This window comes from Lynx rufus, unplaced genomic scaffold (assembly GCF_022079265.1).
Source record: "Lynx rufus isolate CCGP_SWC_20201006 ecotype Redwood Valley unplaced genomic scaffold, mLynRuf1.p SCAF_7, whole genome shotgun sequence".
NCBI classification, from domain to species: domain Eukaryota; kingdom Metazoa; phylum Chordata; class Mammalia; order Carnivora; family Felidae; genus Lynx; species Lynx rufus.
The window spans coordinates 135,165,286-135,306,133 of record NW_025814889.1 but is presented as its reverse complement, the minus strand read 5'-3'; the positions used below and the strand labels follow the sequence as shown (position 1 = coordinate 135,306,133).

Sequence of the window (140,848 nt, the reverse complement as noted above, 5' to 3'; positions counted from 1 at the left end):
ACAGAAGAAGTGCTTGCTAAATGTCAGCCGTAGTTGTTGCTGTTTTTATTATTATTTGACTTGAAAATTCCCCTGCTCCACGTGCTGTTTCCACTATAGTGAAAAGCTGAGCTGAATAAATGGGGACGAAGCCTCCTGGGCACCCCCTCCCCCCCCCCCCGTGAGATTATGTCCCTGAGCCCTGTTTGGGGCTGGCGCCCGTAGGGTCCCCTTAGAGGTGTGGCAGTGAGAAGCTTGGCCCTGTCCTGGTGGCCTGGCCAGGGCCCCGTTCAGGGGCGGGGGTCTCTGCCCCGCCTGGCCTGCCTCCCGGCTGACAGCTCGGGCACTGTGAGCTGGCTGACAGCCACGCTGCCTCCTCTCCCGGCTGGCTGGCATCCCGGGCCCGATGCCAGGGGGCCGGCTGGTGGGCAGCAGCTCGAACACCGCAGGGCTGTGATCCCAGCCAGGAGGCTCCAGGCGGGGCTGGCTGTTGGGGCCTCCAGCCGCCCCACGCGGCCCTCGGGAGCCAGGCACAGCTGTGCTGGCTCTCAGTGCCACCCCCACCCCCTCCCCAGGTTGGCGCCTCTGCAGAGCTGGGAAGAGCAGATTCGCAGAAGCAGCAGCGAAAAGAGCAGAGCACAGCCGGGGCAGCAGGTCCACAGGAGGCTGAGCCTCCCGCAGCTTCCATTTCCTCATCTAGAAAATGGAGCCAGGTGCACCTCCCTGGCCGGTTGCGCAGGGTCAGACATTCAGCCGGCGCTCACTGAGTATCCGTGTGTCCGGGGCTTGTGCTGGGGGAGGATGCTGGGGACACACCGGGCGCTGTGCTAAGTCCCCCACAAATAGGGGGTTTACCCCCATTTTATAGGTGAAGAAACAGGTCCACAGAAGCCCATACAGCTGGGAAGTGACTGAGGCAGGATTTGAACCCCAGCAGGCTGCTGCCTTCAGAGTCCACACCTCAGTGACGCCTAGGGTCCGAGTGTTGAGGGCAACCTGTACTGTTTGGGGAGCACGTCAGTCTGTCTGGGGCACGGGAAGGCTGCCCCGAGGAGGGGATGGTTGTGTGGGTTGGGACCAAAGGCTGCACGGCGTTTCTGCTGGTGGGCACTTGGCCTTTGACAGAGAAGGCCCTGGTAAGGAGGCAGTTCAAGGAAAGCTTCCCTAGGGAGGTGTGCTGTTTGCGCTGTGACCTCAATGACATGGACCAGCCCAGATGCGCTGGAGTAAGAGCATCCCAGGGAGAGGGAACAGCCAGGGCCAGGGCGAAGGTCCTGAGGCAGGAAGAGGCAAGACAAGCTGGATGGGGCAGAAGGCAGGCCCCTGGATGGGACTGCGGAATGGGTGGGGGCTGACGAGGGCAGGGCCAGCTCACAGAGGGTGGGGAGGAGTTTGGGGGTCGTTCCGGGAGGGAGGCACTTCAGGTGTTACTGCCTTTTCCCTCAGTCGGAGAGGAAGTGTCTGCGAGGGAGTTAGGAGGCTTGGCTCGGTCACTAGACCTCCCCTGCAGTGGCTTCCCCTCCCTCGTCATTTCCCTTGGTGGTAGTGGGGATTCCTCAGGGGGGTCTCTGAGCCCCCTTGCCCCGTGACTGTCCGTGTTCCAGTTCCAGGCAGGACCTAGCCAGGCTGCTGCTGCCTTTAGGCGATTGGTTCTCCCTGGGCAACCTCTATCCAGCCAGCTGCTGGCTGTGCTGTCTGCCTCCCCAGCCCAGCGCATCTCACTGCACACCATGAGACCCCCTTCCGGAGGGCCATCCCTGTGCTCTCAGACCCTCCATTCAACCACATCCCTGGTTCATATTTCCTGCTGCAGACAGCCAGGCACTCTGCCTGACGCCAAGTGTAACTGGACAATCAGGGCTTGGCTGTGTAACCACAGCATGTCACTGCCCACCCCCCCCCCCCCGCCCGCCCGCCCGCCAGCCAGCCTCATTGTCCTCATCTGTACAGTGGGGATATCAGTTTCTGCCTTGGGATTGGTCATAAGGCTCAAATGAGGGAATCTCTGTCAGGTTCCTGCTGGGAACCTAGCCTGGCCTCCATCAGTGGCCGCTGTTGCAAATATGAATCCTAAATCCTTGTGACCGCCAGGCCCAGCACCCTGGACAGCAGCGGCCTGGCCGTGCCCTCTTCCCGAGTCGGAAGGGACGCCCGCCCACTGCCCTACCTCTGCCTTGCCGACCTCCATCAGCCTCCCCTGGCCTCCCTCCTGCTCCTGGAGTCTTTAGTCTTCAGCTCAGTCTGGTAATTAAAAACCTTCAAGGGGGACTTTATTGAGTTAGCATTAGTTATTTTGTCAGGCTGGGAGAGCGAGAGAATTATCTGTCCTCCGGGAGAGGGGGGCTGGGGCGGGGGCCGTGGGCTGAGACTGGCAGGTGCCTGCACAGCATTTGTGCTCCATTGACGCACTGCACTGCAGGAGGCTGGCGGGACGCTGGCAGGGGGTGGTTCCCCACCAGGAGGCTCATCCTGAGGGGATGTTCCCACTTCCCAGCCCCTTCCTGGGGCTGATGGGCTGATGGGCTCCTGGCTTTCAAAACAAGCCCCTGCCAGAGCCCAAGATGGCTGCAGGCTCCGGGAGGCTGGGGATGAGGGGCTCTCTTCTTCCCGAGCTGGGGTGTGGGGCCAGGCTAAGCCCTGAGGTTGGGCTGGTTCACGGTGCCCAGGCCTCCTCCCTGCCCACCCCTTTGAAAGCCCAAACATACCTACTTACAGAATCAGGCAAGACACCTGGGACATGGGGCTCTATGACCTTGGGCAAGACCCCTCATCTGCCTTTCAGATCCTCACCTGTAAAATTAGAATATAGTCCTTCCCTCTCCAGGCGGTCCTGAGCAATAAAGGAGGTAAATGTGAATTCTCTTGTCCGGGAGAAGACCTGGTTTTATATCCCAGGGTCTTTTTTAAAAGCCCAGCCCTGTGGAAGGAGCCGTTTACCCCTTCTGTTTGTCCCTCACCTGGAGACCGCCATCACTCAGAGTCTTTGCGGTAACCTTGCAAGATAGGCGTGGCCAGTCCCTGTTTCAGATGAGCAAACTGACGCTTGCAGAGGGAGTGGTTTGCTCAGAGTCCCAGCAAGGAGTGGGGAGGTTGGGCCCAGATCAGGGTCTTTCCCCTGCTGGAGGAGCTGGGAGCCAACACTGGAAACTATTGAATCTCTCGGAGGGAGGTGCCCAGGAAGGACACTTGTCAGCCTCCTTCAGGGACGTGGGCCTGACCAGGAGGCTTCCTGTGGGGGAACAGGCCTTTGGTTCATCCCTGCTTCATGCCCTGCCCCCTGCCTTGCTCCAGAAGGGAGTCTAGGAAGAGCCCAAGGGCCTGACTGCCTGGTCCATCAGCCCTGCCTACAAGGCTTAGCAGCTGAGACCCAGACCCTGCCACTCCTGGGCAGGTGGTGCTGAATGGGAGGGAGTGTGGGATCTGGAGCCTCAGGACACAGCAAGCACCTCTGCGCTACCACGATCAGACCAGTTGTCATTTAGGAGGACTTTCCTGGGACCGGGCCTGCACTGGCACTGGCCACAGGCATAGGACTGGCCTGGAATGGGGCTGGTTGGCGGGAGAGGGTGGTGGAGAGTTGTGCCTCCCTGAGACACGGGGCCCTGTGTCTCATGTGCGTGGCCCTTTAGAGCTGACGCAGGCCTTCTTAGCCTCTAGGTTCCTCTCTTCCAGGAAGCCTTCTGGGACTTTCCCAGGCTGGCTTGATGCCCACTCTGTTGGGGTCTCAAGACCCACCGTGGTCAGTTGACCTGCTGGGATGTTATCTCCTGAGGGCAGATTTGGGGCCCTGGCTTGTCCCCTGGTCTCTCGGTATCTGCTGGCTCCCAACCGAGTCCCAGTTCTTGGGATTTCTCATCCGTAAATTGAGGCTAAGGCATGGACCCCATGGTGCTTGAGGACTGTGAGAGGAAGAGGAGGGCAAGAGGGGCTCCTTTTTTTACTACATTTTTCCTGGCCCCCGTGCACATGTTCTCATCAGGAACGAGCGGCAGAATGTGGAGGGCAGGACACTGGACACCCAGGCCCAGACCCGGGAGCCAGAAAATGCCGCCTGCTGCTACCTATGGGACTTACTTGTAATCCCACCCTGTGAGATTGTAGGCAGAGACCACAGCATGGAGGAGGCCCATGGGCATTGGTTTCTGCCTTGTTTTACCTCCAAGTCTCAGTTTTCTTATCTGAGAAATGGGTGAGGAACCCTTTGGTTTTCCGGTGGTGTGAGACTCGAGTGTGAGGGGTAATGTACGAGAGGGGCCTGCCCCCACCCGGGTCACGCACCTCAGGTCCATGGGGCATAGGGGAATGACCAGTGTCCCTGAGGCTAGACAGGTGTCGGCTGCCGTAGGGGAGGCCAGAGGCTTGAACTCCATCCCCTCCTTCTGTGGTTTAAATGTAAATCTTCATTCTCTTAACCTCTCTGTGCCGGAAAGTAATTGGGTTGAGCCCCAAACCCTCATGCAGCCCCCTTCTCACTTGTTAGTCTGGACCCACTTTTTTTGGTGTTCTGACAGTTTCTGCCTCCTAGAGCACTGGACCTGGAATCGGGAGACCTGGGTTCACGAGGCCCCCTCTTCAGTGTCCCATGGCCCGAGCCCCCCCCCCCCCCCGCCCCAGGTGAGCCATGCACAGGAGACAGCCCAGCCTACCTGGACCCACACCCAGCCCTGTCCTGCCCAGAACAGCACCCCTGTCAGCCACACCCTTCCTGTTCTCATCTGATCCCCCTCCGGAAGCCGCCTTCACTGCACCACTCGCAAAAACTGCCCTTGGCCTCATCTGGCCACCCTAGGCCAGAGTCCAGTGTAAAGATCACCACTCCTCTCCATGTCTCCTCAATGCCTGCCTTCTCCAGCAAGCCCTCCCTATCCCCCAAGGCCATGGGAGATAGGGCCCCTTCCCCTGGGGCTCAGTCTGGACTGTGGTCATTGGTTTATCTTTCCTCCCACCAGACCACGAGCTGCTTGAGCAACCTTATGCATTTCTGGAACCCTGGGCCTGGCACACAGTAGGTGCTCAATAAATGCTTTTGGTTGTTAGGATGTGGGTGGGAGCAAGAAGGGCCTTAAAGGTCATTTCAGAGAAGAAGAGCTGGAGTCCCAGAGAGGGGAGGGACAGGGCACGGAGTCAGACTGTGCGGTGGAGAGGGGAGGGTACCGGCTCCGAATTCTGACAGCCTGGGGACTGATCTGCTGGGCCATTTCCTTTGCTTCTCCGTGCCTCAGTTTCCTTATTTGTAAACGGCAGGTCCAAGCTGCCTCCTGTGGCTGTACTGAGTTTGAACCAAGGCAAGAGGGTGCACTTTGCAAAAGCCCTTGAAGATGTGCCTCTTCCCAGTGCCGCTCTAGAGGCCTCAGGGTCAGAGTGAGCAGCAGGTTCGCTCCCGGGGCCTGTGCTCAGGGAGGCTGGCATCTACCTTGAGCGGCTGGCTTCCCCGAGGCCAGGCCAGGGGCTCATTCCCAGGCCCAGCAGCCCGTGCTGCAGCCAGAACCTGTGGGCTTGGAATAGAGGTGTGCTCTCTCTCCTCAGGGTTCCTCCAGAAACTAAAAGCCATCCTGCCCTGGGCCCCCCTTATTAATGGTCGCGCTGTAGGAAGAGGGTCCCCTCCTTGTGCTAATAGGGTTAAGAGTTGCCAGCAGCGGTGGCCTGCCCCCTCAATGCCCCAGCCAGGCCCACAGCAGAGCCCAACCTTCCTTTACCTGAGTCTCCTCCAACACCCACGTTTTTATATTTTGAGCAGTTGAAAGATTTTCATTCCTTTCTGTGTGTGTTTTCTTTTCTTTCTTTCTTTCCTTTCTTTCATCTTTGGCTGGGATTAGCTGGTCCCTAGCTGCCCATTTGCTCAAAGCTCTGTTGTGTGGAGAAGACAGCACAGGGCCCATGCTGTATGGCTCCTTGGGGGCCCTCAGCCTCCCGCAGGTCCTGGGGCAGGGGGCTCAGGGGCAGGACTGGCAGGGTGAGCGGTGGACCCTCACCGCAGGCACGAGCCGTCTCCAGCCCTGCGGTGGCTCATGTTAAAAGGTCAGCCGAGCCTTGGGGCCGCCGCTGCCCACCAGGCGGGCCCCGGCCCCCGGGGAGGGTTTTGGCCTGCGCTGTGCCTCCTGCTGGCCCCCTGTCCCCCAGTCTGGCCCCCCGATCCCCGAGCAGCAGCGGGCGGTGCAGGGGGCGCATGCGTGCGGCGGGAGTGAGCCGGCTGTGGAGAATTAATATTCCTGGAACATCGCCCCGGCCGCCTGCACACGCCGAGGAGAATATTACGGCGATTAGCGGTGGGAGTTCGGCCTGCACGCAATATCTGGATGGAGAATTCGGTGTGATTAATCTGGCGCTAAGTAGCAGCCTCCGGGGTCCACGGGGCTCTGGCATGTTTGGAATGGGAAAAAAGCTCGGGAGTGCAGTGATTTCTTCAGGGGGCTCTTTGGGGGTCTGCCAGGGCGGCAGCTGTGCCCAGGGCAGGCTGCAGGCCCCTGATGGCCCCCCCCGGGCGGCCAGATCACCCCTCATTTGTGGCCATCGGCAGCCTGCCAATGGATGAGAGCGTGTTGGGTTCAGAATCTCAGCTCACCCGACACCCACCCCAGCCTTTTCTCTCCTCTCACCCTCCTCTGTTCTGACCCATGTTCGAATTGAGGCCTCGCCTCTCTGTGCCTCAGTTTACTCATCTGTAAAACAGGAGGCGTGATCCCTGTCCTGCCGTCGCAGGGAAGGATAAGTAGTGGTATTCCCATTTTATGGAAGAGGAAACTGAAGCTGTGAGCATTTGCACAGCCAAGAAGTGGCACCATGCCATGCAGATTTGGGATATTATTATTAATAATTTCTAATAACCTGACTGCAGCAGCCACCCAGTTCTTGCTTTGTCTCTATCCTTTGGGCAACAGTTGGTGATGTTCGGAACCTCCCGGAGTGCGATGGAGGTGCAGTGGCAGGGAGAAAGCGCTGATCCTAGAGATTTGAATCTATAGCTCCATCTGTAGAATGGGTATAAAAATGCCTCCTCTCTCTGAAGTAGATGCCTGTTTTAAGATCTGTGGTCCTAGGGCTTGATTAACTTGTAGGGTACTGGTGGAGGGGAGAGGAAGGTGGTGGTGGTACGGGCTGAGAGGCGTCTGCCTGGCCGTCCTTCCTGTCCTCAGCCCCAGGCTTGCAGCCTCACCAGATGGGAGCACTGAATGCCAGGGCCAGAAGGGGGTTTCCTGCTCTTATTCCCCTATTTCTTCACTTTAAGGAGGAGGAAATGGACTGGAGAAGGAACGAGCCTGCTCGGGGCTGCACTAAAGTAGCAGCGTCGAGAGGGGATCGCGGTCTTTGAAACCAGCTGGGTCCCTGTTGTCCTTGGGCAAGTCTTCCTTTCTCTGGGTCTCAGTTTCCTCGTCTGAGGAATGGCACAGCCATGCCAGCCTTTTGCGGTAGAACAGTGCAGTGGGCCCGGAACAGAGCAGGGAAAGGTCTGGGTCTTCTGGGAGCCCGGAAGGCTATCTGAAAGATTGCCCAGCACATGTGATTGGGCTCCCTCCTCTCTGCCCGGGGAGGCTGGGCATGTTGAAAGCTCTTGTGGTGGCAGAACTCAACCATTGCACTTTTTGGCTCGATTGTTTCAAGCTTCATGGACTGAACATTTCCAGATCTGATCTGCAGGAATGATTTCTGCCAGTGAGGCCCCAGACCTCCAAGCAACTCACCATTCTGTCCAGAAATTGATATTGGACCAACCGTTCTTTTCTCCCCCTTTTCTGAGCAGACGGCATAATGGCCTTTGAAAGGGGGCTGGCTCGTGGTTTCCCAATAGCTGAGTGGTCTGTGGTCTTGAGCAGCTAAATTTGAAGCTGGGCTTTTCAGGGGGAAGGTTTTTAGTAAGCTCTGAAGCAGCTCAGCACAGTGCGGGGCTACAGGGGTCACGGACAGGTGGGCGGAGCCCTGTGGGGTTGGCTCTTCGTTCATTGCTAACTCCTCAGTGCCTGGAACAGCAGGAGTTCAAATAAAGCACTGCTTGAATGCATGCATGCATGCTTGAATGAATGCATGCATGCTTGAATGAATGCATGCATGCTTGATTGGGTGGCTGGGTGCATGCGTGCATGATGGGATGCATATGTGCTGTGATGAGCAGCAGCCAGGGTGTGTTGATTAAAAGCCCAGGCTCTGGGGCCTCATGAGCCTAGCGTTGAATCCTGGGTATGTTCTTTATGAGCGGTGTGACTTTGGACAACTCCACTCAGTTCTCTGGGCCTCGGTTTGCTCATCCGTAAAGTGGGGGTAATGGTAGTGCCTCACCAGAGGTTAGTTGCGGGGCTCAAATTAGTTCATCCTCCTAACAAGCCAAGGCGGGGGTGCACTCAGTAAGCACGATGTTAAGTATCATTAACTGTTGTTATCACTGGTATCATTAAAAGAATTCTGACCCAGGGGTCACGGTGCTGAGCACAGGCCTTAGCTCTGCCACTGATCTTCCGTGTGACCTTGGCCAAGTCCCTTCATCTCTCCGGACCTCAGTTTCCATGTGTATAGAATGGTTGGGCCAGATGATTCCAGCGTATCCCTCCCAGCTTGGTTGTTCTGGTCCCCGTGCTCTTGGCCTTGATCCCTGACAACAGGCCCAGCTCGGCGCTCACGGAGCCCTCCGGCTCAGCCATCATGCTACCAAAAAACCTGTGCTTCCAAATGGAGGCAGAGAAGCCCCCTCCGCCCAAGGATGCGTGCAGGTTGCTGCCTCAGAAATGTGCGTTGCTTCTGGGGGGTTGTGTGCCCCGACTCTTCTGCCCTTGCCTTTGCTCCCTCTTCCCTTCCCTGGGGATGCTTCTTGACCCTGCTCACACACCTCCTCCTCCCGGGAGCCTTTCCTGTTGTCCCCTCCCAGCTGCCCTTCCTTGTAAGCTGCTCTGTGGCTTGTGATCACACTTCACCCGTGTCGGGATGTTCGTGAGCAGTTACTGAGTAACTGTGCTTGGGTGTCCACGCTTTGAGGAGACTGAAGGGAACCCACGTTTATTGCTTCTCTCCTAAGTGCCCGACCCTGTGCTGCGCACTCTCATATCCGTTGTTTGCAGGTACCCACTGGAACACTCAGCAAAGTAAGGAGAGCTACCCTGCTTCAGGAGTGGGAAACTGAGGCTCAGTGAGATTGTGCGGGAGCCCAGCCTCTGCTCCTCTGAAGCCCACTTCCTTCCCACTGTCCCACCGCATCTCTAGCTTCTCTCTGTCCCCTGTGGTACCTTGCAGGCCCCGATCAGGTAAATAATGATGGCAGCTAACACAAGCCTGGCTCCTGCTTTAAGAGTCTGTGCTGTTTTACATCCCCTCTCGCGTGTAATCTTACAACGACCTTAAAAGGTAGATTCTATTCTTATCCCCATTTTACAGGTGGGGCATATAAGGCTCAGAGAAGTTAGGTAACTTGCCCAAGATCACACAGGAAGGAAGTGGTGGGGCCAAGATTTAAAACCAGACGGCCTGATGTAGGTGCCTGCTGAACTGAATTAAAATTCTCCAATCCACCGTTTCGACCAACCTTGCCTAGGTTCCTCAGTGCGGGCACTGTGCCAGGGCTCAGAAGACAAGACCGACCCATGTCCTCAGCTGATCTAGCGGCCCAGCTGGGGAGGCAGGCGGATGAAAGAGCAGGAACAGTTCTCCTGGGGTCCGGTGAGGGTCTGGACTGTGCCGAGACCCCGTAACAGCACTGTAGGGATTGCCCCCCACTTCACAGAGGAGGAAACAGACTTACGGGGGTCAAGTCACTTGTCCAAGGCCACACAGTAGGCAGCCAGAGAGCTGGGGTGTGAGGCCAGCAGTTCTGTCAGAACCCCCATCCCTTTCCACCACTTCTTGCCGGGCCCGGACACCGTGAGTGGGAGCGGTGGTGGGGGAAGGACGCGGAGAGCAGCATCGAACTTGGACTTGAGGGTCAGGAAGTGCTTCGCAGAGGAAGTGATGTGTCAGCTGAGATGCCCGTGTTACCAGGGAAGGGGTGGGGCTGGGCCGAGAAGGTATTCCAGGCAGAGGGAACAGCACGGGCAAAGGCCTGGAGGCACGAGAGAGCCTGGAAGGAAGGTGTTTGTTCTGGGCGTCCTGGTCGGTGTCGGGAGTTGCACACCCGTCTTTTGTGAGTAGAGTCCTTTTACTACCAGGGCTTGCTGAGTGCCTGGTGTGGATTCTGCACCATGTTGGGTGTTGGTTGGGGAATGGGCTTGGTGCAGAAGCGTGGCAGGAGGCCTGAGATGGGAGCATCAGCTCTGGGCTTTGGTGAAAGCCTGAGAGAAATGGAAGTACTTTGCAGACAGTGGAGGAGCCCTGTGTCCTGGCCTGTAACCCTGTAACCCTGACATCCTGCACGTGGAAAAGACGAAGTGAGAAACCAGAGCCTGGTGCCTAGTGGGCTCTCACCGAGTGCCAGGTCTAGAAGCTCAGACGGTGTGTCAGTGGTCAGCAGCCCACATACCCCGTGGTGCCAGGAAGAGGGTGCCGTCCACGCTGGGGCCTGGAGGGGCCCTGGGCTGGCCTAGGGTCTCAGGCCGAAGGGAGCACAGCAGAGCGGGCTATGCTCCCTCCCATCTGAGGGCAGAGGCTGGAGCAACCGTGGTTTTCTCAAAGGCGGTGGGCATAGGACCAGGGAGACCCTGCCAGGCTGGGGATAGGCTAAGCAGTTGTAGCATAGGAGGCTCAGGCCAAGGGCATTGCGGGGCCGGGGCTCTGGCCATGTCTGGAGTCCAGGTACTGGACACCTGGGTCCCTGTTTTGTCGTATCACATCTTGGGCCTCGGTTTCTCCATCCTGATGTGGGTGGGGTTTGGGTACCTACTTCTCAGGCGGCGCCAGGGAATAAAAGAGGAGTATGAGGGCCGGTGCTGGCTCAGCCCGGGGCAGACCCCCTGCTGCTGCCGCCCCCCCCCCCCCCCGCAATGGGACTTGGGTGATTGGGACTGCTCCAGCCTGCCTGCCTCCCCCTTCTGAAGCCCACCTTTGTGGGGTGTGGCCTGGGTTGAATCATCAGACCCAAAGCCTCATTCCTGCAGCTGGTGAAGGCGTCAAAACTCCCTGAAGCTGCCTGGCTGGCCCTTCAGGCTCTGGACCCCTTTACTGGCCCGGACCAGCCCTTTCCCACCTTCTAGTGCCTTTGCCTGCTCAAATCCCAGCTCATTTTCCTGCTGTGCAGCCTCAGGGAGACCCTTCCCTCTCTGAGCCTCCCCTGGTCTTCGTGATCACTGCCTGAGGGGTTGTTGAGTCCCCGGCCTGTGAGCGGTCACGCTGGCCTTTACCCCGTGGCTCCAAGAAGAGCAGAGAGCTGCGATTCTTGCCTTTGGTGGGCGGTCGCCCCTTTTAAGCCATTCACTCTGGGGCCAATTATAAATAGACACATAATCGCCCCTATCTATAGAGATAAAACATATTCTTCAGAGATGAGCCGCCCCCCTCCCCTCCCCTCCCCTCCCCCCCCCCCCACGCTGGCACACGCTCTCCGCAGTTGAGGGTGAAGGAAGGATCGGTGCTCCCCTCCCTCCTCCATCCATCCCCTCCTCCCTGCTGCTCTTCCATCTCCACCCTGCAGAGGTGAGATCCGGCAGGGGCCGTGATGTCAGAGGCTCAGCTGATGTCACCGCCCCAGCCCTGTGACTTCACTTGCCGGCTCGGGCAGGAGGAGCCGCGAGGAGGCTGAAAGACGAGAAACTGCCCCCCTTTTCCTTTTCCTTCTCCTTTTTCCCTCTCCCCTCCTCCCCAGCCTCGGCTTGGGGCTTGGGAGTTGCTTTCCTCCCCGCCGGTCTGTCGGAGGGTCTGGGGCAAGTGCCAGGAAGGATGCTGCTGCAAAGGTAGCGGGCGTGCGCGGTGCTCTCCCTCCGGTCGTGAAAGTTTGCTCTGGTGCGCGAGGCGTGCCCGCTGGGCGCTCCGCCGCGCCGCGCGGCCCGGCCCGAGGCTCCCGGGGGGCGGGCGGGGGCGGGCAGGGCCGGGCCGGGCCAGGGCAGGGCGGGCAGGGGCCTCCCGGGCCGCCTTCCCTGCCTTGTCCCCATCAAAGGCCGCAGCTGCTCGAGTGGCGGCTGCAGCTTTGAAACTGCCATAAAGAGCGATGGAGGGAGGGGAGCGCGGGGGATGTTCGGAGCAGTGCCCAGGAGGGTGGCCGGGAGAGGAGGGGCGGGAGGGGGCTGCCCTGGGAGAGCGCGGGCGGCCGGGCAGCAGCAGGGGCGTGAAGGGCAGGGCCCTGGGTCAGAGTCCCAGGGGCCGAGTCACCATCACTGCCCCTTGTCCCCTCGAGTCCAGCCAGCTTCCGCAGCCAGGACCCCAGCAGGGAGGGTGCAGAGGCGGCGGGGCGCAGGGGCTGGCTTCTCCCCCCCCCCCATTATTTCCAGGCATATTCTTCCACCTCCAGCAGGCCATTTGTCAGCGGTGATTCGGGACAAAGGAGGGGGCAGTGGGTGGTCTGCTGCAAGTTGGGCGATGGGCACCGAGCGCAGCGCGCGGGCCAGAGAGAAACGCCAACAATTAAGAGGCAGATCGAGGGCTTTGCTCATTCAGGCTGTCGAGGGAGCCGTCATTTTGTGTTAGCGTGTGTGTGTCTGAGGTGGGAGGAGGAAGAGAGGGGAGAATGACAGGAGAAGGATTATGACATTGTGTTGTCTCTGTTTGTGGTAAATGCAAATTCGGCACCAGCAGCTTCCCGGGAAAAGCAGCAGCAAGTAACCCAGGCCAAGGCCTTGGCCCAGACCCGCCGAGGGAGCCCATGTGGGGCGGCTGGGGGTGTTTTTTTTTTTTTTTTTCCCCTTCCCTTTTTTCTGTCTGGCGTGTGCTTCTTCCATTTATTTTTACAGTGAAATGCTGGAGACAGACAGGCCAGCATGGCAGGGAGGGGCTGGTCCTCCCTCCTCCCTGGCATGGCAGCCCCCTCCTCACTCTGCGGGATGCCCAGGCTGCTCTTCCGACCCCCAGCCATTGCCCCATCTTGGCCATCTCCCTGCGAGGTCTCTGTCCCCGGCGAGGGTCGCAGTCCCATCATTCTCTTCGCCTGGGCAGCCCGAGGTCTCAGAAGGCTAATTCTGCCCACAGCCGCTTCCTGAGGCTGCCTGGAGACCGGGGGCCTGGCACCGAGGCTGAGACGGGGCTTCAGAGATACAAGGCCGGGCTGGCAAAGGGTTCTGTGGCCAGGCTGGTGTTGGCAAAGTGTCCCGGGACCGTGACTCCTCTGACGGGCCCATGAGGGCAGGGAGCTTGAACTTGACCTGGCCCGGAAGCTTTAAAGCCCTGGGCCGCAACAGGGCTCAGGCAGGCACAGTAGCATGCATACAGGTGGTCAGTCTTTGGAGCAGATCTGCAGAGAGCACACAGGGTGGGATCTACAGGGTCAGGCCACCGCTCAGGTCCCAGCAGGAACAGAGGGTTCGGAGCTGAGAAGTGGAGGCAGGATCCCTTCTCAGATGGAGGGTCAGGGAAAGGCTGTGTGGCCAGCTGGGTCCAGCCTGTCACACACTAGGCCTCGGGCTGTGCCCCTCGTACTAGTCCTCCTTCCCTGGGAGCTGGTTCCTCCTCTTCTGCCTGGTTAAGTCCTTCCGGACTCCCTTTACTTCCCCCTGCCCTCCACTTGGATGGGCTGGGGGCCTGTGCCGTGCCCACCCCCCAGGCCCCCGCTCACAGCGCTGATCACACTGTGGTCACTGTGAGGCCCTTGGGTATGGGGATTTTCAGGGCATGCTCCCAGTGTTCCCAGCACCTGCCCAGAGCTGAGCACAGACAGAGTTTTGCCTGGAGGCCAGGGGAGCAGATCCAGACCCACAAATCCCCCAGGAAAGTAGGCCACCAGGAACAGGCACCCTGCCTCACACCCTGGGAGTGGTGATGGGCTCACTTCCTTTCGGGCAAACCCGCCCAAAGAGAATTTTTCCCCGTGGAGCCTGACACGTGAGGGCAAATCGCAGCCATGCCGGTGAGCTCTGTCTGCCCTGAGCTGCAGAGCCTCATGTGGCTAAATAATGTCCCTTCTAAAACTGGTGGTGGGCTCGTTTATCTACCCTGGCATTTCCTTCAGGTCCTGGGCGCACAAGCCAACCTCCACAGGGGAGCCAGGAAGCGCTGCAGAGACCATGGAGCAGCTGCCCGCCTGGCCTTCGCACGGAGCTTCCTTTGCCAGATGGAAAAGGCAGGAAGAGTGGATAGGCTCTCCCCAAGGCCAAGATGCCGGGGCCGTTCCAGGTCTGGGCTTGAGACCCTCCCCTGGCCATGGGGTGTGGAGAGCACCAGGTGGGGAGCCACAGCGAGGGCCACCCGGCCGGTCAGCTCCCTTCACCCATCCCAGGTTCACGGAGACTGCCCTCGAAGCCGGCACCCTTCTGGCATGTAGAGATGGGAGGAGCATAGCAGGCCCTCTCTGGGGCGGGGCGGGGGGGGGCGCTCTGGATGCCCCCAGTCTCAGGAATCCCGGGAGCTCTGGAGTCAGACAGTTCTGAGTGTTCCACGCCCAGCACGGAGCCCAGCGCGGGGCTTGAACTCACGACTCTGAGATCAAGACTTGAGTTGGGATCGAGTTAGATGTTTAAGTGCCTGAGCCACCCAGGCGTCCCTGGAGTCAGACAGTTCTGAGTGGCCGTCTTCCCTGGCCGCTTCCTGTCTGTGTGACCTTGGGCAAGTCACTTAGTCCCTCAGAGCCGCAGTTTTAAAAGGCGGTGCCCTGGGGGCCGTAACCTCTACCTGCACACTTGTCTGGGGACTAAGAGACTGCAGGCGCAGCACCTGCCCACAGCAGGTGTTCAACTAGTGGCAGCTGTGGTTATGAGGGAGCTGGCTGTCCCAGCAACCCAGAGGCGCAGTGAGAAATGTTCTCCGTGGGGTACCCCGGTGAATTCTCACAGGACAGTTGAAAGGGGCTTCAAGGAGGAGGTGGTATTTGAAGGCCTTGAAGAATGAGTGGGACTTTGCCAAGCTGAGGCAGGGGAGGGGGTGTCACCAGAGGAAGAGCAAGCACAGAGCTTCCAGGGGTAAAAGGGGGGGGGTCACCTGGTGTGGCCGAAGCTCGGGGAAGGTTAGGGGGAGACAAGGCCCATTCCCTTTGGCAGTGGGAGCCAGTTCTAGAGGAAGGGAGGAAGCTGAGTTGATGACAGAGTGGGCGGGTTTGACGCAGACATCTGGATCACCGCAAACTTGACTTCCTGGAGGCATTCGTGGCTTAGGACGTCGGACAGTTCTCTAGGATCCTGGAAAGCAGGCTTGTTTTAGCTGCTCTCAAGTCAGGCTTCTCAGGCTGGTCTTGTGGTGTTGGGATTCGCAGACAGTCCCATATTTGAATTTAAGGACTGGCCTGGGTCTTCTTCTAATTTGAAGTTTCAGGACTCCGGGGGTCCAGGACCGGCCCAGGCCCCGCTGTGAGTTAGGGCCGACATTGCCGGGGAAGTAGAATGGACGCCTGGTCTCTGACTTGGGTGAGAGTTCCTGGAGCAGGCTGTCCAGCCTGGGACCCTGAGGTGACTGGAAGCCCCTGCAAGAGGCCAGGGTGGCTACTCCCTTCAATCTGCCCCAAGGGAGATGGCGGTACAACCAGAGGCAGGCTGTCTGAGATCACTGTGGCTCTGCCATTTACCAGCTGTGTGGCCTCAGCCAAGTCGACTGCCCTCTCTGAGCCTCAGTTTCTTAGAGTGATCCCAGTTCTTTTTAAAAATTTTTTCTTCTTAACGTTTATATGTTTTTGAGAGACAGAGAGACAGAGCATGAGTGGGGGAGGAACAGAGAGAGAAGGAGACACAGAATCCGAAGCAGGCTCCAGGCTCTGAGCTGTCAGCACAGAGCCAGATGTGGGGCTCAAACTCACAAACGGTGAGATCATGACCTGACCCAAAGTCGGACGCTTAACCGACCGAGCCACCCAGGCGCCCCAGGGTGATCACAGTTCTTAAATCACAGGGCTAGGGTGAGGATTGTGTAAGGTAAATCTCACAAAGCAGTCAGCCCAGAGCGTGGCTCCCAGGGGCACTCAGTAACCATTAGCTAAAAGAAAAGTCAACCCAGGAGAGTGAAGGCTCTAGCACCTCGTATCTATGGGCCACTCAGTCCCTCCGAGCCTCAGTTTCCCTAGCTGTAAAATGACTGGTAATCGTGCCTGGTAATAATAGTTAACATTTATGTGCACTTACTGGGAGTTAGGTGGGATGTTTTAATTGCTGTGTGGTGGCTTATTGAATAAGTCTCCCCAACTCTGCCCAACATGCGAGGGGAGTGTGGGGAGGGGGGTGGGGCACCCAAGAAGCCAAAAGCCTACGGGGAGGAGCATGAGGGTTGGTGTTTTCTGGGTGAGGCTAAACTGGCATGCTTGGCGGTGTGGGCAAGACCAGAGGGGATCGGATGGCTGGGGCGTGAAGGCCAGCAAAGGGCCCACTCGCCACGGCCAATGAGCCACCTGGCAGAACCTCCAACACACTGTGGGGCCTCGAGCAAGCCATGGCCCCACGTCAGGCCTCAGTTTCCCCATCTGTATGACGCGGGCTTGGGCTTACTCACCTCTCAGGTCCCCACCTGCTATCAGGGGCTTCGATTCTCTCGTCTCGGGCTTTTTTTGGATGGCCTCCATGCAGATTGGGACTTCGGCAGCATCGGCTGCCCATTGAATTTTCCAGAAAGGGTGCCATCTTCCCTTCTATTCTGCAGTCAGCCACGGTGCCTAGCCTTTCCCATTGCTCCTCCTGCCCCCACCCATACAGCTCTCCCGGCCTGGGGCAGGGGGCTGAGAACATCCGGCGGGGCAGGCCCCGACACCATGCGACATGTGCTGTGTTGGGGGGATGCCCCCGGAGCGTGAGCATACGGGGCTGGGAAACCACATCTGGCCCACACCTGGCTGTGCGCGGCTGAGCTGCCAGGGAACACCCAAGGGGTTCATCGACACTGTCTCCTCGGTGGGAGCTCTGGAGTCGGACCGTCGGCTCACCCCTTGTTCCACTGTGCTCTTTGCTGGGTGCTGGGTGCTGGAGGGCACCTTACTACCCGAGCCTGCTCGCTCCCTGGACCAGCAGTTTCACCTCAGGGGGCACCTGAGGCCAGAGTGGTGGAAACAGCCCTCAGGTGCAAGGTCGTTGATTGAGCACCGTGAGGACAGCCCTCCGTGGCAGGCGATGTCATGACCCCGTTCTGCAGGTGGAAAAGCTGAGGCTCCAAGAGCTTAGGGAGCTTGCCCAAGGCTGCATTGTCTTCCGCTTCCCCTTTCTTTTTACATCACGCCTACTACCGAAAAGGAGCCGAGGCGGATTATAATGCAGGGAGCCCGGACGAGGCAGGACAGGTAAAGGGAGCCCAGAGACCACTAGGGGAGAGAGATTGGAGAGACAAAGAAGCCTGTGACAAGGCGGTTACCTGTCAGCTTGTCATTTCTTGCCCCACACAGGATCTATGGGGATGGGACTAATGGTCACCCCAGGTGCGGGGGGGGAGGGGCGCCCCACATGGTCCCAGCCCTTGAGGAATGCACATCCTCCTGTCCTGCCCACCTCCAGTCAGGGCATGGGGTTAAGGGCTCTGCGTGGGTTCAGATCCTGGCTGTGTCACTCCCTGGCTGTGTGATCGCAGGCTAATTATTTATTGCTTTGAGCCTCGAGTTTCCTTACCTGTAAATGGGGATAATTGTCATACTCTGTGAGGGTGACCTGAGTTAATGCAGTAACTCAGCTCGGTGCCCACAGGAGAGCTGTAGGAATGTTCTCTATTGTTATCCCCTCAAACCAGTGCAGATGCCCCTCAGACGCTCAGTTTGCTGAGCACCTGCTCTGTGCCAGCACCAAGCCCGGGGAGCCAAGGATTCATCACACAGGCCCCTCCTGTGCTCTGGGCTAAGCTGCCAGCCTCAGGGCCTGGGGCTGAGTGTGTGGATCTGACGTGTAGTCGGAGCGGCCTGCGAGAATTGGTGTGTTGGCTCCCACTGCTGGCGTGACAGACATCCTGATGAAATATGTCATTTTGAAACATGTTTAAAAGAAATTTCTGGAGAGCTTTCTTACCCCCACGGGGCCATAAGTAGCCTGATTGTTGTCAGGTTCTAGACTCGGCTTTGGCACAATTTGCCAGGGTCCCTTCCTTTCCTGGGCCTCAGTTTCCTCATCTGTAAAAGGGGGCAATAACCACATACCCTCCCGGAGAGGGTTGACCCCCTGTGAGACTGCTCCCGTGAAATGTAGTTTGTAAGCTCAAAAGCGCCTTACGGCCGTCGAGATCTTTCAGTTCTGTTTCTGGTCAATTCGTGAGACGGTCATGGGCAGATGCCTGAGCCATGCCATGCATGCTGGATGCCGACCGACATCAGTGGGATGCTGGCCCTGCTCTCAAGGGCTCCCTGAGTAGTGGCCTCACTAAACCCCTTGAATTTTGTGATTTCCAGAGAACGTGGAAGGCCCCTCAGGCAGCCTGGCCCCTTCCAGGGGAAATGCTGGTAAGTGTTTTGTTCTGTCTGTTGTTAGTTTGTTCCGCAAATGTTTTTGGAGCAGTTGCATGTGCTGGGGATGAGTGCGGGATAACCAGAGGTCTGCCCTGCCCTCGAGAGCTCAGCCCGGGAGGAAGGATTTGAAGACTCCATACCCACCTGACCGGATGCCCTGAGGTTCAGGGGTGGCCGGACGCAGAAGTATGCATTTTTCAGAAGATGCACATCCACGGGGCCCCTGGCAGGATCATTTATAAATGAAATATTGACTGTTTCCTCTGTTCGGAATCTTTCAGTGGCTCCCCCTCTTGCCTTGGGATAAAGTCCCCGTGCCTCTTGTGGCCGGCACAGTCTTCTTCCAGCTGCAGCTCTAGCTTTCTCGTTTCGCTTAAATTGCATTGGCCTTTTCCCCCTTCCTGCACATCCACTTGCTCCCTCCTGCCTCAAGACCTTTGCCTGTGCTGTGCCTGCTGCCTGGACCGCACTTCCAGCCTCAGCCTATGGCTCCTTCTTATCTTTCAGGTCTCACCTCAAATCCCCCGGATCCCCGATGCCCAGGGTCCCATTATACACCCTCTGTGCACCTGCCATGCGTTCTTACTAACGGGTACCTCACCTTTACCAAAGGATTGTTTATGTGTTGACTCGTTCTCTCTAGTGGCCCCATGGTGGGACTCAGCCCCGTGACAACAAGGGCCCTTGGACTCAGTGAATGTTTCTGGGGGGAATTTCTGATGAGTATTAAGGTAAGGCTCCGTGGAGGTGGTGGCCCTTGAGTGAGTCTTGAAAGAGGTCGTACTTTCGGTCTCTAGGCAAGAAGGAAGGGCTTCCTGCTTTGGGGAGCAGAGAGGCACGTGGCAGGAACACAACTCACTTGGTTTAGCAAAGAGGCAGAACGGGACATGTGAGAGGGAGGGTTGGAGAAGTGAGCTGGGGCCAAACAAGGGCTCTGCGTTCGAGGTGAATGAGAATCGACTAGGATTCTGAAGCCACTTGGGACCCTTTGAAAACTTTTTGAGCCAGGGGCAGGAGGGTCGAAGCTGGCTTTGGGTCACTGTACTGAGTCTGCTGCAGGGATGGGGACGGGGGAGGGGGGGGTGCCGGGAACAGAGGCTACAGTCAAAAGGACCGGTTGGGAGTTGGGAGAAACCATGGACTGCTGTTTTCCGTTTCTCCGGAACCACACACGTGCCTTATCCCTCGTCCTCCAGAGCCAGCAGGGAGCGCAGGGCAGAGACAGGGAACCTCACACGACATCACTGCTTCCAGAAGACAATCCTCCTGGTTGCAGGCCAGTCATTCCCGAGTCGCTGGAGGGAGAGATGGAGACGGGGCAGGGTAGGGGTGTATCCATGTCCACGTTTTCTCAGCTTCCCCAACCCAGAAGGCAGCACCTAGCTATGTCTCCCTACACCTGTGTCCTGGTGCCTTCCCAGTGGCCAAGGGATTGTGACACGGAGGGGACTGGCCTGTGCCAGAAGATGAATAGAAGCATTTCTGTCAAAGCCCAGCAAACAAGACAGCACCTCCTTGCTCCCATGGGGGCACAGCCCACGCGGTCAGAAGAGCCAGGACTCTCAAGTCCCAGATCTTCCGCTTGGAGGCTGTGTGCCTTTGGGCATCTTGTTAGCAACTCTGGGCTTCAGGTTCTTCAGCTGTGAGGTGGGGGCTGTTCGGGCATGGTGAAGGTTAAACGTGAGGACACACATAGAGCCCCAAGCACAGCGAACACTGGGGGCTCAGGAAGTCGTGGCCGTATCATGGCTGCGCTTTTCTCCGCAGTTTGAATTCTTTGCAGCAAGCTTGGGCTTCAGGCTTAAAATGAAGAGCATGTCAACAAAACAGGATGGAACAAAGTCCTTTCCCAGCATGCCTCAGCATGTGGCACTGCCTTCCTGTGGAGCCCAGCAGTGATGAGGCTAAAAGTCTTGAGCTTTTCAAGCAGAAATAATCCCAACGGAAAGGAACCTCCCTGTTGTCACCATGTGATAAAGCGATTGCAGGGGCTCTGCGGCCCAACCTGCCTGCGTTGATTCCAGCCCTGCCCCTTCCTAGCTGCTGTGTGCCTCAGTTTCCTCATCTGCCAAACAAGGTGACAGTATCCACACCGTAGGGCTGTTGTAAGGCTTAAGCAAGTTAATGCAGGTGCAGTGCTTAGAACACTTGTGTCACTACCGTTGCTAGATCATTTCATCTTGCTTTAACTCTTTGTGGTGCTGGAAGTGACTCAGGGGAGGCAGAAGGCTGAGTTCAGATTCCAGCTCTGTCGCTTGCTAGCTGTGTGACCGCAGGCAAATCTCTTAGCATCTCTGCGTGTCCATTTCCTGCTCTGTACAATGAAGATAACAGTCCCTGCCTCATAAGGCTGTTTGGAGGAGTGAATGGGGTTGCCCAGGTAAAGGGACCCGACTCCCCGGAGGCAGGCAGACCACTCAGCCCCTCCTCCCACCCATTCCGATTTCCAGAGGGGGAGATGGAGATGCTGAGCCATTGGATGATTTACTGAAGGACGTACGTTGTTGAGACCAGGCTGGGCCCCTAGTTCAGTGACCTGTGCTAGGCTGTCATGCCAGGGGCTGCCCAGGGAGAGCGGAGCCACTAGGGAAAGAAGTGCCAAGTGGGAGGGGTGATCTCCCCTGTGGCCCGGCTGCAGGGGGCCTCCAGTGGCACAGCTGTGTCTCCTCCGGTGTTTTCTCTCTGCTCACCTGTGGGAGGAGGGAGTTGCTGCACAGCAGCTGCTACTTGGGCGGGCCACGATCTTCTGGGTGTGGGGTCTGAGAGCCCATCGCCTGCAGACTGTCCCGTCTCCGGGGCTTTGGCGTGTCACTATGGGGAAAGACTGGTGCTGACCCGGTAGACCCTCTCACATCTCTTTCCCTATCCGCCTGTAGACTTTGGGACTCTACGACTGAATCTGCACCCGTCCAGTGTTTTTCAAATGCTGGGAAGCTTGGTGGTTAAGAGTGCAGCCTCTAAAGACCTGGGTTCCTATCCCAGCTCGGCCTCTTCCAAGCTATGTGACTTGGGACCAGTGAATCTCTCTGGCCTCTCTGTAATGGTGGTGATAACAATACCAACCTGAACTCACAGTGCCTGGTCCCAGTAAGCTTGGGTCCCTCTGGGCTGTGATTATCGTTACCATTTTTATGGATATGGTGCCCTGCCCTGCATAGGCTGTCCCTGCCCTGCAGATACGCACAGCCCTGTGGGAGAGATGGATACAGTCACAAACGGTGCCACGCGACCAGTGGGAGCTGAGGAGGGGGCCATAGCTTTGATCCTGGAGGGCTGGGGTGGAGGGGAGGATTGAGGAGTGCACCTCCTAAGCAGAGGTCACCGTGAGACCCTGTGAAACAAATTCATGCCAAGGCCCTGTAGGAATTCACCCTGGCCCACCTCTGCATCCTCCTTGCTCCTTCCCTTGTGCCTGCGCCGGGCAAGGCCCTCCTGGGAACAGCAGGTGGCCGCGCACACACTGATGTGTGTTCGTATGCCCTGGGCCCGTTTGGAGCTTTTCCTATCCCCTTAGCCTTAGAGCCTGCCCTGCCCTTGTCCCAGAAGGACTTGCTGTGTCTGAGCCCCTCCCTCCCTCCATCAGGACTTAACAGCCTAGCACACAGCCAACTGCTCTGTGTGCAATGAAGGCATGTCCACAAAGGATCTGTCCACTCCTGCTGTTTTGTGCCTGGCTTGGGACCGCCCCCCCCCCCCACAGGACGCTGTGGGGGGTTTCTCACTCTGTTAACCCGAGGCTTTTGCAAACTGCTGTCTCCTGGAGGTCCGTGAGCAGGCATTCCAGGCTTCCCACTTGGTGTGCTAGAGTTAGCAGGAGGGACCTCCAGAGAGGAAGGAGAGCTGGGGACCGGTGAAGGATAAAGGTGAGGGTGGTACACGTGTGCCTCAGAGCCAGAGAGGGAGGGAAAGGCCACCCGCCTGCCGCTGAAGGCACTGACACCCGGCTCACTTCGCACAAGTCACTGATCTGCCGAGCAGGCCAGTCTCCTCAATCAATCCGTGCTGACAGATGGTAGCAGAATCAGTGACCTAGAGGCAGAAGGCTCCATTTGTAATCCCGGAGTGGCCCAGGCGCCTGGAGGAGGGCAGAAGAGTTTGTAATAAAGGGAGTGACACAGGGTTTCCAAAAGCCATCTCTGCGCTGGAGGAGGAGGGAAAGGATTAATTTTGCTTCTGGAATTGAAACCACTGATTCAGTTCAATAAGTATTTTTTGAGTAGACTAGGAGAGAAGAGAAAAAAAAAAAAAACGATCTACTGTCCTTTCCTTAAAGTGGTAGGAAAAACATGATTCTCTAGATGAGACAGGAGAGAACAATAGACGTACTCTAACGTGATCAAAGAGGAGATCCCCAGTTATTGGGCTCCGGCCACTGTGGGGTCTTGGGCAGTCACTTGCCCTTTCTGAGCCTCAGTCTGCTCATGTGTCATATTGTGGCCATATCATAGAACTGTAGTTAATATGTGCCTGGTATTGTACTGAATTGTCTCTCTCTCTCTTTTTAAGTTTGTTTATTTTGAGACAGAGACAGGGCGGGTGGGGGAAGGGCAGAGAGAATGGGAGGCAGAATCCCAAGCAGGCTCCACGCTGTCAGCACAGAGCCCGGTGCGGGCCTCAAACCCAAGAAACCGTGAGATCATGACCTGAGCCGAAACCAAGAGTTGGATGCTTAACCGACTGAGCCACCCAGGTGCCCTGTACTGACTTCTTTACGCAGATCTCTTTAGGTTCCCATGATACCTTATAAGTGAGGTCATACTATCCCCATTTTACAGCTGAGGAAACCAGAGCTCAGAGAGGTGAAGTGGCTTGTCTAAGGCCACGCAGCCCAAGAGCAATAACCCTTATGTGTCTGTGGGCCATAATGCCCGCACGTTCTTTTTCCAAATGGTTCTAAAAGGAAAAGTGACAGGCCACCAGGAGTGAAGAGGTCCTGGCTGGCCTGGCCCTAGGACTGGGGAAGTTTCCAGGTGGAGGTTGGCTGGGCAGTGTTCTGGCAGGGTCCAAGGGGGTGGGGAGGGGGCTAGAGAGTCCGTCCCAGGATGGGACTCGAGGCAGGAGCAAACAAGATCCTGGACTCAGGTCCTCTATCTGCATTCCCTCCCTTCTGAATGAGGCTCTCTGCACAGTTCATCACCATACATTCATGTTTTAGTCCCCTGGGGGCACCTGAGTGAGCTGAGGAAGAGGGGAAGGGAAGGAAGGAGTGATGGGGCAGGAGACTAAGGAAAAGGGCTTCCCTTCATGAGTTCTCTCAAGAAATTGAGGGTGCCCCAACACCCAGTGTTTAGAAAGCTCCCCTGCGTCCTTCCACGTTGTCCAGAAAACATGGGTCTGTGCTGGGAGTCCCCCCATCCTTTCCCTCTGCAGCCCTGACCCAAGCAGAAGCCAGCACTCGTCTTCTAAGTAAGTCTTAGTGCCAAAGAATTTGAAAATGAAACTCGCAGAACAATGGAACAGCCAGAGGGCAGGGCCTAGCAGCCTCTTCAGCTCTGTCCCAGAAGAGCCGGACACCCCGCTTGGCATGCAGGAGGTGTTGGGGAATCAAGTCTCCAAGAATAGCCCTGACCCACATCGGAGCCAGCCCCCACTTTGTGAAACTGGACAGAAGCCAGGAGAAATCACTGCCTTCCCCGACCACATCCTCCTAGGGGTGCCAGAACCAACTGAGGCCCTGCCTCTGATCCCTTCACTGGGGGGCAGGTGTTGCTGCAGCCGGGGACCCTCCTTGGGTGGCCCAAGGCAAGGCAAAACGTTTTACATTTCTGGCTAGGTGAGGCTAGAGGTGAAAGGGTAGGTCCAGGCCCAGGGGAGCTTTGCACCTCAGATATACTGAAATCTGGGTCCCAGGCCACACCTGGTTCCTATCAGCCTCCACCTGCTGCCCAAAGCGCTCTTCCAATTCCAATTTACTTTCAAGTTGGGTTGCTTCAGGAAAGGAAGCCACATACTCCCCTAACATCTAGGGCAGATGGGGGCTTAATTTAGAATCAGCAATTTCAGCCAACATAAGGGACATCTAGTTCAAACTCTCCTCCTTCTGATTATACCAATGGGAAACTGAGGCCCAGAGTGAGAAGAGAATTTGGCCAGGTCTCTGGGTGAGTCAGAAGTAAGACCACAAACACTCTAAACACATCTCACCCCCACTGGCCGCCTCTCTTTTGATAGCGGTGGGTCACAGGGAACAAACAAACATCTCAGTGGTGGTTCTACAACTGAGATTTTCTTTAAAAAAAAAAAAAAAAAAGCCAAGCCGTTGCTTTGCTCCATAAAACATACATGAGGTTTGTAAAGGAAGACTGGGAACGGCCTGAGGCCTTGGCACCGCAAATCCTCCACCTTATCTCCAAATTAATTCTGGACCCTGGCTCCAGCCAGCCAGGCGTTGCAGCGTTTTAATGCCGCCACAGGCGAAGGGGAACTGGCACTCGGTGAGTATGTATTTTACATGCGAGGTTGGTGGGCCTCCCAGCGCCTCGCTTTTTTTGCGGAGGAAACTGAGGAAGTTATCTGTTATCTAGAGAGCCTAAGTCATTCATCCAAGGGCACGCGGCGCTAAGGGGCGGAGGAGGCAAGTGAACCAGGCCTGCCGGGCCGAGGGCGCTTGGCGGTCAGGAGCTGCCCCCGTGCCCGGCCCCACTAAGCAGGTTGCCCGGAGGAGACCAGGCCCTTGCCCGCGGGCTCCCTCGGATGCCAAAGGCGCGATTCAGGCGTTGGAGGCTCTAGGGAACTCCAGAAATCCCAGGGAGAGATTCCGGGCCACCAACTCCCCAGAAAGTTGGCTCGCGGCCACTCCCCGGACGGCCCGGAGCCGCCGGCCAAGATGGCACTGTGCGAGCGGCGAGCTACACGCGCGGCGCCGGGCTGCTGCCTCGGGGGACCCCGCGTGACCCCAGCCGCCAGGCTGGGGTCTCCGTGGCCCCGGCCCCACGCGCGCAGGCCTCGGCGCCGCCGCACGCGGGTGGGCACGCGCGCACCCGCCGGCCCCGCCCCCTGCCGCCCCGCCCCCGCCGCGCGCACCGCCCCGCCGCGCGCCCTCCCGCCCGCCCGCGCGCCGCGGCCCGGAGCCTCCCCATTGGCCGCGCGCCGTCACCTGACGCTCTGTTATTTCCTGTGTGTTGGGAGAATGGAGAGAAAAAACCCGGAGCCGAGCCGCTTTCGGCCCCTGCGAGGCGGCCGCGGCCTCCGCCGGGGGAGCCCGCCCTGAGGCGTGCCTGACCGGGGAGCGAGCGCGCGGGCCGGAGCGAGGCTCGAGGGGCCACGGCCCCGGCCCGCCCCGCCGCCGGCCCGGGCGCCCGAGCTGGAGGCGGCGGAGGCTCCCCCACCCCCACCTCGCGCAGCGCCGCCCGCCGCCGCCGCCGCTCCCTCCCCTCCCGCCCCCGGCCGAGGCCGAGGGACCGGGCGGGGGGCTCCCGCAGGTAACCGCCGCCCGGGCCTGAGGGGGAGGGGCAGGGGGCAGGGCTGAGGAGCTGGGGCCAGGCCGGGGTGTCCGGCCTCGGGGGCTGGGGGCAGAGGTCCTGGCCCGGCCGACCTGGGAGTGCTGAGCCCCCTCGACTCCGAGGCCAGGGCACCCGGTGCTGAGGGGAATGTCCCTGCCTGGCCCGACCGAGGAGCGCAGAGAGGAGCGGCCTGGCCTGGCCTGGCCTTGGGGTGCGGAGGGGCAGGGGCCCGGCCTGGCATCTGGGCGCTGAGGGGTCTCGGTCTGGCCTGAGAGTCCGGCGGGGCTTGGGCACCAGTCCTAGCCTGAGGGTGTCGCGGGAAGGTACCTGCTCGTCGCGGCCTCGGGTGCAAAGGCGGCGGGTGTGAGCGGGCGGCGCCCAGGGGTTCGCGGGGTCAGCGCCGCCCACCCCGAGACCCCTGGCAGCCCCCGGCGTCCCGCGGCGCTCGCCTCTCGGTGGCGGCTGGGGGCGAGGCCGGCGGGCGAGGGCTGGGCTTGGGACGGGAGCGGCACCGGGAGTCGGAGCGCGCCCTGCCACGGGAGGGACGGGGGCCCGTTTATTGCCATGTGAACACCTGAAGCCATGTGGACGCAGCAGCTTCTCGCCTGTTGGGGGCGGAGGACAGGTACCGGCTGGCGGGGCGCAAGGTCCCGGCGCGGGGGGGTTGGCGGGGAGCGGAGCGCGGGACACACTTCCTGCGTGGGGTTTTGTCCGCCTCCCCCGCCGCGGTGAGCGGGGCCGGTGTTTGATCCGGTAGTCCCGGGTGCGAGCGAGCGCCCGTTTGGGGGCCTGAGGCTGCAGCGCCTCGTCTCTTTTGGGGCGGGGGAGTGGTGGTGGAAGGAGAGTGGTCCATCCGGCCCAGCTCGCTCTGGCAGCGGCAGGAGGTGGAATGTCCCCCCTGCGCCGGGATGGGAGTGGAATTTAGTGTGTTGGGGGTGGGGAGGGGTGCCGAGGAGCGGTCGTTTTCCTGGGCCTGTGGGTGGGGATTATTGTCTGTTTTCGTGGTTGTGGATGCTAGCGCTGTCTGCCAGTCTGTAAGCGTCCCTTGAGTTTGCCCTTAGGGGACAGATCGGCGTTAGGACTCCCCCCCCCTCCCCCTTTCCTCTTTGCTTTTTCTCCCCCTCCAAGATTAGATGACTCTGGTAACTGCTGTAAAATGGATGGAATTTTCGAGCTATTATCTAACAGGCAGATCTTTGAATGATAATTGGACCCTTATGTTAACAGCCTCAGTGAAGACTTTCATAAAACATCTTACTTAGGGTGGCAGCGGAACGTCTTACATGGTGGAATAAGAAGCTGCTCAGAAGTCCGACCTGGGAGACCAGGAATCTGCTTCCAGCTTTGCTCCCAAATAAACTGTAACCCTGGCCGAGTTACCTATCCTCTCAAGCCTTCAATTTCCTTATCTGTTAAATGAGGACTCCCTTCCAGGTCAAACACTACAGTGGGTTTGGGTAGGGTTTTATTTATTGTTGTTGTTTTTGGGTTGTTGTTGTTGTTTTTTTCCTCTTGGTTTGTTTTTGGTTTCCTATCTTGTGCTTTTGTTTAAGTCACAGGCAGCCTTTTTGAGAAATGCAGGATGTTTCTTACCTGGCCTTTAAGATCCTGTCCCACTTTTTAGTTTCCAGCCTCTTCCTTCTGCAACAGAGCATAAAACTTGGTTACAATGATAATTTTTCTTCAAACCTCAGATTCTGTTCTGTGCTTCTCAAAGTGTGTCGTATTATAGTCTGTGCTGAAGATGCCTTATGTTTTTTTGTCTTTGTGCAAAGAGAAGTTACCAGGAGAAAGATTTCAGAGAAAGTTTGACTACTTGGAAGTGTAGAGAATGCAGGTGTGTTTGGGGCCGTGTAAGTTGCTTGGCTGGAAGGAATTCCAGGATCTGTTTCTGCAGGGGATTGTGGAGGGACCTTACTTGAAATTCTTTGATGGGACGTTTGGCATTTGGCTAATTTTTGAAATTTCCAACCTCAGTACCCTCCGAGTAGTGATAAAGAGGAATTCCCTAATACCTCCTGTGAGATGGCGTGCTCGTGGGATTAACTGTCACCTCGGGGTGCACTAATTATTTGCATCCCCAATTTATTCCTTAATGGTAGCCGGATGCTTCCTCTCAGATGCTGCAGAACCCCAATTAGTTTCACTGATTTTATGGTGTGTGAGAGCCTTAGGCCATGCTTTTGACTACTTAGCCCTTCTAGACCATCCTCAGCCTTGGCCTTGTTGGTCTTAAATTTCTGGTACTGTGATGCTGGAAGGACATGCGCCTAATGTGGTGTAATATGTCCTCGGTCACTTTTTTATTCAGTCTGTACAGATTCACAAAGGGTCTTCTCAGCATTGGGAGGTGTGCTCCTAATGTTGACTCTGGAGATGGACTGGTAGAATTTTTCTCGTGTGTTAACACCAGGCCTGTCACACAATAGGCAGACACTTTTATATGGCTACACAGATTATTTGGAGTTTCTCAAAATAAATAATTTATTTTGTGTTGGTATTTGAAATATGACCTTGTGTTTGGTGTGGGATTTTACAAATCCTGGCTACTTAAGTTATAAGTAGTTTTCATACTCACATGTGTATACTTCTGCATTATAACTTACACTTAACAAGGAAAAGATTATTATAAAATTCTTACTCTGTAGAGTTAATTTGTGTGTGTGTGTGTGTGTGTGTGTGTGTGTGTGTGTGTGTGAGAGAGAGAGAGAGAGAGAGAGAGAGAGAGAGAAGGTTGCCAAGGGAGCAGGATGTTAGGAGACATGGGTTTTAGGTTCCATAACCTTTTAATGGTATACTTTTTTTTTTTTTTTAATTTCATGAAATGGAATAGAATGGAATTGAAATCATGTCTATCTAGACCAAGAAATTAAACTTGGACTTCTGGTGAGTGTAGCTTGCTCTTCATATGGATAGGAAAGGACGCTAACATTTGAGTGGGCTTTTTTGTTGTTTTTTTAAATCCAGTGTGCTAGGTTCTGTCCAAGGTATTTCAACTTGTGTTGTAAAAATCTACCCAGCAGACCTGAGAAGTAAATGAGCTCTCTTTTTTCCTGAGAGGTAACGGCTAGTGAGGGTCAGAGAGTGGATGTGACTGTCCTCCCCTGGGCTCCAAAGCCTTTGCTAGATCTGTTACAGCTCCTTGCCTGCTCAAGGCACAGATCAGCTGGTGGTGGATTGGCCTTGGAATCCATACTTCATGCTTTGCCCGTTCTTTTGTTTGTTTGTTTGTTTAACGTTTTATTTATTTTTTGAGAGAGAGCACGAGAGAGCACAAGCAGGGGAGGGGCAGAGAGAGAGGGGGACAGAGGATCCGAAGCAGGCTCAAGTGCTGACAGGCTGACAGCAGCGAGCCCAACGTGGGGCTCAAACCCACGAACCACAAGATCACGACCTGAGCTGAAGTCAGATGCTCAGTTGACCGAGACACCCAGGTACCCCTATTTATTTTTTATTTATTTATTTTTTTAAGTTATAACAAAATGGAAATCTGAGCTTGGGCAGAGTAGTGGAAAGCATGATTTTTGCAACCATGCCACCAAACCAGACTCTGGTTTAGTGACCCCCTGGGAGTTTTGTAAACTTTCACTTTCCCTATACCTAGTCAATTTTATTAGTGTACCTGAGATAGAATGTAAAAAATTTCTTTTTCTGGGCACCTGGGTGACTCGGTTGAGCGTCTGACTTTGGCTCAGGTCATGATCTCATGGTTCGTGAGTTCTAGCCCTGTGTCTGGTTGGCTGCTGTCAGCTCAGAGCCCGCTTCAGATCCTCTGTCCCCCTCTTTTGCTGTACCTCCCCCTCTCGCACTCTCTTTCTCAAACATTAAAAAAAAAAAAGTCTCTCTTTCATTCCCAATTCTGCCATTCTGTCTTGAGCTGGAAACTTCTTGTATCAGCTCAAAGAATGATATCACAGGTAAGGGGCTGTCTCTTTTCCGGTCTGTGCTACCGCACAGGAATCATACTATGTGGTGACTGCTCTGTTTGACCAGATGGGACTCAAAAGATACAGTTACAAAAGACAGTCCCCCATATGCCTTAAGCACTCTTCCTCTTGGGTGCTTGTATTCAAGGCACCTTAGTGCTCATTAGATCTGTCTGGGGTTTCTGACTCTGGTGTGTTCATTTTCTTTTTGTGGAGGTAAAAGTAACAAAATAAAGCAAAACGGTAAAAACCCTATTTATGTTGGAGTATAACCGTACACCAAAGTTACACATTTGAAATATAAGGAAGTCAAGGCTTTCATAGAGCATAATTTGGTTACATTGTACTTAGACTGGATGGCTTTTTTATTATTAGTTAGGCTGCTTTAAAGTCCTCTTAATACCTGTGATGCCTGCAGTATGGGTGAAAAGGTTCTCATGGTGACAAACACAATCAGTACTTTCTGCATTAGAGCTGTGTTTGCTTTGTAGGTAATGTGTGAAACCCAGCAGGAAGATCAACTAAAAAGTGACTTATTGGTTTATCTGTGGCTTGTTATCTGATGCTTCATTGTGGGGAAGTTAAGAAAGAGAAAACATTAGCTATAGGGGAAAATATCCTTATTGTCATGTGCACATGAGAGCTGTCCTATAGGAAAGAGTGAAAGTTCATTGGAACACTTGAATGCCAGCCTGATGGGAAGGTGGTTTCCATGTCTGAACATCACATTCCTGAATGAGGACTGAAGCCCTCTGTGTATGTTCCAGTTTTCATTAACAGGTATTTATAGACACTTTTCTAAGCATGGGGGATGCAGTGGCGGGCAAAATAGAAAAGGAAACTGCTCTGAAGTTGGGCTGTAAACATTGACTAAATAAGAATGTCTGGAGGTGATAGCTACGAAGAGAACAAAAAGACATGATAGTGACTCAGGGTATGCTAGTGAGAGTAGAAGATGTCCCCTCTTCTGAAGCCTTTTTTGCCAGCAGGGCAGTCGGACTTGATCTGTGGGATGGATGAAAATGGCATTAAACAAAGTAAATAATTTGCTTTAGCCCTGAGCATCTTGAGACGTTAATCCAAAGAATAGAAGTGGGTTGGTGGAAATCTTTCCTCTGTTTATGTCTTCATGCTTGTGAATGGGGACTTGGCTCAAAAGAACTTAGGATGGATCATTAGTGGTATCCTGTAAGGGGTAGGAAAGAAAGAAATGATCACCCTTTGTAAAGGTAGTTGTTCTGATTAAAAAAAAAAAAAAGTAGAGATGTGTTATATTGATGAGTGCTAGGCATTATTAGAAACATCCTTTAGTTGTGTTTATGTTTCTTTGTTGGGAAATTGGATTGGGGGTGTTGTAATCATCATATTTTGTTAAAGCTTCCAGTGAAGCCAGCAAATATTAGTGACATCTGCATACAGGGTACTTTGCTAGGTATTGCAACAAATGGAGAATCCCAAGTGACTGAGTGGAACTTGGGTTGGGGGCTGTTGAGGGCGACAAGGATAGCTCACAGTTGGGGGTGGGGGTGGGGGGGAGCGCTGGCAGGGAAGGAAAGAGTGCAGTTCAGACTGGCTGTTAACTTAATCGTAGCCTGAAGGGTTCGTCCTGCCAGCCTTTCCCAGCTAGCCTGCTGCATCCTAGTACCTTCACTCACCCTTTCTATGCTCTCTAATTGTAGAATTCTATAGAGACCTGAAAGAATCCTAAGACATTAGCTAGTCTAGCTCTTTGGCTTTATAGCTCTGGAGAGATGCTGATGCTTTACACGGACAGAGTCAAGGCTGCGACCCTGTTCTTTGCCAGCTAAGCTAGTGTTCTTTCCCCCGTAGCCCATGCCCTCACCAGAGGATTGATAGTTAACAGTTGCTCCTGAGTGGATAAAGAATGGAAGCCTCTGGGTATTATTGTACCCACTTAGGAAAAAACCTGTGTAGTTCCGAATTTAAGAAGTCAGGGCAAAGACAGTACATTTATCTCAAAAGCAGAGTATGGAAAATAAAGAATACCGTACCATCGTTAGTTTTCACACAAATACATAGTATTGGTTTCTCAGGCTCCACCGAGACATAATCTCATCCTGATCATGTCTTGGTCTGGAAAGGATGCCACCATGTTCTGCATTAGTTGTGAAGTTAGACTAAGGCCCTTTAGAAGTAGTGAGGGGCGCCTGGGTGGCTCAGTAGGTTGAGCGTCCGACTTGGGCTCAGGTCATGATCTCGCGGTTCATGACCTGCGTGACCTGGGTTCGGGCCCTGCGTCGGGCTCTGTGCTGACAGCTTGGAGCCTGGAGCCTGTTTCAGATTCTGTGTCTCCCTCTCTCTCTGCCCCTCCCCTGCTCATGCTCTGTCTCCTTCAAAAATAAATTAAAAAAAAAAAAAAACATTAAAAAAATTAAAAAAAATAGAAGTAGTGGGAAATTTCTGAAATGTGGCTAAATTAAGTTCTAAAATTAAAGAGTTAAAAAAAAATTAAAGAGTTAGAAAGCCCTAGGAGTCCTGTTTTTTGTTTTTTTTTTTTTTTTTCACCTTGAGACCCTGGTGTCATGGGAGATTTTGCTTCTACATTCAGAAGCACCCTCTGGGAGCCTGGAGATTATTCTGTGTGCCTGACGAGCAGGGATTCTTCCCTGGCATCTCCCTGACTTAGCGCTCTGGTGGGCCAGTGACCTGGGGGCAGCTTTTGTATACCTTTGGCAGGAATGTGAGAGTGCACTCCTGCTGTAAAGAGTCCACACGATGGGCACTTTATGGAGGCAGCAGAGCACGTGACAGAGGATGTGTGTCTTCCCTCTGGCTCCGTCACTTACTAGCGGTGACTTTGGGCATTTTGCCCTAGCCACAGTTTCTTCATCTGTAAAATGGAAATATACTTTCTCGGAGCTATTGGGAAAAGGAATGAAAATAGACAAAGTGTACGGCGGGGTGTACGATCTATAGATGCTACTCAGCAGATGGTAGCGGTCCGTTACACCAACGTCGTGCTGTGTCAAGACGCTGGACTAGAGCAGGGCTGGTTCCTACTGAGTGTATCCGGTTTAGAGTACACTCCCCTGTCTCAGACACCGCCTGGCAGAGAAGGCACGGAAGCAGGGGTGTCAGATGTGCTCTGATGAAGGGAGTACAAGGGGCTCTACCAAGATGTGTAACCCTAACTTGAAAGGTCAGAAGCAGCTTCTCGGAAGAGGACCACTTACTTCCTCATCCACCCGCTTTTCTCTCATCTGTTCCTTCCCACTCTGCGGCTCCCTCCTTCTGCCTGACCGTCGGTGTTGTCTGCAGCCTCGTATTTTGGTGTGCCTTCTCCCTGGGTGCTCTCAGATATCCCCAGGTGCTCATGGTTATCCGCGAGCCGATTGATAAGTTCAGCCAGGTCTCTCCTGGACCCTCCAGCTCCGGCTTGACACCACTGCTTGTCTATGTTACCGGTAACTTGAGCTTCCCAAGTCCAAAACTGAACACGTATTCCTTGAAAGCTCTTTGTCCTTCATCTGTCCCCTTCTCAGTAAGTGGCTTTACCGGCCCCCCATCTTCCCGGGTTAGCGACCTCCCTTTCACCACCCTCTACGTGTCCCCCATCGCCAAGTCAGTGCCGTTTCTGTACCGTGACTGGAGTCTGCTCTCCTGCCACTGCCCTCTGAGCCGCCATCATCTCCTACCTGGCACACTCTGATTGCCTCTCAGCGTGGCCTCTCCATTTCCAGTCCTGTTCGTGTCTCCTCTACTTTGCCTGGAATGGCCAAGAGTTGCCTGTCTTTCCTCCACTTAAAAGCTTCACAGTTTCTCCTAGCGCTCGGAAGACAGTCCCAGCTCCTTCCCCTTTCTCACAAGGCCCTCGGTACCCTGGGCCCTGCCCGCCTCCCTGACCTCCCCTCCTTGCTGTCCCCCAGCCACATTCACTTTCAAGTCTCCCGAAGGCACCCAGCTCTTTACCACCTGAGGGACTTCTTTATATGCCACTTGCTCTGCCTCGAACACTCTGGCCAGGCCAGCCTTTTTCTCACCCTTCAGGATATTTGTTGAATGAATAAATAGCATGAGACAGGCAGCAAAGGGGATGATGGAATAAGGAGGAAAAGTGTCCTTAGAGTCCATCTATAAAGGTCTAGCAAAGAGATACAGAAATGTGTTTGAAGAGCTGACAGACCAAGAGTTTGGTTGTGGCCTAGAACTCCACCTATTCAAGCAGAACACTAGGAGTCAGGCGGCCACAAGGCACATGTAATGCTGATGAGAATATGAAGTGATGCCACCACTTTAGAAAACTCTTTGGAAGTTTCTTCAGAAGCTGAATGTATGTCTACCCTGTGACCAAGCAGTTCCATTTCTAGGTCTTTATCCAAGAGAAATGCAAATACATGTTCACAGATAAGCCTTATACAAGAATGTTAGTGTGAAGCAGCTTTATTCATGGTAGCCAGAAACTGTAGCAGTCCAGCTGTCCATCAGTGGGAGAATGGATAAACAAACTGTTACTTTCATGCAGTGGACGCTCAGCAGTAAAAAGGAACAAACTACCGAGACACGTAGTAAGGGTGAGTCTCACAGGTATTAATGCTGAGTGAAAAACCAGGCACAAAAAAATACATAATGGATGATTCCATTTATAAGACCTTCTTGAACAGGCAAAAGTGGTCTGTGATACTAGAAATCAGATCAGTGGTTGCTTCTTGAGTGGAAGGGGATTGACTGGGAGGGGACAGGAGAGAACTTTGTAGAGTGATGGAAATATTCTGAGTATTGATAGGCAGTCATCAAATCTGATTGAATCCATATACTGTATGTAATTTTACTGTGTGTAAATTATAACTACAAACAACCTAGGAATTGTCCTAGATTCCTTCCCCTGTCCCCTACTCTCAACATTTAATGTTCCAGCAAGTTCTGTTCACTGTATGTCCAAAAAATATCCTGAATTTGTTTCCTCCTATCTCAAGCACTATCTCCTCTTGTCTGGACTGTATTTTAGCCTCCTGACTGCTGTTCTAACCCCCTATTTTTGGCCTCCTCCCAAACCATTTTTTCCACTTATCAGCTAAAGTGACCTTTAAAAATTCAAATTGGGTTATGTCAGTTGTCTTCCTACAATCCTCCAGTAGCTTTCCATTGCTTTCATGGTGGCCAGCTAGGGCCTGTCTGACCCCTGTCTCCCTGTGAGCCCATCTGCTGTGGCCACCTCCTTACTCTCTAAATTCCAGCCTCGTTGATCCCCCCCCCCCCCCACCCCATTCTGAACACCTGAAGTTCATTTCTGCCTTAGGACCTTTACACTTGGCTCCTCCGTCTGTTGGGAGCTCGCCACCTCACAGATCTGTGTGATACTTGTATGTCTTTCAGGTTCAGTTTAAAGGTTTCCTTTTCTGGGAGATTTTCTCTGACTGTCTCTGTCTAAAGTTGTGTCCCATCACATCACCCAGCTTGATCAAGTCTGAAATTATTTTGGCCTTTTACTTATTTGTTTGCCTGTCCCCTCCCACTGGGATTAAGCTTGATTTGTTCACTGCTGTATTCTTTGTGTCTGTAGTGGTATTTGGCCCACATGGGCCAGAAGTATTGACTAAGAGAAGGTTTTGGGGTGGTGGTAATGAGAGAAGATTGTTTAGGAGGTCGGCCTGTGAGGCAGAAAAAGGGGCCAAGGAGAGTGAAGACTTTGGCCTTGGAAACTAGGTGATGGTGGCACCATTCATTGAAATGAAAAATGATGGAGAAAAGAAGATTGGGCCAGGGTATAAAGTGATGAATTTCGTTTTGGTCTTAAGTTTGAGGAGAGCATCAAGTGTTTGAGGCATGGATCTGACATTTAGGAGAAGGAACTGGTCTACAGACTAAGACTCAGAGGTTAGCACTTGTGGTCCAGCCCAGGAATAGATGAGACTGCTCTCAAGTGGTCAAGGGTGTGGGTATGTAGAGGCAGAGAAATGGTTGCTTTTTCCCTGCCTGGGTGGTAAGCATCTCCCACCAGTAATGAGGACTTTATAGGGCTCAGCCCTTATGTAGGAGGTTTTGTAGTTTTAGGAGCACACCCCCACCCCCTCATCACTGCTAATAGTGACAAATGCTCAGAGAACAAAACTCCGAAGAATGTGAACATTTAAGGGAGTAGAGCACTGTTTCAAGAGCAGAGAGGATGCCACCGGACTGGTTTGGAGGAAAACCCAAAGAGCATGGCACGAAAACAGAAAGTGTTTCAGATCAAAGGTGGTAGCCAAGGTCACCAAGTGTCAGTTGGGAGGGGAGAGGATTAAGTGAAGCCAGCTTGTTGTGTGTTCATGAGAAAGTGAGGTGAAGGGGCAGAGTAAGTTTGGGGTCAAATCTTCCTAAAATTTGGCTGTTACAGGAAAGTGAAAAATAGCTGCAGAGGGAATCTGAGGTCCAGAGAAGACATTCTTTAACATGTATGAGAACCTTGAGCGAGCGTAAATGGAGGTGGCAAGGAGCATCACTGGACAGTGTTGAAGATGCAGGAGGGCTTGCTGGACTGGGGACCTTCCTGGAGAACTCGGAGCCCACTGTGATCCTGGGGCATTGTTTTGATGGTAAGAATAGTACCTCCCGGAGGAGAGCAGAGGTGTGTGGGCAGGAAACTGATGGGCATGAAGGCTGGAAGGTAAGGAGCACTTTTCTGTGTGTTCTCTGAAGATCCTGCTGAGGGACAGGAGTGAGGTGGGGAGTTGGAAGCTTAAAGAGCGCAGGAAAGATTTGAGGAAACTGCTGTGGCAGGCAGATAGAGCTAACAGAGGAAACGGGAATCACAGGGGGAAGTAGAAAGTAGTTAAGATGAGCTTTCTACCTCCTGGGATTTGAGAGAAACTGATCAGACCTTTCCAATTCTCTGTCTAGTTTTACATTCCAATGACTTGGACTCAGCTTTTCCTGCCTTGTGTCTGGTGATCCCACTCCTTCCCCTTATGCCTCTGCCATTCCCATTCACTAGACCAGTAACTTGTAAATTATTCCAGACCTCTCATATTTTATTTAACCAGTACTCACGCAGCATTCATGGTTAGGTAGGTGGCAGTGTTCTAAGTGCTCTGTTGAAGCAGCAGGGTTAGGTGGGGGCACTCAGAATCCCTTGGAGCTGGACTGCCCCAGGTTTGCAGAGGTGGCTGGGGCCCAGGTGGCCTGGCTGGGGCAGAAGAGTGAGACTCACCTCTCCCCAGTTCAGTCTCAGCAACACCTGTCCATGCTCTCTTAACTTTGGGGTGTCGGTGCAAGATTTTTGCTGGAAAAACTGCAAAATGTTCTTGAACACCACTGTACCAGCTGGTAAGATCCTTGCAGTCAAGGCTGTGTTTTGTTTTATTTTATAACCCGAGCATCTGGCATTTTGCCTTGTCAGTGCATTGAGAGTGAATGTGCTGGCTTTGCCTTTGAGGCTGTGCTCTGGAACACCCTGTCTTTATCCTCCTCTGTCTTTATCCATATGTTACAGTTAATGTATGTCTACTTACAGTTGATGCAGAATGTGTCTGTTTCACCACAAAATTGTGTATTCTTAGGTGGCCACCATCCCTTGATAATCTTAATTTCTTCATATCTCTTTTGCAGAGTAGGTATTAAAGTAATGTTAAATTTGGATTCCTTGTAGAAAACTTGAAAAGTATTCCTAAGAGTAACTCAAATGGTTTAAGAATGGGGAAGGAGGGCCTGGGTGGCTCAGTTTGTTGAGTGACCAACTCTTGATTTCGTCTCAGGTCACGATCCTAGGGTTGTGGGATCAAGCCCCATACCAGGCTCTGTGCTGAGTGAGGAGCCTGCTTAAGATTCTTTCTCTCCATCTGCCTCTCTTCCCCCCTGCACACTTGTGCACACTCTCTCTCCAATTAAAAAATAAAAAATGAAAAAATAATGGGGAAAAAATTAGAGCATATGTCATCCAAATAACGGAGTTAATTTAGCCTGATCAAGTATTTTTTTTTTATTTTATTTTTTTTTTTATTTTTTTTTCAACGTTTATTTAGTTTTGGGACAGAGAGAGACAGAGCATGAACGGGGGAGGGGCAGAGAGAGAGGGAGACACAGAATCGGAAACAGGCTCCAGGCTCTGAGCCATCAGCCCAGAGCCTGACGCGGGGCTCGAACTCACAGACCGCGAGATCGTGACCTGGCTGAAGTCGGACGCTTAACCGACTGCGCCACCCAGGCGCCCCTGATTTTTTTTTTTTTTTTAAGTTTATTTATTCTTGAGAGATAGAGACAGAGCATGAGCAAGGGAGGGGGAGAGAGAGGGGGAGACACAGAATTGGAAGCAGGCTCCAGGCTCTGAGCTGTCAGCACAGAGCCTGACGCGGGGCTCAAACCTACGAACAGCGAGATCATGACCCAAGCCGAAGCCGGACGCTTAACCAGCTGAGCCACCCAGGTGCCCCCTGATCAAGTATTCTAAACAGTGAGTTAATGAAGGTTTTAGGGTGTGTTCAAGAGTGATGGTCAACTGTTTCTCAACTCTGAGAAGGAAAACAAACAATAGCAAATGAGGTCAGATGGAGTATGAGTGGCTTAGGTGAACAGACCGGATAACTCCCTGCCTTGAAAGGAACCCTGGGAGTTCCTCCTGGAGAGTTTTAGAACAAGTGGAATAGACTTACTTGTGTCCAATAATCCCTACTTGATGGCAGAGGTGTAGCGAACATGCTCTCAAGATTTCTGCCAAATGGTTCCTGTAAACTCAACGTACTCAGGGTAGATGAACCTAAACAGATGTACAGGTACCTGCACATTAGTGAACAGACATAAGCACAAATGTACACATTGCATCGACTTCAGTGCCTCTTGTTTTGTTTTTTTCCTGGTGGATATATAAGATTAAACATAATGGGAGTAGAATTTTCATCTTTTAGTAGAAGTCTTTGTGGGAGCAGATTTAAGTTCTTACATATTGAATAGGAGAAATTTGAGTTGGAAAGAAGGACATTGCAGCCTGCAGCATTTATTAAATGTTTCTTTCTAAAAAAAAACATTAACTTTTTTTTTTTTTTTTTTTTACATTGGCTAGCAGAGTGCTGAAAGTTGACTGTCCCTAAAAATAAGGGACACAGAGACACAGGTCAAATGAAGCCTATAGGAATGAATCATCAGAGAAAATACAAGAAAAAGAAAATTCCTACTTCACTTCAGCCAAGATTGCTAAATATGTACCATGCCAGGAACCAGAAATGCAAAACAAATAAGACCTCTTCCTTTCCCCTGGAATGCCATGTCTATAGAAGAGTCAGACATGGAAGCTTCCCACTTATGAAAGCTATGTGGGATCTATACAGCTAAAATAGTGGTGTAGCCAAAGTTCTAGGAGAGAACTAGTGGGAGGCTTTACTTCTGCTTAAATATGGGAAGAATATCAGAGAAGGATATAGAGGAAGGGACAGACATATGAGCAGGACCCAGAAGGATGGAGAGGAGCATTCCAAGGGAAGGTCCTTCAAGAACCAAGGCTTGCAAGTATGTGGCGTATTACATGGAAAAGCGCAGGATCTTAGGGAGCCTAGAGATTACAGAGAAGGGATGTCAGAAGGGGCTGTGGGCTGAGAGTGAGGCCCTTGGTGATTGGACTTGAATCTGGCCCAGGGCACTGGATTCTCATAAATGGAACAAGGTTTTGTGAAGAGAGGTGTGCTATTGAGAGACAAGTGGGAAGGAGATGGGAGGGCTAATGAATTGATCATCTGTGCGTCTTCCTGTTCAGGTTTTCCTAAGGCTCTAGTATGCATGAGAAAGATCTGTAAAATTTAGCAACTGGTTGAAATAAATGGATTTACAGGAAATTTTGGCATCAGTCCACTTTGATTCTAGAACAGATCGACAAGGATATTCTATTTACCAAAAACTGGAATAAATAATACTAAATAAAAACTAACATAAATACTTTATATAAATAATAAATTCTAAGTGCCAGATGTTCTAAACACTTGAAAAATAGTAACTTGCTTAATTCTTACAAAAATTCTTTGAGGTAGTATTATTATCTCCGTTGTTTAGATGAGGAAACTGTAATAGAGAGGTTGAGCTATTTCCTCCAAGGTTTCATCTAAAAAAAAGTAGCAGAGCCACGGGGCTCCTGGGTGGCTCAGTCAGTTGAGCATTTGACTTCAATTCAGGTCATGATCTCAGGGTTCGTGGGTTGGAGCCTCATGTCGGGCTCTGTGCTGACATCTCAGAGCCTGGAGCCTGCTTTGGATTCTGTGTCTCCCTGTCTCACAGTCCCCTACACCCTCTGTCCCTCTCTCTCTCTCTCTCTCTCTCTCTCTCTCTCTCTCTCAAAAATAAACATAAAATTTTTTTTTAAATAAATAAAAAGTAGGAAAGCCAGGATTTGGAACTGAGCATCCTGTCTCTGGACTCTGTGCCCTTAACCCGTACACAGTGCAATTCTGTGTTTAAATGAACTGGAAGAAACCTCTTGCAGAATAAGTTTATGACCCCTTTGAAGAGGAGTTTGGGTTTGGATTGTAGAAAAAGAGCAGCATGGAACCCAAGAATTGCCATCTGGGGACCTGCTTGTTAGAACATCATTTGTGTGAAGGCAGGGACTTTCTACTCTGAATCATATCCCCAGTGCCCAGAACAGTGCTTGGTATGTAGTTAGTGCTTAGCAAATAGTCTTTGTGTAGATTAATAAATAAATTTTGCTGCCAGCCCTCAAGGGAATATACCGTGGAGACTTCAGTTTTTTTTCTCCCTTTGACTCACCGTTCGCGATCCCTTTCTGAATTAATGAGTTCCGTGAATTTATTGCTTGCTTGTTCTTATTGAACTTACCTTGCTCAGCTTTCAAAGGATGCCAGCTCAGTCTACTGTTTTGGGGATTTAAAAAAAATCAGCAACTTATTTTCAAAATCAAAATATTAGGTTTTAAGATTTTAGCAATCTTTATGTAAATGTGATTTCTTTTGTTGATGCATTTGGCTTTTCATATGCCTGTGTTGAAGATGTAAACCTTGGAAATATCATTAAAGAGAATTAGGGGGCACCTGGGTGGCTCAGTCGGTTGAGCATCTGACTTCGGCTCAGGTCATGATCTCATGGTTTGTGAGTTCAAGCCCCATGTAGGGCTCTGTGCTGACAGCTCAGAGCCTGGAGCCTGCTTCAGGTTCTATGTCTCCTTCTCTCTCTGCCCCTTCCCCACTCATGGTCTGTCTCTCTGTCTCTCAAAAATGAATAAACATTAAAAAAATAAAAAAAAAAGAGAATTAGAAGTGCTGAATCACTCACTGTATTGCATACCTGAAACTAGTATGACACTGTGCATTAACTAACTGGATTTAAAATAAAAACTTAAGGGGCGCCTGGGTGGCTCAGTCGGTTGAGGGTCCGACTTCGGCATCGGGCTCTGTGCTGACAGCTCGGAGCCTGGAGCCTGCTTCAGATTCTGTGTCTTCCTGTCTCTCTGCCCCTCCCCCGCTCATGCTCTGTCTCTCTCTGTCAAAAATAAACAAACATTTAAATAAAATAAAAACTTAAAAAAATAAAAAATAAAACACTAATATCTAAAAAACAAAAGAGAATTGGAAATGACTTCTAACTATAGTAGTTGAGATTATATATTTATGGAATCCTTCTTAACAGACCAGGCATCATCTCTGTTTCCCTTTGTTTTGTTTTTTTGCCAGTGTTCTTAATATTTGATACTGGTCTACCTGTATCTGCCACAGAAGTTCCCTCAGTGAATGAGTGGTTAGGAAATCTCTTCCAGGAGCCCAGTGGTGATACAACTCTGGAGATGTCTCTGCTAATGTAAAGCTTCAGCATCAACCATGTAGAAGTCATATATCTGATTTCATTAGCAAATTACTAGGTGATAATAAGTTCCTAAGGAGGAGGAGACTAATGTTTTCTATTTTAGTTCATTCTAAATTAAATCATTTGAGAATGGGAAAATGGGAAATATTGTCTCTTTTCATCTATAAATATTCAGACTTAGTTCTGTAAGCCAGTGTATTGTTTCTCTTGTTGACCTGATTCAGCTTATTAACATTTTATTTAAATACATACCTCATAATATTTTATTTTCTTTTAAGAATAAGATTTGACTCTACTACATTACAAATTTGAAAAAAATCCCGCTCCTCCTAGAGATGAAATGGTCATATGAAGATCGTTACTTTTGTTGAAATAGTTATACATGGAAATAATTATATACGTTAGAGAAAAAAATGTCAAGAATGTTAGCATCGTATTTTAGTTTAACGTTTAGAACTGTCTTTTATTGGGGCGCACGGGTGGCTCAGTTGGTTGAGCATCAGCCCTTGATTATAGCTCAGGTCATGGTCTCCCGGTTTGTGGGATTGAGCCCGGGGTGGGGCTTTGTGCTGTCAGCGAAGCCTGTTTGGCTCTTCTCTCTTTGCCCCTCCCCCGCTCATTGTCTCTTTCTGTCGATATAAATAAACTTCAAAAAAACCCCACAACTTTCTTTTATTGAAATGTATCTTTTTATTATGAAATTAGTGTGTGCTTATGGTATAAAAATAATACAGAGGTGTATAACCTTACTCTCCAGAGATCACCGTTCTTACAGTTTAGCGCGTATTTTTCCAATTTGTTTTTATTTTTTAAATTAAATGTTTTCTAATGTTTATTAATTTTTGACAGAGAGAGCGTGGGGGGATGGGGTGGTACGGGGGTGGGGGAGAGAGAATCCCAAGCAGGCTCTGCACTGTTAGTACAGAGCCAGACACAGGGCTCACTCTCTCTTGAACGGTGAGATCATGATCTGAGCCAAAGTCAAGAGTCGGATGCTTAACCAGCTGAGCTACCCAGGCGCCCCTCTGCACTTGTTTTTAAAAATTGCCTTTATTTTTTAGAATGGTTTTAGGTTCACGGCAAAATTGAGAGCAAGGTACAGGGATTTCCTGTACACCTCCTTCCTACCCCTCCCACAGCCTCCCCCATTATCAACATCATCGACCAGAGTGGTGCATTTGTTAAAATTGCGAGCCCAAATGACACATCATTGTCCCCCAAAGCCCATAGTTTACATTACAGTTCACTCTTGGTGTTATGCTGTTCTGTGGTTTGGGACAATTGAGTAATGACGTGTCCTCCGTTACAGTATCATCCAGAGTAGTCTCACTGTTGTAAGAATCTTCTATGCTCCGCCTCCTCATCCCTCCCTCTCCCCAACCCCTGGCAGCCACTAGTGTTTTTACGGTCTCTTGGTTTTGCCTTTTCTAGATGTCATATGGTTGGAATCATAGCATGTAGTCTTGTCAGATTGGCTTTTTTCACTTAGTTATATGCATTTAAGTCTCCTCCATGTTTTTTCATGGCTTGATAGCTCATTTCTTTTTATCACTGAATAATACAACTGTCTTCTTGTGTGTAGATGAAGGTAGTTCTTAAGACTGTTTAATGAAATATTCCCAGGTTTCTGTTATAGTTGGTTCATATCCCAAAGACTTCTTGTATTCAACCATTTATGCCAAATTATTACCTAGTTTTTAGATAACAGCAGCAAAATAGTTTCTGTGTCTATTAAGCCACTGATCTAATGGCTAACATTTACATATCCTTTACCAAGTGCACAGTATTTATATTCATTATTTTATTTAATTTTCACAAAAGAGCTTTATAAGGTTAGTACTTTATCTGTGAAATGGGGGTAAAGAAATATATTTAGGAGAGATTAGGTCATTTTCAAGAGGTCATTCAGTCATTAAGTGATAGAATCCAGGCTTGAACCCAGCTCTTTGTGGCTCCAAAACCTGTTTCTCCCTTTTAATGTAAAATGTGTACCTTGTGAAAATGCATTCTGCCTGGCTGCTTCCCTTCCTCACCCACCTGAGCTCAGGCAGCCCCCATGCTCTCTGCCTCGCTCTCATCACAGCGTTTGTCTGACGTGTTTGTCTTTTATCTCTTTCTTCCACTAAAATGTAAAGTCCATGGGATAGAAAGTGTCTCCTTCACCTTTGCAGGTCTGCTGCCTAGAGCTGTACTTGGTACACGGTAGGAGCTCACATATTCGTCTTACGGAGTCTGTGCCATAGATCAGCCCATAAGATTTGCTTTTAATCACTTTTGTAGGACAGACTATTATTTTCCTTTTTAGTTAGTGATTTAGGCGAAGGGGTTCAGAGAGGGGTCCCTTGAGAAGAGGCTGAGGAACCAGCTGAGGAGGAGACAGGCTGCCGTGGAAATAGAGATTGGAGGTAGTTTGAACGAAGGAGGTGCTGCTTGTCGGAGCCTCCTGAGGGTAACTCTTCCCCAGTTCTTGGTCCAGTCTCTAACCACTGCCAGGGTCAGCTCTTCCCCTGTCCTTCTCAGTTGTGTCCTGAATTAAAGGTGGGTGCCTTCCTTGTTGTTCAGGGTTCACGGTAGGTAGGATGCTGTCCTGCCTTTCCAGCCCCGTCTCCTGGTTTCCCTGTGTGTATCCTCTCCTGCGGCTTCTGTGTCCCCAATTCCATGCGTGTGCCCATGCCTTCTTTGCCCCTTCTGCCTCTGTTGAGATCTCTGTCTTTCAAGGCCTTTCTTTAATGCTCCTTCTTCCAGGAAACCTAACCCCCTCTTAACTGGGTGTTTCTCTCATGGAATTTTATAATTTTCTTGTGTACATTTAATCTTTGCTTTTTATTATATTCTTCAACGTGTTCTCGCCCTCCTTCCCCAGTCCTCTTTGAAGGCACGGATTATAGTGTCAGCACTCCTTATGTTCTCTGTGGTGCATTGAATATGTGAGCCGACTGAGAATAGTTTTTGAAGTAGAGAAGAACAAAGGTAGACAAAAGACAGAATTAATGGCATTTAGTTTTGGCACAGGGAAGACTTGTTCTTCATCAAGGATTGTTTTGGTGGTCAGGAACCTTTTTGAAGAGAAGCTGAGTTTGGGGTGGGGTGGGTGAAGAATGAAGTGTATAGTGAGTGGGTCTGATCTGGAGGAGAAGCCAGGAAGCCAGGTGGAGAAATGACTAGATAGGAGCAGCACTTGTTTTTCAGAGTTCTGAGGTGAGTCCCAGGACTTGTCCTCAGGGTGTTCCACAGTACAGTGAGGGAAACAGACATGTTAGATCAAAATTAGTACATTATGAAAATGTAGCCATAGAGAAGGGGAGGCGCTAGAAAACAATGGTTGATTCTAGAAAAGTGTTTGGGGTAACAGCCAGTGACCTTAGCAAGATCGAGGTCCTGAGAAGGTGGGCAGAAAGGTTGGCATCATGCTGTAGGAAGCAGTCTTAGGGTTAAGACAGTGGTTCTGTCCCTCTTAAATGAGCATTGCAGAAGGTGTCACAAAGATATTTCAGGATGACGGTCATAAAAGGTTAGCTTTTAGTGTGTGAGCTTAGATTTATGGAGGGGGGAAGTAGGTCGTGGTTGAAAGAAACAATAGTGAATTTAGTGTTTGAAACTTACATAGCAGCTTGTTCAGTGTTTCACAGGTTTGCGGGGCTCGGGATTGAAAGTATTCAACTATTCAGTACAGGAGCCAGCAGTAGTGCAGATGAGGAGTGGGGGGAGATCAAGTCACAAATTGCTCACTCTTGGGTGTCCTGGGTTCTTTTAGACTGAGATGCCTCCTTTGGGTTTTAAGATTTTATTTTTAAGTAATCTCTGTACTCAACATGGGACTCAAACTGACAACCCCAAAATGAAGAGTCCCGTGTCCCCCTCGACTGAGCCACCCAGGCGCCCCTTGTTTTCTTTTTTTAATTGATGTGAAGTTCCCACAAAAGTAGCCATTTTAATACAATACATTATTAACCATAGTAATCATGCCGTATTAGGTCTCTAGAATTTATTCATCATACCACTGTTAAGTTTGTACCCTTTGACCAAAATTAACCATTTTAGAGTGAACAGGAGAGTTCAGTGGCATTTAGTACATTCATGACGTGCATCTGCAGCCTGTGTTTAGTTCCAAAAGATTGTCATCACACCCCAAAGAGACTCCATACCCCGTAAATAGTTAATCTCCTCCCCACGTCCCCCAGCCCGTGGCAGCTACCAATCTGCTTTCTGTCTGTCGATTGACCTATTGTGATGATTTCGTGTAAATGGAATCAAACAATATGTGGCCCCTTTTGCCTGGCTTCTGGCACTGAGCATGTTTTCGAGGTTCATCCACATTGTAGCATTTGTCAGTACTTTGTTTGAATACCTGTTTTCAGTTGTTAATAATAAGTTAATAATAAAGTATCAGTATCGGTTCAGTTAGAACAAGTATAGGACACTAACTGAGGTGTTTCCCCTGCTACTAACATTTCAAGTTAGTGGGATACATTTGCTACAGTTGATGAACCAATATTGATACCACATTGTTGACTAAAATGCACAGTTCATATTTGAGCTCACTCTTTGTTGTGTGTTCTGTAGACTTTGACAAAGACATAGTGTCATGTATCATCCAGAATAATTTCACTGTCTTAAAAGTTCCCTCTGCCCCACCTGTTCATCCCTTCTCCCCTCCCCTTGCATCCCTGGCAACCACTAGTATTTTTACTGTCTCTATAGTTTCGTCTTTTTCAGAATATTATTTAGTTAGAATCATATAGTTATGTAGCCTTTTCAGACTCTGATCTTTTCACACAGCAGTGTGCGTTTACGTTTATTCTGTGTCTTCTTGTGGCTTGAAAGCTTGATTTTTTATCACTGAATAATATTTCATTGTATGGATGTACCCCAGTTTATATCCATTTTACCTGTTGAAGGACATTTCTATTGTTTAAAGTTTTTGGCAATTGTAAACAAAGCTGTCAACGTTAATGTGCAAGTGTTTATGTTTACAGAAGTTTCAACTCATTTGGGTAAACCTCTAGAAGCACGGCTGCTGGATTGTTTAGTAAGAATATTTTAGCTTTGTAAGAAATTGCCAAATGATCTTCCACAATGGATGTATATTAACTTTTTTTTTTAAACTATAGTACAGATTTCCATTTTAACCATTTTTAAGTGTATATTTCACTAGCATCGATTACTCAGTGTTGTGAAACCACCACCACTGTCTCCAGAACCTTTTTATCACCCCCAAACAGAAACTAGGAAACTATTAAGCAATAACTACCTCTTCCCGCCTCACCCCGCCCCCAGGCTGTAGTACCCCTAATCTATTTTCTCTGATTTTGCCTGTTCTAGGTATCTCTTGTAAGTAAAATCATACAATATTTGTCCTTTTGCATCTGACATATTTCACTAATGTTTTCAGGGTTCATTCACGTTGTAGCAAATACCAGAACTTCCTTTCCTTTTTGTGATTGAATAATACTTCACTGTGTATATCACCTTTGATTCATCCATTCATCTGATGGACACTTGTGTTGTTTTTACCTCTTGGCTGCTTTGAATAGTGCTGCAGTCAACATGGGCATCCAGGTATCTGTCTATGTCTCTGTTTCCAGTTCTTTGGGGTATACACCTGGAGTGGAATTGCTGGGTCCTATAGTAACTCTGTATAAATTTTTGTGGAAGTGTTAAGTTGGCTTCCAAAGCCTCTGCACCATTTTACATTCACCACAGCAATGTGTGAGGGTTCTGATTTCTCCACATCCTGGCAACGCTTGTAATTTCCTGTTTCTTGATTATAGCCATCTAAATGCGTGTGAGGTGGGATCTCACTGTGGTTTCGATTTGCATTTCCCTAATAATGTTGAGCATCTTTTCATGTGCTTATTAGCCATTTCAGTATCATTTTTTGAGAAATATCCATTGAAGTCCTTTGTTTATTTTTTAATTGCACTGTCTCTTCGGTGTTGAGTTGTAAGAGTTCTTTATATATTCTAGATACTAGACCCTTATCAGATATCAGATAGTGCTTTTCATTGTGGGAATTTGGAGTTCTTTTCTGCTAGTATCAATTGAACAAGTTAGTTTAGACACATTAGCTTAGATCTGAATAAGCCTATGTGCAGGTTTGAACAATAGTGGAATCCCAGAAATAGAAGCAATTTTGAACAGTTTTGAAATTTGATGCCTATATTTTTATTCAGTCGTTGTATTTTTTTCCCTGGTATCTTTGAAGCCTGTACAGCTCACAAGACTCATGAGATCTGGAAAAACCCAACATACGTAAAATATCGTAAACCACTTTATTCCTAAGACCGAGACATTTAGAGTTATGTGTTGAATCATGTCATGTTAATTGACAGTCATACTCTAAATACAGAATCACAGGAGCCCTCCCAGTAATTGACAGCTTGTCCAGAAACTTCATTAGAACTTTGCTTCAGAAAGGGTTTATTTCATTTCATCAACACAGTGGTATATGTACCACCTGCTTCTTTGCAGGTCGGCTTGGGCACAGGGTTTTGTACTTCCCTCTTTCAGCCAGTTCCACTCCTACCTGATTCCCTATATGGGAATGTACTGTGTTACAGAAGTTGTGGCCCTGTATTTTACCTTCTTGGCGGAGAGGGTTCATTTAGCAGTTTGAGCTTAATAGAAAGCAGAGATCCTTGGGCTTTTTACACAATTGATTTCCATATAACTTAAGGATTCCATGAAATATATACTTGTTTCCTGATTATCTGCCAAGTGACCATAGGTATTCCCTACTCCCCAGTGACTGGTCTTTGCTCAGCTGGCTCCTGGTGGAACTCTTCCTTTGCCTAACCTTTCAAGAGTCAGCTCCTCCATGTTGTCTTGGAAGAAGCACTTGGTAGAGTGGTTTATGGCACCGTGAATAGAGCGAAGTAAGAGCTGTCTGTTCAGACTTACCATTTTTTAAGATCATTTATTAGGTAGGGTTGCGGGGTGCGGAATATGAGGAAAAGATTCTTTGAGTTTCTCATGCCAAGGATTTTCAGTTCAGACAGTGAGGTGTGATTAATTAGCACTGTAAAAGAAATGGAAATAGCTTCTAGGCCTGGACTTTGGATCCTCCTTATTGTTACTACTCCAGTGCCTTTTAGTTTTATTGTTTTTTAATCCTTTTAAATACTTTTCTAGCATTTTCTTCTTGCCTTTTCCCTTTTTTCCCCTTCTTTTTGGTAGCACATGAGGTGAAGTGTTTTAGATGATTATGATTTAACATCTCTCTTCTAAGTGCTTGACTTTTGTGCCATGCTTTTGTATTCCCTGTGTGTAGCCCCTAGTAGGACCATAGTGGGTACTTGTTTGATTAGCTGTGGCACTATGCTTAGAGAATGGGTCATGTCATTTTTAGAAGACATTCTAGGTTTCTTGAGTCTGTGTCTTTGTGTCTCTTCCCTGTTCTGGAGAATGCCCAGCTCTTCTCGTCCATATGACTTTGTACCCATTCTTTTCTCGTTCTGAGACTCCAGGGACACCGATGTGTTAGACTTTCTTTTTTTGTCCTTTTTGCCACTTATCCTTTCTCCTGCATTTTTTGTCCTTTTCAGTTTTTCATTCTGGGTAGTTAATTGTGACCTGTTGTCCATTTTAACCAATTCCCTCTGACTAATTGCGTTTAATTGAAATTAAGAACTCAGTGGATGAGCTTGTTGTATTTTTCAGTTTTGGTTCTTTTCAAATCAGCTAAGTTGCTTTTTATGGATTCCTGTTCCCTGCTAAATTTTTCAAGCTTGGCTTTTATTTTCTAAAACAGAGTAAATATAGTTGTTTCATAATCTTCTCCTCACTTCCATTATCTGAAGTCCCTTTGGGTCTGTGACTGTTTTTGATGGTTCTTACTCATGGTGTTTTGTCTATTCGTATGTTTGTGTGCTGGACGTGGTATTTGAAACATTATTTATAGAAATGATTAGAGGCCTTAGATGTCTTTTTCCAAGGAGGATTTTTATTTGCTTTTTCCAGGTGCCTGAGGGTACTAGCAAACCAGGATCACTTTAATCCAAGTTGAGAGTTTGAGATTTTCTGGACTAACCAGGTGATTTGAAGCTGAGTCCATGGGAAGGCTGACTTCCACTTCACTCCTACTCATAGGATGCTGCCCTTTAGGGCCCCAATCCACTGATTTGGTGGCGGGCAGCTGTGGATCTCCCTACAAAGGTCCTGGAAGGGCCAGACATGGCATTGGGCCTCTTGGCCACCTCTGGTAGATCAGCAAGTGCCCCAGGTCTCACTTCTTTGGATATCTGTCCTTCCAGGGTAGTAACATGGTAAGTCCTCACGATCCTGTTAATTTGTTACCGATCTTAAAAAGAGGTATGTATATATCATCCAGTTTTTGTGTCAGGTTATTTAGTCCATCATTATTGGATGCAGAAAATGAGACCTTATTTTCACGGGCTCATGTTGTCCTAATACTCACCTGGAAACAAGTGACCATAAGGTGAGAGATGCTACCCTGTGGCCTTTTTTACAACTCTGTGGTGCTGAGTGAGGAGGAGATCGCAGAATGGTTGGGTAAACCAAGCAGTATTTGTTGGAGGGTTCTTCAAGAAGCCGCATCTAGAGCAAGCAGACTACCTGACTTTTAAATCCCAGTTTTACCACATGTTAGCAGTGTGACCTTAATCCGATCACTTCTGTGTCTCTGTTTTCTCATCTAAAAATGGAAATATTAATTGTACTTACCTGTGGTTGTGCTGCTTAAATTAGTTAATGGCTCAAACTTAGGGTATTGCCTGGCTCCTAGTAATCACTAGATAAATTTTACCTAGTATTAAACCATCTGGAAAATTTGATAGTATCTGATTTTTCAGAAAATGTTCGTGCCCTTTTGGCTTTTATTGTCAAAATTTGGGATTGCAAACAGCAATGCCTTCTCATCAGCCACCTGTTCTCTGCGGGCTTATTTTGGAGTGACTGAAGTTAGTGTTTGCTGATTTCATGCCAGTGGTTAGAGGAGGAAGAGTTACACTCTCTCCTGCCCTTCAGAGACCAACTACCCCCCAGTGCATCTCCAACAGTCAGGCCACTGTCCCTCTGTGGGGAGGGGTGGGGATTGGTCCTATGGCTGTGGCTCTCGCGTATGTAGTGAGAATTTGCTCTGTTGGCATTTTGATTGTGAATTAGGAGGGCTGGTGAGGATTTAACCCTGCTGTGATTTTTATGAATGGACTGTAGATCCCAGGGTGTGGGAGCTTTTTTTAATTAGAGAATGACATAGGAATTAGCTGTCCACAGAGTGGTTTTCTATCAGTCGTAGCAGTGACTTGTTTTTTTTTAGGGTTTTGTCGTATTTCATTTGTTTGATTGACTGATAGTGCCTCTTCCAGGTTTTTTCCTTGTTGCTTATCTTTTGCCTGATTTTTCACTGGTTCAGACATTTACCTGGGAAAGTCAGAGAGGATGGTAATACTAATAACGATCATTTTAATTTATGTGGTACTTAGCAGCTTACACATTTATCGTGGAACATTTCTGTGAGGCAGCAGGTTAAGTAACTTGCCCAAGTCACAGAATAAGTGACAAAACCAGTAAGTATTTAAATATAGGTTTCCTGGTTCTAAATATAGTATTTTTCCAGTGCATCACCCAGGAGAATTATTGAAAACAAGTTTAATAGGGGAAGCAATTGTACCTTGCTAAAATAAAGTTGTATTTTTGCTCATTTTGCCTGCTGAAACAAAATTCTATTTTCAGATGATTTTTTGAAACATGTTTTTCTTGGTGTCTTTCTTCAAGACATGTATGTAGTTTGACTGTAGGTAAGAAAGTGCTCGATGCTCTCATGGTCCCGTAAGTGGAGAGATGAGGTGGCCGCATGGCTGTGTACTGATTGAGCCCAGTCTCTTGCTCTTCTCTCCAGTACCATACACACATGGAAGGAGGCCCCCCTGGAGGAGGGTTTTATTGCTACTGCTTCCCGAATTTCTTGGGAAAGAGCAAACAGTTGCCAGTAGTTTCTTTTGTCTCTAGTGCCTGTTATGGATGTATTTGGCATCCTCCTTGTTACGGTTACAGCTCCTCCCTCATCTCCCCTCTTTATGAAATGAAATGAAAACCTGAAATACCGTCTACAGCTAAAGCCACTCACAAAGATCTTAGGCTACTGAAGTGATCTTTTTATTTCTTTAAAGTCATCCAGCCCCAGGGGTGCCTGGGTGGCTCAGTCGGTAAAACGTCGGACTTCGGCTCAGGTCATGATCTCACGGTTTGTGAGTTCGAGCCTCATGTCGGGCTCTGTGCAGACAGTTCAGAGTCCGGAGCCTGCTTTGGATTATGTGACCCTCTCTCGCTCTGTCCCTCCCCTGCTCATGCTCACTCCGTGCGCTCGCTCTCTCTCAAGAATAAATAAAACATTAAAAAAAAATTTTTTTTTAAGTTGTCCAGCCCCAGGTTAATTTGCTAATTTCTTGAAGCACTTCTTGGAGATTTAGAGGTGACTCTTTTAGTTCAGAGTTGAAGTTTCAAAGTTTGTAACATGTTTGAAACAATCTGTTGAGCTATTTATAGGTGTAGAATTTTGGGGGGGGGTTGTTTGTTTTTCTGTTTTTAAGTGGGAAGTTCAGTAATCCTTAGAAGGACACTTAGTTTATAGATGCATTTAACAAGAACTAACACTATTCCTTGGGATTCTGGAGTTGTGGTAAATTTGAGGCAATAGTGCAAATTGTGGAGTCTGTCAGCTCAGCTCCGCTTGTGCTCTTCCACAGGAATTCATCATCCATTCCTCCCATGCCTGCATCCCTAGCCATACGGAGAGGAGCCCATAACCTGTAAAAAGGTCCATTGGCTTTTATCTGGAGTGGACTCTACCCATAGAACTCAATCCGGCCTCTTGCTTCATTTGACAGGTTGACCTATGGGGTTGGTACCTCCAATAAAATCAAGTCTTAATGCTTTGGTTGAGTGCATTTCTCATTGCTTTGCTCAAGAAGGCCAGGGACACATTAAAATCTGTTTGTCCCATCCTGTATTTCCTTTCTTAGGTTGTTGGGGCAGTGCTTTTGTCTTATGTGTTATTTGTTTGGATTCAACTTCTATTCCTAAACTCAGGATGTGGTCAGTTGGTGTTAAAAGGTCATTTCGCATTTTAAACATGTCTGATTCACTAGCTCATGTGTCTCCGTGTATATATGAGTTATCTTTTCATATTTTTGCATATCTTTGTGTTGAACTTAAAGTGCTTTCTTTCAAAGTCAGAGCCTTTGGAAAGAGGCACCAAATTTTGAAAACCCTTTGCAACATTTTAAAAAACCTTTTAATTTATGTTATTTAATAGTAAGTTAAGTTGTTTTTATTTATCAGAAATGGTAGCTATTATGTTCAGTCGCCCGAAAAGCTGTAGATCAACCCGCCTCTCCTTAGGCTTCAGTGAGAGGTGAGGCTCAAAGCTGGGAGGGAGGGAGGGAGGGAGGGATTATAGAAACCTGTTCTCAGGATTAACTTCCCTCACAGATGAAAACTTTTGGTCTCCATCTGTTATCTTTGCTTCTGTCAGAAGGAGAATTTATATTGTCAACTTAATGCACCCAGCATTTGCATGCTTGCTATGTGCGTGCCAGTAGGACAGCCAAAGTCCCAAGCTGTGGGGGAAACAGAGGGTAAATGGCTTTCAGATAATGCTGACCCCACGTGGTATGTGCCTAGGGAGGAGTGAGGGGGAAAGCTGAACTTGGACTAGACTTTAAAGGGGAGCGGTATGTCAGCAAAACTAATATTACTCAGGCAGAAGAACCAGCTAGAACAAAGGAAAGGCTGTAGAAGGTACACATGGGGGGCACTGGGGAATACACAGAATATGTGTAAGAATAGGAGAGGTAAAGGGCACATTCGTTATTAGACCTGGGCTTAAATCCCAGCATTTCTTCACTAAGTAGCTGTGTAACTTTGTGAGAGTTCAGCTCTCTGAGCCCCCATTTCCCCACCTGCAGAATGGCTGGTAACTACATTCAAAGGCTCGTTAAGATTAAACGAGACTAATATATTGCCTGGCACATAATGTAAGCACTCAATAAAAATAGCTGCAAATATTAAATTCCTTTGCTTTTTAAATGGTATTTCTTACTCTACTTACCTTTTAAAGTTTGTTTGTTTGTTTGTTTGTTTGTTTGTTTGTTTTGAGAGGGGGAAATAGAATCCCAAGCAGGCTGCGCACTGTCAGCACAGAGCCTGATGGTGGGCTCGTTCCCACAAACCGTGAGATCATGACCTGAGCCGAAATCAAGAGTTGGGCACTTCACTGACTGAGCCACCCAGATGCCCCAAATGGCATTTCTTATTTTTAAGTTCACATGTTCATTCAAACAGCTCCTAGAAGATGACTATCCCCCCACAACCCCACCCTAAGGATAGCTATCGTCAACAGTTTGGTGAATGTCTCCTTTTTACTTTCATTTCTGTTCATCTTTGTTTTTTTTGTACACACATACCTCGGAGTTATTGTGTGTTTGGTTCCGGACCATCTCAAATAAAGTGTCATGATAAACTGAGTCAGACGAATTTTTTGGTTTCTCAGTGCATATAAAGGTTCCATTCACACTGTACTGTATAGTCTCTTAAGTGTACGATAACATTATGTCTGAAAGGGACACTGTACACACCTTAATTTAAAAAAATACTGCTAAAAAATACCATCATCTGAGCTCTCGGTCAGTTGTACTCTTTTTGCTGGTGGAGTCTTGCCTCCATATTGATGGCTGCTGACTGACCAGGGTGCTGGTTGCTGAGGGCTGGGGTGGCTGTGGTGATTTCTTTGAATGAGGCAGTAATGAAGTTTGCCACATTGATGGACACTTCTTCCACAAATGATTTCTCTGTAGCACGTGATGCTGTTTGACAGCATTTTACTCACAGTGGAACTTTTTCAGAATTGGAGTCCATCCTCTCAGACTCTGCCCCTGCTTTATCAACTGTGTGTCCTGTTCCAAATCCTTTGTTGTCATTTCAGCAGTCTTCATAGCATCTTTGCCAGTAGATTCCATCTCAAGAAACCACTTTCTTTGCTCATCTTGGAGAAGCAGCTCCTCATCCATTAGAGTTTTATTATGAGACTGCAGCCATTCAGTCCTGTCTCCAGGCCCCACTTCTAATTCTGCTTCTCTTGCTGTTTCCACCCCATCTGCAGTTCCTTCTCCATGGAAGTCTTCGACCACTCTGAGTCATCCATGATCGTGGGTTGGAATCAGCTTCTTCCAAACTCCTGTTTGTGTTCATATTTTGACCTCTTCCCATGAAACATGAGTGTTCTTAATGACATCTAGAATAGTGAATTATTTCCAGAAGGTTTTCCATTTACTTTGCCCAGATCCATCAAAGGAATCACTATCTATGGCAGCTAGCCTTATGATACAGATTTGTTAAATAATGAGATTTGAAAGTCACAGTTATTCCTTGATCCCATGGGCTGCAGAATGGATGATGTGTTAGTAGGCATGAAAACAACATTAATCTCATTGTATACCTCCATCAGAGTTCTTGGATGACCAGAAGTATTGTCAATGAACGGTAATATTTTGAATGGAATCCTTTCTTGTCTTTTTTCTTTTTCTCTTCTTTTTCTCTTCTTTTCTTTTCTTTTCTTTTCTTTTCTTTTCTTTTCTTTTCTTTTCTTTAAGTAGCCTCCATGCCCAACGTGGGGCTTGAACTCAGAACCCTGAGATCAGGAGTCACACTCTCTACTGACAGAGCCAGCCAGGTGCCCCAGAATCCTTTTTTTCTGAGTAGTTCTCAACAGTGAGCTTAAAATATTCAGCAGACCACGTGAACAGATGTGCCATCATCCAGGCTTTGTTGTTTCATTTATAGAGTACAGGCAGAGCAGATTTAGCATAATTCTTGAGGGTTCTAGGATTTTCAGAATGGTAAATGAGCATTGGCTTCAACTGAAAGTCACCAGCTGCATTATCCCCTAACAAGAGAGTTGGCCTGTCCTTTGAAACTTTGAAGCCAGGCACTGACTTCTCCTCTCTAGCTATGAAAGTCCTAGATAGCATCTTCTTCCAACATAAGGCTGTTTCGTCTATATTGAAAACCTATTGTTTAGTGTAGCCACCTTCATTATCTTAGCTGAGTCTTTTGGATAACTTGCTGCAGCTTCTACGTCAGCACTTGCTGCCTCACCTTGCACTTTGATGTTTTGAAGCCAGCTTCTTTCCTTAAACCCCACGAACCCATCTCTGCTAGCTTCAGACGCTTCTTCTGTGGCGTCTCTCAGCCTGCATAGAAATTGAGAGAGTTAGAGTTTTGCTCTAGGTTAGGCTTTGTCTTAAGGGAATGGTGTGGCTGGTTTGATCTTCTGCCCAGACCACTAAAACTTTCCCCGTATCAGGAGTAAGGCTGTTCCACTTATCATTCCTGTGTTCACTGTAGTAGCACTTTTCATTTCCTTCAAGAACGTTTCCTTTGCATTCATAACTTGGCTGTTTGGCCAAGCAAGCTTTCAGCCTGTCTTGCCTTTTGACATGCCTTCTTCATTGAGCTTAATCATTTCTAGCTTTTGATTTAACGTGAGAGGCGAGTGACTCTTCCTCTCACTTGACCACTTACAGTCCATTGTGGGGTGATTAATTGGCCTAATTGCAGTATTGTTGTGTTCCGGGGAATAGGGAGACCTGAGGAGAGGAAGAGAGAAAGAGAAGGAATGGTTGGTGGAGTAGTCAGAACACATATATGCCATCATATGTGGGTGTGGTTTGTGGTACACTGAAACATTTACAATAGTGACATCAAAGATCACTATAACAAATATAATCAAGATGGAAATTTTTTTTTTTAACGTTTATTTATTTTTGAGACAGAGAGAGACAGAGCATGAACGGGGGAGGGTCACAGAGAGAGGGAGACACAGAATCTGAAACAGGCTCCAGGCTTTGAGCTGTCAGCACAGAGCCCGACACGGGGCTCGAACCCACGGACCGCGAGATCGTGACCTGAGCTGAAGTCGGACGCTCAACCGACCAAGCCACCCAGGCGCCCCGGAAATTTTTGAAATATTGAGAGAATTGCTGAAATGTGACAGACATGAAGTGTCAATGTTGAAAAAGTGGCACTGGTAAACTAGCTTGACACAGTTGCCACCAACTTTCAGTTTGGTAAAAAAAATAAAATAAAATTCAGTATCTGTGAAGTGTAATGAAATGAGGTATACCTGTATTTGTTTTGATTGCCATTGTTTCAGCTTTAGGGTGTTTGGTGTTTGGGAGGTAGGGAAAGGGAAGGGTGTGGCGTGCCTGGAAGACATGACTGGGCTATACATGTATTTACTCATAATTAGAAGCCAGTGAAGGTTTTAGAGGTCAAAGTGACTTGATCAGACCTGCTTCAGGAACAGGGCTGAAATGTAAGTTGGATTGAAGTCTTGTAGTGGGGAAGCAAGTGTTTGCTTAGCTGTTAGAGTGCCTTGTAGATGTCAGACATGTTTGTTACAAGCCTTCAACATGCATGTCCTAGTTGGAGAAATGAGGGAGGGAAGTAAGGACAAGGCACGGACCAGGCACCAGGGAGTGTTAGGTGGACAAGAAATGCTGTAGCTCTTCAGGAAAGGGCAGATCATTACTGATCTGAGCATTTCTCTCTCTCTTTTTTTTTTTTTACATCTTACTTATTTTTGAGAGAGAGACAGAACACAAGCGGGGGAGGGGCAGAGAGCGAGGGAGACACAGAATTCGAAGCAGGCTCCAGGCTCCGAGCCATCAGCACAGAGCCCGATGCAGGGCTTGAACTCACAAACCACGAGATCATGACCTGAGCTGAAGTTGGATGCCCAACCAACCGAGCCACCCAGGCGGCCCTTGAAGGCCTCCTTGAAGAGGTCAGCTGCAAGCCAGGCCTTGAAAAATTGATTCAGATTTGGGAAACATTTTTGGGAGGGGCAAAGCATAAGTCAGGAGAGTATAGGTATTGGTTGAGTGCACGGTCTGGACGGTGGTGGATGTGGGTTGGCCAGTCGTGAGCAGTATGGTGCGAGGGGAAAATTGCAGTGCCCTCACCAAGCCCACCGTCTGCCTCTCAGCCCTGATCTCGCTGCATCGCACTTGTCTTCCTTCTCGGCCACAATGTCCTAGTCGTGCCTGTATTCCCAGGGCATAGTATACACCAAAGAAAACTTGAACAGCTGCATATTTGCTCTTTATGGAAATTATAGACTGGATATCCTGCTGTCCCCTCAAACTCAGAGTCTAAAATAAAATCTTAATCTTCTCTCTGTCCGTTCCCCTTTTCATTCTGTTCTCAACTAACAGACCTTAAACAGGTCACCCTCCCCTGTGCTCCCACAGCACTGTCGTTTCCCTCTCCATCCCATAATTACTTCTGTGCACCTGTTTGGGATCATCCCGCATGAGCTCACCAGCACATCGCTGTCCAGCATGTCACACTCACCTGGCTCTGGGGACCCATGTTCCCTTTCTTTTGCCTTCTCCAGTTGTTTTTTTCCCTTTAAATTCTCGTTCTCTAGCCGCTCTTCCTCTTTCCCGTCCTCTAAATGCTGGAGTGATTCAGAGATCGATCCTGTATGGAATCCCTGGACCCGTATGTGGCTTTAAACCTTTCTTTGACCAAACCAAATGCCAGCCTGGTACACACACTGCACTCGCTTGTGCACAGACACAACTGAAACAGGAGTTGCACAGAACAGTTCTTCATCTTACTTTGGGCCCTGGACTCTGTTATTTTCCATTCTATTTCTTTTCTTTTTTCTTTCCTTCCTTCCTTTTTTTTTTCTTTTTTTCTTTTTTTTTTAAGTGCTGTTCATGACCCACTAAATTGATTTCACAACCTTCAGTTTGAAAAACGGCTCTGGATGATCTCATCTACTCCTTTGGCTTTAAATACTGTCTTTCTGCTGATGACCATTTATAGCTCCATCCTCATCTTTCCCTGACACCAGACATGCCCGATGTCTACCTGACATGTGCACTCGGATGTCCACTAGGAATCACAAAGTTAACCCGTCCAGCAAAGCACTCCTGATCCCCTTCCGCCCATTACGCTCCCCACCGCTTCCCCCTCCGTACACGGTGCTGGGTTCTCAGCGGCTCAGTGGAGGACAGTGCTGGAGTACAGGCTCCAGAGCCCGCTGCTTGGGCTCAGACCCAGGCTTCTGTCTGATAAGCTTGGAGGCCGTGGGCAGTTACTGAGCCTCTCGCCGCCTCATTGTCTTCGTTTTAATAAAGTGGGCTTGTTGGCTGTACCTTCCTCGTGGGACTCTGGTGAAGATTGACTGAATTTTTACCTGCAAAGGCCGTAGAGCAGTGGCTGGCATGTGGCTGGTGCTCCGCTAGTGTTGGCGGCTGCTGTTTGTCATCATTGTTGTGTCCCTTGCATCCACTTCTGATCCGTTAGCAATTTCCTTTGGCTCCAACATCAAAATATGTCCTTTATTTGACCACACATCACCACCTTCATCAACACCACATTCGTCTGTGCAGCCAGCATCACTTCCCCAGATGACTAAAATAGCTTCTTAACTAACTCCCTGCTTCTGCCCTCGCCCCTCCCAGAGTCTGTTTTCCACAGAACAGAATGGCCGTTTGAGAATTGAAACCAGAGTATGTTGCTTTCTAGCTCAGACCCCTCCAAAGCCTTCTAATAAAATCCAAAATTCTTTCATAGCTTACAGGGCCCTTCGTCAGGACATCTCAAACTGTAGCGTGCGTGAGCCTCACTGGGGAGCTTGTTCATGGGGATTCTGATTGCTCAGGCCCTCACTGCCCGCAACGCTGCGTCTCCTTTCCGCACCCAGATGGCAGCGCTGCTGCCCTGTGGCCCCCGCGGCAGCACGGCCCTGTGCTCGGGGCCCCCTTCTCGGACTGCGCCGCCCTCTGCTCTCTGCGTTCGGCTTTTGCCACATCAGCCACTTGGTTATTCCTGTCCCCAGCTAATTCCTGCCTCTGGCCTTGTGCTCACCTTTCCATGGGCCTCTGCATGGTCTTTCTCCCCCAGCTCGTTCAAGTCTGTGCCCACACTTCCCCTCCTGGAGGAGGCTGGTCCTGGCCATCCTGTTAACATTCTGTCCTTTCCCTTCTGTCCTTCTCTGTCCCCTCAGCCTCCCTTATTTCTTTCCCAGTATCTCTTGGTCCCTATTTGTTTATTGTTTTGTCCCTATTTGAATGCGTGCATTTATTTGTTTATTGTTTTGACCCTATTTGCATGCTGTTTTCATGGAGGGTCAGAACTTTATGAGTCTTGTTGAAATCTGTATCCCCAGAACTTAGAATTGGTGCCTGGAATGTGGTATTTGCTCAAATGCGTATTGAATGGTGAATATTTGTATGTGTAAATGTTTCCCCCTGTGAGAAAGGGGCTCTTTGAGGGAGCACCTGGATGGCTCAGTCGGTTAAGTGTCCGACTTCGGCTCGGGTCATGATCTCATGGTTTGTGAGTCCGAGCTCCACATCGGGCTCCACGCTTGTGGTGCGGAGTCTGCTTGGGATTCTCTCTCTGTCTCTGCCTTTCTCTCTTTCCCTCTCTCTTTGCCTCTTCCCTGTGTGCTCACAGTCCCCCTCTCAAAAATAAACTTTAAAAATAAATAGATAGATAAATAAATGGGTCTCTTTGAGAGGAGGGACCTTCCTTACGGTTTTCTTTGTTTTGAATTTTAGGTGTTTACCCTGAGTCCTCACTCTGGTACCCTCCTACCCTTCTTCACCCTCAGAGCTTCAGTAACACATGACTGTGGTCTTTTTTTTTTTTTTTTTTTTTTTTAATTAACTTTCTTAGTTAATATTTTGGTATGTGACCTTTCCAGCTATTTTCTGCATTTATTGTTTTGAAATTTATCAGTAACAAAAGAAAAGGTGGAGTGGAGCTTGCTTCTGGTATTGGAGGAACACTTACTTGGCAGAATAATCGTGCAACGTATTGTTCATTTTATCCGGGACAAACTCCAAGGCCACTTCTTTTTGACAGTTGAGGAAACTGAGGCTTAAAGAAGTGAGTAATTTGCTCAAGATCTTACCAGCAGTGAGCTACAAAACCCAACTCAGAATCTGACGTGGCTGGGTTCAGAGTCCTTGCGTGCCATTTCCACTCTCCTTGCTGCCAGGAGAAGGGAGTGCCTGGAGAATGGACTTTCAAGCTGGTCTTCACAGAAGAGTCGGGTTAATCAGGTAGTAAAAGTGGGTAGGGTGCTGGCATTCTAGTCATGGTAACAGCTTGGGCAAGGACCTGGAGGTCTAGAGCACACGTGGAGAAATGGAGAGAAGGCCATTGTCACTGGGAATAAGAAGTGTGAAGGGAGGTCATGAGAGGTGAAGATGGAAATTCTGTTGGTGTCAGAAACACGGAAGGATCTTGAATTCCATGCTGTGAACTGTCATACATTTTCAAGCTGGTCAGATGGGGAACCACAATTTTGTTTATTTGCAAGATATGTCAAACATATAGAAAAGCACCCAGACTAATGGTGCCTGTGTACCCATCGCCCAGATTTAACATCCTTCTGAGTACTTCTCTACCTCCACTAGACCCAAACCTCCAAATGACATGCCTGTTTCACGTATATTGTTTCTAAAGTTTATCCATATTGACACACACAGACCTAGGAGCTAACTTGGAAAAATTCCATTGTTAATTCATCTAATATAGTAAAAAAAGAGCTTGGTCCTACCGAATCTCAAGTTACCCCCTCAGGCTTGTTTGACACGTCTCCCTTAGGCTGAAAGCATGTCTCACCTTTACGGTACAGCAAAGTGTTACAGGTGTGCACCTCGGACTTTGCCTGCCCCTTGGAAAACCAGCCATTTTTCCAAGAAGCCCTGATTCCATTTAGTGAAGGAATGACCTTTGGAAATCCAAAACTGAATGTCAGTTTGGTTCCGTAAGATGTATTAGCGTTTTCTTCCAAAAACAACTGTGTGTGTGTGTGTGTGTGTGTGTGTGTGTGTGTGTGTGTGTGTGTGAGAGAGAGAGAGAGAGAGAGAGAGAGAGAGAGAGAGAGAGAGTGAGAGAGAGAGAGAGTGAGATGTTTGGCTTTTTCATTCACCTGGAGGTTGTTTTTATGAATATTACGAGATGAGAGGTCTCACAATTATTTTTCTTCCAGAAAGGTAGCATGTTATCCCAACACCCTTTAATTTAATTATACTTTAAAAAAAGTTATGGTGCATGGCAGGGCAGATGTCTCCTGATTTTTCATAGTTTCCCACATTTTCTTGCCTGGCTTTGCACATTTTCTTTATATGAACTTCAGAATTTATCAAAACCTGTTGGGGGGGGGGGTTGCAGTGCAGAGGCAGTGGCACATCCCCTTGCTGAGGAGGTGATGGTGAGGGGGTGAAGGATGAGGCTGCAAAGTTTGGAAGATTGGTTATGTTGAGCAAAAAATGTAAGTTGATTCAGCAGGTATGTAAATGAATCTTGAGGACAGTGGGAGCCAGGTTTCTTACAGTCTGAGGAGAGAGTTACAAACATGGGAAGGTGGAAGGTTGGGAAGGACCCTGAGGGTGTTGGATTAGAATTGGAGGTATCAAGATGAACTTCTTTAACATACAAACTGCACATACAGAAGTAGTTCTAGGTGTGGGTGTTCGTGTACGTGCATAATATTTTCCAGCTAGAAGCAATGACATCCCGGTAGCAGTGAACAGTGCTAACACTCAGATCTTTGTTTCTAAATACTTTTCTCCTCTAAAAGGGATCAGGTGTCCTTGGAGAAATGGCTAGTTCCAGGGCTTGAAGAAGGGAAAACACAAGATGAGCCTGAAATGTCTTGTGCCGGGGAATAAGGGAATGCTCAAAAAATGGAATGTGTCAAAAAGGAAGTAAGGGCCTGTTTGAGGAGGTTTCCACTGGTCAGATCTGGGACAGTTTGAGCATCAGTGAATGAATAAATGGGTGAGGAGGGAAAGGTGTGCCTACTAATGATGAATAGAGAATCACTGTTTGGCAGCCATCATAGAAGTGGTTGATTCATGGGAGTCATCAAAGGTGGATGTTTGACAAAGAACAAGATACTGGCCTAATCTCAGGATTTCTCCCACAATATGCTTACGGGTCACAAAGAATAAGGTGGTAGCTTTACAGTGGGGAAACCTGGCAGAGATGGACTTGACCAGGTAGGTGACTGGTCAGCTCACCCTGCATCTCGCCTGCCCTGACACACTGGAAAGAGCACAGCACCATGTCTGTGCTGCTGAGAACATGAGAGCTGGGTCTAGACATACAGGTTGAGGTCCATCCCACGGGATGCAAGGGGTTCACTCTGTCAGGGACATGGAAGTCAGGAAAACCCTGAGGAACCCATTCCAGGTCAACAAGACACAGTGAGAAATGACAGCTTGTGTTCCTGGATGGGATCCTGGGCCAGAAAGGAAGAAAATACTGTTTGGGCAGCTTATCAAATTTGAATGGAGTCTGTAGATTGGATTGGTGGAGTATAAATGTTGATTTTCTGATATGGAGGGTTGTGTGCTGGTTACATGGAAGAGTGTCCTTGTTTTTGGAAATATGCATACTATTTAGGGTCGATAGGGCTCCATATCTTCAACCTGCTTCCAGAGAGGTCAGGAAAAAGCTGGTGTGTGTGTGTGTGTGTGTGTGTGTGTGTGTGTGTGTGTGTGTGTGTGTGTAGGCTATATATAGGTAATGAATATGCATAGATAATAGAGCAAATGATATAAACCATTGTCAGTTGGGGAATCTCGTTGAAGGGAGTATGTGAGCACTGTACTATTCTTGTACATTTCTGTGCATTTGAAATTATTTCAAACTTGTTTTCTAATACACTATTGAGATTTTGACTGGAACTGTTAGTTTTATAAACTAATCTGGAGACTTGATCTCTTAATCATACTGGGTCTTTTTGTTTAGATACATTGTGTGTTCTTCTGGTTTGTCTATTTTGTTGTATTTTGAGCTCTCCTTTTGGGTCCTTCAGTAAAGTTTGTAATTTTCATCACATAGCTTTTACCCACTTCTTTGGATTAGCCCACTGGTATCTTTTTAATTATGTTGCTATTGTAAAATGAAAACACTTTTTGCCTGTTAAGTATCAATACTAATTGCTTTATGTGATCCTTTTGTATGGGAAGGCTTAGAAATTATGTACTCATATAACCTTTAAATGGGAAAAGAATTTCAGTAACAACTTTAAAAGCCCTCAGGCTCAACAGTTAGGAAAAACCTGCAGGGAACCCTAGCTGGCCCCTCACCCTGTTCCTGCTTCTTTTCTAAGAACTGTTGGCTATCCTGCCCACACTTGTGGCCATCTAAATTGATCTTGCGACGCCCCTGTGAATATGACAAGTAGCCATCAAACGGGGATGGGATCCAACCTCTTTGGGCCAAGCCAGGAACAAATTTATGGCATTTCTGTGCAGTTCTAGAAGCATGCAGTTGATAGGATGCTACAACCTCATGGCTGTTTGAGATTATGTCTAAAAATAGGCCTGCCCACTGTGGAGTGGAAATCGGCTGTTTTTAGGCCTGATTCTGAAAAGAAAAATAGCTCAGAGCTGGTTATTTTTGCATGTACACTCGCCTGAGCGCCACAGTGTCCAAGGTGCATGTGTGGTATTGGTGCCAGGTTTCCCAGAGCAGAGATTGTGCCTGGCAAATGCCTCTCTCTCTCCAACCTGCTCTGGACTTGTGGGGTCTTCTGTTCCTTCCTTTCTTCCCCATGAGCAGGGAAGTGCTTTGCTGTCAGTAGGAGCAGATAGAGCAAAGATATTTTTGAGATAGTGTGAGGGGTATATTTTTTAAATGAGGTTAATTAAATTTTAAAGTGATTATTTTCTACGCAAGCATTAATGCAAATAGAAATTAAAAGGAAGAAAATACAAACCACAGTTCTGCCACCCTCAACAGTCACAAGGTTTTAATTTTGCCATACTGTTCTCTGGCTGTGGGCCAAATGAACATCTAATATCTAGACCACTGTAACCATAGCACAGGTAACGAATTTACGGGCATACCATGTTTTATTGCACTTATTTTATTGTACTTTGCAGATACTGTGTACTTTTGGAGGGGGGTTGTTTGGGTTTTTTTACAAATTGAAGGTTTGTGGCTATGCTGCATCACGCAGGTTAATCGGCACCATTTTCCAACAGTTTGATTCACAATGTGTTTCTGTGTTACATTTTGGCAGTTCTGTAATATTTCATACGTTTTCATTATTATTATTATTATTATTATCATTATTATTATTATTATTTGTTATGGTGATCGGTGATCAAGATTATGACTGGCTGAGGGGCGCCTGGGTGGCTCATCAGTTAAACATCTGCCTTTGGCTCAGGTCACGATCTTGTGGTTTGTGAGTTTGAGCCCCGCGTCAGGCTGTCTGCTCTCAGTGCAGATCCTGCCTTGGATCCTCTGTCCCCCTTTCTCTGCTCCTCTCCCACTTGGCTACTCTCTCTGTCTCTCTCAAAATAAATAAATAAACTTAAAAAAAAAACACCATTATGACTCACTGAAAGTTCAGAAAATGGTTAGCATTTTTTAACAAAGTATTTTTTTTTTTTATGTTTATATTTGAGAGAAAAAAGGAGAGAGTGCAAGCAGGGTAGGGGCAGAGAGAGAGAGGGAGACACAGAATCTGAAACAGGCTCCAGGCTCTGAGCTGTGAGCACAGAGCCCGACATGGGGCTCAAACCCACAAACCGTGAGATCATGACCTGAGCCAAAGTTGGATGCTTAACCAACTGAGCCATCCAAGCACCCCAACAATAGAGTATTTTCAAATTAAGGTATGTGCACTGTTTTCTTAGACATAATGCTATTGCGTATTTAATAGACTATAGTATAAATGTAACTTTTTTTTTAGTTTATTTATTTTGAGAGAGAGAGGGAATGTGTATGCAGGGGGAGGGGCGGAGGGGGAGAGAGAGAGAATCCCAAGCAGACTCTGCGCTTTCAGTGCAGAGCCCCACGAGGGGCTTGATCTCACCAACCGTGAGATCTTGATCTGAGCCAAAATCAAGAGTTGGTTGCTTAACCAACTGAGCCACCCAGGCGCCCCCTAAACATGACTTTTATAAAATGCACTCGGTAGAACATTCGTTTGACTTGCTTTATCGGAACCGAACCCTCACTGTCTCTGAGGTACATGCCTGTATTATTCTGCTCTTCGCCGGACTGTGCACATAACGAGCATTTCCCGTGCTGCTGGCATCTTTGCAATTACTGTAGTTAGTGTGTCCTGTTTTGTTAAGTGGATTTACCACAATTTGCGTAATAATTTTGAAATGGTAAAGAATTAGGTTCTTATTGGTAGGCCATCTCAGCCAGCCTCAGTGACTGCAGGGTGGGAGCCCGGAGCAAAGTTTTCCTCTTCACTCTCCCCCTGCCCTGCCTCTTTTCTTTATATAGATATCGCTAGAGCGAATATGTACTTTGATTTCTGTTTGATTGTTTGTTTTGAGATTTCCCTAAGATAAAAATCTAGTAAATAGAATTACTAGGTCAAAAGTATTAGTATTTTTAATACCAAATTGCTTTTTTTTAATTTTTTTTTTTAACGTTTATTTATTTTTGAGACAGAGAGAGACAGAGCATGAACGGGGGAGGGTCAGAGAGAGGGAGACACAGAACCCGAAACAGGCTTCAGGCTCCAAGCTGTCAGCACAGAGCCCGATGCGGGGCTCGAACTCACGGACTGCGAGATCGTGACCTGAGCAGAAGCTCAACCAACTGAGCCACCCAGGCGCCCCCCAAATTGCTTTTTTTAAAGAGTTGTGGAAACTTATGCTGCTTTTGTTAATTGTTTGTACCAGGTTCACCCCAACCTCACCAGACAGGGTATCATCTCTTTATTTTTTTTTTTGAAAAATTAACAGCTATAAATTTGTGCCCCTGGATTTTATCATCATTAATTTCATCGTGGTTGAAAGTAGATATTTTTTATAGTTTACATGACTAATTAGAATACAGATTTTTGACCCTCAGAGAGTAAACTTTTTAGGCATTCTGGGTGGGTTTCTTTTCCTCTAGATGACAGACATCTGAGTTGGTTTCTTAAGCTGCTTTCTGGGCTTCTCAGCCAGGGAGCCAGTCAGCAAGCACTGTCAGTACCTTGGCTTATTCTAAAGGCCTAATTGGGCTGAGACCTATCAGTCACTGGAAAAATCTAGACTGTACCTCTGCAAATAGGACATAGAATTTGAATTATCAAGTAATTGGGCAGGTCTTTGGGCCTGATTGATCTATTTAGGAAGATCCCTCATTTGCACATGTGTAAAGCAAATAGCATGGATATATCCAGATACAAGCAGTGCAGTTCTAGCAAATTTCAAGATTTCTTAAAAAAAATTTTTTTTAATGTTTATTTTTTTAGATAGTGTGTGAACGGGGAAGGGGTAGAGAGAGAGAGAGAAACACACACACACACACACACACACACACACACACAATCTAAAGCAGGCTTCAGGCTCTGAGGTGTCAGCACAGAGCCCCGTGTGGGGCTCAAACTCACAAACCGTGTGATCATGACCTGAGCCGAAGTCGGATGCTCAACTGACTGAGCCACCCAGGGTGCCCTTCAAGATTTCTTTTTAAAATGCTTTCCAGGGGCTCCTGGGTGGCTCAGCTGGTTAGGCATCTGACTCTTGATTTCAGCTCAGGTCATGATCTCACAGTTAGTGAGTTCGAGCCCTACATCAGGCTCTGTGCTGACAGCGAGGAGCCTGCTTGGGATTCTCTCTCCTCTTCTCTCTCTGCCCCTTCCCTGCTGTGCACATGCGCTTTCTCTCTCTCTCTCTCTGTCAACATAAAAATAAACATTTTAAAATGCTTCCTGGTTTGTGAGTGTCTTGCCCCTGGTTCAAGGCAGGCTTCTGCCAGAAGTACAGTGGGGTTTGGGGAGTGGCCATTCCGTATCTCACCTCTGTTTACTATGAATGTTTTGCTTGTTGAACTTTTCTGAGCCTCAGTTTACAAAAAGGAGCACTAATACTTCTTAGAGCATGGTGAGGATGAAAATACATTAACATTTACGTAAAACGCCTGGTGCAGTGCAGGACTTGTATTAGACGTGCAGTAAATAGGAGATTGCTGCAGGTATTATAAATCTGACACAAAAGTTGGTCAGGACTTTTAAAAACCTGGACTTGGGTGCTCCTTACAGAATTTGTGATGTAATGCCAGAAAGATCATGGACTTTGGAACTGAGTTATAGAATATCAGCTCCAACTTATCCTAGAAGGGTGACTTTTGGCAAATTACATAATTTGTTTTTGTTTCCTCATCAGTAAATTGAAATGTATGTAAAGCATACAGTGTATGACACGTAGAATAAATGGTAGTTATTACATCAATAGCACGTGCCTTGGATAGTGGTTAAGGGCAAGCGTACTCCACTATGTTTGTTGTTACAAAGCAGAGAAAAGCCAGCAAATTCTCTGTTTTAAGGAAGAATTGTAGAGAAGATCACGTTTCAGGAGTTCTTTAGGTTCTGAGAGCCATGTGACTGACAAAGGAGGAAGGAATTTTTGGACCTAGGGATGCTTCAGAAAAGGAAGAGCACGTGGTGGCCTAGATGGGACTGAGCAGGTTTGTTTGGGTGGAGAGGAGCAGAAATGCAGTTGGGAAGACATCAGAGGGCTTCAGGGCATGTGGGGAGGGGAACACCGTCAAGACGTTGGTGAAGCAAAGCTGTTCCGGGTGATGGGTGCTGGGAAAGAGAACTTCTGGACGTGTTCTTGTCCGTCAAGAAAGGCGAAAGCGCCAGTGACAAGGCTGGAGAGGTAAAGGACAAACACAGGAAATGGAGAAGTGGCAGGATTAGGTGACATCTTAAATACAAAGGGTTAAAGGAAGAGTTGAGTTTGGGGTTATTCTAAAGCTTCTTGCTTAGGGTAGCTGAGAGCTGATTGTGGTTTTCCCGGAGGATGGGAAGTTGGGTCCATTGAGGAAAGAACGTTTTTGTCATTGAAAATATGAGTTGGTGACGGCCTAAGAATAAATCTATTTTGTCATCTTTAGAGAAATTATTTTAGCCACAAGTGACGCTGCCCAGAGTCTTTACATGCAGAAGTGACTATTCTTCCCCACCCCCCCCCACCCCCCACCCCCCGCCACTGGAGGCCTTGTCTTCTACCCCCGCATGGTCATCAGAACTGTGGCGGTGCGGTTGATAAATGCCGCAAACGCCTTCCTACCCCATCCCTGGCAGTCAGAGCCTAGCACCTGCTTGCCACTCTGTTTTTGGTATTCCATCCAATTTTGAACCCTGGACATATCTTATTTGCAGCTTGGCTGTGCATTTTCTCTGACATTTCTAGGTGTTTTGTTGAGAGGAGATTTCTTAGTTCCTCTGGTATGCCATATTGCATGAAATAGAAGTCTCTCACTCCCCAAGTGATAATAATCTACTCTGAAATCCTAGGAATAAGAGAAGAACTATATTAGTCAGGGTCCTGCAGGAAACAGATGGCATACTCAAACTGGGTAATTTGAGGAGCATTTAATTGTATCATTCAGGAGAGGGGAAGCTTTTCTGTTCCAGGTATGAAGAGTGTGTGTGTGTGTGTGTGTGTGTGTGTGTGTGTGTGTGTGTGTGTGTTTAATTTTTATTTATTTTTGAGGGACAGAGACAGAGTGTGAATGGGGGAGGGGCAGAGAGAGAGAGGGAGACACAGATCCGAAGCAGGCTCCAGACTCTGAGCTGGGTCGGCACAGACCCCCACGTGGGGCTCGAACTCACAAACCATGAGATTGTGACCTGAAACTGCCTGAGCCACCCAGGTGCTCCTGAAGAGTTTTGACAGAAGAATTAAGGTTTATCCTACTGCCGGCAGGACAGCTGGGGTTGAGAAGGTCAGAGATGCTGCTCCTGCCCATCTAGGGCCAAGGTACCTCAGTGAGTGGTTCTCATGAGCTCACAGGGAAGCCGCTATGCACCTGTGTCTGTTGTCACCACTTCCTCTGGGGTAGCGATCTCTGCTTTCTCTTCTGTCTTCCAAATCTGTCTTGTGCTTCTCTTTGCGACCATGCTGGAAAGGGGGTTATGGAAAGTAGCTCCCAGCTTCTGATCTACAGAGGAGGGCTTAGAAGAGAGTCATCATGACACGGAATTGACCACAGTGCAGGATTGGGACTGTTCACAGTGAGTGAGCAGGGTTGGGGACACCAGGGGAGAAAGTGGAGTCTCTGGGCCAGCAATAGCAGGAGTTGTTACTCTCCCAGGCCTGAAAGGCAAGAAGAGGAAGCAGTTCCTGAGGCCTGGAGAAAGTGGCCGTTCAGGTTGCCCAAATGGAGCGTGGCCATTGGCGCACCGTCTCAGCCAGCCTCAGTGACTGCAGGGTGGGAACCCGGAGAACAAATCCCCCCTCCTCACTCTCTTCCTGCCTCGTCCCAGCCAGACTGGGCCAGAAGCCACAGGGGGCACCGGAACCTCTTCGGGTCCCTACTCTGCCTCCTCTCCGGGCCTGGAGTAGGGGGGAGATGGGTGAGGAGGGAGGCTGCAGGGCAAACAGAATGGTCCACCAGGCAGGGGCCATAACTAGAAGCATAGGTGGTGATTTTGTCCTGAGAACTGAGGCCGTTTTTCAAGGCAAGGGAGGAGAAGGGGCAGAAACACAGTGGTTAAGCCAGAACTGAGAAAGGAAGCAGGTGCCTGGAGAGACCTCCGAGGAGACGGTGTTGAAGGCAGTTTGGAGGCTTTTGTGGGGAAGACTGGATTGGGGAGCGGGGTGATGCACGTGCAAGGAAAGGAGGACAAAACAAGCCACGGCTCTTTTCTGTGAGGTGGCAATTCGTGGCCCTGCGACAGGCTGGAGGGCGGGCCACAGGCAGAAGCGGTGCTTGCGGTGGAGGTCGGCATGCAGGCTCTGGGCTGTGAACGTGAGGGCACTGAGTTTGGGACCTCACTAGTGCCATTCCACGGCCCGCTGAACCCATTCAGAAAGCTAGAAAATAGGAGAAAACCAGAAAAGGGGAAGTCAGGGAAAGGGAGAGTTGGGGAGGGAGGTGCATTGGCAAACCTCTTTTCAGAGCGCGTCTACAAATTCCTCATGGGTGACTGGCTTCCTTTGGAGTGTCAGTTTTTCTCTAACCACATCTGTATTCATTCAAACAAGGAAATTCAGGCATTTGTCAGTATTAATCATGATGTTCAAAACTGTATTTGCATTTTTAAAATGATAGGATGGTATCTTTCAGATACCATCTGAAAGATCTCTATTAGCTTATTTTATAAGGCTGATACTAAAGTTACAAATATTCTGGCTGACATTTTTTTTAAGTTTATTTATTTTGAGAGAGAGAAAGAACAAGCGGGGGAGGAGCACAGAGAGAGGGAGAGAGACAGAATCCCAAGCAGGCTCTACACTGTCAGTTCAGAGCCCAACGTGGGGCTTGAACTCACAAACCGTGGGATCATGACCTGAGCTGCGATCAAGAGTCAGCCGTTTAACTGACTGAGCCACCCAGGAGCCCCTCTGGCTGACATTTTTAGTTGCTGGTATACTTGGTTTTCTTCTTGTTTTACTTGGAACTCCCAAAACAGAGGAACTTGCGTTCACTTTCTTATGGACCGGATATTTCATATATATTAAGAATGTTTAGCTTGACTGGTACCCTGCAGGAGGTATTTGGCTGGGAATTTTTTTTTTCGTCTGGTTCATAAACCAGAACTACAACGATAGGGAGGAGGAGGGCATCCCACAGGACAGGGAAGCTCCAGGGAAGGGCTGAGAAAGACCTCTGAGGAATTGTACCCAAATCTCTTTCCCTCTGGAGATAGGGTTTTCTCAGGGAGCCACCGGCCTGTGGTGGGCGGGATTGGCCAGCGTTAAGCTGGTCTTCAGCTCTTAGGAGCTCCTGCTAAGGAAAACTTTGGAGCAAGTGACATTTAGATTTACATGTAGATTTTCAGAATCCTGATTTTATTTACAGAAGGATTAATTAAACAGCATGTAAAATATTTATTTGTGGAGAGAGTATCTCTTGAGAGAACTTTTCATTAACCTACCAGATTTAGTCTTTTTGTTCAGTGGAACCCATCTCAGCCACCTTCGATTGTTTGGAGAAGGCCACTGGTATTGAGAGCCAGGGTAGAGGCACAATCACAAACAGGAGAAATACCTGTGTGGACAGAATGTTTTCGGCGGTGCTGGAAATAATGGGGGAGGTCCTTGTGAGAGGGAGGCAGAGAAGGGACACACTGGAATGTGTGATCTCTGACAGGACAGATGGCACCTGTCACTGGCTGCATCACGGATCCTCGGGGTAGTGTAATATTAGGAACGTGGCCCGAGGGGGCCTGCTGCTCAGGAGCCTTGTGAGCTCTGTGCTTTGGTGTCCTCATCTGTAAAATGAGGGTGTCCGTGCTGTGAGGGTTAGTGACGGCGCATGTGAGGGGCTGGTACTGTAGCGAACACTACAGTAAGCTATTGTCTGTTGCCCAGCAGCAGATTCACAGGAACACAGAAAAGAGCAGTCTGTTGCAGGAGTTTGAAGATGATGAGAAGCGGTTTCCTTTAGATTCTGAGATTATTTGTACTTGAATGTTTAAAGATGACTTTGGGTCATGTGATTATATAATCAAGCTTAATATCAAAGTAGTAGACACTCGTCTAGCTATTTTAGACTTAAGATATTTCGGGAAGAAGTGGGCCAGCTTTCTGAGTTTGGAGTTACTGACCATCTTCAGCTCTGACCCATGTTTACTCTCCAAACCCTCCTCACGGCTCTCTTGTGGACTCAAGTTGGGTGTTCCCGCCTTGGGACTGGGCCTGGAGGATTTTACAGGATTGCAGGGTGTTCGGCACCCTCCAGCTCTGCTTTTAGATTGATCACGTTCTATTTTCTCATCCTGCCACTCTCTCATCTCCCCGCCACGCTACCACCTCTGAGTAGGTACGTTCTAGCCTAGTTCTCTAAAGCCTAGTTCTTCTACCGTTTACTGGTTCATGGAACGCCTGCCGTGTGCTCTTTAATGACATGAAGATTACAGCAAGGGACAAGTCTGCCCTTTAGGAAGTTTACATTCTAGTGGGGGGGAGAGATGACTAGTACCCAAGTAGCACATCTGTGTCTGTTGGGAAATAAGTGCTGAGGAGGGAGATCGGGAAAGCCCAGCCTCGGCTGTGGAGTTAGCTGTTCTTAATAGGAAGGCCAGGGAAGGCCTTACCGGTCAGTTGGCCTTTGCCCAGAGACTGGAAGGAAGTTAAGAGGGGCAAGCCATGCGTCTACTGAGGAAGCGCATCGCAGGCAGAGCAAAATTCCTCTGTAGAAATGCCTTTGATGGTCCCCAAAGCAGGATACCACAGGACCAGAGCAGAGAGTGGCAGGGGAGGAGGCCAGAGAATTAATGGGGTGGAGACAGGGACCCCCCCCCCCAGAGCAGTTTCACTTGAATGAGATGGAGAGTCGAGCCCCCTCTCCCCCTCCCCCCCCCAGGGCTTGGAGATGCGAACTCCAGCTTAACTTTGAAAAGGATTGCTGACTTACCTGCTAGCAGCATTATTGTCAGCTCCCTGAGCAGGAACTAAGAAGAAGAAACTAGCTTAATAAGCCATTGTAATAAAACTTTGCCCTCACTTACCCTAACTTAGATGTGTTTCACAACTTTTTTTAATTAAAAAAAAATGTTTATTTCTGAGAGAGAGAGACAGACAGAACACGATCAGGGAAGGGGTAGAGAGGGAGACACTGAATCTGAAGCAGCCTCCAGGTTCCGAGCTGTCAGCACAGAACCCGACGCGGGGCTCAGACCCACAAATGACCTGAGCCAGTCAGACGCTTAACTGACTGAGCCACCCAGGTGCCCCTCACAACTTCTTTAAGTAACTGATTTTAAAGAGTTTTGGAGCTCCTTGACCTTGTTTTACTCAGCTAACCCTGAGAAGTAGACAGGCCCAGGCAAAAGGCAAAAAAATAAGATCGTCTCTTGATTGACTAAGAAGAGTAGTACATTACATGCTAATTACATCAGCAAAGGTAATGCAAGCTGTTGACCCAATCGGATGACTTTGAGAAGAGTCTAGGTCCTAGCTGATGAATTTTTATTTTCCTCTATCTTTTGTACTGTCTTCCAAAGTGACTGTTTCAATTTCCTACTTCACAGTAATGGCCAGTTATAACTCTGTGAATACTAGATTGGCAAATAAAAATCTGTGTGGGTGTTAGAGGTGCTGGAACTTCTTGCAGACCTACAAAAAGAATCTGGAAGAAAAGTCACTGCTGCTTTGGCTTATGCTGCCTAGTGCTTTGTCCCTGGGAGTTAAGGACAGATGGCTGAAAGGAGGAGTGTCTTGCACACAATTGCTTGTCAAGAAAGAGGTTAAGCCCTAAGTTTGTGAGGAATGACTGCAGCAATCAGGGGATCCATACACTGATCAGAGTTGAGTGTCCTGGGGTCACCAGTCAGTAATTACAGGAAACCTGCAATAGCATGCATTTGGACATGAGACTGAGTTCTGTTGCTCAAAGTTGGGGAGGGTGGGACAGCCAGTGGAGTGACTGCCTCATCATTATTTGAGACTCAGTTCAGCCATCAGACAAATAATAACGAAAGCAAATAAATGAAAGTGTTTTTTTCCTCATACTCCCCCACTGTAACTGGAAGACTTACTTAAAAATTGCTGTTTTTTTTTTTTTATTAATAGTAATAGCACAGCCCCATATTTTAGCCCGATAGAATGTTGGGGGCTCATTTATTTAATTATGAGGTTTTTTTCTGTATTAAATTTGTATTTACCCAGACTGTTTCTTTCCATGCTGCCACAGGCTTCTGCCTCACTCCTGAGGCCATTTCCCCACTTATTTGCATTTTCAGAAAGGGATAGGATAAGAAATCAAAGGAGATGAGATTCAGCCCAGTCCCCTTCATCTGGGCGTCTGAATGATTGTATCCCCTCCATCATCTAGACTTGATTTTCTTTGTACGGAGGAGATGCGTGTCTGATATTTTCCTGTCTCCTCTTCCATTTCCAGGAGGGCTGTTGGCCTGCTGCCGTGCTGCTGAACAGTATGCAGTCCTTCCGGGAGCAAAGCAGTTACCACGGAGACCAACAGAGCTACCCGCAGGAGGTACACGGCTCATCCCGGATAGAAGAGTTCAGCCCTCGTCAGGCCCAGATGTTCCAGAATTTTGGGGGTGCAGGTGGCGGCAGTGGTGGCAGCGGCGGCGGCGGCGGCGGTGGGCGACGAGGAACGGCGGCTGCGGCAGCGATGGCTAGCGAAACCTCTGGCCACCAGGGCTACCAGGGTTTCAGGAAGGAGGCTGGAGACTTTTACTACATGGCGGGCAGCAAAGACCCCGTGACGTCGGGAACCCCGCAGCCGCCTCAGCGAAGGCCTTCGGGGCCTGTGCAGAGCTACGGACCCCCCCAGGGGAGCAGCTTTGGCAATCAGTATGGGAGCGAGGGTCACGTGAGCCAGTTTCAAGCACAGCACTCTGCCCTTGGTGGTGTGTCTCATTATCAGCAGGATTACACGGGGCCCTTCTCTCCAGGGAGCGCTCAGTACCAGCAGCAGGCCTCCGGCCAGCAGCAGCAGCAGCAGCAGCAGCAGCAGCAGCAGGTACAGCAGTTGAGACAACAGCTTTACCAGTCCCATCAGCCTCTGCCGCAAGCCACTGGCCAGCCGGCGTCCGGTTCGTCCCATCTGCAGCCGATGCAGCGGCCCTCAGCTCTGCCGTCCTCTGCTGCCGGGTACCAGCTCCGAGTGGGTCAGTTCGGCCAACACTACCAGTCTCCTGCCGCCTCCTCCTCCTCCTCCTTCCCTTCGCCACAGCGTTTCAGCCAGTCGGGACAGAGCTACGACGGCGGTTACAGCGTGAACGCTGGATCCCAGTATGAAGGACACGGCGTGGGTTCTAATGCACAGGCCTATGGGACACAATCGAATTACAGCTATCAGCCTCAATCTATGAAGAATTTTGAACAGGCAAAGATTCCACCAGGGACGCAGCCGCCGCAGCAGCAGCCGCAGCAGCAGGCTCAGCAGGCGCAGCAGCACCCCCCTCAGCATGTGATGCAGTACGCCAACGCTGCCACCAAGCTGCCCCTGCAGGGCCAGGTGGGCCAGTACAGCCAGCCCGAGGTTCCTGTGAGGTCCCCCATGCAGTTCCACCAGAACTTCAGCCCCATCTCGAACCCCTCCCCCGCGGCCTCGGTGGTTCAGTCTCCGAGCTGTAGCTCCACCCCGTCTCCTCTGATGCAGAGTGGGGAGAGCCTCCAGTGCGGGCAAGGCAGTGTGCCCATGGGTTCCAGAAACAGAATTTTACAGTTAATGCCCCAGCTCAGCCCGACCCCCTCAATGATGCCCAGCCCTAATTCTCATGCTGCAGGCTTCAAAGGGTTTGGACTAGAAGGAGTGCCAGAAAAGCGACTGACAGATCCTGGGCTGAGTAGTTTGAGCGCCCTGAGTACTCAAGTGGCCAATCTTCCTAATACCGTTCAGCACATGCTACTTTCTGATGCCCTGACACCTCAGAAGAAGACCTCCAAGAGGCCCTCCTCGTCTTCTAAGAAAGCAGACAGCTGCACAAACTCCGAAGGCTCCTCACAGCCTGAAGAACAACTGAAGTCCCCCATGGCAGAGTCGCTGGACGGAGGCTGCTCCAGCAGCTCTGAGGATCAAGGCGAGCGTGTGAGGCAGTTAAGTGGCCAGAGCACCAGCTCCGACACCACCTACAAGGGCGGAGCCTCCGAGAAAGCTGGCTCCTCACCAGCGCAAGGCACTCAGAACGAAGCCCCCAGACTCAATGCCAGTCCTGCAGCCGGAGAAGAGGCTGCCTCGCCAGGCGCTAAGGACACACCGTTGTCATCCGAGGGCAACCCAAAAGTCAATGAGAAGACGGTCGGGGTGATTGTCTCCCGGGAAGCTATGACAAGTCGGGTAGAAAAGCCTGGTGGGCAAGATAAAAGCTCCCAAGAGGATGATCCTGCAGTCACTCAAAGGCCACCCAGCACTGGTGGGGCAAAGGAGACCAGTCACCCATCAGTTCCACAGCCAGAGCCCCCGGGGGGAGGGAGCAAAGGAAACAAGAATGGAGATAATAACTCGAACCACAATGGAGAGGGAAATGGCCAGAGCGGGCACTCCACGGTGGGCCCTGGTTTTATAGGCAGAAGTGAGCCCAGCAAATCTCCTGGAAGCCTGCGCTACAGTTACAAAGATAGTTTCGGGTCGGCCGTGCCAAGAAACGTCAGTAGCTTTCCTCAGTATCCCACGGGACAAGATAAGGGTGATTTCACTGGCCACGGGGAGCGAAAGGGTAGAAATGAGAAGTTCCCTAGCCTCCTGCAGGAAGTGCTTCAGGGCTACCACCACCACCCTGACAGGAGATATTCTAGGAGCACTCAGGAGCATCAGGGCATGGCTGGTGGCCTGGAAGGAGCCACGAGGCCTAACGTCTTGGTCAGTCAAACCAATGAATTGGCTAGCAGGGGCCTTTTGAACAAAAGCATTGGGTCCCTACTAGAAAACCCGCACTGGGGCCCCTGGGAGAGGAAGTCAAGCGGCACGGCTCCTGAGATGAAACAGATCAATTTGGCTGACTATCCGATTCCCAGAAAGTTTGAAATAGAGCCCCAGTCATCGGCTCATGAGCCCGGGGGTTCCCTCTCTGAAAGAAGATCAGTGATCTGTGATATTTCTCCGCTAAGACAGATTGTCAGGGACCCGGGGGCTCACTCACTGGGACACATGGGTGCTGACGCCAGACTTGCAAGGAGTGAACGGCTCAATCCAAGTTTAAGTCAGTCGGTCATTCTTCCGGGTGGGTTGGTATCCATGGAAACAAAGCTGAAATCCCAGAGCGGGCAGATAAAAGAAGAAGACTTTGAACCACCCAAATCTCAAGCTAGTTTCAACAACAAGAAATCCGGAGACCACTGCCATCCTGCTAGCATCAAGCACGAGTCTTACCGCGGCAATGCCAGCCCTGGAGCAGCCCACGATTCCATCTCAGACTATGGCCCACAGGACAGCAGACCCGCGCCAATGCGGCGGGTCCCTGGCAGAGTCGGTGGTCGGGAGGGCATGAGGGGTCGGTCCCCTTCGCAATATCATGACTTCTCAGAAAAACTGAAGATGTCTCCTGGGAGGAGCAGAGGCCCAGGGGGAGACCCTCATCACATGAACCCACACATGACCTTCTCGGAGAGGGCCAACCGGACTTCTTTACACGCTCCCTTCTCTCCCAACTCAGAAAGCCTGGCCTCCGCTTACCACACAAATACGCGGGCTCATGCTTATGGGGACCCCAACGCAGGCTTGAATTCTCAGCTCCATTATAAGAGACAGATGTACCAACAGCAACAAGAGGAATACAAAGACTGGAGCAGCAGCTCTGCTCAGGGAGTAATCTCTGCGGCACAGCACAGGCAGGAGGGACCACGGAAGAGCCCGAGGCAGCAGCAGTTTCTCGACAGGGTGCGGAGCCCCCTGAAAAACGACAAAGACGGTATGATGTATGGCCCACCAATGGGGACTTACCACGACCCCAGCGCTCAGGAAGGCGGGCGCTGCCTCATGTCTAGTGACGGTCTGTCTAACAAAGGCATTGAATTGAAGCATGGCTCCCAGAAGCTACAACAAGAATCTTGTTGGGATCTTTCCCGACAGACTTCTCCAGCCAAAAGCAGCGGCCCTCCGGGAATGTCCAATCAGAAAAGGTACGGACCCCCCCATGAGGCCGATGGGCATGGGCTCGCCGAGACCGCACAGTCATCCAAACCCGGCAATGTTATGCTCAGGCTTCCAGGCCAAGAGGATCATTCTTCTCAAAACCCCTTAATCATGCGGAGGCGGGTGCGTTCCTTTATCTCTCCCATCCCCAGCAAGAGGCAGTCACAAGATGTGAAAAACAGTAACACCGAAGATAAAGGGCGCCTCCTTCACCCACCAAAAGAAGGCGCCGATCGAGCATTCAATTCCTATGCGCATCTTTCTCACAGTCAGGATGTCAAGTCTGTCCCTAAGAGAGAATCCTCCAAGGACCTTCCGAGTCCAGATAGTAGGAACTGCCCTGCCGTCACCCTCACGAGCCCTGCTAAGACCAAAATACTGCCCCCTCGGAAAGGACGGGGGTTGAAACTGGAGGCTATAGTTCAGAAGATCACGTCCCCGAATATTAGGAGGAGTGCATCCTCGAACAGCGCGGAGGCCGGGGGAGACACGGTTACTCTCGATGACATACTGTCTTTGAAGAGTGGCCCTCCCGAAGGTGGGAGTGTGGCTGTTCCTGACGCCGAGATGGAGAAGAGAAAAGGTGAGCTGGTATCTGACTTAGTCTGTCCCACAAGCCAGGACTTGAACGTAGAAAAGCCCCTGGCGAGGTCTTCCGAGGAGTGGCGTGGTAGTGGGGATGACAAAGTGAAGACCGAAATACACCCAGACACGGTCACCGCTGGAAAGGAACCCCCTGGCACCATGACGTCCACCACCTCACAGAAGCCTGGGAGTAACCAGGGGAGACCAGACGGTTCCCTTGGTGGGACTGCGCCTTTAATCTTTTCTGACGCAAAGAATGTACCTCCAGCGGGCGTGTCGGCCCCTGAGGCAAACCCCAAGGCTGAAGACAAGGAGAGCGATACAGTGACGATTTCCCCCAAACAAGAGGGTTTCCCCCCGAAGGGGTACTTCCCGTCAGGAAAGAAGAAGGGGAGACCCATCGGTAGTGTGAACAAGCAGAAGAAACAGCAGCCACCACCTCCACCCCCTCAGCCCCCTCAGATACCAGAAGCTTCTGCAGATGGAGAGCCAAAGCCAAAAAAGCAGAGGCAAAGGCGGGAGAGAAGGAAGCCTGGGGCCCAGCCAAGGAAGCGGAAAACCAAACAGGCGGTTCCCATCGTGGAACCCCAAGAACCTGAGATCAAACTAAAGTATGCCACCCAGCCACTGGATAAAACCGACGCCAAGAACAAGTCTTTTTTCCCTTATATCCATGTAGTAAATAAGTGTGAACTTGGAGCCGTGTGTACAATCATCAATGCTGAAGAAGAAGAACAGACCAAATTGGTGAGGGGTCGGAAGGGTCAGAGGTCTCTGACCCCGCCGCCCAGCAGCACTGAAAGCAAGGTGCTCCCGGCTTCGTCCTTCATGCTGCAGGGCCCCGTCGTGACAGAGTCTTCTGTTATGGGGCACCTGGTTTGCTGTCTGTGTGGCAAGTGGGCCAGTTACCGGAACATGGGCGACCTCTTTGGACCCTTTTATCCCCAAGATTATGCAGCCACTCTCCCGAAGAATCCGCCGCCCAAGAGGGCCACGGAAATGCAGAGCAAGGTTAAGGTACGGCACAAAAGCGCGTCCAACGGCTCCAAGACGGACACTGAGGAGGAGGAAGAGCAGCAGCAGAAGGAGCAGAGGAGCCTGGCCGCCCACCCCAGGTTTAAGCGGCGACACCGCTCGGAAGACTGTGGCGGGGGCCCTCGGTCCCTGTCCAGGGGGCTCCCTTGTAAGAAAGCAACCACCGAGGGCGGCGGCGAAAAGACCGTTTTGGACTCAAAGCCCTCCGTGCCCACCACTTCCGAAGGTGGCCCCGAGCTGGAGTTACAAATCCCTGAACTACCTCTTGACAGCAATGAATTTTGGGTCCATGAGGGTTGTATTCTCTGGGCCAACGGAATCTACCTGGTGTGCGGCAGGCTCTATGGCCTGCAGGAGGCGCTGGAAATAGCCAGAGAGATGGTGAGTGCAAAGCCCCTTCCCAGCTTGCTCTTTCTGTCCCTTCTGCGCGGTTCCTTCCGCCTTCGCTTGTTCCAGCCCTGTTGTTCTGTATCGCATGGTAATTCCTCCAGATTAAAGCCCCTAGGCTCAAACGATGGACAGAAAATGAAGTAATTTGGAAGATTTGTTTAACGTCTGTTTTATCGGTAAGAAGGGTCCCTGGGTTACAAAGTCACGTCGGTGTGGCACCGCTTACCAGAACACACCCCTCCTCGAACCCGACCGCCCACTCCTCTGCCAGTTTCCTGTTTCTAAACAATAAGCTTTTACCGCTATCTGTCTTATTCACGGATCCTTTTCCCCCGTTTTTCAACATCTGACTCTGTAACGCTTATGAAGTATACCACGGTTATATTTCCTTTCTTCTAAAACTCTTCCATTTCTCTAGAATTATTAATTCATGTTTTTATGGCTTTCCTTGGACCACATCTCCCTGACCCAAACCTGACAGTCAGGGTATTTACTGTTTAGGACTGTTTGGTAACTGTTGTCCTGGGGCATTCGTCGTCATTATCACTCACTTCTTTCCTCCAGTGAACGCTGTTTCCTCAACCCCATGTCTTCGCCTTTCTTAGCCTGCGCCCTCAGCTCGCACGGGACATCATCATCCCTTAGGAGTTTGCTGAGAAGGGTGGTGGGAGGTAAATACTCTGAGATCTTGTCTTATGCAAAAACATGTCTTTATCCCATCCTCTTGCTTAATCAAGGTTTGGCTGGGTATAGAATTCTAGATTTGGAATAATTTTCTCTCACTGCCTTCAAGTCCTGACTCCTGACTTGTCCTCTAGCTTCTAGTGCTGCAGTTGAGGGACAGGAGCTGTTATGATTCAGTCTTTAGTGTGTGTGCTGCCTTCCTCCTCTGGAAGGTTTGAGGATCCTCTCAGTTGCCCTTGGGGTGGGTCTCTTCACTCACTGTGTCAGCCCTTGCTGACTGTAAACTCCTGCCTTCCAGTTGAGGAAGTTTGTTGTGTGTTGTTTCTTGGATACTTTCCTTCCTTCTCTTTTCTCTGTTCTTTCCAGAATCCTGTCAGTTAGGTATTGTACCTCCTGAGTTAATCCTCTGGCTTTGCCTTTTCTCTACTGGGTTCTCTCTCTCTCTCTCTCTCTCTCTCTCTCTCTGCGCCTTTTTGTTCTAATTTCTCCACACTCTCTTCAGCTCTAAATAAAGATTTATTTATCTTTATTTCTGATACTCTCAAGAAACTTCTCTTTTCCAAATATCCTTCTGGGAGGTGTACCATTGACTGCTTGAATTGGGTTGGGTTAGAGGCCTAACTCCTCTTAAAATTTTGAGCCAACGACCTGGTTGCTGGCCCCACTTTCTGAGATGCCTGTGCCTTTCCAGGCTCTGTGCCACAGTGGCTGGCATTCTAGTGGCTCCCCCGCTGCACTCGTTCCTCTCTGTGCCTCTCAGACCGTTGGCTCGCACCCTCTTTGTTCGATTTCCAGGGTCTGGAAATTGGGACATCTCTCATGTGTTTGTTTCCTCTCCCATTCTTCATGTCCTTGTCCTTCATGTCCATGTCATAGAAGCTATTCCCTTTATCTTTCTGGGAGGGGAACAGATGTGGGAAATGTATGTTGGGTCTACGATATTGAATCACGTAAGAGTTTTTGTATTCATATATATTTAAATTTTACCACGCTGGACAAATATACTGATGACTTTTAATCATCGTGAAGAAGGATTGTGTCAGCCAGGATCATAGTATTCTTGGACATTCTTTTCCTCTCCCCCTACGTTTCTCCCCAAAGCAGTATATTTTATCATTGTATTGTCTCCAGAATTGATCAGTCTCTGACAAAAAGGAAATCAAAACTGTAAACTGTAGTAAAGAATGTAATTAATGGGAAGTTTATATATTTTTTAATTACAAAAATGTTTTAATGTTTATTTTTGAGAGAGACTAAGACAGAATGTGAGTGGGTTAGGGGCAGAGAGAGAGGGAGACAAAGAATTTGAAGTAGACTCCAGGCTCTGAGCTGTCAGCACAGAGCCCGACACAGGGCTTGAACTCACAAGCTGTGAGATCATGACCTGAGCCAAAGTCAGACGCTTAACTAGCTGAGCTACCCAGGTGCCCTGTGAAGTTGATAACATAATTTAAATTAGAACATTCTGATTCAGTCACATGAGGGGCTTGCCTTTCCCTCTCAGACCTTTTCCCCCCACGTGAGTTTTTTCTCCCTCCTTTCCTCTCCATCACCAGAGTTGCTCCCAATCCCCAGGCTTGAAACACATTTACTTCGTACACATGTGACATTTTACAATGCACAAGTCCTAAAGGGACCTAACATTTAAGACCCTTCAGTACAAAATTCTGTAAATAGTCAATCCTGAGTATTCAGTACTCTATCAGCTGGTGGCCTCGTCTTGCTGGTGGCCTGCCTGCCATATTTGGTGGTTTGTTTTGTTGTGTTTGTTATTTTAGGCATGTGTCCCTGCCCACCTGTCAGTGTTTTCTTCCTTCCTTCCTTCCTTCCGTTCTTCCTTCCTTCCTTCCGTTCTTTCTTTCTTTCTTTCTTTCTTTCTTTCTTTCTTTCTATGTTTGTTTATTTTGAGAGAGAGCACATGTGCACTTGCACTGGCAAGCAGGGGAGGGGCAGAGAGAGAGGGAGAGAGAGAATGCAGGTCAAGAATGCAGGTCTTGATCTCAAGAACCATAAGATCATGACCTGAGCCAAAACCAAGAGTCAGAAGCTTAACTGACTGAGTCACCCAGGCACCCCTGCCAGTGTTTTCTTTATTACAACATAGAATATTATTAATCTCTCTCAGAGTAACTTTTTTAAATGTTTATTTTTGAGATAGCACCGGTGGAGTAGGGGCAGAGAGAGAGGGGGACAGAAGATCCAAAGCGGGCTCTATGCTAACAGCAGCCAGCCCCACGCGGGGCTCAAACTCATGAACCCTGAGATCATGACCTGAGCCGAGGTCGGACACTTAACCAACTGAGCCACCCAGGTGCCCCTCTCAGAGTAACTTTTATGTCTAAACTGTTGAACATTCTGGAGCAGTCATTGGTAACCGGTTGTCAGCAGGTGGACTCCTGCCCAGCAGATCCCTAAATCCTGTGTCTCAGTCCACATCTAGTTTATAGAAAGTAGAAGACACCCGAGAATAATGTGACCACACTAAATCACAAGTCCCTCCACCCCAGAAAGGTTGGTGACCAGCAAACTTGCCTCTTAAAATTCCTAATTGGGAATCTGTGTCTTCAGAAAGTCACAATTTAGCTTATTTACTACTTGTCAGCTTTGATCCCAAAGTAAAATCTGGCATGTTATATAGTTGGAACAAATAGACTGAATATGATAAATCATTCTCTCTGGCCCATCCCACCGCTGCCATGGACTAGGTGGTTAGGAGAACATGAAGCACTTTAGATGGAGAAAATTGAAAGTGGTTTCTGTTTTTTAGAAATAATTTCAGGGACGCCCGAGTGGCTCAGTCAGTTGAGTATATGACTTGGGCTCAGGTCATGATCTCGAGGTTTGTGGGTTCAGGCCCTGCATTGGGCTTTGCGCTGACAGCCGGAGCCTGCTTGGGATTCTCTGTCTCCCTCTCTCTCTGCCCCGCCCCTGCTTGTGCTCTCTCTCTCTCAAAAATAAAAAAAAATAAATAAAATCTTAATTTCAGCCTCAGCTGTTTCAAAAGTACTTCAAATTAATCATCTGTCCTAAGGGATAAAAAGTTGGAATGCTCCATTTAAAGGTAAAAGGCATAAAGGCAGTAATTTTGTCCCTATGCTTCTTCCATATAGTAGAGGCTCTAAATTAGATTTTTGGGTTCTCTGGTGGCCCCATCAGGGCTGCAGATTCCACCATCTCCTTTAATAACAGGGTTCAGACAAATAGCTGACCAATCTTATTTTTTTAATTGAGGTATAATTGACATAGAACATAGTCGTTTCATGACAGATCTTAAATATACCTCATACTACAGCTGAATCTTTATCTTCTTATGTTGCACTCTCAATGCCATCACCCTTTAAAAATTACTAAACTTTTTCTTCCCTCAATTCCATTCTGTTTATTTAACATCCATTTTGGAATAGAATGCTAGCTTTGTATATTGAATTTAATTTCTCTGTACACTTGCATATCTGTTTTATTCCCACAAGCCACCCAATGAGATAGGAAGGGAGACAGCACCATTCCATTACCCTCAGAATAAAGAATGATTTGGCTTTAGTGAAACACACTCGGATGGATGTGTTGATTTTAAAAATGGTTTAAAAAATTATGCTTCTTTAGCTTTTTGAGCTGACCGATGTTCCACTATGACTACAGGCTCTTTTTCTGTTTTATTTGCCCGGTTTTTATTCTCCTTTTCCTTATGTACTTGAGAACAAATTAAAATTACACTAACTTGCCTTCTCTTATTTAATTTGATAGATGCTGTTTCAATTTGTCAAGGCCACTTTGAGTCTAGTTTTATCTTAGGTTTTAGCAGATGCGTTCAATTGCAGTGCGTTTAACAAGCATCCTCTCAACCCTATCATGTTGAGATAAGGCCACATATATTTCATTAGAGATCCATTTTGGCCTATGCATTTATCAGGTGTTTTGACAAGCATAATATTATAACAAAATAATATGAAGTCCTCGAGAGACAGCAGTTCCCTCCCTGTAAGTGTCACACTGTGAAAATTGCTGAAAACTAGAACATTCCTGTTCAAGCAGATGGCCTTTGCTCTCCTTCCTTTTCTGAGTGTGGGACTTAATCCCTTCATTTCTGCACAGTCCTCTGGTTTTGTCTGACTCTTACCTCTGTTTATTTACCTTGGTCTGATTGTATATGTGAGCCCACAGTGACCTCTGATCTGACACGATGTTGTGACAGAGGCAGTTGCCTCGAAACAGACATACGCATAACTCGGTGTACAGAAACCATGTTTGATACTTTCAGAACGTGAAGGCCTTCAGGGTTCAGGGTTGTGGCAGCAGACAGGGAACCCTGGTGTGCCCTGCTCTGGGGAAGAGCTGGCCTGCTTGTTCCCTCCTTTCCCCTCCACACCCCCCCCTCCCCGCCCCGGCTGACCACTCCCCTTCCAAACAGATTCTTAACAACCTCCATGGAAATTTAAAAAGTTTTTACCCCACAGTGTGTGTTAACTAGATTGGGGTTAATATTTTTTTTTTAATCAATGTATTAAAGATTCCATTTAAAGTTTTGTTTTTTCTTTTTTAAGTTTTACCTAAGTAATCTCTACACCCAACGTGTGGCTCGAACTCATGACCCCAAGATCAAGAGCTGAATGCTCTTCTGACTGAGCCAGCCAGGCGCCCCTAAAGTTTATTTTTAATACAACTTTAAATAGATCCTTCCACCATCTCTAACAGGCTAATATTCTCCTTAATTTTTAAATTGTGACAAAAAACATAATTTCACAAGTGTAAAAGTATTAATATACCTATTACATTATGAAAACGTAACTGCATGTTAAATGATCAAAAACAGGTCAGTTTGCCTCTCTGGTTATGTGTGAAATAAAGGCGTTGTCCTATGCTCCCTGAATTTCCGTTTGTGTTCCCTGAGTGAGTAATGGACTGTCACCCATCCAAGGAGGCTGCCCAGGTCCTGCTGAAGGTTTCCCACTAGGCTCCTGGTCTCCGCTCTTGACTCACTGTACACGCATGCCCCCCGGTGACGGTCCCTCCCCTGGACCCCCCCCACCCCCTGCCCTGGCTTCCTTACACTGTCTTCCTCTCTGGTCCCCTCTCTCTGGCTATCACTTCATCATTGTTGCCACAAATCACACCTCTGTCCCAGCCTGTCTGTATCACCCATTCAGGCACCGGGGTTCATGCATCTCTCTATTCCTGTGACTTTCAGCAGATAACAGAGTTGTGTGATTATCTTATTACCTGTTTTTCTCAACACGACCTGTGATGACCTTAACACTAACCTCCAGAGAAAGGTTAACTTTCAGGATTTGGTTTTTCTTTTTTTTTTAAATTTTTTTTTTTCAACGTTTATTTATTTTTGGGACAGAGAGAGACAGAGCATGAACGGGGGAGGGGCAGAGAGAGAGGGAGACACAGAATCGGAAACAGGCTCCAGGCTCCGAGCCATCAGCCCGGAGCCTGACGCGGGGCTCGAACTCACGGACCGCGAGATCGAGACCTGGCTGAAGTCGGACGCTTAACCGACTGCGCCACCCAGGCGCCCCAGGATTTGGTTTTTCTAAATTCTAAGGAGTATCATGAAATTTGCAGTTTTGAATTTTGTTGCTTATATTGTGTTACAGAATACATTGTGACAAATTGAAAGAATTTTCCTAAAATCTGTTTCTTTTAGAGGTGGAGGGATAATGAGAGAAACTTTACACCTGATTATAAAATAAAAGCTATAAGGAATAGACTAAATGCTAAAGGTAAAGGACCATAAACAAGAATATCGACAGGTTACTCCATACTAGGCCAAATAAGTCATCCCTGAGCCATTGAACTGGTTACTGCTGATGTGTTAAAAGAGCTAAGGTGATGAGATAGCATGCAGAAGTAGGCATTCGTTTCACGTCAGCAGCTGTCTGGGTCCCTCTAGAAAACAGTACAGCTCTGAAGTTTGAACGTTGGAAGCGCCCCTCACTCCCTCCTCAGCGTCGGGGAGCCTTGGCCCCAGGTCCCACACTGGTGTATGGGAAACGGCACTTGGCAGGAGGGCTCCCGGCCTCTGTCAAGAAGGGTTATGTGATTCACGCATCGTGCCACACGGTTCTCCGCACGAGAGCTTGGATTTTCCAGGACGTGGGGCTTCCTTCATTCCATACTGTCCTCCACCCCTTGCCCCAGGCCAAGCCAGTTTTGTAGGACCTGAAGGCCTCCAGCTGCAGGCCGGTGTCTTCCCATCTTCCTATTGAAAAGAAGTCTGATAAGGGAAAATCCAGTCAGCCTAATGGTACCCTCAGAGATCCTCCTCGCCTTCGTGCCTTTGCCGTTCTGCTCAGCGGCCAGGGAGGTGGCGGTTCCATGAGAGCCCTGGAGTCCTGTTGCCTCGTGTGAATCCAGGACTTGGCATTTCCTAGCTAGTCACTTGCTCAAGGCACTTACTTAGCTCGTGTGCTTCACCTTCTTCATCTATAAAACATGGAGACTGATAGTGCCTGCTGTGAAGACGGTTGTCAGGAGCACGAGTGACTCTTTGGAAGGTGCACGGAGTGATGTTTGGCGAGGCTGTGGGCCAGTGTCTGCCCTAGAGTGGCGTTCTCGTGCTCTCGTGAAGATGCGTTCCTGTGAGCTCACCCCGGGAGCTGTAGTCCGTGGGCCGTCAGTGCTTCTTCCAGAAAGGGAGGCTGCCCTGCATGTGAAACAACCATTTTCTTTTCGTTTTTACTCTTGTTTGGGGAGAGCAGGGTGTGTGGCATTTCAGGTGCAGTATTGGTTAGTGTCTTCTGATATGGCAGCAGCCCACGCGGACGTTCTCAGGAATTAGACTATTCAAAGGAGAGGAGATGGAACGAAGGGAATAAAATCTGCCTTGTACATTAAATAAGAGCATTAATGTTCTTTTTTGTGAGTTGGTAATTTTTCGATAGTGATTACCTAAGGCCAAAGTAAAGAGTCTACCCAGTAGTAAAGTTATTTTTTTTTAATTTTTTTAACAGTTATTAATTTATTTTTGAGAGACAGAGAGTGCGAGTGGGGGAGGGGCAGAGAGAGAGAGGGAGACACAGAATCCGAAGCAGGATCCAGGCCCTGAGCTGTCAGCACAGAGCCTGACACGGGGCTCAAACTCACAAACCGTGAGATCATGACCTGAGCCGAAGTCAGATGCTCAACCGACTGAGCCACCCGGGCACCCTTAAAATTATTTTTTAAATAAACATTTTTGATGGGGTCAGCACCCAGAGATCCAGAATAATAAAGAATTCACAGAATGATTCAGAACCATCACACTCCACCACCCGCCCCCCCGCCCAAAAGGTAACACGTATAGTATATGAAGACTGCAGAGGGCTGTACTGTAGTCTGAGGATTGAGCCTGTAACTTAAGGGCAGTGCGAAACCACTAGCAGTTTCTGAGTGTGTAACATCACACGATTGGGTTTGGTCTTATGAGGGCAACTCAGGAGAGACGCAGGGAGAGATGAAGAGGCAGGTCTCTGGTTGAAGGGCTGTGGCATTAGTCTACATAGAGATGACACGGGCCGAAGAAGTGGCAGAGAAGGGAATCCGAAGGAGTGGATAGATAACGACGATCACTTTGGAAGTTAAAGTCGATAGATTCCAAAACCAACTAGGTGTGGCAGGTAAAGGAAAGTGAGGAATGATGCTGAGGCTTCCCATCCAAGCGAGCTGGTCAGCGGATGGGGTGGGTACGACCCCAGTAGCAGCAAAGAGGGGATGAGGAAGAGAAGGGAGACCCTCGTTTGGTAGCTAACGTGTTGTGGGCAGGAGGGAACACTAGGCGTGAAAGCTCAGCTGAGTCTGCGTGTTCCGGGCGACCGTGCTCCGGGTCTCCAGGACGGTACTTTCTCCTAAGGACTGGCTGGTTTTTATTTAGCTTTTTGGATATGTGTAAAACCAGTAAACTTAATCCACGTTGCAAGAAAGTGGGAAGAAATAGGAAATCATGAGATCTGTGTCATTAAAAAAAAAAAAAAAATCCTTCATAGAGAATTCTCTGAAAAGCCATCAAAGAAATTAAGCTATCATTTTAATTATTGCTACAATATGATTGGGGGTGGGAGGGGGCACAGAAGAGGTAATTTGCTATTTTTGGCTTTCTAATAATTTTCCAAGACATTGACATTATTGACAACACAGTGGAATACCAAATTGCATTTAATTATAGTGAGAAAGAGCTGATATGAAACATTACTTTTGGGGGCCTGGAAAAGACTCTGTTGTGCACAGTGTAACACCCCATTTTCTCAGAGTTCCAGGGTGTAGCTGAAGGCCTGTATGTGCTGAACTGAGATGAGACAAAGTGCATGCACTTTACTTTGAGGTCACATGGGTTCTGAGGTTCAGGTTGTCACTGTGCACGGACACTTATTTTTGGAGGGTCTGAGAAGTTCCACTCACAGGAAGCAACAGGAAAGCCAAGAAAGGACTAAATTTAGGAAGCAACAGGAAAGCTGAGAAAGGACTAAAGAAGAACAGGTTTAGCAGACTGGCCACACGAGGTCTACGGGGGGCGCTGGGTGCGTCCACAGGCTGGAAGCTCCGTCTTAACTCCTGAGTCATAAAAGGGCAAACTACCTTCTATGACAGAATTACATGTTCTCTACATGAGCGTAAATAGTAACAGTGTTATTCATATCGTAAAACTAATGGAACAGTAGGTAAAAGAAAGGCAAAATCCTGACAGCCCAGTAGATTTGCCTCTTTTCCAGATTTTGTCCATGTGCTTGTTTTACTAGATATAATAATAGTGTAGTAACAATTGTTGACATGGATGGAGTGCTTTCCAAGCGCTGTGAGTGAATTATCACATTTAAACCTCACAGCAGCCCTCCGAGGTGGGCCTCCTTGTGCTCCTGGACAAAACTGAGTCCAGGATCCAGACCCAGAGAGGCTCTGCCATTAACTATAGATACAAAGCTGTGTTGCTTTTTTCACTTCATTTTGTAATTTTAGCTTGCATAGTAACTTAGGGTATTTTGTTTTAATACGTGTATAAATGTAAGTTAGCCAAGTATTCCTGCACTGTTAGACATTGAGGATTCCAGTTTATTTACTATTTCTTATGCGGCGGTAAACATTTCTATTCATGGAGTTTTATGTGAGGGAAAACCTCCAGATGTTAAGCTGCTAAGTCAAAAAGTGTGAATATTTTAAGCGTTTTGCTAGGCGTTATCTTGCGGTTTAACCAAAAGGATCGTATTGAGCTATGATCATCCACAGATACAGGAGAGCCCACATTTTACTATGAGGCAAACAACATTGGGTATTTTTTAATTCTTAATTTTTTCCTTTAAATTTTATTTCTTGGATTAGTGATATTGCAGTCGTCCCCTATTAATTTTAATGTTTCTCCTCAGTTTGTCATTTTTGTGTGCATCATTTCCCCAGTCTGAATAACTTCAGTTACCTGGGAAATGGGGACCCACCCATGGAAACCCTTTCTTCAGGAGGGCCACCTAAAGGAGGCATTTAGGAGAGCACCTAGATAAAGTTTCCTCATCTATAAATAGGACGGTGACCGAGGACTGTTGGTACAATTAACTTCGTTGGAGATCAGGCAGCTTCGTTGGTGGACACTAAGCTATTCCTAGAAGCTTTGGCGTCGAGGTAGTTTTAAAGGAAGCAAGTACTGTGAGCTGGTGTCCGGCCTGGAAAGTGTCCTCACGTGTCCCTTTAGTGGAGGTATGTCCCTATCAGTAAGCTTATTGGGTAGAATTAAGCTGAAGAGGAAAGTCAGCCCTGGATGACCCCGTCCCAGTAAGCCAGGTACGGTGGGGTGATTTTGGCCGCTGTGCTTACGAGCTGACACTTAATTTGAATATGTTGCCAGCAGACTGCTGTCAAATGTGCCTACAGAGAATAGAACTGAAGAACTGCCACACAAGCAGATGAGTGAGACCAAGGTCAACACAACGTCGCGTTTCCGTCTGAAAGAACAAACTTCAGGATGGGAGAGGGACCCAGCTGCAGTGACATCAGTTTTGGAGGCATTTCATTTCTTACGTGTTTCACTGCACAGCCTGTGGAAGAGTTTCTAGTAAACCGTCTTTGTTCATTTCACTCGCAGGCGTACTCATGGTAACTGGCTCCACAGAGATGCCAGGTGGCTCCAGGCTTGGAAAACTGTCTCTGTGAAGTTTAAATCTTGGTTGAGCCGGATGTCAGGTGTAGGCCTTTGGTGTGCTTGTAAGTTGTATTTGCTGCTGCTGTTGAAAAAAGCTGAGTTGGTGGGATGATAGTTCGTTAAGCAGTAGGATAGTCGGCCAGTTGGTTCTCTTTGCTTGTTTCTAGGTAGAGTTCCCTCTGGAAGAAATCAAAATATATTAGTGCTTTGAAAAAGCAGCCCCTCAGAAACACTGTTTGTGTTTGCAGACATGAGACTTTGCACCTCCCAGCAGGCCTGGGCATTTTAATCCACTGTTGTTGTTCTTGAAAAGCACATTTAAAAAACCAGCTCACCTGTCACCTGGTCCTCCAGGCAGCAAGTCCCCAGCACTCCCGTCATACCTGTTGTGCCACTCAGCACCATGTATCATGACTTTTCCTGACTGAACCGACCATAGTGCCTGACACATGGCTGATCAGGGCAGGGTGAACCTGTGTCTAGCTGGCTGTCCTAAGAGACCTGTAACGAGCAACAGATGTTTGGTGGTAGGAGGTGGGCCTTTGGATCCCATTTAAAGTACTTACTTTATCTTATGTTTTTAAATGTTTGTTTATTTTTGAGAGAGAGAGAGTAGGGGAGGAGGGACAGAGAGAGAATCCTAAGCAGGCTCTGCACCGTCAGTGCAACACAGAGCCCGACGCAGGGCTTGAACTCACAAACTGTGAGAATATGACCTGAGCCCAAACCAAGAGTCATGGGGCTTGAACTCAGTGAAGTATAAGATCATGCATGACCTGAGCCAAAATTAAGAGTCGGATGCTTAACCAGCTGAGCCACCCAGGCCTCCTACGCTGCAGCGATGTTTCTAAAACCCAAGCATAGCCATGCCCTGCAGGCTTCCAGCCCCCGTTTACTGGCACCTTACACTTGTCCATTCAGCCAGTATTAGTTGGCATCTGTTCTGTGCCAGGAACAAATCAGTGCACATAGTTAAAATGAGATGATGTTATAGACAGTGACTGGGTAGCTGCTTCAGATTGGGGGTCCAGGTAAATTTCCCTGACGGGCTGAGGTGGGAGTGGTATAATGAGCCACTCATTATATAATGAGATCAGAGGGCACTGTAGACAGAGCATACAGAGGCCGTAGGGGGAAACCGAGCTTGGTGGGTTTGAGAAACAGAAAAGGCAGTATGGTGAGGCAGTACTGGATACAGAGAGAGGGTAATGAAGTTGGAGAGGTGGGCAGGAGCTAATTCCTGTGGCCTGTGTGAGCAGGACTGGCACAGAACAATGGGGCAGACACGATGCCGTTTCTTGACGCTGGAAAGCCTGGAGGAGGAACCGGTTTGGTGGGGAAATCAAAAGGTGTACTATGTTCATGGTGAGTCTGAGGTGCCTCTTAGCCATCCAAGGGAAGTACGACCCTTTCAGAACTAAGGAATTTTGATGGATGGTTTCTTGTGGCTAAGAGCAGCTCTAGCTTCGCTTAGATCAGCACTTATGAAAAGTGCAGTGAGAGCGTGGGGTCTGTGCAGGCACCAAGAAGCCGCACGTAACTTGAGTCAGGAAGGCTCGTGCCAATAGGTCAGAGTGACTTGGGGGATTTGAAGAGTGAGTGGAGGGAGAAATAGGCACATATTAAGAGCCACACCTCCCAGCTTTCCCAAGCCCTGCTCCCATGCCCTCTGACACCCACAGTCCACCAGGACCACTCTTCATTCTCTACTTCGAGCAACCCCTTCACCTGGCTCTCTCCACGTGCTCCTGCCCCTTATCCGTCACAGGTGGTCATAAATGGTCATCAGTAGTTAGCACACTCACTGTGGGCCAGGTACTGTCCAAGAGACTTTCTCTCCACTGTGACATGTCAGACCAGGGTTGTGTGCTGAGCACCCACGGTAGAGATGGAGAAGCACTGTGCAAGGTGGCTGTAGGGTTGTGGTGGGTGTCTTTGTAAACTGCTGTTGCTTCAGCTTCGCCTCCTGGCAGGGCTAGGCTTTACAGGGACTTAGACACCTTTCTTCGGTAAAGTGAATCACTTCCAGGGGTATTAATCTCTCCAGCAAGGAAATTCCATTCTCCCAGACGCATCCTTCCCCCTCCTTTGGAAAAAAGAGAATTCCATTTACTGTGAATATGCCAACAAGATTTTGTTGGTGAGTTTTAGAAGATCACATTCAGAATTAGCTTCCAGATTAACTCTAGGGAACCCCAGGAAATGATACACGCGCGCGCGCACGCACACACACACCCACACACCCACCCCTTGGGCCCTCAAAGGTTCTGAGACCACGAGCAAATACCAATTGTTGCCTTTAGCTCTTTAATTTGACTTGGGAATTCTGAAGCGCCGTAGTCATTGATATATTTTCAAACGGTTTCAGTAATTTTGCCAACGCCATCATGTATTTGTTGCCCTTGTAATCTTACTCATGAAAGAGAACCCACGTGATGGAGCCACCTTTTTATCACATAACCACTGTGCACTGACCAGGCTGCCCAGAGAAAAAGGGACTCTTGCATTTATCCAACAGAAGGTCTTTGAAGACACCAGAAGAGATTGTTGGCAAGGGGTAATGATTACAGACTCTTGTAGGTCTCATTTTATTCTTGAATTATTCATAAGGATTGGCTGCTTGCAAAATTGTAATGGTAGACAAGTCATTTAGCCTCTCCCCACCTAATTTTTTACCCAGTAAAAACGGAGATAATAACTGGACCACCCTATCAGGTTGTTTTAAGGAATAAAATGAGATTGGCCATAACAGTCAATTGTCATTTAAAAATTGGAGGTGGGGGCACCTGGGTGGCCCAGTCAATTAAGTGTCTGACTCTTGGTTTTGACTCCGATCTTACAGTTCATGAGATCGAGCCCTGTATCAGGCTCTGTGCTGACAGCATGAAGCCTGCTTAGGATTCTCTCTCTCTCTCCTCTCCCTCTTCCCCTCACCTGCATGCTCTCTCTGTCTCTCTCAAAATAAAATAAACGTTAAAACCAGAATTAAAAAAAAATAAAGCTTGGAGGTGGAAGAGGTAATTGTTGAATTTAGTCAGTATTTCTAATCTTAGTCATATTACATCTGAGTTTCCATTTTCTTCCTCTGTTGAAGTTAAGATTGGCCTTTTGCTGAGTATCTTCCATTCTGGGATTAAGCTTCTAAAGTAGAAAATCAGGAAGAAAATATACATACATATCCATGAAGATGGACTGAGCCAATAGTTCTTAAACTTTCTTGGGGATTAGAAACACCTGGGATGATGGTGCACCTTCAGTCCTTCTGGGTCGTGGCCATAGTCTGTATTGTTAACACGTGCTTCAGGTGACGGGCCAAAATCAACTCTGAACACTCCGTGTGTTTGAGCTAGTTCACGAAAGCTAGATCATGAGCCGGTCAGCCAGTTTTGGTTACAGTTTCCATGCCAGGTTCGTACCAATTTTTCCTTCCAGTGCAAGGTTTCTGGGAAGGAGGGCATGAGGCTTTGGACCTGAAGTGAGGTGTCTCACACGTTGTCGCTTCATTAAGTGGCCCCATAAAGCCCTCAGAGAGGGTTGTTGGGATCTGGCACCTGGCTTTAGGGTGCGGGGACCAGCAGCCCTGTGGAGAGTTACACTGGCACTAGTTTAAATACACCCAGGACATCCTAGTTTTCTCAGGTTCCTTTCTGCCTTTTTTCTGGATGAAGGTGCCTCCTCTGTCCATTTTCAGGCTGGCCTTGCCCTTGAGGAACCGGCCACTTCGGAAGTGGGGTGGCTTTGCAGACAAGACAGATGCGTGGGTGAGAGGGATGGTGAGGTGGAGGCGGATCCGGCAGGAAAGGATAAAACAAGCCAAGTGGGAAAAGAGGCAGTAAAAATACGGAAGAAGGCCTCCAAGGGTTGGGAACTTTGCAGATTGAAGCTCCCGTGTAGACTGTGCAGATTCAGAGTCCTGTTAAAGGAGGCCTGTGGTGGCAGCACGTTTGTCATTTCTGTTACCGAAATCGTCAACAGTTAGATGCGAGCATCTTGTGAATGAGCGGCTCCCTGTAGTTGGTTTTCTGGAAGCATAGACTCAACTCCCGGGATGAGCCGTGGAGAGGAGGAGGATTATACAGAGTCCCTTTCCTGGCAGGCAGTTTCTTTAAAAAGATGCCTTGCTAAACACAAAAGGTAATTATTACTCCTTAAATCCAATCCACCGTTTGAGCAAAGGGGAAAATAAAATTACGCTAGTAAGTAGTCTTGTGCAACTTTAAGTTCAATGTTTTCAACTCTGTCCATAAGCATTTATCTCTATACTTCAAGAAAAGGCTATTCTCTTTCTTCTCCCTGGGCTGCCGGGGCTCCTGCTCCTGCTGGGTGCAGCCTTTTCTCAGGTTCTCAGCTGCCACTGGGAGCAAACATGCTAATTACTGCTTTAAAAAACCTCCCTGACCCAAGCCCCTCCTTTCTAACTTCCTAAAGGGCACAAATCTCTTTCATTTGTAATATTTAAAAATCCCCCTCAACAAAATGTATAACGTTTTATCAAAGCCACAGCTTTCTTCCCCAGCTATAAAAGATGCCCTCTGATTAGAATTATTTTAATGGAGTGTATGTACTTGTAGGTAAGCTAAAATGTAAACTATGTGTAGGATAAAATTTCAAACTGGAGAAAACCAAGGTCTGGTTAGCCTAAAGACACATCATCCTTAGCGAAACCTGTGTGGAGTTTTTGATAGGTGGAGTTATGAAGAATGTATATTAACATAACTGTGTGTTTTGTGCAAAAGAAAAACGATTAAGCTAACAGTTTTTTAACAGTTTAATATTCCAGAAAGTGGGGGGATAGAGATTGGTTTTAACTTAAATTTGGCAAGTGGATGCATTTTGTTAGGGAAATTGCTTTATATTGCTTCGTCTTGCCTTTATACCTTTATTATGGCTGAACCTGAAGACTCTAAGTCCAGGAGAGGGAATTCTAGAACATTTAAAACCCACAACAGGTAGTCAGTATCTGCGCCCACCTCATCAACTGTTGAAGTTCATTCCATACGTGATCGTTATAAACTGTTTCAGCTTTGCGGGCACCTTGGTAGAAATGGTTACTAGGACCTGTATGTGTTCAGAGACCACTGTCATCAGTAAAGTGTTTATATGAAGACATATAATTGAGAGGGGGTAAATACTGTTCCTGATCTGTTAAAAATGTTCCAGTGAAAAGATAAATATTCAAAACAAGCGCACATAAGTAGTAATAGCTGTGTTTAATTGCTAGTGGTGGATTGTGTCAAAAAAATTTTTTTAATGTTTATTTACTTTTGAGAGAAAGAGAGACAGAGGCATGAGCAGGGGAGGGGCAGAGAGAGGGAGACACAGAATCCGAAGCAGGCTCCAGGCTCCAGGCTCCAAGCTGTCAGCACAGAGCCTGACACGGGGCTGGGGCCCACAGACCACGAGATCATGACCTGAGCTGAAGTCGGACGCTTAACCGACTGAGCCACCCGGGCGCCCCAGTGGTGGATTGTTTTAAAAGCCAGATCTTCCTGGAAGTCTGTGCTGCTGTCCATCTCCAGCTTCCCGTGGCCTTGCAGATAAGCCCAGGGGGGCTCTGGTTGTTCTGGAATGGCTGTCCATTCCCTTTGGGATCACTGCTGGAACTTTTTCCTTCTGTTTTTATGCAGGGTGTCTTAGGAATACCTTACATGTCACTTACAAAACACTCTTCCCTCATTGTCAAACACATCTAGAGTTTTATACGGTTTGAGTTTTTTTCCCTCTCATCAGTTTTCTTTCTTTTTTTTTTTAAGTTTATTTATTTATTTTGAGAGGGGGAGAGAGAGAGAGAGAAAACGAACGAGTGGGGGAGGGGCATAGAGAGACAGAATCCGTAGCAGGCTCCATGCTGTCAGCATGGAGCCAATGTGGGGCTCAATTCCACAAGCTGCATGATCATGACCTGAGCTGAAACCAAGAGTCAGACACTTAACCGACTGAGCCACCCAGACGCCCCCACCCCCCACCTCATTCACCAGTTTTCTTAAAAGATTCTCCACCTCCTTCCTTTTTTCCCAGTGGGATTTTATCCCCGATTTACTGTTGAGAGAATCGAGGTTTAAATAGATTAACGGGGCCATGCTCATCTGGCTGGTGAGAGGCAGGGCCAGGGGTTGGTTTCCTTTCTCAAGGAAGATCTTTTTCCAACCTGGCTTTCTCTCCTTTTTTCTCATTTCATGTTTTCATCTCTTTTTAGACGCCAGTATTTAAGGCAGGAACCAAGATTCCCCACTGAATGCAAGGAAGGCAAATATAGGAGATGTCAGCTAACTAACTGGAACATGTCTTTCACTGCATTCTTTTTCTCCCCTCCACTTTAAAATAAACAAGAAAATGATAAAGAAAAAAAGCTTCCCAGCAGAGATTTACTTTTTTGTAATGTTTTCTATTACGCGTTCTTCTTTTTTTTTTTTATGTTTATTTATTTATTTTTGAGAGAGAGCACAGGTCTCAGAGGTACAGTGAGAGAGAGGGAGACAGAGAATCCGAAGCAGGCTCCAGGCTCTGAACTGTCAGTGGAGAGCCCGCCACAGGGCTCGAACCCATGAGCTGTGAGATCATGACCTGAGCCCAAGTCAGACGCTTAACTGACTGAGCCACCCAGGTGCCCTGAGATTCATTTTTAGAAGCAAGTTTTTAAGTTCTATCTTGGGGTCACTTTGATAACGCCTAGTCTTTACCTAGTATCTTACAAGAATATTCCTAATAATGGAATCATCACTCTGAGGCAATAGAGATTATGAATTTAATTCAAAATAGTGTAATGTGTTCCGGAAAGGGTTTCTAGCTTTGTCTTCAGTTACCCCAGAAAATGTCATTTGAAATTAAACCCATTCCTGGTTATTCCGGTCAAGATTTTGTTCTAGGTCCAAAACATTCTACTCTGTAAACGGAATGTTTTGAAGGTAAGTCACTTGTAGAGCTGGGGCTCTGAGAGTCCTCTGCTCATCAGAATCTTGCTGTGCTGATGCCCAAAGGGCTCCCCTTCCACTTCGTGCACCAAGCGAAGGCACCGCCACGCACCAGGGCTCCCGAGACACGACTCACAGACTCCTGGCTATAGCTTGTCACCAAGTCCTACCGGTTTATCTTCAGTGTCTCTAAGTGCAGCCTCTTGTATGCATTTCCTCACCCTCCCACACAAACTTCCATGATATCCCTAACCTGGCAGTGACGTTGGCCCCTCGTTCCTGCTCTTCTGGCTCCACCCCTTCAGAATCCTGTTCCACCGCATGCACCTTCCACACCCTGACTGCTTGTTCCTGTTTGTTCCCCCTGTGGTGGACGCCTTCCCTGCCTTCTTTGCCCCAGTAGCTCCTGCTCCTCCTTCACAGCTAGACTGCTCAGGCAACACCCCCTCAAGAGTGCTTTCCCGACGACCTTAACCAGGTGGGCATCCTGCCTCTAAGCTGGAGAGTCCTATTTACATCGTAACACATCCCAGTTCTTCTGGAAGTTTCCTGAGGGCCGACACTACCTGACTTTGGGTCCTCAGTTTGGGGGCCTCTTTGCCTTGCCCATAGGCATGTAATAAAAATGTGTTGAATGAATAATAAAAATGGAAGGATTTTTACATTTCTGAAGTTGACACCATTTAAGCAAACTTAAGTATCAAAGCGAAGTCCCCTGAGGATCCAAGGCCCCTTGACCACACCTGTGAGGTACCTTCCAGGGAAGGTAAGGAGTAAGCAGCCCCTAGGGACCAAGGGATCCAGTTCCTACTCACTTTCCTCCAACCCGTGTTCCCGGTTTCTGGACTTCGCAGTTTTGTGCCGTTGACTCAGAATAGACACGGTAATGAGGCAAATTAAAAGTCCCAAGAAGAGCTCATCAGGAAGTCAAAATCCTTTCATCATATTCAGTAGAATAACTTGCATTCCGTGATTCTGTAAAGAAGCACCAGCCTGACTTTCACCTGTCAGCCAATACTTCCCTTCCCGTCTGACGGAGGGAAACAGGTGTACCTTGCTTCGGCACACTGCCATGTGAAAATCTAGATGTATAAAACAACAGCGACCAAAAAGGTGTATGTGATAGAGTCTTCTAGAGAAAAGACACCCTTGCCCAGCTGCATCTTACACCTAATCTTTTCTTATTTGTTTGCTGAATGGTAAAATCACCATATCTGTTGTATAAAGGCATGTGTACTCTAAATATATTGTTCGTGTGCTCAAGGTTGTAGCTAAATCCTGGCTTCCTCTGTTTGGCAGATGAAGTGCAGAAAGACAAGGAAGGACACTGTTAATGAAGAGAAAAGAGTCCTTTAATCCCAAGCCCTCTGGCCTCATTCAAAGCAGCATAACTTTACTGTAAATCCATCTGTGAGTACAAAGACAGTAGGAAGGGGATTCAGGGAACAGACTGTCCTCGTGGATCAGGGATGTAACTAGGAGACTGCTAGAGCAGCTGCATGTTGACTTTGACCTTGATCATGCTGTCTTGTGTTTTGCTCCACCTCCAGGACCACCCACCCCTCAACCCCTACTCGGCCACAGAGACCCTTATTACTATAGGTTTATCGTGTCGTTTGAGAAGCTTTCCCAAAGAAACTAATAATTTCAGGGCCAGCAGCAGAACCACTTTTTGATTGGGACATGGGAGGGGAGTGGGGGGGGGGTCTAAAAGTATCATTTCAACTTCTAGATTATTTTTATACCTGAAAGATAATGATCAGATTGAGGAAGATTGTGCGTGTGTATGTTTCTTCTCTTGGTTTTGGTGGGAAGCAGATGACTCTCCCAGGGGACAGAGATGAGCCGTTAGGCTCTAGAAGTGTTGGGAGGAGCATTCCCACCTGCGGGCCCTCAGCCCCTTGTGGCAGGACACCCAGAAGCAGCAGGAGAAATTATTCCAGATCATTCCACCGCGAGTGAGTGGGGCTGCATAACAAGGGTGGGGGTGGGCTGGGTGAACTGTGGCTAGGAGCGTGCGGTTCATGACACTGGCAGAGGCAGCCTGGGCCTGCTGTCCACGTAACAGGAAGGTGTAAGTATCTGCAGATGCAGGGGACCAGCCTGCAGGGCACTTTTCCTCAGTCTGGTTGTGCTCAGTGTGTCTGCTTTGGGTACATTAAGATGCTCTTGATCTGCAAGTGTTTAATTTGTACTTGATTGTGTGTGGTTTTATTCCTCCTTGTTTACTTAGTACCTTCCATCGCGAAAGTTGCTGCACAAAACACCACAACTAATTGCCATTATTTATAGAGAAAAGCTGACCATACACACCCCCCGAAGCGGCAGTACGACTGTGTGGCGGGTGTTCAGGACCACCTAGGGTCGGCTTGTTTCAGGCAGGATTCGCAAGGGAAGTGTTTCAAAAAATAATTGTTTGACTTAGTTTGTCTTAATAGACTCTACTTGGTTTGTGGTGGGTCTAATTTTGACATCAGTAACTGTCAAAAATATGACACGTTATAGATGAAGGTGTGTTTTCCATGTTTTTATAAGTCCTAGTAATTACATAACTCTAACTTATAAGACATTTCACAGTTACTTCACATAAGAACTTTATGAGGAAGTTAAAGCAAATACTGTTATCCCCATCTTACAGATGATAAAATTGGTGTGCTGACTTTGGCTTTGGTACAAGAGCCGACACCCTCAGGTTCTTCTTCCACCGGCCGTTGCTCGGCTCCACACCTGGATGATAGTGACATTGGGCTGTCCGCATGTTTTCTGAAAAGCTGGTCAAACCTGACACTTTGTTTTCAGGTACACACACCCTTTAGCCAGTGAGTGCTGCTAATGTGACCGACTGGCATTTACAGTGGTGTCGTCCCAATTTACTGAGAGGTGTATTTAATGGATTCAGTTACTAAAATTGATGCATTTGCTAGAACAGCTGTGGGACACAAGCACACCTTTCAAGCCCGTGTGCTGCGTGTCTTGTAGAGCTGGAAAAGACCTGGGCATCTCCCTGGCCCTCCAAGGTTGGCTTTGAAGCCTTGGTGGCGCTCTGGGCCATGGTGTGGGTTCCAGAGGCTGTCGTCAAGCCCGTCTCTGGAGTCTGAGAATGGCAAGCAGCAGGAAAATGCTCTAGCTGGTCTCATGAGCTTTCGTGAGAGAACATAAGGAGATTATCTAGCTCTGAAGAAGCAAGGACCCAAAACATATAAGGTTTTATATGGATTGCTTCGGCCGACACCTTGAAGTGCTCTTGAAAGAAAATTGATAGGATGCAGAGTTGCGTCAAAGAAAGATGCTTTGAGGGCCTTAAAGGGCAGCTCCTTGTGTATCAGCCATGTCGCTGCCACGTAGCTAGAGTAGATTGCTCCGGCAGCAGAGGCTTCTGTCCTAGATCTAGAAGGCATAATTAAAAGAGGGGGGAGAAAAGCTCCTGCCGGTAGCCAAGAAGGAGCACACACCTTGCTCCACATTCTCCAAGCGCTACCAGCATCAGCTGTTTAACTCCTCTCGAAGAGTAGCCTCATTCATTTTTCTCAAGCTCTGGAATTCGTCAGACCTCGCGCTCACTCCGCCAGCTCATATTCACGGTTCCTGCGGCGTGCTGTCCTGGGGACACAAGAGTGAGTCTCACGGTTGAGGGGAGGTGGACAAAGAGGAGTGGGTAAATAACGTGAGCACGCACAAAAGCGCGTGCAGATAAAAGCCATCTCGGGCACGGTAGAGGCGGCACGTGTGTTCTTCAAACCTTGAACGGGACCAGTTATCACCAACACTAATAATACTCTGACCCAAATGCTTCGGTGCTCTGAGGCTGCTTCGAGATGCTCATTAAACAGAGCGATTATTCAGGTCGCCGTTACATCTCCCAGGAAAGAGGCTTTCTGTGAATGAAGAGGCACGCAAAACTTTTCCTCAGAGCCCCTGGCAGATACGGATTAAACCGCTCTTAAGCGGTTCAGCTCCTGCAGTTTGCCACCTCCAGTCAGTGAGCCCTGCCTCTGGGACAGCGAGAAGGGCTGGTGAAAGGGTCGGGGTGGGTGTTTGGCCACTTTCTGTTGTTTAAGTGTGCCCCCAAACTAAGGATACATTTTACGATCCATTTGCCAAGATAACAACATCAGAAATGACAAGAGTTGCTTAAAAATAACCTTTATTCCCTTCAATAATAAACATATTTTCTAAATGTTTATTTATTGTTGCAAGACAGAGACAGTGCATGAGCAGGGGAGGAACAGAGAGGAAGGGAGACACAGATTCCAAAGCAGGCTGCAGGCTCCGAGCTGTCAGCACAAGAGCCCGACACGGGGCTCAAACTCACAAACCGTGAGGTCATGACACAAGCCGAAGTCGGACCCTCAACCGACTGAGCCACCCAGGCGCCCCATTCTCTTCAATAATAAATGAAAATTCTGCTGTTGGGAAGATTGGGCTGTTGTTTGTTTGAAAACCTACCTTGAGGGGCACCTGGGTGGCTCAATTGGTTAAGTGTTTGACTTTGGCTCGGGTCAGGATCTCATGGTTTGTGGATTCGAGCCCCTCGTTGGGCTCTGTGCTGACAGCTCAGAGCCTGGAGCCTGCTTCAGATTCTGTGTCTCACTGTCTCTCAAAGATAAATGAACAGTGAAAGGAAAAGAACATACCTTGACTTGGGGTGCCTGGGTGGCTCTCGGTTGAGTCTCTGACTCTTGATTTCAGCTTAGGTCATGATCTCACAATTCATTGAGCCCCAGGTCAGGCTCTGTACTGACAACACGGAGCCTGCTTAGGATTCTCTCTCTGCCTCTCTCTCTCTCTCTCTCTCTCTCTCTCTCTCTCTCTCAAAACAAATAAACATAAAAAAAAAAAGGCATTCCTTGGTTTAGAAATGATGATTGAAGCCCCACTGTGTATCTCACTTGTGTGGAGAGCAGTATTGTGTGGCCTCAACCTCCCCTAGGAATGAATATCCCCAAATTTGTAACAATAGTGTAGTCCAAAACAAAGGACGTTTAGCTGTGCAGTGACTTTATTGTATTATTTGCATTGTAGGAGAATGATAGTGTAAACAGCTTCTTTAAAAGGCAAATAAAAATCCAACTGGAAATGGTATTAGCCTGGGTATTGATTTGGGGTATGGGATGGAAACTGAAGACGCTGTAGAGAGAGGTCTTTCTGTTCTGTCTTTGGCACCTGGCATGTAGGAAGTACTTTTCAAAGGTTGGAGAGTTGAGTGGATGAAGGGGACTGGAAGGCCATGTGGTATAAAGAATGTCGAGCTTGGGGTTCAGAAGAAAAAGGGCTGCAGTTTGAAGTGCTGGTACTTCTGGTTACGTGATCTCCAGCGGGCCACTTTGCCTCTGTTTCTTAAACCAGAAACAAGGGCACTGATGACAGAGCCAGTGTCCCTTCCAGGTCCAGTGTCACTGATGACGCCAGAATTTGTCTAATAAAAAGCGAGGAAAGTTGTGGGTGTTGCCATGAGGGAGAAATCTGTTACATTGAAGAACGTAAAAGGAAAATGAAGAGTCACTTCCTTCTCGTGAGATTTTCGCAGGAAATCCCCACTTCCTAGTCTCCTATCCCTGCTGTAGCACATTACTGTAAACTTGGGGGCTGGAAGCACAGACTTGTCATCTTACAGTTCTGTAGGTCTCAGGTCCCGCACAGGTCTCACTAGGCTCACACTCGGTGACACTAGGTGCCGGCAGGGCTCTGTTCTTCCTCGAGGCTCTAAGGAAGCATTTGTTTGCATGTCTCACCCAGCTTCTAAGGCCGCCCCCCCCCATTCTTGGCTCATGGCCCCTTCTTCCATCTTTGAAACCAGCAGTGTTGGCATCTCCCGAAAACCCTCAACTCTCACTACCTCTGGGAGGGCCCCTTTGCTTGAGTGGGCCCATGACTAGATTGGGGCCACCTGGTGACTCCAGCATACTCTTGCCCATCCCAGCGTCCTTGACCGAGTCACATCTACAAAGTCCCTTTGCCATGTAAGGTGGCAGGTTCTGGGAATGAGGTTGGACATCTTTGACATTTTGGGGCATAGTTCTGCCTATCACCCCCCCCCCCCGCCATAATCTACATTGGTATTGGTCAGTAGGGGACAGAAGTATAGTGAGGGAAGCACTAAATGGCTCCCAGGACACCTGAAATCCTAGCTCAGCCAGTTCTTGCACCTCTCTGGGTCTTCGTTTTCCTCAGCTAAAAAGTTGGAGAGTTGAAATTGGACCAAGGGTTGTCACATTGTACTGTGCGTCAGAACTGCGTGGACACTTGTCACGGCACAGACTGAGATGGGCCTGGAGAATTTACATTTCCTTTTCCTTTTCCTTTTCCTTCTCCGGAACTCTTCATCTTGCAAAACTGAAACTCTGTGCCCATTAAACACTAACTCCCATTCTCTCCTCCCTATCCCCAGATCATGGCAGCTACCATTATGCTTTCTGTGTCTATGATCTTAACTATTCTAGCTGTCTCATGTAAGTAGAATCATACAGTATACGTCTTTTTCTGACGGGTGTAATTCACTGAGGATGGTGTCCTCAAGGTTTCTCTGTTGTAACAGGGCATCAGAATTCCTTCCTTTTTAAGGCGGGATGATACTCTGTTGTGTGTATACACCACATTTTACCTATCCGTTCATCTGTCAGTGGACACTTGAGTTGCTTCCACATCTTAGCTATTGTGAGTAGAGCCACTGTGAACGTGGGTGTACAAATATCTTTGAGACCCTGCTTTCATTTCTGAGTCTATATGCCCAAAAGTGGAATTGTAGGATCATACAGTAATTCTATTTGTATTTTTTATTTTTTTAAGTTTACCTCGAGAGAGAGCACGCGCACACGAGTACAAGCCAGGGAGGGGCAGAGAGAAGGAGAGACAGGATCCCATGCAGGTTCCACATCATCAGCACAGAGCCCAATGAGGGACTCAAACTCACAAATTGTGAGATCATGGCCTGAGCCGAGATCTAGAGTCAGACGCTTAACCAAATGCACCACCCAGGTGCCCCGATAATTCTATTTTGAATGTTTTGAGGAATTGCCATACTGTTTTCCGCAGTAGCTATTCCTTTTACGTTCACACCAACAGTGCCCAAGGTTCTACTTTTCTCCACATCCTTCCTATCCTTGCCACACTTGTTGGTTTTGGGGTTTTGTTTTGTTTTGTATGGTTTTAATTTGAGAGAGAGGCAGAGGGGGAGAGAGAGAGGGAGAGAGAATGAGAGAATCCTAAGCAGGCTCCGTGTACTGCACAGAGCCCTACATGGTGCTCAATCCCATGACCCTGGGGTCGTGACCTGAGTTGATTGAAATCAAGAGACGATCAACCAACTAAGCCACCCAGGTGCCCTTGTTTGTTGTCGTTGTTTTTTTTTTTTTTTATAGTAGTTATTCTGATGGGTATGAGGTGACATCTTATTATTTGCATTTCCCTATTGATGAGTGATGTTGAACATCTTTTCATGTGCTCATTGGCCATTTGTATGTTGCCTTGAGAACTGTCTGTTCAGGGCCTCTGCCCATTTTTGAAATAGGTGGTTTTGTTGCCATTGAGTTTTAGGCATTCTCTGTATACTCTGAATTTTAATGCTTTATTCAGTATATGATTTGCAAATATTTTCTCCCATTGTGTAAATCACCATTCTTACTCTGGTGATGGTGTCTTTTAATGCACAAATTTTTTTTAATTTTCATGAAGTCCAATTTGTCTTTTTTCTTTTGTTATATGGGCCTTGGGTGTCGTAAACCACAGATCACTGACAAACCCGATGTCATGAAGCATTTGCCCTGTGTTTTCTTCTAAGAGTTCTATTGTTTTGGTTTTACATTTAAGTTCTTAACCCATTTTAAGTTAATATTTTAATATAGCGTTAGGTAAGGGTCCAACTTCATTCTGCTGCATGTGGATATCTAGTTTTCCTGGCACCACTTGTTGAAAAGACTGTCCTTTTCCTCACTGAATGGTATTGGCACCCTTGTCAAAAATCATCTGACTCGGGGCGCCTGGGTGGCGCAGTCGGTTAAGCGTCCGACTTCAGCCAGGTCACGATCTCACGGTCCGTGAGTTCGAGCCCCGCGTCGGGCTCTGGGCTGATGGCTCAGAGCCTGGAGCCTGTTTCCTATTCTGTGTCTCCCTCTCTCTCTGCCCCTCCCCCGTTCATGCTCTGTCTCTCTCTGTCCCAAAAATAAATAAACGTTGAAAAAAAAATTAAAAAAAAAAAATCATCTGACTCTATATGCCAGAGTTTACTTCGGGGCTTTCTGCTCTGTTGTCTTGGTCTACATCCCTGTCTTTATGCCTGGACCACACTGTTGATTACTGTAGCTTTGTAGTAAGTTTTGAAATCAGGAAGTAGGAGTCTTCCAGTTATCTTCTTGTCCAAGATTATTTTAGCAATTTGTGAATATTGCTAAAGAAATACCTATCTTGAGAGTCCAAATGAATTTCAGGATAGGTATTTCTTTAAAAAAAAAAAAAAAAGGGATTTTTTTTTGAATATGCAGATCACGTTGGGTAGTCTTGACGCTTTAATTAAATATGAAGTCTTCTAATCCATGAAAATGGATGGATTTCCATTTATTCATATCTTCTTTAATTTCTTTTAACAATGTTTTATAATTTTCATTGTACAAGTCTTTCACTTCTTTAGTTAATTCCTAAATATTCTGTTGATGCTATTGAAAATTAAAAGTGTGTGTAATTTTTTTCAGGTTATTCAGTTTGTGTATAGAAATGCAACTGATATTTTGTGTATTGATTTTGTGTCTTTCTACATTGCTGAATTCATTTATTCTAGCAGGTTTTTTGTGGACTCTTTAGTGTTTGTTTTCTACATATTAGGTCATAACATCTACCAACAGATCATTTTACTTCTCCTTTCCAGTTTGGACACCTCTTATTTCTTTTTCTTTCCTAATTGCTCTGGCTAGAACCTCCAGTACTGTGTTGAATAGAAGTGGTGAAAGCCAGCATCCTCTCTTTGTTCCTCATCTTAGAGGAAATGCTTTCATCTTTTTACCTTTAGGTATGATAGTCCCTGTGGGTTTTTCATATATGTCTTTTGTTTATATTGAGGTAATTTCCTTCTATTCCTATTCTGTTGAGTGTTTTTATCATAAAAGTGTGTTGAATTTTGTCAGATGCTTTTTCTGCATCAATTGAGTTGATCTGTGGTTATTTCCTTCATACTGTTGTGATGTATTACAACAAACAGTTTTCTTATGTTGAACCAGCCTTGCATTCCAGGACTAAGTCCCACTTGGTCATGCATATAATCCTTTTAATATGCTGCTAAATTCTGTTTGCTAGTATTTAGATTGAGGATTCTTATATCATATTCATAAAGGATATTTGTTGTTTTTTGTGTTGTTGTTATTGTTGTTTATATATATACTGTCTTTGTCTGACTTTGGTATCAGGTAATGCTGACCTTGGAATAATTCTGAAAATGTTCCCTCCTCTAGTTAGGGGGGAAAGTTTCACAAGAATTGATATCAGTTCAAATAGTTCAGTGTTGAAATAGTTCAAAGGTTTGGTGGAATTCACCAGTGAAGCCATCAGGTCCAGGGCTTTTCTTTTGGGGGGAGATTTTTTACTACTGATTCAGTCTCCTTACTAGTTACATGTGTATGCAGGTGTTTTATTTCTTTATGATTTAATCTTGGTAGGTTTTGTGTTTCTGCAAATCGGTCCATTTCTTCTAGGTTATTCAATTTATTCGCATACAGTTGCTTATAGTACTGTTTTATAATCCTTTTCATTTCTGTAGAATCAATAGTATTGCCCCCATTTTCATTTCTGATTCTAGTAATTTGAGTCTCCTATCTCTTTCTTAGTCCATTTAACTAAAGGTTTGTTGATTTTGTTGAGTGTTGCAAAGAACCAACTTTTGGATTCACTGATTTTTCTCTGCTGTTGATCTCTGTTTCATTTATCTCCATTCTAATCCTTTTTATTTCCTTCCTTCTGCTAGTTTTGGGTTTAGTTTGTTCTTCTTTCTGTAGTTCCTTAAGTTATAAAGGTAGATAGTTGCTTTGAGATCTTATTTTTAATGTAAGTGTTTATAGCTATAAATTTCCCCCTTAGCACCACTTCTGCTGAATCCCAAAAGTTTTAATATGTTGTGGTTTTATTTTTATTCGTCTCTAAATATTTTTTATTTCCCTTGTGATTTCTTTTTTGATCCACTTTTTGTTTAAAAGTATGTTAATTTCCACAGTTTTTTAAATTTCCCAGTTTTCCTTTGGTTACTCATTTCGAACTTCTTTGTGCTCAGAGAAGATACTTTGTATGATATCTTTTTAAATTTGTTGAGACTTACTTTGTGGCCTGACATGTGGTCTGTCCTGGAAGGTGTCCTGTGTGCACTGAAAGAATGTGTGTTCTGTTGTTGGGTAGTATGTTCTGTGTATGTCTGTTAGACTGGTTGCTTTATAAGGTTAAGTCCTCTATTTTCTTTCTTCTGTCTGGTTTTTCTATCCATCAAGTCTGTTTTGTCTGATAATAGGATACCACTCCACTCATTTGGTTACTACTTGCATGGAGTATCTCCATCCTTTTACTTTGTCAGTTTTGTCTTTGTATCTAAAGTAAGACTCTTATGCATAGCATATAGTTGAATCATAAGTTTATATCCATTCTGCCAGTCTCTGTTTTTTGATTGGAAAGTTTAATCCATTTACATTTAAAGTAATTATGATAATGAGCCCCTTCTGTCATTTTGCTATTTTGTTTCTAGATGTCTTATGGTTTTTGTGTCCCTCATTTCCTGCATTACTGTCTTTTTTCTGTGTTGTTGATTTTTTTTAATGGTGGAAAATTTAAATTCCTTTGTCATTTCCTTTCCTATATATTTAATAGCTATTTTTTTGCCAGTTTAATTTCCATAACATGCAAAAACTCTGCCCCTCTGCAGCTCCAGTCCTTTCTGTTGTTGATGTCCCCCAGTTACATCTTTATACATTGTGTGCCCCAAAACATAAACTAATAAGTTTTTAAATGTATTGTTCTCTTAAATTATGTAGAAAACAAGATTTGCAGTCACAAACCAAAGTTAACAGCAATACTAGCTTTTACACTAATTGGGTTTTTTTTCTTTAGCTGTATTAGTCTCTTAAATCATGTAGAAAAACAAAAAATGCAGTTACAAGCCATTGCTCCCATAGCACCTGTATTTATAATTGCCAGTGTGTTTACCTTTATTAAGCTTTTTATTCCTCTGTACAACTTCACCCTGCAGGGCTCCCTGGAGTATATCTTGCAGAGCAGGTCTAGCAGCCATCAGCTCCCTCAGTTTTTGTTTATTTGGCAGTGTCTTAATTTTTCTTACATTCTTGAAGGACAGCATTGCCAGATATAGGATTCTTGGTTGGTAGTTTTTTTTTTTTTCTTTAGATTTTTTTTTTTTTTTCAACGTTTATTTATTTTTGGGACAGAGAGAGACAGAGCATGAACGGGGGAGGGGCAGAGAGAGAGGGAGACACAGAATCGGAAACAGGCTCCAGGCTCTGAGCCATCAGCCCAGAGCCTGACGCAGGGCTCGAACTCACGGACCGCGAGATCGTGACCTGGCTGAAGTCGGAGGCTTAACCGACTGCGCCACTCAGGCGCCCCTTCTTTAGATTTTTGAATGTATCAGCCCACTGTTTGCAGTCTCCAAAGTTTCTGATAAGGAATCTGCAAGTAGTCATACAGAGAGGATTGCTTGTGATGGTTTACTTCTCCCAAGAGTATCTCTTTGGCTTTTGAAAGTTTGATTGTAATGTGTCTCACTGTAGGTCTCTGAGTTCATCTTTCTTGGAGTTCATTGAGCTTCTTGGATGTTTATATTTATGTCTTTCATCAGAGTTAGGAAGTGTTCAGCCATTCCAAAATTGTCTCTGCCCCTTCCACTCTCTTCTCTTTCAGGGACTCCCTCACTGCCTATGTTGGTCTACTTAATGGTTTCCCTTAGGCTCTGTTCACTTTTCTTCAGTCTTTTTTTTTTTTTTTTTTCCCTCCTGTTTCTCAGACTCAATCGTTTCCATCGTCCTATCTTCAAGTTCACTGATTCTTTCTCCTGCCTGCTCCAGTCTGCATTTGAATCCCTCTAGTGAATTTTTAAATTCCAGTTACACTTTTCAGCTTTAAGAATTTCTTTTGGTATCTTTTTAGGTTTTCTTTACTTCTTTACTGCTATTTTTATTTGTTCACACATTGTGTTCTTAACTTTTTCTTTGAGCATTTTTAAGACAGTTCTTTTAAAGTCATTGGTGTACTTGCCATTAGGTCTTTTTCAGGGAAGGTTTCTGTTGTTTATTTCCTTCAAATAGACTGGCCTTTCCTGTCTCTATGTACGTCTTGTGATTTCTTTGTTGAACACTGGAAATTTGAATTTAATAATGTGATCACTCTGAAAATCATACTTCCCCCCAAACTTTGCTTTTTGGGAGGTTGTTAATTGTTTTGGTTTTGTTTGTTTGTTTGTTTTCCATTGTTGTATGTTGTTTCTGTGTCTGGGATCAGCTTGAGGTGTCACTCAAGCCTTCTCAGGTCTTTACTAAGCCTTTCCATGGGAACACATGGGTCACTTTCTAATTGCACCCAAGTATATAGCTGTTCTTTTAACATCCTACTCCTTAATGTCTAGCTCCCAGAAGGGAAAAAAGCAAAAAATGGTGAGGAGAGGATGCCAGCCTTTTAAATCTCCTAGAAGTCCCTTCAGCCTGAGGGGGAGGGGCTTACAACAGTCAGGGGGAGGTACAGCGTGGTTGGCCACCTCCATCTGCACCTCTGTGATCTGAAGCAATAATCAGTCAGAACAGAGATTCCCCCCAATACACTGATACTTGGAGGATGGGTTTCTTTTTGCCCACCCTGGCTCCCCCAGGCTGTGTGCAAGCTGCTCCAGGATCGTGTGCACAGCTGCCTGGAGCTTGGCTGTGAACGGGAGATGGAAGCCACTGTGCCAGGAGCTGGAATTGACCAAAATTAGCTGCAGTTTACCACCCAAGTCTTCCCCTGAAAGTTGCACGCCTACAACAGACACCAGAGTTCCAAAATAGTTCTATCAGACAGATTCGGCCAGTTCGGTTGTCGACCAGGTAGGGAGACAGATTCCTGGTCCTGCCTACTCCAACGTCTTCCCGGAATCCCAAAATTTTCATTTCTGACAAGTTCCAGGGTGATGCTTGGATGCTGCTGGTCCAAGGACTACACTTTGAGAACCACTCAAATACATACATACATACATACATACGTACAAAACAAACTCTTTAACGTCCTTTCTTCAAGACCCAAGTATACCATAACGGAATCTTTCTCCTCTGGATGCAATATAGTAAATTAATTATGCTTTTTAACTGAAAGAAACAAGCATCATCATTGATGAGTGGTGAGTTTGCTTTCTTTATGCAAAAGATTCAGGGCTGATTCAGGGCAGGGAGCATTGAGAAGCCCTGCAGGGGACAGAGTCATGTGCTGAGGTAGAAAGGAAATGGACCTTGTTCACATCCAAGCTTGATTGCTTCCCTTTCCTGTCTGTGAACTTGGGTGATGACAAATCCTGCTCTCCAGGTTGCTTTTCATAGGGGGTCTGTGTAGAATGTCTGTTGTTTTTTTTTTTTTTATTAAAAAGTTTTTAATGTTTATTTATTTTTGAGAGAAAGAGAGAGCGCAAACAGGGGAGGAGCAGAGAGAGAGAGAGGGAGGCACGGAATCAGAAGCAGGCTCCAGGTTCTGAGCTGTCAACACAGAGCCCAACACGGGGCTCAAACTCACGAACCGCGAGATCATGACCTGAGCCAAAGTCCGACGCTTAACCAACTGAGCTACCCAAGTGCCCCAAAAGTGATTTTTTTTTTAAGTGTCCTCCCCCTTAACAGTCTGGAGATGGGATGGTCCCTGACCTAGTTAATGTAATCCTTAGCAGGGTCTCAGAGGTCCAGGTTCCCTCCACCCTGTCACTTTGCTGCCCTCAGCAGCTTGGGCTTTATCTTCACAGCTGTCCCCTCGTGGTGATATGAAGATGGCGGCAGATCTTACCATCCCATCCTCACGGAGGCCGAGTGAGCAGACAGCCTGTTCCTGCCTCTTGTCCCTTTTTAAGAGGGGTGAAACTTCCTTAGAAGTTCCTTAAACTGCAGACTTGCCTTCCAGAAATGCTTGCTGCACCCACCTGTAAATGACCACCACTGATTGAGATTCACTCTCCAGGGTAGGGAGGGCCTGGAGCACAAGCGCTCTGGATACCTGACTGTTGGGGGCTCCTGGAGTCAGAGGTGAGGCAGCAGGAGTTGCTGCGGGCAGGGCCCCTGACCAGTCAGCCATGTTCCCTTTGTCCTGAAGGTGCTCTGTGGCACGGACAAAGGTAGGGACGGTCCCAGGCCACTCAGAATGCTGCCAGCTGCCCTTGGTTTATTCCAGGCCGAGTAATCTTTTGTGCCTTGGCAAGGGTGCGAGGGCACAGGGCAAACATTTACTGATCACCGGCACTCAGAAAGATGTTGGTCTCCTGAGAGGAAGGCAGAGCCCCCGAAAGACCTGTCTTACCACCCTATTCCCAGCCAAGTTTGTCTTTGGAGGATGCCAGGAGTGGTCAGCCCGGATCTGCTCTGAGCCGGAGCGAGTGCGCTCTCTCTGGTGCCTCAGGCACCTCATCTGGAGGGAGAGTGGGGAGGTGACGGGGCTGACTGAGCGGGTGTGCGTCAGTGGCACGCAGGGACACCCGTTGCACAGGGGGCACTCGGGCTCTACGGTCGCTGGCGCTAGTGTGGTTGTAGCGTCAGCACCAGGGAAGCTTGATCCGGCTCCCTGGTCCTGGGCCTGCTACTCTGTGCTGGGGTGTCCCGGGCGTCCCGCCCATTCCACGGCACCATCCAGGCGAGCTTCCTCCCACTGGCGAGGCGGTCCTAACTGCTGCAGATCTGGGGACCACGCTGTCCCCTGAGAGGCTGCCACTTGGGCCCTGCCTTTGCACGAGACAAGAGGGAGAAGGGTGCCGTTGAGGCACTTTGTCTCAGGGAGCACGAGGGCATGTATGGGGAGCCATTCCTCTCCACAAGTATGACTGCTGAGGGAGAACTTTTTCATGGTACTTTTCCTAGAATCAGGAACAAGTGTCTGGGCCATGCAGGTAGCCTTATCGGGGTGTGCCTCAGCCACCTGAAGAGTCTGCATCCTTCTCGGTAGGGCCAAGTTGGTTGAATTTTACAAATAACGATGACTTTTGATAGGTCACATTTCCTATGCGGACAGGATTGAGAGCTCACAGCCACCGCATCACAGGATGATAGAGATGTGCCCCGCTTTAAGGAAACCTGCCCATGTAAGGGGGAGCATCTCAATTACAGAATAGTGTCTCACTTAGCCAGAAATTTGTGGCAGGTTTCCTAGTGCATTTAAAATAGGATTTGTGTATAAAAATACCATTTGCACACAGGAGCCCATCTTTTTTGAAAAGGGAAATATACTTGTATTGGGCATTTGGGATAAAGTAGAATAAAAATAAAATCTTACAAATACAAGAACTAGAAACCAAATTCCACTTTTAATTCTAAAAGGTTTATATATAACTCTACTATCTTACCCTCTCCTCCTACCCCAGACTTTCACAGCAGAAATAAACAGGCAAGAGCTGGCATTTTAGGATGCGGCAGGAACGAGGAAAGGACGGGCAAGCATGTGTGCGGGTGGGTGGGCAGGAGGAGCACCATAGGCGAGTCTGGGGACCCTGCCCCACCGCGGTGTTCTGTTTGATCTGTTTGTGGACATTTGTGAGGCCTGGCCTAAAACATTCCTGCTGGATCCTTTCCACCGTGTGGTCAGTGGGTGGCAGGTTAGCAGTTGACCAGCCCACCCCCCCCCCCACACACACACACCACAGACCTGTAACCACAGAGACGTACTGAGGTATGACAGATGGGGTTTAGGGAAGGCCTGGAGGAGAGGGTGACTCTGGAATGCTGATGTGGTGCACTTCTTTCCTTCCAGAAATGTTCCCACTGCCAGGAGGCAGGTGCCACCTTGGGCTGCTACAACAAAGGCTGCTCCTTCCGATACCATTACCCGTGTGCCATTGACGCAGGTAAGACGGGACTACATACCCTTATCCAGAGCATCTGAAGGGCGGGACGTACATTTTGGTTCCTTCCCTGCCTTCTTTCCTCTCTTTATAGTTCTTTTTGTCACTTCTGACCCTGTTCTGTTTGTCAACTCTAAAGGAATGCAGAGAGGATAATAAAAAGGAGTGAAATGGGGTCATAATAACAGTTTTATTTATATAATTCACATGATTCACTATTTAAGTGTACAATTCAGTGGTTTTTAGTAGATCCACAAAATTGTGCAGCCATCACCACAATCAGTTTTCGAACATTTTCATCACCTCGTAAATTCCTACCCGTTAGCGGTCACTCGCCCTCCACCCACTCCAGCCCCTGGCAACCACTGATCTACTTCTTGTCGTGATGGATGTGCCTGTTCTGGGGCATTTTGTAGAAGTGGAATCATACCGTACATACTCTTTATGACTGGCTTCTGTCCCTTAGCATAATGTTTTTCAGGTTTATCCATGTTGTGATGTGTGTCACTACTTCATTTTTATTGCCAGACCATATTTTAAGGACACCATATTTTAGGCCATATTTTATTTATCATTTAACAGTCGATGCACGTTTAGGTGGTTCACTTTTTTTTTTTAAATGTTTATTTTTAAGGAAGGAAGAGACGGAGCGTGAGCGGGGGAGGGACAGAGAGGGAGACACAGAATCCGAAGCAGGCTCCAGGCTCCGAGCTGTCAGCATAGAGCCTGATGCGGAGCTCGAATCCATACAGTGAGATCATGACCTGAGCTCAAATCGGACATTTAACCAACTGAGCCACCCAGGCGTCCCTGCCTTTTCTTATATCTAAGAAACTGTTGCCTAATCCAGAATCACAAAGATTCATGCCTATGTTTTCTTCTAAGAATTTAGCTCTTACACAGGTCTTTGATCCACTTTGAGTTAATTTTTATATATGGTGTGAAGTAGGAGTCCACTTCATTCTTTCCATGTGGATTTCAGTTGTCTTAGCTCCGTTTGTAGAAAAGACTGTTCTTTTCCTCGTGGAATGATCTTGGCACAACTTTGTCAAAAACCAGTTGACCATAGATGGATGGGCTTATTTCTGGACTTTCTCCAGTCCCACGCAGTCTTGATTACTGTAACTTTGTAGTAGATTTTGAAATTGGGAAGTGGGAGTCTTCTAGTTTTATTCCTTTTTTCAAGATTGTTTTGGCTATTCTGGGTCCTTTACTATATCCTGTGAATTTTAATTAAGATCAACTGGTCTGTTTCTGTACAGAGAAGCCATTGGAGCTCTAGGGATTGCACTGAATCTGCAGGTAAAGTTGGGGGGTTTTCCCATCTTAACCAGTAGTATGTCTTCCAACTCATGACCAGACGAGATAGTTTCACAGTTTAAGTTTTACACTTGTTAAATTTATTCTTAAGTATTTTACTATTTTTGGTGTGATTGCGAGTGGAATTGTTTCCCTGATTTAATTTTCACATTGTTCATTTTGAGCGTATAGAAACACACTTGATTTTGTTATTGATCTTGTATCCTGCAACTTTGCTCAGCTCGTTGATTAGTTCTAATAGTTTTTTAATGGATTTCTACATACAAGATACGTCATCTGCAAATGGGTAGTTTTACTTCTTCCTTTCCAATCAGATGCCTTTTATTTCTTTTTCTTGCCTAATTGCCCTGGCTAGAACATCTAGCATAATGTTGGGTAGCAATGGCAAGAGCTGACATCCGTGCCTTGTTTCTGACCCATTAAATGTGATGATAGCTATGGGGTTTTCATAGATGTTCTTGATGCAGCTGAGGAAGTTACCTTCTATTCTTAGTTTGTTTAGTGGTTTTATCATGAAAGGATACTGCAGTTTTTCCTTTTTCCATGTCTGTTGATGTGATCAGAGTAGTATTTTGCAGTGTCGTAACTGTTGAAAGAAGGGGAAACTTTCGTCCAGAAAGTTCCATCCAGTGAGTGATGCAGAAGCCTTAAACTTTTTTTTTTTTTTTAACGTTTATTTATTTTTGAGACAGAGAGAGACAGAACATGAACAGGGGAGGGGCAGAGAGAGAGGGAGACACAGAATCTGAAACGGGCTCCAGGCTCTGAGCTGTCAGCACAGAGCCCGATGCGGGGCTCGAACTCATGGATTGTGAGATCATGACCTGAGCCGAAGTCGGACGCTTAACCGACTGAGCCACCCAGGCGCCCCAGAAGCCTTAAACTTTTTTTTAATGTGTATTTATTTACTTTTGAGAGAGAGAAAGAGAGTGCAAGTAGGGGAGGGGGAGAGAGAATCGCAAGCAGGTTCTGCGCTGTCAGCACAGAGCCCAGTGCGGAGCGTGATCTCACAAATTGTGAGATCATGACCTGAGCCTAAATCAGGAGTCGAATGCTTAAACCGACTGAGCCACCCAAGTGCCCCAATGATGCCTTAAATTTTGACTCAGAGCTTTAGCCTGAGAAAGTCCTCTTCTTTTAGACTCCTGTCCTTTCAGTGGACGTTTTCACCTGTAACTTGTTGAGCATGTGACTAAGGGCTTCACCTCAGCGGCCCTCATAATATAGTAAAACCATGGATTGTGAGTAACTTGTTCTGTGCAAACATTTCTAATAAATTTTAACTTGATAAGTGAGCAGTGTCTTGCAATACAAGTAGTACGTGATGCCGAATGTCACATCACGACTGAGCCAATGGTTCTTGAAATTCACTTTGATGTACAAGTGCTTTGGATTATAAGCATGTTTCCAGAAGGAATTATGCTCGCAAACCAAGGTTTTACTGTACTTTCATTCAGGAAGGAGGGGGAGAAAAAGGGGAAGGTCCACGAGAGGGCAGCGAGTGGCAGGATGCTTCTTATGCCTGAGTGCTTGAGGAAGGAGTTCCTCCTTCCATGGAGGCAGCCCCGCTCTCCCCAGAAGGTGAGGTTTGATTTAGAGTTGGCAGGGAAGAGGGGAGGGCATGGCTGAGCAGGTGGCGGAAGCAGGTACAGCAGCGAGGGGCACACAGAGTAGAATCCGACAGACGCGGGAGAAGTGTGTTCTCTGGATGCTGCTTCCTTCCATTGTGGTTGTTGGAGCCGCAGGCCCTCTGCCTCACAAGTCCTTCTCTTACTCCTCCTTTCCCTCTCCGATTTTCCTTCCAAGTTTCCATAGGAGGCGTAGCTGAACACCAGAAAGATCCAGAAAGATAATGCTTATTATGCCAAAGTTAGTTCTCATGAAAGTATGCATTTGCACGTTGAAGGGCAGCTGGTGGCTGGGACGCTGCTTGGCCAGAGCGAGTAAGAAGACAGCCTTAAGATGTCAGTTCAGGGATCTTGGGTTTTAGTCCGTCCTTTCCATTCTCTTTCTTCCTTTCCCCTCCATGTTTCTTTGTTGAGTCGGAGCTGTCATTCACCCTGGGTTGTGGTCCAGCATGTTCCTGAGTATAGCCATTCATTCCTCTCCCTCAAGAGCCAGCCACTGCCTTTTCTCATTGTCATGATATTGCCCCTGGTTACATTCTCTTTCTAGTTTAAGCTTCATGGTTTTTAAATGAAGATGTTTAAACGTATTAAGTTTGTGGCAGTTTATAATTTTGTGCGGGGAATACTGTAAGATTTGGCTGTCCCAGTCAGTGGCCAGGTGAGAGGTGATCTCCTGCACTGAGGCTTTGCCCGGAAACATCCAGTGAGCCACAGGCAGATAACATCGTACACAACCCCCACCCCCGCATGAGTGCGCTCCCGGTCTGCACCCTGGGGCGCCAGCCAGGTTAGGGACCAGGCTCACAGCCTGCCTCCTGGCAGTTTCTCTAGGGATTAAGCAGGGTGCTCGGTAGGACTCTGCCATAATGGGAATGTTCTAGATCTGCACTCTCCAGCATAGTAGCCACAAGCCTTGTGTTACTACTAAGTGCTTAACATGTGGCTAGTTGGGAATGAGGGACTGAATTTTTATTTTACTTCATTGTATTTAAACTTAAACTTTACATGTCCCCGTGTGGGTAGCGGCTGGAAAGCCTGGGCTTAGTTCACTGCCTCCTCCAAGCTCCGGCGGCGGGACTGGGTTGTCTGGGAAGTGGCGCTGGGCCCCTCTTCCTCTGCAAAGGAGGCTTGCTCAATCCGCCACTCTGCAGGGAAGCAGGGGCTGCTTCACCAGCTGAAGATTAGTAAGAAAATGGTATTTGTCACTCTCTGTTTGAGCCTGTCTTGTGTGGCCTTCCCAGGTGAGTTGAGAACATGACTGTTTGGCAGAAATTGGTGGCCGAGTATCCGGTGAGAGAGGGGCTGCCTGGGTCAGGGGGGCGCCCAGGTGGGGCCAAGGCCCTGACGCTGTTGCCCCAGCTGCTGCTGGCTTTACCACTGCTCCACGTGAAGATCTGGGACCAAGGAAGCAGCATCACAGGATGACCGTGTCTTGGGATTTATCAGTCTTTTTTGATGACCTGAGTCACAGTGACCCAGAAGGCCACACTGCTCTGTGGGGATAGATGCTTGTGTTTATCCCACAGGGTCTCCTGAGGAATTCTGTTCTATGTGTGATGGATCTGTGTGTCCAGGAAAGGCGTTCATTGATTGACTTCCTTCCTAATTATACGTCCCTGGGTTGGAGAGTCCCTCATTGCTACTTGTTGTAAGGAACAGTTGAACACTTTCATCTTTGCCTGGCTGTGAACCACCCAGACCTTTACAGAGCTGTTCGTGTCTAAGAGAGAACTTTCATGGCTGGGGACATCTCCATGGAAACAGAATCTTGTTCTCCTGAGGGTCTGTAGCTGCCACAGCTTCCCTCCACCTGTTGTTGGTCCTGCGTTAGTGACATCATGGTTGGCTGTCCTGTGCTACTTGTTCCGTCACAGGCGCAGCCTGGGGCTCCGGGGAGATGCAGTGAGGAGAACGTGAGCACTGGTTTCAAAAGAAATGACATATTAATGCAATGAGCCACAGCAATTAAGACCAAAAGAAAAAAAGGACTGCGGTAGCACATTAATAACTACTGTGCATAAAGAATCCAGCCTGGAGGGGACTTTCCTCTTCCCCTCAGGAGGAGGCCCAGCTGGAAACTTGCTTTCTACAGCCACCCTTGCAGCAGCGTTTAGAAGCCGCTCTTCCACTGCACTTTGATCTTGATCTTGCCACAGAGTGGGTTCAGGGCCCTTGAGCGGACTGGTGTCTGGCCCTTCCCTGGAGGGGCCACGCTCTGCACCCTAGAAGCAGTGCCAAGGCCTTGCTTGCCCTGCCCTGATAGTCCCCTCCTTGGGCCCAGCAAGGCGGGTGAGACTGGCAGGTCCCCGTGTCCCGGCCTGGATTTTACCAATCTAAGTACTAACTAGCTCTGAGGTGGGTTGCAGGTGAGCTGGTGACAGCTTCCGGAGCCTGGCACGTGTGAAGGACATGAGCCCTCCCCTCTCCTTTCCTCCCTCCTCGAGTTTACCATCCACACCCAGGGTGGCTGTGGCTGCATGTGAGTATCTGAAGCTCCAAGGAGCTTGTCATGAGGATCTCGGTGAAGACGAGCGTAGAGAGAAATGAAAGCGGAATCCTCTTCTGGGGCATTGGTGTTTGTGTCTGGAAGCCGTCTTGTTGACGAGACAACCTTGTGAGTCTTTTCCAGCGTGTGTGATGATCCGGCAAGCCATTTACTTTGACTTCAGTGTGTGGAAGTGCTGACCAGGCCCTCTGGCCAGTGCGGGATATCACCAGGGGCTTAAGGAAAACAAATCGAGAGGCTGGCTGGCTGTGTAGGGCGGGCGCCTGCTGAGAGACCTCAGGAAAGGCCTCACCGCGCCCCTTCCCCCCAGCAAGGGCTGGTTCGAGGCAGCCAAGAAGAGGCTCCCCGTGCCCTTGCGGGTGTCTAAGCTCTCTGGCCCTGGTTCTTGTGCCTGCCAGGAGCGTGATGGCGGTTCCTGGTGGCCTGTGGGTATTCCAAGCACAGATGAGAGCGTTTGTCTGCAGTCTGTCTGCGTGGGAGATGTTGCCACAGGTGGACGTGGTCTCTGGCAGATTTTGTTAGGAGCCTTGCATTTGCAGAAGTACCTGACATTAACTCTAGTTGCTTGTAGTGTGTACTTAGATTACTTTATTTCTTTTCTGCTTTTTAACTTAGAGGGAACGTGTTTCCTAGCTTCAGACATATTTTACTAATGGTCTCTCACAGCTGGTGACTCCTCGTGGCTGGGAGGCGGACGGAGCCGCCTCTGCCTCTCGGGTGGCACCGTTTCCAGCCAGCGTGGTCCCCCTCCTCGTTTCTCTAAACCCCTATGGCGTCGAGGTGGCCGAGCCCCACGTGGGCTCTGCCGTTTGTTTTCTCTGTGGCCCAACCTAGAGACCGCCAGCACGCGGCGCTGCTAAAGCCCAGGTAAGGAGCAAGTGCTTCCCTTGAGCTCCAGTTGTCTGTGTCCTGCTGTTCATAAGCTCTCTGGCAGATTGGAGCAGCGGGAGCCTTGGTCACGCCATGTACTTGTGGGTTTTAAATTAACACATTTCATTTACTGCCATGCTATTTGCTTGCAGGGGGAGGGCTCGGAGGTTAGCGGACTTGCGGAGCTCCTGTGCCCTGAGGCTTGCCCCGGGAGCAGGGAGGCTGCCTGCCCACCCCTGGGTGTTCAGAGGCTCCAGGGGGAGGCAGTGATGGGACAGGCCTGGCCCAATTATGAAAGGGTCTTTTTCTGTTTGTTTAAGATACAAAGGACCTCAGAAGTTTTCATTTGTGTGTTCCCTTGCTCATTACTATTTCATCTGAAATCTGTGGGTACACAGGCTGCGAATTTGGACCTCAGTTTAAACCTGAGTTAAATCATACATTTAACAAGGCTAAGTACCGTGGCTGCCTCCCGCCATGGTGCCCGGGAGCTCTCTGAGAATGTGCGATCAATATTTATTAACATTCTGCCATCACATCTTGCACCGGTGACCTGGCTGTCGGTCTCCGGGAGCTGTGGTGTGCAGAGCGAATTCATTAATTAGATCTCTTCGCCCCGCTCCACACGCTACCCCTGTGCCACGGAGCTCGACTCACCTGGAGGCGGATGCGTGTCCTTGCTGTCAGCGAGGATGCTGTCACCACGTTAAAAGTTGGAATGAATCATTTTCCTCCAAGGATTAGTAACCCCCTCGTGGGATTTCGTTTTCCCCTGAAGCATTTAGTGTGGATTATGTGGTTCGTGTCGGGAACTTCTCCTGTGTCTCCGTGGGTTGTACAGCAAAGGTGATAGATGGCAGGGCTTGCAACAGAGGAGAAAGGTGCCTCCGGATTTGGGGCGTTTTCACAGGGAAGCTTCAGCTTGGGCCTGTGGGAGGGGCTTAGCCTAGAATCAGGGATCTTAAAAATAAGATTTATTGGAGGTTGTTTCTCATTATTAAAATAATATGGTGTAATCGTGGAAACATGTAAAAAATAAAATAAAATAAAATCACCTATGTGGTCTTGCTGCCCAGAGAGAAGCACTGTTAGATTTTGGTAAATTTCCTTTCTTTTTTAAAATGCATATATAACACACTTTGTTAAAATTAGGATTGTACTTCTATATTTATGTATCCTGGCATTTCAAGCCATTTTGTGTCATGAGTGTTTCCCTGTACCACTGGCTGTTTTGAAACACTAATGCTTTAAGTGACTGATGTTCCATCATGTTGCAGTCCCGTAGTTTATTTGGGGGTGTTTCTGATGTTTTAGAAACGCCAGTGCAGGGGCCTCCTATCTCCATGTCTGACCCTGTCAGTCCTGGCTAGCGTGGCCCCACTCCCCTTGGGCTGTGCTGTCTGCCAGCTGTCTGACTGCCCCTTTCTGTCTTGCAGATTGTTTGCTACATGAGGAGAACTTCTCGGTGAGGTGCCCCAAGCACAAGGTGAGTCAGAGCTAGTGCCCCCGGCAGGCTGCGGGGGGAGGGGGGGGCGGGGTTCTGCACGAGCTACAGACCAGAATTTGGAGAACCCTTGTGATCAGGCTCCTGTCCGCTCCTGGCCCTGGGAGGGCAGAGAGGCCCTGTGCTCTCTGGGGGAGGTCTCTCCCTGCAGCAGGGAGACCTGTGCCCTGGGGCGACACCCCCCCCCCATGTGGTGTGGGAGGCTGGGAGAGATGTCTGGAAGCAGGAGGTGTGTATCTGATTGTTAAGAGAAATGCGAAGATGAAACTCAATAAAACCACTGATTTCCATTTTAGTTTAATGGAACCCCAGTTCACAGGTGGGCGCAAGGTAAGATTGGTTGTAGGCCTTGGTGCGTAATCAGAGGCATTTTCCCAGACTGAAAGAAATAAGACTTGACTCCAGGGCTTTGCTGGGAAACAGTCTCTTCTAGATCTTACCTCACTCAGCGGAAGCGACCTGTGGTGTGGTTGGTGGGCCACCGCCACCTGATTTCCCACATCATTCAAGAGGCGTCTCTCCTCTCTTGGTGGCCCCTTTAGGAAATATGGAAGACCTGGGGTGACTGGGCCATTGCTGAGCCAGCACGTGTGGGGGAGGAGGGAGGGAGGGTGCAGAGGGGGGTGCGGGGAAGTCCTGGAGAGGATGGGGGCTGCGGCCAAGGTCTGTCGCCTCCTGGAGCTCCTGCAGCGGCCGTGCTGTCCTCTGGCTGAGGTCACACTGACACCTGGTGGTCACTGGACGCTCACAGGCTTCAGTCTCCGACTGGGGCCAGAGCAAACTAAGAAGCCATCCTGACAGTCTGCCTTCAAAACACTTCTGAAAGATGCTTACTCCGGCTTTTCTTTAAAAGTTTACTTCCAGAGATGGATCCTAGGATCTTATAGTATTCTCTTCGAGTTAATTTGCATTTTTTTTTATTTTTTAAACTTCTCTAATGGTCACATTTTGTCTTAGAAAACCCTGTCTGAATATCTCCTGTTTGTCATTCAATACTGACTCTTTGCTTTTTCTTTCCTTTTCCATGTGCCATTCCTCTCCTCGCCTCTGCCCTCCCTGACCCCCACACTGTTCTTCTGTCCCTCCTGTCTCGTGTCCTTGGCTTTGCCGGCGTCAGCCTCCCCTCCCATTCCCCCTCCCCCCCTTGCAGAACAAGACAGCGAAAGGCAGCCTCAGCACAGAGCAGTCGGAGCGGGGGTGAGGGGGGCAGAGTGCTCGTGGGAATGGAAAGTACAGCAAGCACAGGTGAGTCGGGGCCGGCACCCCTGCCAGAGTCCCGGTGGGTGTCATGGCCTCTGCCCTCCTGCTCGCCCCAGGCCCGGCTGCACCCAGGTCTTTAATCACGTGGACGGCCGACACCAGGTGGATAGAACGTCTCCCCGTCCGTCGCTTAGCTTCCCTGGAGCCCGAGGAGGGGTGATTGAGGCTGTCCCATTGCCCGTCGGAGCTCACAGTGACCGAGCTGAAGTCAGGCCGTGCGCGCGCGCGTGCGTGCGTGCGTGTGTGTGCGTGCGCGTGCATGTGTGGTGCTCCCGGAGGCTTCTGGGACAGGCCCTGCCAGCAGCCCACCCCGTGTCTGACTCAGAAATGCTTCTAGCCAGGGGGCTGTCCTTTTTTATTCCCTCTCTGTAAAGCTTATGGTGGCTTTTCCTTTGAAAAACAAAAAAATTCCCAGTTTTGTTCTTTGAAATCTCTTTCCCCAAGTACTGTGAAGGACTCCTTTGCGCAAAAGTACAAAGGGAAGGAAAATCCCCTCAAAGATTTAGGAGACTTTAGCATCCGATTTAATTTTACTCCTAAAAACCTCAAGAGATTGAGTTATGCTTTTTGCGAGTGTGTCCGGGCTCGTGGTCAGGGCGGCGTGCATCTGTGAAAATGGGATTAGAGGACCAGCGTCCCCAGAGGCAGCGGGCGTCCCCTCCTCCCCAACTGGCTTCCTTGCCCACCCCCCCCCCCCCACATGGAGTCACTGAGGACTGAGGAAAAGAGACCATAAAGAGAAAAAAAGAAAAGCCAAAATGTAACTTGAGGCGGTTGCTCCTATAGGATGGGGTGGGGGGAGCCAGTTGTCTCAGAAATGTTCATTAAGGGATTATTTCTCTTCAAATGAAGGGCTTCTGTGTTTACTCCCGGCGTCTGAGAGCCACACAGGTGCGCTTAGTCTGTGGCACGTTTCCTCCCCCTGTTACAACCGGCAGATTCCACCTTTCTTTGGAATACCCAACAGTAATTTGAGGAAAAAATAGAATTTGTCTCAGACAGTGGCGGTTTTTGTCCTTTGAGAAGTCCTCGTTCTTCAGGTGGGTCCTGGTACAGAATTCGAGAGAAGCCCCCTCTGCTCCGCCGTGGAGGCTGCAAGGCTGTGGAGGCCTGTGGTGCTTTCTCGAGGGGGCTGTCGAGTGAGGCCTTTGCAGTTAGGCCTGTCTTCCTCTCCCAGGGAGGGGGCTGAGGAATGGAAGGGACAGAGCAGAACAGGTGGTTGGGTCTCAGGAACCAAATGAGCACACTGCTGCTAGCAGCAGCCCCGGGTTTCTGGAATGCAGTGAGGCCACTGTTCCTGTCCTCCTTCCCCACCGAGCAGCCCCTGGGGCAAGACAGCAGGCTGGTTGCTTTTCCAGCTTGTTTCTGTTGGCCTTTGTCCTGTGCCTGGGCTCTGCCTTCTTCCTGTCAACTCCACTGCCTGGCTGCCGGGCAGAGCCACATGCTACAGGGGCCACGAGGAACATTCTGGAAGTGCCCTTGGATGACCAGGTTAGGGAAAGAACCAGTTGGTGCTGAGTGCCTTTTGTTTTTGTCCCAGAGTCCCAGCTCATGTTTGGAGAGGGATAAAAACAAAAAAAGGAAGTCTGAGCCCTGGGCCTGGTGAGCAGAACTCCAGTTGGGAATTTTAATTTCGTTCATCAACTGCTTCCTCTCCAGCCAGCCTTGGGCCCTGCCAGCCAGTAGCCCTCGGCCCCTGCGTGAGCAGGAAGCTTCAGCATTCAGACCTCAGTGTCGGTGTGTGCTTCCCACGTGCACAAAAGACACTGCAGCTCTGAGTGGTGACGGCCTGGCCCATCGGTGTGGGGTCCAGCTTTGTCCACCTGAAATGATTTTCTTCATACGCTGTCCCCACAAGGCGGGACCCTTGTCCCGCTTTCTCAGTTCAGCCATCTCGTTGAGAGCAGTGGCCCTCCACACATTGTATGGGAACCCCAGTAATTGGAGACAGAGAACATTTCATCTTGGGGCCCTTTCTAGGAACAGAGAGCCACAATCAATGGGTGACCCTGACAAGGCAGGGAAAGGACAGGAGTACATGAGTCCTGCTTCTTGGTGCCCCCCTTTCTCACACAGAAAGTGCTGTGTAACCAGGGGCAGGCAGCTAAATGCCTCTGCTTCTGTTTCTTCTGTAAAGAGAGGAATGACGATGGCCCACTTTGTGAGGATTCGGTCAAGAAATGTCTTTAACGTGTCTGTGCAGTGTAGCGTGGGGTGCTGGCCTGCTGTGCCCGGCTGGGTGGGACTCTGTGCCTCCCTGTCTAACACAAAGCCCGGGGGCTGGGAGGTGGGAGTTCTAGTCCTTCCGGGACAAGGTACCTGCACTTGTCCCTCAGCAAGCCAACATGGTCAGGGAGGAAAGCTCCTTGGGCAGATAGTCACCCAGTGGGCCGCCTCTTCCCCACTTGTGAGTGTCAGGAAGCAGGGCGACAGGCTGGTGGGTGCCCGCCCTCTCCCTGTGCTAACTCCTAACCGTGCCTCCAAAGGCCTATAGGAGTGTCCAGTGAGCTCCTCGGAGGCCAGACTTCCTCCCTAGGGGCCTTGGCACTTGCCATCCCCCTGGGCCTGGGCACTCCCCCCCCCCCCCCATCTTCAGTGACAGGCTCCCTCTCATCTCGGGTCTCTGCTTCCGTGTCACTTGCTCACGAGGCCTTCCCTCCTGAGCCCCTGTCTAACCACCTCCTTCCCAGGCTGCAGCCTTCTTAGGCCAATTTGGAATCATTTGTTTGCTTGCTTATGTGCCTCTCCAGTAAACTGTGTCCCCACTGAGGACAGGAACCGTGTTTGGATCTGCCCACTTGTGCCCTAGCCCAGCGCACACACAGGGCAATGCAGGCAGTCGGTTAGAGGGGGGCACGCGCCCCAGAGAAGAAAGCGGCACACGGTCCCACCCCGACAGGTGGAAACTGGCCAGGTAGGGTGGGCTGGGGTGATGCATTCTGGCTGCGGTTAGAGAAGGTTGGGGAAGGTAGGCTGTGCCTGTGCGGCCAGAGGCCTGTCCAGGCCACAGAGGTGACGCTGAAGGGGAAGGAAGGTGGGAGCGGAGGAGAGCGGGAGTCCTGGAAGGCTGTAGCCCAGGGTGAGATCCTGTTCCCTGGCAGCCGGACACCAAGGTGCCTTTTACAGAGAGTACTGAAAACCCGCGCCGCCGAGTGGCTGCAGCTGGCACGGCGTTTGCCCCTGGCTCCCCGCCTGGGACCATGCTGTCTCGGCCACGTCCCATGTGGTTGGACAAGACCACGCAGTGACTGAGGCTCGAAGGCAGGGTCCCGGGGGCCCAGACAGAAGGGCTTCGCTGGGTGGGAGCCCCAGTCCCGGCAGCCCCTGTCAGCAGCCCCCGTGGCTTTGGGTCCCTGTGAGACGGGGGTCAGGCCTTGGTGTCCTCACGAGGACCCCTGTAAAACTGCTGGCATAGTACCTGGCACACGAATTTTCTTCCTATGCTCCCTGTGAAGGAACAGCTTTTTAGAAATAGCTCTGAGAAGTTAGGGTCCCCTGACATTCAAGGTGTCACATGTTCGGGGCAGTCTGACATCAGACCCTGAGGAAAGGTCCCCGTTAACAAGGCTGGCAGACAGAGCCAGGCAGGAGGTGCTGTAAAGGCCACGGCCGCCTAGACTACCAGGCGCTCCAGAGCCCGAGGTCAGCACCCTGCCGAGTCCCCCCACCCCGGCCAGGCTGACCCCAGGTGCTGGGCCTGCTTCATTCTGAGGTTGGGGGCCGGGGTGGGGCCTGCCCTTCTGAGCAGCCAACAGGCTGGGGCTGCAGGCCCAGCGCTGCGCCAAGGGACCCCACCCTGTCCCTCCCTCCACACGCAGGGCCTTAGGCGGTGTGCCTGGACGGGTGTCCTGCGTCCCCAGCAAGATTCCCCGCTCTGGCTGTCGCTTGAGTCATCCCGTCAGCTCCACCCTTGTCATCACCTTTACACGGGACCTTTGGTTCTCTCCCCTCCCCTGGCGGCCTTCACCTCAGGAAAACCAGAGGGCGGAGTGGAGAGTCTCCCCGTGCTGGGGGCCAATCACAGCATGGGCCGCAAGGGCCGGGGCGACCTCTGGGGCCCAGGGCCACCTTCAGAACTAGGGAAGCCACGCTGTCGCCGTGGACGTCCTGAGTGACGGCTGGAGCCCTGGAGTTTGCCTCACCTGAGTGGGATGACGTTGTCCTGCTGTCTCTGCAGAAGGGCTTCCCGTGTAACCATGTTTTACGCCAAGCAGTTAGGCATCTCTTTTCGGCAAGGGCAGGTATACGTTCGGGTGCTTCTAAATAGAAGGTTCTTAGCTCCTGCACACAGATAGCCTTCTTAACTGTCCTGCCTCTTAGTTGTATGAGGACAGAAAAGGGACAGCACCGCCTGGGTTTTCCTGGGGGTTATTTGTTGGAGGGGGGCACCAGAGGGGGTCGGAGGGGGGGGGGGGGGCACTCTGAGTAGCAGGGAGCAGGTCGGGGGGAGGCCTCCGCCACTCTCGGCTTCTGCTGATTGTTCGGCACTGATCCTCGGAAGCCGCGTGTCTCTCTCAGCCCTCTGCCCGCACAGTGACCCGGTGAGGTAGTCTGAGGAGGCCCCCGGCACTGCCCCACTGGCCCCCGGGTGTTGTCCGGATCATCTCATCTCTCTGAGCCTGGAGCCTGGGCTGGAAGAGGAACCGTGGCAGGGGGCGCCTGGGGAGCCTCAGAGCTGGCTCTGCCGCCCCCCCCCCCCCCCCCCCCCCCCCCCCCCCCCCCCCCCCGTCAGAGCCGCCGGCCGGAGAGTGTTCTTTTGTCATGTGAAGTATCACTCTTGTCAACCGCCAGCAGCTGTGGCTGTGAGCGGTTCTTCCACAGATTGCCTGGGTGCTCGGCCACCTCTGTGAGGACTGCTCTGGGCCGCCACGGTGCCGAGCCCCACTCCGGGCCCCTGGTGGTGGCATCCTGAGCAGGGGTCACCCCAAGAGCTGCCCGACTCCCTGCCGGCCCCCACCAGGACAGTTGGGGAGCCCTTTCCTGGCCTCAGTTCCTTCCGTTCGCCGGGGAGGCAGCCGCACCTCGGGGCACAGAGTCTAGTCACAGAGCAGCCGGCGGGGTCACTGCCGTCTTTAACCGTGTTCCTGGCCACCACCGGTCTTGGGGGGTCTCCTGCCTCGATGGCACCGTTGTGGGGGGGGGGGGTCTGCAGCCGCTGGACCCACGGAGTGGGGGCTGTCGGCCGCAGGGCCGCACGGAGGTTCCCGGCACCCAGTGTCGGTTCTGTCTTCCAGGTGAGACTGTGGAGATGAGAAGGTGGTGGACACTCGCGATGGAACCAGAACCGTCCTGCTGTGCGGCCCCGCCCTGCCCGCCCTGCCCCGCCAGCACCTCCTCCCTAAGTCCTTACATCACACCCAAACCGTGACACCACAGGAAAGAAAGACCCAAGAAGTTGGAATGGCTGTTTCCATGGACACGATCTCCATAGTGACAATGTGGGGGGAGGGGGGTGGGGTGGGATGATGGGAAAGGGGGGGTTAAAAGGGTGGGATAAAAATATATATATATAAATCTATTTTTAGTCTGGAAAGACTTTGTTTAAATGAAAGGTGCGCTATCCCTTTTGATTCTATTTTAAAATTCTCTAGTTAAAGAACTCCAAATTTGTTCCAATAACAGTGAAATTTAAGTGTGAAATTGAACAAGCTGGTCTCATAAAGGACGGGGTGTGGCTTTGACCTTTAGCCTGCCTCACGCCGGTTCAGAGAGCTGCAGACCCAGGGTTGAAAGAGCAGACAGACCACACCGGAACCATCCTTGGTCGTTAATTCGTCTCGAAGTGGGAAGGTTGGGGGGTGGGGGGGTGGGGATGTGGGGACGGTCCGTGTTTTCAAGAGTGGGGGAATGATGTTTAAACACAAATAAATTTTTTCATTTCCAGAAACACTATTTATTTATTATTTTTAAAATTTTTATCTTTTTGGGGGGTGAGATTGGCAGATGTCCCAAGGTCACAGCTATGTCCTGGGTCACTGTGGCCAGTGAGAACCATGAGCGCCCCACTAAGTGCGCCCGGCAGGCAGGGTCAGGGGGTGGCCTGCCTCTGGACGCATTCCTGGCAGCTGTACCCTGTCCCCCCCCCCCTCCCCAGGCCGAAGGACGGGACAGGAAATCTAAGTTGTAGGACTCGGCACACGGGGGAGGGGCTGTTGAGTGCCATCAGTGTGGTTAGGCTGACCAGGAACACCCAGTTAGCCCTTTTTTCTTTTGCTTTCATTTTTATAAAGGAAAAGGGGGCCTGTCAGGTGAGCAGCTCCACGCTACATGATTCTTTATGTTGTATTGTTTTGTTTTGTAAATTGTATAATTTTTAAATATCTGAGTTTTAAAAAAAGAAGAAAAAAGTACAAAAAAAATCTTGTTAAGGCCTTAAGAAGGGGTTAGTGCATCTTTCAGGGGTCACTCTGCCGTGGGGATAAAATGGCTGTTTCACAAACAGTTTTATTTAAAAAACAAAAAAAAAATCAAAAAATAATAAACTTCATTTTAACCTTGTTTCCTTTTTTGGTTTAATGTAAAGCAAACGCGTCTCTTCCTCCTCCCATTCCAGCCCCCAAAGGTGGCTTTGCTCCACTGCATCTGACCGTCCAGCCGAGCCCCAGCCTCCCGCGCCCCCGCGGCCCTCGCAGCGGGGCCTGGAAGGACACAAAACCCAAGCTCCTCTGCGGCCCCGCCCGGGCGGGTGGAAGTCAGCCAGTGTGCGGGGACGGGCAGATTTACTTAAGTTGGTATGAGGACAGATTTCCAATCAACATTAATTTTAAAGGTTATAAAAAAATAATGCAATGTTAATGGACTTTTCTAGAGAACAGAAATACTGGAAGGAATGTTGTGAAGTAGAAATAAGCAATTATAAATGAGTTCTTGTGTGCTCATCAATTTGGGACTGCAGAAATGGCAGATTAATTCTGTTTTAATGGCTCCATCAAGCCGTGCGGCCCATTTCTCATTTCGCTCACCAGGACGGAGGCGTGGGTGGGTGTGCTGGGCGGGCTGTGGGACCTGCATGGAAATGACGGCGTTTTGAGCCGCGCGGCTTTCCGTCTGGTCTTGACTTGGCGTTAACACGGTTCAAATGAAATTGATAGATTTCAGGTGTCAGGGGCTAAACCACAAACCTTGAAAAATACGCGTCTTGAGGAAAATATTTTCCCAATGGCAAATGATTCTTTGTCATTTTGCTTTTATTCTTCTGTCCCCTTTTGACTTGCCGAGGATACTTGAGCGAGGCACATGGGATGATTCTAGGACTTTCCTCAAACTGGCTTCTGAAATGACCGTTTCCCCGGGGCGTGGCTGCGTTCCACACTCCGCTCCTGGCTCCGGCTTTCCAGCTTCTGCAGGAAGCCTCACCTCCTGCATTTTAAGTTCATAGCAGTATTGAGCAGAAGTTACAGAACGTGCCCGTGTGTTCCCGGTCCCCCCACACACAGCCTACCCCAGCCAAGCGGTGCATTTGTTACAACCGGTGATCCTACTACATAGACCCATCGTTGTCACCCAGAGCCCGTAGTTGACATTTGGGTGCATTCTTGGTGTTGCACACTCCGTGGGTTTGGACTAGAGGTGTAATGACACGTGTCCACCGTTACAGTCTCAGAGTAGTCTCACCGCCCTGAAGATCTTCTGTGCTCTGCCTGTCCTCCCTCCTCCCAGCCCCTGGCAACCACTGATCTTTTTACTGTCTCCATAGTTTTGCCTTTTCCAGAATGTCATATGGTTGGAATCATACAGTATGTAGCCTTGTCAGATTGGCTTCCTTCACTCAGTGAAAACGCATTCAAGGTTCCTCCACGGCTTTTCATGGCTTGATAGCTCATTTAGTGCTAAGGAATATTCCATTGTCCAGATGTACCACAGTTCACTCACCTGCCAAGAGACGTCTTGGTTGCTTCCCAGTTTTGGCAATTATGAATAAAGCTGCTGTGAATACCTGTGTGCAGGTTTTTGTGTGGACATCCGTTCTCAACTCCTTTGGGTCGATATCGAGGATCTTGCTGGATCACATGGTAAGAAGGTTTCGTTTTGTAAGGGACCACCAGCCACCTTGCACAGTGGCCGCGCCATTTTGCGTTCTCAGCGGCCGCTTATGGAAGTTCCTTTTACCCCACACCTTTAACGGTATTTGGTGTTGTCAGTGTGCTGGATTTTGGCCATTCTAATAGGTATGCAATGGTGATAACATGGATTTTTTTTCATGAGTTTAAAATTGCGGATAAAATATTTACCATCTTAACCAGTGTGCAGTGTTGAGTATATTCGCATTGACAGGTGCGAGATCCAGGCCCATGTGCCCGGCAAGCTGCACGCAGGGTCCGCTTTAACCTTCTGCCTCTTTCTGTCCCCAGGAGTTTTGGGGGGTTTCCTCTGTGGGCGCCGCCATGCCGCAGGGAGGGAGAGGGGTCACGGCTAGCAAAATGCCACCAACGTTCCCAGCGCCCTCGCTGGGTGCCGAAGCTCCCTCCCAGGGGTGCCGGGGGTGGGCGGCTCCCGGTCCGCGCCGTGTTGGTGCCATCCCTCCCTGGGCAGGCGAACTCCAGTGACACGTGTGGTCCCTGCGAAGCGCTCACTCCCATCTCCGCTTCTCCTGGGCAGCCTCACCGCCTGACTGGGGGTGGGGGCGGCCCTGAGTGTGTCTGTGAGTAAATCCCAGGAACTCAAGTGCTGGCCCTTGAAGTTTTTGTCCAGTGTGGAACGGTAACTCAGAGCATGCACTTTGAAATGGACCCTAATGCTGCTCGATGACTTTGATCTCCTACCACGAACTGGAAGCCACCAGCCTTAGGGGCTGCAGAGAGGGCACGTGAACAGCAGCGCCTGGCACACGAAGCTATGATTGCACAATGACTGCAGAAGGCCACAGGCCTCACGAGGCCACCCCGCCCTGGACAACAGGCCACTGCCCTTCGCAACCCCCCAGTGGGCACGATACATCAAAAGAAGGGGTAGAGATAGTTTATCTAAGGCCACTGTGTGACCGGACACTCGGACCCTCACGTTCCCCGTGCTACCACCACCCGACCGGCGGTCCGGGTAGAGAGTCGCCGCTCGCTGAACAGGAGCGCGCAGCTGAGGCAGATCAGAGCCCCCACCCCCGCCCCCAGGGTGCCTAGGGTCTCGCCCTCCTGCTCTATCGAGTGGCCTTAGAAGTGGTCTCCCTGCCTCCTGGAAGCCAAGACCGCAATTTCGCACAGTCTAGACCTCAGCCAGACTTGCAAAGCTGCCACCTCCAGGCGCCTCCCTCCGGCTGCCCCACCCCCACCACGCACAAGACTTTGCAGTGCTCCAGGGTCCTCCAGAAAGTCCTGCTCCAGCCTGGGGCAGTGTCCCCATGACCCTGAAAGCAGTCCCCACGCTGCCAGCCTGGCCTCCTCCGGGTCCTGAGCACCTTGGAGCAGGGCCCACCATCTGCTTCCCACCATGTTGCCAGTACTTAGCCCAGCACCCAGTACCCAGCACATAGTACTTCCGGTGTGGGTGGGACAGAATCCAAGCCCATCAAGTACTTGGCCGTGGCGAGATGCAGGGAAGGCCCAGCTGGGCCCCAAAAAACTAGGTCCTGGGCCCAGCAGGAGAGTAGGGGTGTGGGAATTCGGGAAGGAAGCAGCTTCCACAAGCCAAGCAGGAATTGCGAACATTGGAAGCCATATGACCCCGGGTTGCCACCTCTGAATGGCGTCTCTGAGCCAGGGATGTCAGAGGGCGCTCGGGAAGATCCTGGTCCTCTTACAGCGGGAAGGCGAAGCAGGGGCAGAACGGGGGCGATGGGGTGGGGGTAAGGGATGCCTCCCCCAGGCCCTGCTTCAGCTGGGAGAGAGAATACTCCAGCTGTTTCCAGAATGAGAGTGTGCCTCACACACCCCTGGGACGGGTGAAGGGGCCTGACCCTGCCCGGGAAATGCCCCTTCCCACCCTCTGGGTCTACTACCTTCTCATCCGAGCAGGTTTTGGCCTCAGAGTTCCCACCAGCCTCACTGATGTAACAATTCAGCTTCAATTCCCGCCCCTTCCATTGTTGGAGAGGGAGTGTGAGGCCGGGCATGGTGGTGTAGTCACCCAGGCCTTACGCGGAGGGGCAGAGAGGCTGAGCAAGAGGAAGGATCTGGTTGGCACGACTCCAGCCTGGTGCGGGTGGCACACAGGTTTGCATCTTTCCTGGAAGGACCTCGGAGTCCGGACTGGAAGGCTTGGGACTGGAGCCACGGGGGACCTGGCCTGGGGGGGCGGGGAGGGGGAGGCGGGGAAGGCGCTGGCACAAGGGGAGGCCTGAGAATTCACACCCTGGGGTCCTCAGCAGGGGACGCCTGTGAGGGCGGAAAGAAATTGCGCCCCACTGGATTTCCATCCCCTCGTCTTCCAGAATGAGTTTGAGCGGCTGATGTTCAAGGACAAATGAGGAGGAGGAGGAGGAAGCAGGCCTCCTCCTCGGAGGACGGAGGTACCTCTCGGGTCTAAGCCACCCTCACGCCCTGAGCTCAGCGGCAGCTCAGTCAACAAGGGAAAGTGCCCACGCCGGAAAGTGGGGCAGGCATGAAGGACATTCATCACTCGGGTGGCCGCAAGAGCCAGGAGGTCCAAGGACGAATTTGTAACAAACTTAGGAAGGCGTCTCCAGGCCACTGAACTGGCGGTCAGGGTGAGTAGGAAGCTCTGAAAACAACCCAGCTGCCTCCTCTCCCCCAGATGTAAACTCGATAGGCCAAGATCAAGCCAGAACTGAGGACGCTGGGCCCGCCTACCAGGCGAGGGGCCACAGCACCACTGCGGGCAGAGGCAGGAGGCAGGGGTGGGGTCCGGGCAGCTACCGGGAACTAGGGTGACTTGGTGCTGGGTCTGAGTGTGTGTGTGTGTGTGTGTGTGTGTAAGTGGTGCGTGGTTTTGTGGGTGTGTAAATGTGTGCTGGGATTGCGGGTCAGTGTGTGAACTCGTGGGTAGCGTCTGAATGTGTGAGTGGTTCGTGATTGTGGGTTTCTCTGTGTGTTGAGTGAACTAGTGTGAAGGGGACACCAAGAACGTCATCCCGCCACCACGGACCCTCTGATCACTGTGACCTCCCTAGGGCACTGGGCAAGTGCCAGTAATAAACTTGGGAGGGGGCAGGTAACATATGGGAAGACAAGGGTGTGTTCTGGGGACGAGGCGGGGACCACACTAAGGGGTGCGAGCCTAATACGATGGGTGGGTGGCAGAATCAAGTCCAATGACCCCTGGCTTTTCCTCGGAGCCTCTAACAGAGCTGCAGAGTCAGGCTGAGGGGTGGGCTTCTCGTCCCTCCACTAATCTCACCCCACTACCCTGGGGAAGCACCCGAGAGTCCAAGAGGGACAGGACTTCGGCGGTCACCCCTGCACCTGACCTTCCTCGGCTCCTCCTCGTGTCCGCTGGCAGCACGGTCCCCCTGACATGTTGACTCAGGGCAGAGGGCAAAGGCCGGCCTCGGGTCCCTTTAGAAAGAGGGCCCGCGCTGGCTGGGCTTGCAAAATGTGCTGAGCGTCCCATCTGGCCTGGTCCTAGGTACCCGGTGTGCCGGAGGAGGCCAGCACGCACTGAGGCGGCCATGGGACTGCTGACCGGGGATGCTCTGGGGCCCCTGGCCATAGCCGTGGCCCTCTTCCTGCTCCTGGTGGACCTTCTGCACAGGCGCAGATTCTGGGCTGCCCGCTTCCCGCCAGGCCCCATGCCGCTGCCGCTGCTGGGCAACCTGCTGCAGATGGACTTCCAGGACACGCTCTTCTACTTCGACCGGGTGAGGAAGGCGGGAGGCAGGAGCAGCAGGGGGGGATGGGGACCCCGCCTAGCGGCGGCGGCGGATGGCAGGTGGGGGGTGAAGCCACAGGCCGCACAAGGAGAGCACAAGGAGACGGCCGAGCGCAGGAGGCAGGGGTGAGAGGCCGACTGCGGCCGGCCTCGGCGCAGGGCCCGAAGGACGATTGGGATTTTCCAATCAAAGGTCAAAGAGGGCAAAGGCCTGGAGTGGGGTGTGGGCTTGGCAGTGGGTTTGGGATCCAGTTGGGCAGCGCTTAAATTATGTGACCTGGGTCCCTTCTGATCACAGCAGGAGGAAAGGTCTTGAGAATCGGGGACAGAGTCTGGTCATGAGCCCCATTTTAAAAATTACTTTATTATTTTATTTTGTGTTATTTTCTATTTTATTTATTGAGAGAAGGCACAAGTGAGCAAAGGGCAGAGAGGGAGAGAGAGTCCCACGAGGGGCAGAGCGAGAAGCAGGGCTCACTCGAATTGGGGCTGGAGCTCACAGTGAGATCATGACCTGAGCTGAAGTCAGATAGGAGCCCCATTTAAATCAGGAAACCGAGGGTGACATAATTACGGGGACGGTTCCTACTCTTTTGCTGCTGTGGTTTCTTGGGTCTCAGTGCTCACCTCTGTAAACTTCAGTTTCTTCACCTGTAGAATGGGATCCTAACTTGGCCTACTGACAATTTTGGTGACCTTTGCAAAGTCCTAGCTGAGAGGTCTGATCCAGCGTGAGCTCCTCCTCCGTAGACCCTAACCCAGAGTCACTAGGCCAGATATCGCCCTTGCACCAGAGTGCTGCCGGAGGCCTAGGGGTGCCCCAAGGCTAGCGCCATGAGACTGGGGCCGCAGCCTGCTGGGGGTGGGGGTGGGGGGGCGGAACCGGGCTTGACAAACGCCCTCAAACCTCGGCCTGCAGCTGCGGCGCCGCTTCGGGGACGTGTTCAGCCTGCAGCTGGCCTGGACGCCCGTGGTCGTGCTCAACGGCCTGGAGGCCGTGCGCGAGGCATTGGTCTATCACAGCGAGGACACTGCCGACCGCCCACCTATGCCGATCTACGAGCACCTGGGGTTCGGGCCGCGCTCCCAAGGCAAGCGGAGAAGGGGGGCAGACCGAGGTCCGGCGGGGACTGGGCCAGCAGTGACTCAAGACCGGCAGGGCTAAGTGGAGGCAGGATCGTGGACATGCAGTGCAGGGAAGAGTCAAAGAATTTGGAGTGGCCGCAGGTGGAGGAAGGATCTGGTGCCAAGTGCCGGGGCCTGATAGAGGCGGATGAGGGCGGGGCCTGACCGAGAAGGGGCGGGCCCAGGGCCGAATCGGTCAAGAAAAGGACGTCTGGGTGGGCGGGAATGAGGAGAAGGAAGACAGTATGGGCGAGGCAGGGGGCGGACCAGGACTTTTCCCGACTGGGCAGGGGTCAAGGTGGGCAGAGTGATGCCAACACCTGCCCCCAGCAGAGGAGAGCTGGCGGGCAGGCAGAGAGACCAGTCCCCAGCGGCAAGTGGGTGTCAAAGTGGGCGCGATTTAGTGGGCGTGGGGGGCAAGGTTTGTGGGGGCGGGCAGGGGGCCGGGCCTGTGAACGGGGCAGGGGCGGGGCCTTGCGAAGGGGGCGGGGCCGAGTGCCCTGGGCGGGCGCGTCAAACCACGCCCACCGCCCCGCCCCGCCCCCGCCCCAGGGGTGTTCATGGCGCGCTACGGGCGCGAGTGGCGCGAGCAGCGGCGCTTCGCCTTGTCCACCCTGCGCAACTTCGGCCTGGGCAAGAAGTCACTGGAGCAGTGGGTGACCGAGGAGGCCTCGTGCCTCTGTGCAGCCTTCGCCGACCATGCCGGTGCGTTTGGGGGCTGAGGGGCACAGGAGACAGGGACGGAGGGGCTGGGGAAGAGATGGAGGAGACCCCCTGACCCGCACCGTCCCCTCTCAGGACGCCCTTTTAGCCCCAGGGCCCTTCTGAATAAAGCCGTGAGCAATGTGATCACTTCCCTCACCTACGGGCGCCGCTTCGAGTACGACGACCCGCGCCTCCACAAGCTGATAGACGGAGCACTGAAGGGACTGCAGGAGGACAGCGGCTTCGCGCGTGAGGTGCGGGGCGGGGGCGCCAAGGAGCCCTGCAGGGCGACCTGCGTGGAGGCGGCCTCCGCCCTAAAACGCGCCTCCCGGAGGAGGGCGTGGGGGAGGAGGGAGAGGGGGAGTACGGAGGGGCCTGGGAGAAAAGGCATTCCAAGACAAAGGGTCTGGAGAAGGTGGGGAGATCATCGCAGACCCGGAGCCGGGGAGGCGGGCCCAGGGTCCAGGAGCCCAGGAGAGGGCCCAGGAAGGAATCTGTACCTGCTTCATTGGAAGCCACTAGAGCCCATGAGATCTAGGGTTTAGATTTATCCTTCTGGGCCCGGAGCCAGGAAAGAGGATCAAGGCCCGAACTTAGGGAGGAGCCACTGCAATGGTGGGGACACCCGGGAGGTGGCAGGGACCTGACTGATCGAAGTGAACACCTGAGCACAGGAAGGTCCCCCATCTGTGGCCCTCCCAGGCCCTGAACTCCATCCCTGTGCTCCTGCGCATCCCGGGACTGGCTGACAAGGTCTTATCAAGCCAGAAGGCCTTAATGACCCTCCTGAATGAACTAGTCCAGGAGCACAGGATCACCCGGGACCCAACCCAGCCACCCCAAGACCTGACTGAGGCCTTCCTGGATGAAATAGAAAAGGTGAGGTGTCGGGGACAGTGGTGGTGGTTTGAGAATCCCATGACCCCAGGCCCAGGAAGGTGGGGCCTGGACATCACCCAGTGATCAGTGATGGGTGCAGGGTGGGAGGCCATCTGGGGGCTTCTTCCCTCTGGCTCAGCTCACCCTCTTGGCACGGCCCAGGCTAGGGGGAACCCCGAGAGCAGCTTCAATGATGAGAACATGCTCATGGTGACAGCCGACCTGTTTCTTGCTGGGATGGTATCCACCTCAGCCACACTGACCTGGGCCCTCCTGCTCATGATCTTGCACCCGGACGTGCAGCGTGAGTTCAGCCTGGGGCCCGGATGGATGGATGAGGGAGGAGAGGAACCAGCTGGGGCCCCTTAAGCTTGCTCTAGCCCCCCGAAGCTCTGAGCGGAAGCTGGGCCCTGGGCCCCTCCATAGAGTCAGGCAGAGGTCGGAGCCCAGACCTCAGGGTTCTGACCACTGTGGGGATACTTGTCTGTCCAGGACGCGTCCAACGGGAGATAGATGAAGTGTTAGGGCCGGTGCAGCGACCAGCGATGGCGGACCAGACCCGCATGCCCTTCACCATGGCCGTGATGCATGAGGTGCAGCGCTTTGGGGACCTCGCCCCACTGGGCGTGCCCCACATGACATCCCGAGACATTGAAGTACAGGGCTTTCTCATCCCCAAGGTAGGTCTGCAGCCCTCTGCACCCATGCTCAGCACCACCCAGCATGGCCAATGCCAGGTAAGGGCGGGGACCCAAGGCACCCAATCCTCATTTCTGCAAGCACCGACTATCCCAGCCTAGGTGGATGTGGGGGATGGGAGCAGAGGCAGGGCCGGCCTCTCTCTTCAGAGCCCCCAAGTCAGGTGGGGAAGACAGACTGAAATGTTGCACGGGGTTTTGGAGGAGCCTGTGCACAGGGGCAGGTGGCAGCGTGGACCCCCGTGGGTGGTGAGTCACTCGGCCTGCCATGGGGACAAAGGAGGTGCTGAGAAGCTTCTTGGGCCACGGGGTTATTTGAAAGAGTCCCGTGTGTGCCAGGCAGAGCGTGCACCCATGCATGTTCGGTGGCAGGGGTCTGGGCGTCCCATAGCCTAGACCCCACCCATGCCAGGCGTCTCCTGCCAGGGGACAACACTTATCACCAACCTATCGTCAGTGCTGAAGGACAAGACGGTCTGGAAGAAGCCCTTCCGCTTCCACCCCGAGCACTTCCTGGATGCCCAGGGCCAATTCGTCAAGCAGGAGGCCTTCATGCCCTTCTCTGCAGGTACCTGCGGTGCCCAACTCACTGACCCCTCCCAAGGGAGTCTCGGAGGGTGGAGCCCAGGCCCCCAGGCTCACTGAGCACCCCCATACCCACCCGCAGGCCGCCGCGTATGCCTCGGGGAGCCCCTGGCCCGCATGGAGTTCTTCCTCTTCTTCACCTGTCTGCTACAGCGCTTCAGCTTTTCCGTGCCTGTGGGGCAACCCCGGCCCAGCGACCATGGTGTCTTTTCCTTCCTGATGATCCCACCCCCCTACCAGCTCTGTGCCGTGCCCCGCTAGGAGGAGGAACCAGCCCCCCAACTGCCTCCTCAGCAGGGGCCCTGATATGCAATAAACCAGTTTGGCGGGTCCACCCTGGCTTCTGAGTCCCCTCGGGCCCGTGACCAGCCCCTGGCGGTGATGGGGCCTCAGCAGCCTCCCCAGGGCCAGCCCCTACCCCTGCCTTCTCTGTCCTTACCTTGCGTTCGGTCCCATTTGAGAGCCGGGTACACCGATGGCCAGAAGATGACAAGCTTACCCCCTACTCACCCAGAGACCCAATATCGGCCACTCTGGTTAGTGACAATGTCTAAGGTCCCGGCCCGTGCCAGGAAGAGCGAGAACAAGCTGCTGAGAGATCTCACCCAGGCCCCGGGGGGGGGGGGGAGGACCCCACTCGGCCTGGACACCCCCACCTCAGGTCCAGCACCGCCCACCCCACACCACAGGCCAGCAGCTCAGCAGCACCTTCAACCCTTCTGCCCCACTTCGTCTACGACAGCCCCGAAGGTGAGGCGCTCAGGGAGGGCCAGGAGGGATGTGCCAGGTTAACACCTGGGGCTCGGTCCTCAGGTGCCAGAGCTTTCCCTGCGAAGCCTAATGGCCGTCCAGGAGTGAGCCACCTCCCTGAGCCTTTCAGTCACCCCAAACTAGGATGGGCCCCGTTTCCTAGCCCCTCGGAAATGCTCGCGTTCAGGCACCTGCTCAGGACTTGCCATTCGTGGCCAGGCTGGAGCAGGAAGACACTCATTTGGCCCCAGCCTAGGGCACAGTCCTCTGAGCGGCTGGGTCAGGCTGAGCTCTTGGGAGACTTGGCCAGGGGTAGGCAGGGAGGCCTGTGGGCCACAGGCACGCCCTGGGGACGGGGGTCAACCTTGGGCCCATGTGACAGTGGAATGGTCAGAGGACGAGGAGGCCACGTGGAGACCCTGGAGGAGGACACCTGGCTTTCATCCTTGCTCTGCCAGGATACCGTGTGACCCTGGGCCAGTCCCTCCCCTGCCCCGGGCTTCTGTTTCCCCTTCAGCCAGTGAGCTGCTGGCGTCAGATGGCTGCCGGGTCCTGTCTTCCTGCTCTGACTTCTCGGGCTGTGACCCTGTTAGCCTGGAGCCGTGGCCAGGAGCAGGACTGCTGTCCCCCCTCCGTGCCCACCCCCACAACCGGCGGGTTCCGGACTGCGCACCTGGGGAGCACCTGAGGCTTTCCGACAATGGGATGCTTCGCCAAGTCTCGTGCAGACCCCCTTGGTGCATTTAGGGAACAGCCTGGGGACCACAGACACTCAGGTCAGAAGCGCCCCCTCCCCCAGGCTTCTTTTACCAGAGGACACGCACACCCAACAGCATCCCTGACAGAGGTCCCACCAGCACCTTCTAAATGCCTTCATGACATGGAGCCGCCCGGCTCTCAGCACTCAGGGGACTTGGTCCGTCCCCTGGCACTGAGTCAGAGGGCCCGGGCAGAGTATCTGCCGTCGTGTCAGGGCTCAGTGGCAGGAGGTGGTGTTCCTGCAGCTGGTCAGGACAGGGACTGTGGACAGGGTCTCGCTGGGTTTTTGAAGACACGAAGCCTCTGAAAGGAGGCAGCTGGGTCTGCAGAAGCAGTAACTGTGGATTTATTGGCTACTTTGTCATTCGTGGTTCTGTGTCTTCCGGGTGTCAGGGGCTGGGAACCAGCCCAGCCAGAGCCTCCTCAGCAGCTGGGGGACCCAGGCCCCGGGCCTTTCCTCCTCACTCGCCACCTCAGAGGCCTCTAGAAAGTACAAACAGGCATGCCTGTGGGTCCCTTGCTGGGAGGACCTTTCCCCAGAGCCAGGGCGCCCTCTGATGCTGGGGGGACAGGCTCAGGAAAGGCTGGCCGTTCCCCCAGCCCGGGGGGAGTGGCTCCAAGTTCCCGGCTACCAGGAAGGAAGCAGGAGGCAGGGGAGACATTAGGGGGGATGCGGCATCTGGACACCTGGGCTTCTTCCCTCCCCTCCCCACCC

The 140,848-nt window shown here is 49.6% G+C and overlaps 2 protein-coding genes across 5 annotated transcripts; both read left to right on the top strand.

The window, feature by feature from the left end:
- The first annotated feature begins 25,698 nt into the window (after positions 1 to 25,698).
- Positions 25,699 to 129,370, top strand: TCF20 (transcription factor 20). 2 transcript variants are annotated; one of them, XM_047067174.1, is made up of 6 exons: positions 25,699 to 25,788; positions 74,340 to 80,042; positions 113,694 to 113,787; positions 121,545 to 121,594; positions 122,730 to 122,857; positions 128,107 to 129,370. In XM_047067174.1, exons 2-5 carry the CDS (start codon positions 74,376 to 74,378, stop codon positions 122,811 to 122,813), a joined length of 5,895 nt encoding a protein of 1,964 aa, XP_046923130.1. In that variant the 5' UTR covers positions 25,699 to 25,788; positions 74,340 to 74,375; the 3' UTR covers positions 122,814 to 122,857; positions 128,107 to 129,370. The 2 variants fall into 2 exon arrangements, with proteins under 2 accessions (XP_046923130.1, XP_046923131.1); XM_047067175.1 differs by lacking the exons at positions 25,699 to 25,788; positions 122,730 to 122,857 and having other exon boundaries at positions 74,109 to 80,042.
- Positions 129,371 to 134,360: 4,990 nt separating this feature from the next.
- LOC124501756 (cytochrome P450 2D15) lies at positions 134,361 to 138,958 on the top strand. Of its 3 annotated transcripts, none has more exons than XM_047066207.1 (9): positions 134,361 to 134,621; positions 135,552 to 135,723; positions 136,310 to 136,462; positions 136,556 to 136,716; positions 137,165 to 137,341; positions 137,504 to 137,645; positions 137,834 to 138,021; positions 138,466 to 138,607; positions 138,707 to 138,958. In XM_047066207.1, the coding sequence occupies exons 1-9, from the start codon at positions 134,433 to 134,435 to the stop codon at positions 138,883 to 138,885; spliced, it is 1,503 nt and encodes a 500-aa protein (XP_046922163.1). In that variant the 5' UTR covers positions 134,361 to 134,432; the 3' UTR covers positions 138,886 to 138,958. The 3 variants fall into 3 exon arrangements, with proteins under 3 accessions (XP_046922163.1, XP_046922162.1, XP_046922164.1); XM_047066206.1 differs by having other exon boundaries at positions 134,433 to 134,621; positions 137,504 to 137,670; positions 137,802 to 138,021; XM_047066208.1 differs by lacking the exon at positions 136,310 to 136,462 and having other exon boundaries at positions 134,433 to 134,621.
- Positions 138,959 to 140,848: the final 1,890 nt, after the last annotated feature.

Excerpts from the sequence above, each read along its gene's own strand:
- TCF20 (XM_047067174.1), top strand. The coding sequence starts at position 74,376 with ATGCAGTCCTTCCGGGAGCAAAGCAGTTACCACGGAGACCAACAGAGC. Across the intron at positions 113,788-121,544 it reads CCCGTGTGCCATTGACGCAG|ATTGTTTGCTACATGAGGAG; the intron begins GTAAGACGGGAC and ends TCTGTCTTGCAG. Across the intron at positions 121,595-122,729 it reads TGAGGTGCCCCAAGCACAAG|CCTCCCCTCCCATTCCCCCT; the intron begins GTGAGTCAGAGC and ends TGCCGGCGTCAG.
- LOC124501756 (XM_047066206.1), top strand. The coding sequence starts at position 134,433 with ATGGGACTGCTGACCGGGGATGCTCTGGGGCCCCTGGCCATAGCCGTG. Across the intron at positions 136,463-136,555 it reads AGCCTTCGCCGACCATGCCG|GACGCCCTTTTAGCCCCAGG; the intron begins GTGCGTTTGGGG and ends GTCCCCTCTCAG. Across the intron at positions 136,717-137,164 it reads ACAGCGGCTTCGCGCGTGAG|GCCCTGAACTCCATCCCTGT; the intron begins GTGCGGGGCGGG and ends TGGCCCTCCCAG.